This window comes from Dipodomys spectabilis, unplaced genomic scaffold (assembly GCF_019054845.1).
Source record: "Dipodomys spectabilis isolate Male_0828 unplaced genomic scaffold, ASM1905484v1 ptg000302l, whole genome shotgun sequence".
In the NCBI taxonomy this organism is placed as follows: Eukaryota; Metazoa; Chordata; class Mammalia; order Rodentia; family Heteromyidae; genus Dipodomys; species Dipodomys spectabilis.
The window spans coordinates 2,391,975-2,505,177 of NW_024870979.1; the positions used below are offsets into that span (position 1 = coordinate 2,391,975).

Genomic DNA, 113,203 nt, shown 5'->3' on the forward strand with positions numbered 1-113,203 from the left:
ATAAAAAGCATTTACTCAACATTGAGCCAGGGAACATAGGACCACCTGAAGAGGAACTAAGACAAACCAGGAAGAAAACAACCAGTTAACCTGGCATAAAAGCTCCAGGACACATGAGCTAGTTTTCCCTCCTGCCTCCCAGCCTGAGCAAGGCCTCTGAAAACCCTTGTAGAATGAATGAATCAGGAAATGAGTGAGTGAATGAGCAAATGAATAAATCTATGGAATTTTTATCAACATTCACTGGTCCATCTTGGGATTGTGAAGATATAGGACCATTCCCTGTACCCCAACACCTACACCAACCCCACTAGAAAGTCTTTCTTCTTCTCTTTCTGCAGAACTTTGGTCTACTAAACAAAGGATCCCAGTGCTGCCCCAGAATGAGGGGAAGAAGAAATGGGAAAAACTTTCAATTCCAAGTACTTACTTGAACATACCTTGTTTTGTCCCTGACATGCAATGTAATCTTCCTCCTCAGATAGTCACCCCTGGAAAGTCTAAAGGTAATTGTAATGATTCCAGAAAGGCAGGACAGAGGTCATGGCAGTAAACCCAGCATGTCTTAACACAAACATCTCCTGACACTTGAATAAGAGATTTGGGAGCCCCTCTCTACATGATTTCTACAATACAATAAAATACATTTTCTAAAGGGATTAGGACTATTATCTTTTTAAAAAAAGATATTTGGCAATCACTTAGCTTTCTTCACTGTTGATGTCTTTGAAGAGATGAAATGATGGCTGAACTTTAAAATTTGAAAACAAAAAAAGAGCCCTGAAGAGGAAAAGCAGGATGCTCTCTCTCTCTCTCTCTCTCTCTCTCTCTCCCTCTCTCCCTCACACACACACACACACACACACACACATACACACACACACACACACGCACACACACATGCACACGCACAACTGTACTACAACAGTCAACAATGAGAAATTTCAGCTACCTAAATTCCCTCAAGATAAACCCCAAGACTATCTACTTATTTTGATCATGTTTGTAATAAAATTGACTTTCTCACTACCAAAATCTAGCACTAAATTTCATGTGTCTTTCCTCTGCGAGGGATGCCTTTTAAGGTAAATCTTGTGGCAAATTTAACAGGATACTGGGCAATAATTCTAAAAGATTAAATGTACATCGATCTCAGCTTAAAAGAACACAACTACAAAAGGTTATTTCAGAATGCAGTTTGAATTATAGAAAGGGGTCCTCTAAAACCTGAGGAAATTTCCATCCACTTGCCAAGAACCAGAGATGCAAGACTAAGAAGTATGGCCAGGCTTCAGGAGAAGCAAATCAGAGCCAGACAGATACATTTTCATGTCAGCCCAGAGATTTTCAAGTTGCATATTAAGTGTGGCACATTTAAATAAATGCATTTAAAATCATGACACTGTAAGATGTGCTTCATTTTAAATTGTCAAGAAGCCCATTAGATAAATAACATAGTCTTATCCTTTTAAAAAATATATCTAACTGGAAAACATATTTGAAGTCAGATTTGGGAGACTTACTCTCCTTAATAGAGTTCTTGAAGGTTGTCGGAGATATTAATCAGGATTTTATTTAGAATTACTAGATTTTTGTCCATTTCTGCTTTCTTCAGATCTGAAATAATCCAGGCATTGAAAGAGCTAGTGAGATATTATTACAGCTTTTGCCTTTAAAAAGTCAAAATATTAATATCTGTTCTGGAGTGACTGCAGTTATTTGATTTCTTTAATATGATTCATTGTTTTCTGAGCTTGTGTTCCTAGAAATGGAAATTATTATTCTCTCCAACTGAGCAGAATTTTAACTCAGACTCAAACAAATCAGGATCGTAGAATCAGAAATTAAGATGATTTATCAAAGAGGAAGATAATAGAAATTTCTCAGGAGTAGAAGGAACCTTGGCAATCATCAGAGGCGCTTAATAAACACATGTCAATTTGAAAATCTTACCAATAATGAAAAAACTGAAAAACTTGAAAATTCATATCAGTTGTTTGTGAACACATCCTAATCACCATGTTCAGCAATTTCTGATTAAGTAGGAACAGTCTCATCTGCAATACAGGAAGAAGAGGAACCAAGCAATAATACAGACATGAGCCAGAATAAGGAATAAGTATTTGCTGTTAAGTTTGCAGCCTGAAGTCATGTTTAAAAGGTCATAGTCCCCTTAGGGTGGATGGAGCCTCTTGGCCTTAGTGAGCTACCAGAGAAAAGAATGAGAAAATGATCATGCAACGTGGTACTGCAAAGGGAATGCAGGTGACAAAGGACCTGAAATACCAAGTTAACACCTGCAAAATACACACAACGTTTCTGAAACCAAGAGAACCTTTCCTTACCAAACTTCTAAGACTTCCACCTTTGATGATACAGACAAAACATCTACCCCTGGGGAGTCAGAAGATCCTATCTCCAGACCCAATTCTCCCAGGAGATGGTAGTTATATTAGCTCACCGCTGGAGAGAGTGAAGGATGCCACAGAATCTTCTAATGGCTCTTTCTCCACTAAATTCTACACATTCATTTTACTCGTTATTCTATGAGGCTCCATGCTTCCTCTATCATTTTTTTAATTGAAACATAAATAAGTCAGAACATCTATCCATTTATCCATGCTAAAACTTGGGGCAGGCAAACTATCTTTGCATTGATTGTTTATATTTTTCATTTACCTTTGTTCCCCTAGGAAGCCATCCCTGATAGTTATTTGTGCCATGATTGGGACATGCCAACAAATGTGAAAATATGACTTGAAACTCAACTTTTCCAAACAAGGAACTGAAGATTGTGCCAGCCTTGAATCTACATAGACACCTGCTTATTTGCACAGCCCAGCTCACAGGAAGTGCTAATCAATCATTTTCCGTGTGTCAAATTATCCAACCAGAAAACCATTACTTATTTCACCAAAAATAAATAAATTTGTTTTTCATTGCTGCTAGATTAGTTACATCTCATCTCCCTGGTTCTCTCCCTCAATCAGCAAACAAAGTTTATACCAAAATATATGGATCAATGTCTCCATCTATTAACAACTTTAGTTTATTTTAAAATCCTCCCTTGAAAAAAAGATGGCTTCTTTTCCTGCTTATGTCAGGAAAAGAAAACAAATTGTTCTCTGTTTCCTACCTCTTCAGTTCTATTTGTTGAATGGTCTGCACTGTGCCAGCTGCTACAAAATTACTAAGCAAAAGGAGAAAAATATTGATTGAGTAATTCTTTAAAACGTATGTAAATTATAAGTCATGATGAATGATAGAAGAAAAGTAGAGAAAGATCGAACAGCAGGACCTGAGTTACGGGACTGGGATAGTGGTAGGTTGGCAAAGAAGCAACCAGCATTTAGCTGAGACGTGAGTAAACAGATATTAGTAGAAACTGGAAAGGAGGTATGGAGGGGAGGATCAGGAAGAGGAGAAATTTGCAGGCAAAGGAAAGAAGATATGCAAAGGGAAGAAGAGAGCCTGCTCATTGAAGAACTAAAAGAAGCCTTCAGAGAACCTCCCAAAAAGAGAGGAGGAGGTAGATGAGGAGACAAGTTTTAGAAGGGAAGTCAGGAGAGGGAGAAAGCGGGGCTGAGATCATGTGAGGATTGCAAGATACCAAGAGGAGTTTGATCAAGTGGAATTTATCCAATGACGTGAAGACTTGGGATGAGTTTCACATTTTAAGTGCTCATTTGGATACAGCGTAGGAGATGTATTCCAGCAGGAAGATGAGTCAGTCAACCAGAAATTGATTCTACTTGTGCCTACCTCTGAGAGCCAAAAAGTTCGAGAGTAGAGTAGAAATTCTCAAGGAATTTAGCCAGCAAAACCCAGTGAACCCAGGAACACATTAGTAAATCAGTCGTCAAAACAACTCGTGCAGAGTGTGTCTTAGAAAAAGTCTCTATGAAAACTGCAATTCTGGAAGGATAAAATTTCCATCCTATGTTAGTGTTCTGGAAAAAAAAGTATGTAACCCTTGATTTCAGGTTATAAATATCGTTAATTCGGCTGCTGCTTTTTCCTTATGAATATATGTGTAAGAGATTCTCCTGGTTACTAATTCAGGTACTTTATCTGTTGATATTCAAGGTAGGGGCTAAGCTATAGACCGCTACCCCTGTGATTCCAGTAATAATAGTGGATTTCACTCAAAGATGTTTCATAAACAATAGTTTGGAAAAGCTAAGGTTGCCTTACTGCTATTTTTAAAAGGCTTTTCCTATACTATCATCCATTGTGAATTTCTAAGAAAGAACTACTTGGCATTCTCCACCTCAAGCTCCTAAACCTCATGTCTGCTATGCCAGATTTCTAGAGTAGCAGGGCCATGCATATATATCTCACTTCTGCTGTGAGAACAAAGTTTTGCATACAACAGGTCTTTAAAATTTGCTAAATGAATGAAGTCATAGATGAAGAGTTGTAAACTCTAACACCAGTCTTCTCAGAGGTGTGGTAATGGGATGGATATTGTAACAAGGAACCTGATCAATAATCAGCTTTCAACAAACTTTCTAGAGCATATTTTAAGAGCATATTTTTTAAAAAAATCAGCTCCGCCTTTCTTGTGGTGGTGGTGGGGCTTGAACTCAGAGCCTAGGAACTATCCCTTAGTTTTTCCACTCAAGGCTAGCACTCTAACCGCTTGAGTCACACAGCTCCACTTGATTTGGGGGTGGTTAATTGGAGATAAGAATCTCATGGACTTTCCTGTCCAGCCTGACTTTGAACCTGTGTCCTCAGATTTCAACTTTGGAAGTAAACTAGGATTATAAGTGAGAGGCACTGTCCCCTAGGAGTAAACTCTATTTTTGAAAGAGGTATCGTCATAAATCTGCATTTCAAACTGAATGTTCACAATTATTTGTGTTTTTTTAAATGTGCGAGCCAATGATCTCTAAGCCAACCATGTTCAACTTCCAAGATATTCTAATACGTATTTTAATCCATCACATTAAGATAAAATTATATTAAATCGCCAAGGAAAGTTGCTTTCATGGAGAAACCAAGAATCCTCCTGTGAAATCCATAAAAGCCTTCCTCCCTTCTAAGGAGCCCACACTTTTAATTTCCCATTATGGAAATTTCCATCTCCATTTTTAAAACAACTTTTTGAGCAAAATTAACTCCTTCGTTACCTGGAGGCCTGAAAGAGAACCTGAAAGAGATCACTCACTAAGTAATATTGTCAAACTTGAAAGGAATCTCTGTTCCATTCATTTAAGTACATTCACTCCCTGGTTCGGGGAAGATCAAGACATTCAGGAATAAAGAGCAAGAGAAAGCAATCCCATTTGGGAAAGTGCATTCTTACACCTGAGGCAAACCCAGAGATGGAAGGGACCAGTCAGAGAGAGTATAATTACAGATGTGATTGCCTATCTGCTTTGCTAAAAAGAAGAAATGTCACTGCTCAAATGCAGTAAACCCTCAGTCATTTAGGATGGCACTCAACCTTAATTATTTTTCTCTTCTTGCTAAGAACATGTGTCCATTACAAAGCTAATAGGTACAGAAAAAAAAGTATTCTTAGTACATTTATTTTTTTTAACCAACCAAACACACACTCATCCACAGTATTGGGTCTTCCATGTTTTGTTTCTTATTTGTGCGATTACTAGCATGGATGCTCTATTGTTTATCCTTTTCCTAGAAATCTATTTGTGTGTATACACATACACTTTTTTTTTTTTTATCATTTTGAGGTCCAGAAAGAACAGAGAAGAAAAAAAATATTATGGTGGTAGCATGGTTCTATTCTGTAAAAATCAATTGTATTTTTTAATGAAGTGTTAACTTGGGAAAAAATGAGATTTTTTTACTGCTAATGGAACCGTGTTTATAATAACACCTCTCTAACCTGGAGATAACTTGTTTCATGACCTCAGCAGCCGAAAACATATCCAAGAAAATAGAATTGAACTAATCCATCTACGGGAGCCCAAACAGATAATAACAAAGATCCACTGGTGCTTCACCTCGTGTAGCCAGGGCAGGTTGTCTTTAAATCCTTTTAAAAGGCTTTCATAAACATAATCTCATTTGATCTCTCTAACAGCATTAGAAGAAAGAAAGGGTTGTCAATATTATCCCCATTTATTTTTCAGATGAGAGATGAAGTATTATCATGTAGTATTTCATCCCAATCAGGACAATACTCGGGCACAATTCATTATGCACAGACAACCAACATAAACCCCAGAGCTGATGATCCCCTTAGAAACCCCAGGGCTCCTTGGCACAGCCCGCAAGCCCCTTGGGCTGTCTCTCAGAGCTTGTTTGCTGCGGGTGCCAGCTGGTGCACCCTCACCGTGAGGCACCCCAGGCTACTTGTGGCAGACAGGGGATCAGAGCAAAGTCCACCTTGAAAGGCAGGCCTGACCCGGGCAGCCCAACACAGTTGAGTCAGCAGAGCAAATATTAGTATCACCAAAGAGAGAAAGGGAGAAGAGAGAGAGAGAGAAAGAGAGAGAGAGAAATTTGCCTCTCAATGGCTTTTTTTAAGCTGCTAAGACTATTTTTTTCTTTTTTTAATTTTATTTTATTGTAAAGATGCTGTACGGAGGGGTGACAGTTACATGAGTAAGACAAGGAGTCCATTTCTTGTCAAACATTGTCACCCCTTCCCTTCTTGTTCTTCCCCTATCCCATCCCTCCTCCATCGAAATAGAAACAGCAATAAGAGACCTCCCATCCAAGAAAAGCTCAGGACCAGATGGGTTCACAGCTGGCTTCTACAAGGCCTTCAAAGCAGAACTCACACCAATACTCCTCCAACTCTTCAATGAAATTGAAAATGAAAGTTCACTACCAAACTCTATGAAACTATCATAACCCTCATCCTAAACCCAGGCAGGGACTCATCAAAGAAAGAGAACTATAGACCCATTTCTTTGATGAGTATCAGTGCAAAACTTCTCAACAAAATTCTGGCCAATTGACTTCAACAAGTCATCAGAAAATAAAATCATACACCACGATCAAACAGGATTCCTTTCAGGGATGTAAAACTGGTTCAATATACGCAAATCAATTAATATAATTCATCACATCAACAAGAACAAGGATAAGAACCATGTGATTATCTCAATAGACATAGAAAAAGCATTTGAGAAGATCCAGCACCCTTTGATGATGAACGCTCTGGAGAAACTAGGAATCCAGGGAACATTCCTCAATATAATAAAGGCTGTGTAGGACAAACCCACAGCCAGCCTTATACTTAATGGTGAATAGCTAAAGTCATTTCCTCTAAACTCAGGAATGAGACAAGGATGTCCATTCTTTCCACTCCAATTTAGAACTAGAATGCCTAGCTAAAGCAATAAGACAAGATACAAACATAAAGGAGATCCAAACAGGGAAAGATGAAGTAAAAATCTCTCAATGGCTTCTAACTTCTCCTGCAGGAAATGAGGTCTGGGCTCTGGAATCTGTGCTTCACCCACCACTAGGTGTGGAAAGGCTGCCAGGTGGTACTGAGCTTCTCTTTGCCTCCTCAACTCATTCTAGTTTACCATCCTGAATTTCAACTTCGGGTCTTCACCTCTCTTTCCTAACTCTGCCCAAACCTGCTGTCCATCCACCTGGCTTCCTGTTGCCCATCTTTGTGGATATCATCCTATGCTTCAGATCGCCCTGACAGCATTTCTTGCTTAAATACCTTCCTCTCATATCTGCAATTTTCCTTTCCTTCTCTCTGGCTCCTTTTCCTTCTGCCTCATTTTAAATCACCTGGAAAAGTTCTATTTTTACCTTTTCTTTAAATATACTTACCCTTGAGCATTAACTGGGCCTTGTTTCTTACCTATGAATATCCTGGCAGAGAATTCTCACCTGCCTACCAGTTATTTGTGTTTTAGCAGTCAGCCTGGGGCTCCTTCCCCAGCTTGTTCCCATTAAGAGGACTAAAGCCAGGCTTGGGAACCAAACCTAATGTGTATTTTCCCCTGCAGCGAATGAAGCAGAGAACAATTTCACCTGATAACAGACACCGTACACCTCAGAACTGCAGCTCACTCCTGATGTAGAAGGAAGACTGAGTCAACTGAGAAAGTTCCGCTACCCCGTTGCGCCTCTCTCTTTAAGGTATTGAATCCACACTCACAATTCATGTTCAGTACCAATTAAAAAGAAAACAAGATGTGAATGGTCTGGGCTGGAGATGTGGCTTAGTGGTCCAGTGCTTGCCTGACATGCATGAAGCCCCGGGGTTCAATTCCTCAGTACCACATACACAGAAAAAGCTGGAAGTAGTGCTGTGGCTCAAGTGGTAGAGTGTTAGCCTTGAGCAAAAGAAGCTCAGGGACAGTGCCTAGGCCCTGAGTTCAAGACCCAGGACTGGCAAAAAAAAAAAATGTGAATGGTGGCACCATAATCCTAAAGCACCTCAATCATGGCTTCAGTATAATAACTTAAAAACTAGCACATATTAATCACATTGGACATGCCAGTCTTTGCAAATACTCAGTGAGTCAGAGAACTGCCTCTTGCAATCCTTCCCAGAGCCAGCACACACAGTGGTCTAGGTCGAACACGAAAGAGCAGCAGATGTTACTCCACTGTCACACCATGGCTTCCTTGTTTTGTTGGTTGTAGGGCTTAAACTCTAGGCCTGGGCGCTGTCCCTGAGCTCTTCAGCTCAAAGTGAGAGCTCTACCACTTGAGCCACAGCACCACTTCCAAAGGCTTCCTTTCTTCAGAAACTTCTCATATGTTGATTAGAATTTGTTAACTTCAAAGCTAAGTAAGCTAGCTGGGTGCTGGTGGCTCATGCCAGTCATCCTAGCTACTCAGGAAACTGAGACCTGAAGACTGTGATCCAAAGCCAGCTCAGGCAGAAAAGTACATGAGACTTTTACCTCTAGTTAATCCCAAAAGAGACAACAGTGGTGTATGGCTCAAGTGGCAGAGTGCCAACCTTGACTTAAAAAAAAAAAAAAAAAGCCAAGCGAACATGCAGGCAATAAAAGAAGGAGAAGGAGGAGGAAGAGGAGGAGGAGGATGTCAGATACTTATTTATTTGTTTTTTAGGACAATTATCTGACAGGTGGTCATAAATTTTCTTGGGGTAATAGGCTAATCTACTTCATATTCCAGTTGGCTTTACTAAAGAAGAATACGTTTATTAAGATTTGGATGATTTAATGTTTCAAAATGATCTGAACAAAAAATTGCCTTTTCTCACTGAGGAACTCAGTAGTGTCCAAAATTCCTTTCCTGATCACTCATTATTCCCGTGGGGAAATCTTTTCTGGACCCCAGTGACTTTCAGGGCCACATTTTAAACACTCGGGCACTTTCATGATAATCCCAACCACTAGGGTAATAGCTAATATTAATTTAACATGAAAAATACACAAAGCAAATATTAAATTGACATAAATTAGAGATTACTACCTAACGATGTGGTAATTATATTAGAGCATTTGTTTATTTGTTGCTATGGAAATTTTATAATTAACTGCTATTAAAATTTGGGGCTTGTTACATATCTATTATTTCTAAAGTTGATTTTCTAATTATTGTGATTAAAAATTCAAATTGTATGTTATATTATGTTTAATATTTTAATTTATATTATTTATACAGAATGATTTTATGTTGGCATAATTGTAATTAATGATAAATACAGAATATAATTGACTTCTCATTTTCTCTTTTTTTTTTTTTTTTTTTTTGGGTCGGGTTGTGGGGCCTGAACTCTGGGCCTGGGCGCTGTCCCTCAGCTCTTTAGCTCAAGGCTGGCACTCTACCACTTGAGCCATAGCTCCACTTCCGGCTTTTTTTGTGTGTGTGTGTGTGCATATGTGGTGCTGGGGAATCAAACCCAGGGCCTCAGGCTTGCAAGACAAGCGCTCTACCACTGAGCCACCTTCCCAGCCCCTCATTTTCTCTTTTACTTGAGGATAGAGGACCTTTATCTATTTCTCTGGGTCAATGCTAACCCTAAAATCTCCACCAACCCCGACATGGGGAAAATACCATTATCATCTTCCTTCTGCACATAACCAAAGGAATCACAGGTAGCCCTTCTCCAAAAGTTCCACCCTTCTGTTGATAAGACCACAAAAGTGAATTGGGTTTCTTTCACGGTGGTAATGGCGAAAGGCAATCATGAGCACAATCATGATTAGCAAGAAGGAAGCTCACCTCAGGGCTAGATTTCCAACATAGGTGCTGTGGTTTGAATATCCCTACCAACATTCAAGTTGAAGCCCCATCTCCATTGTGAGGTGTTTGGGGGTAGGTGCTCTGAGAAGTAGTTGTGCCACAAGCCTCCGTGGATGAATCTGCTCCTGATTGATGGTTCCTGGGTTCCCTGGCCCGCCTCACTCGGTCTCTTGTGTTCTCGTACATGCCAGTCTCATCATGTAACGCCCCCGGCTGCTCTGGGCTCAGCCCAGTCCCTACCAGCCAGAAAGCTGTCTGCAGAAGCAGCCCTCAACTCCCTGGACCCCAGAATGGTTATACCATGTTAGAGCAACCTACAGTGACAGATGTGTTTTTTAATGAAACATGTTTGGATGAGAAGCAGACCTGGACTCAAATTCCTCCTCCAGCACTTCCTTTAGACTCCCCCCTCTCCCCTGGAGTGTTCCCGTGTGTGACCTGAACACATTCCCTTCACCCACCCACACCAAGGAGAACTGAGCATTCCACTGTGCAATGCCTTCCCACAGGTGTGCGCTTGCCAGGCCTCCACCATCACCACCCAGCCGCACAGCCCTCCCAGACCAGAAGGAGGGGGGCATCCTCCTGCCCAGTATCTCTGGCCACACACGGGGGACTCTCGGATTGGTCCCCATGCATGCTGATCCGCTTCTCATTGGGCAAGGGCTTGCATTTACTGACTACCTTTCACCATCTGTGGCTTCTAGCAGGAAGTCTATCCTGCCCAGTCTGACCCCTCACTTCCAGTCCCTCCCAATCTGTTTTCCCAGATACTCCCAGCTGCCTGCTCCCCGAGGGCCTTCACAAATGTACTTTAAAACTGTGCCTCTAGACCATCAGAACCTCCAGAATGTCCTCCTTGACCATGGCCTTGTTCCGTGTCTGCCCCACGGGAGTGGCTAGGGTCTGATTACATCTCCATGCTAACTTCCCTTTCTTGCCCTTTTGTACTTGCCCTTTTTGTACTGGTCCATGGCTATATAATGTGCATGGCCGTGGACTGATGGCCGCCTGTCTTTCCAGTGTTCTGTAAAATGAGTACGAGAGTGTCCACAGTTCTTTTGCTGGCTGTTCACATCTAGCTCAGCACAAAGCACAGGTCACTAAACTCCTGTCCGTTAAATGGTGCTCCCAGGTAGCTTTGAGCAAATTACAGAAACTTTCTCAGCTTCTCTTGGCTCGACTATATAAAGGGATAATGATACCCGCCTCAAAGGGCTTTGTAGTCCCAGCTATTTAAAGCACTGAACAGAGCAGGCACTTAATATGTGGTACTTATCCATGCTGTTACTTTCCAAAACATGCGATGGGCTACGAACATGGGTCCCTACTTTCAAATTGTTCATAGTACTATGACAAAGGAAGATATCTACAAGAACAATTAAAACCCTGTGGAAAGAGAGCGCTTATCAGATTAGCAGACCTGGCCTAAGGGAGGGGAGGGGGGAGCAATAACTAACACTCAGGGCTGCTCCATCTTTTCTCTCCCAAACTCTACTACTTAAGTCACGAGCATGCGTTCTGGAGGGGTCTGGCCAAACATTACTTCCTGGATGGAATGCTTTAGACTCTATGGGAGAATTGACATCTTTCTCCTCTCATGTCCTCTAAGAGGGTGTGTGTATGTGTGTGTGTGTGTGTGTACACATGCACATATGTTATGTGTATGTGTGCCTGTTCTTATAAAGGCAAGAACCATCTAAAGAAGCTGCTGTTTCTATTTCTACATTCCTGCCTAAATGAACTAAAGTGCCCAATTATGTTACATGAGAGGAAGGAAGGAAAAAGGGAGGGAGGGAGGGAGGGACGGAGGAGGGAGGAAGGAAGGGAAGGAGTGAGGGAGGAGCAAATGAGGAAGGGAATACACGAATGAATGAATGGGTGGATGATGAATGAAGACTAAATGAATGAGTGAAGAATGAATGAGTGACTGAATAATGAGTATGTGGATAGATGGATAGATGGATGGATGAATGAAAAGGAAATGATATTGCAAAAGGAGAGATATGTGGGGGGAAAAACAGCTGAGCTGCAAGGCACGTTAGGAGTTAGAATATAGCTGGTGTTTAGAGAGTTTTCGAGACAGATCAAAGGAAGCAGAGCCTCCCTGGGCCGCAGCTCTAGTGCGTTTTCTCCTCACTCAGCTGGTACTTGGTCTGGCCCCACCCCTGGGTCTACTTTGACACAAGATCTTTACATGTTTGGGGGGAGCGGGGGACACCTCTTTCCTTCTGTCTGATTCTTCATCTGTGAAATAGAGCTAGGCATTGACCTTCCTCGTAGACCTATTGTGGGGGATAATGAATTAATAACTGCCGACTCCTTTGAGGGGATAAAGTGTGACCGAAATGCTAGCATTGCTTCCATCCAGTCCCTACTGGCTCTCCACAACATATTCTTTATGCTGTTGATCTGCTGCTATCACCTAAAATTGAGCAAACAACGCCGTGGTATCATTAAGCAAATGAAAAAGGAATGGGATTCACTGTTAAAGGTTATTTAGGAAGACAACTTTAAAGGAAAAAAACGGGGAAAGGATTGTGTCAACTCACACCTTCTGCATCAAAGGCAAAGGGGTGAAAGACAGCAGAACCTTGGCCACAAGAGCAATGAGGCCCAAGCCTCGGCCTTCAGAAGGCGCCTTGAGCACCCAGAATGAGCCTCAGAAGAGAAGCAGGCAGGAAACTGAGCGGAAGCCTCATGATAGGAAGTGGCAGGCGCTAGTCTATGTCTATTCCTGCCCTCAGTCAGATCTTGGCTTGAAAGAACTTGCCATATTTAGGAGTCTGAATATTCTGCTCCCTCCAGCCCCTGTTTTCCCTTCCAGCCACACGTTAGGGCTCACTGGTGCTTTGGTGGGCAGTGCTATAGTTATAACATTCACACACACACACACACACACACACACACACACACACACACACACACACACACACACACACCTTGGTCTGTTCACAGAAAAGCCCTCCTCTGGGTGTCAGGATTAACCCCAGGATCCCTAATTCTTACAGGTAAATCAGGAAGACCCCTCCTCCTGAAACCCCAAAATGCTCAGAACCTGTTCCTGACTTCATCTGATTTAATATGAAAAGATTAGAAAGTTTCCATTTCCTTAAGTATCCCCTTTTGATTTAGACAAAAGAAAATAACCTGTGTTCGGATTCTGTTTAGGTTTTCTCTAAGTGTAGGCCTTTATATTCTAAAACACAGTATTTGGTGATTCTGTACGTTAAAGCTTTAAATGTGAGAGTCAACTTTTAAATCTGGTTTTTCAAGAACAATATACATTTACAATGTGCTCCTCTCCCTATATTCCTTTAAATAATACTCAAAGCACAACTCTCCTATACCCCTCTGTGTTTTACTGCTTCAACCACAACAGGGATTTTATGTCTCTTATTTGGCACTGCTGCTTATTGTTCTTCCTCTGTAATTCCAGTTTTTGCTGACCTGCTTTTATTTCAGTATCCTTTTGAAAATCTTTCTTCACTGTGCTTAGTTAATGCAAACTTTGGAACCATCCGTAAACGCTGTCAAACTTTTCTTAACATGGAACATGATCGCCACCCAGTGGCAAGAATGGAATTCTCTCTTTCTCGGCATCCTTCCAGATTTTTCCCCTTCCATTTTCATTTCACTGCAACACAAAGCGTCCTTAAAAATGGTCTGGCTGAGCTCCTTCACTTATCAGACCAGCAAACCCAAAGTTAAGAGGTTAAGTATCTGGTGAGGCCCAAATTGCCATAGTAAGGTCAATACTTGCCCTTCATGTTTTCAATGACTGCACCTCAGAGCTGAAGGTGACCTTCAAGACCAATCTATCCAAGTCCCCTGCTGTACAGATGAGGAAACTGAGGCACAGAGAAGGAACATGGCTGGTTGGTGTTTGGGGACAACACCTGGTTTTATTGTTTAGTCTGGGATTCATTCACATTTTAGGAGTTTCCTTCCCCCCCCCCCCCAACTATCATCACCAACATCATCATAATAATAATTACTGGGGAGGTAGGAGGGGATGAGAGGGGGAGGGGGAGGAGAAGAGAAGGAGGGAGGGAGGGAGAGAGAGAAAGAAGAGGAGGAGGAGGAGGAGGAGGAAGAAGAGGAGGAGGAGGAGGAGGAAGAAGAGGAGGAGGAGAAGGAAAAGGAGGAGAAGGAGGAGGAGGAGGAGGAGGAAGAGGCAGAGGAGGCAGAGGAGGAGGAGGAGGGAGGAAGGAAAGAAAGAAAGAAAGGAAAGAAGGAAGGAAGGAAAAGAAGGAAAGAAAAGAAGGAAAGAAGAGAGGAGAGAGAACCAAACTGTATTGTAGAGTTGTAGAGAATCCTTTGTTTCTGTTTTGCCTTAGGGATGTATTAATAGGGGCCCTAGAGGTTGCCCAGCCTGACTCTTCCTCCTTTAAGCCAGAAGGTTGAACCTGATGCTTGAAAGGTGTTTTCTTTGGGCCAGCTTTGTTCAAGGCTGTGGGAGGAGGCCTAGAAACGTGTGTGGTTGTGGCTGGGTGTTTCTAAAATTTGCCATCAGCTAAGACCCCTGTTTCTTTGTAGGTTGTAGCTGGTGGTGGTGAGCACATTGGAAATGTGACTAAGAGGGACATTGTTTTATGAATATACATTTTCACCGAAATTTTGAGGTGTTGCAGAAAAACTCAGAGAGGTGTTGCATTTTAGAGAAACAAATGTAAAATGAAACATGTCTGGCTTCAGTAAATATATAGAGTATACTTTCTGTTATCTTTAAATGTTTTGGGGGTTTTTTGTTTTTTGGTTTTTGTTTGTTCTTTGCTGGTCCTAGGACTTGAACTCAGGGCTTGGGCTCTGTCCTTGAGCCTCTTAGTTCTCAAAGCTAGAACCCTACAACTTGAGCCACAGTGCCACTTCTGGCTTTTTCTGAGTAGTTTATTGGAGATAAGTGGCTCACAGACTTTCCTGCCCAGGCTGGATTCGAACCAGGATCCTCAGATTTCAGCCTCCTGTGTAGCTAGGATTATGGGTGTGAGCCACCAGTGCCCAGCTTCATAAAGTTTTGATGTATGAGTGGGTTGTGGGATAGAGGATTTCAATGTTAAAAGCTTTCTTAACCCTTAAATGTTTGGAAAACCTAATGCAAAATGCAAGAGTCTTCAGATTGAAGAACTGCAGATCTTTATTTATTTATTTTTTATTTTTTTTGGGGGGGGTCAAGTCGTGGGGCCTGAACTCTGGGCCTGGGCGCTGTCCCTCAGCTCTTCAGCTCAAGGCTAGCGCTCTACCACTTGAACCACAGCGCCACTTCCAGCTTTTTTCTTTTTTCTTATGTGGTACTGAGGAATTGAACCCAGGGCCTCATGCATGCAAGGCAAGTGCTCTACCACTGAGCCACCTTCCCAGCCCCCGGATTTTTTTTTTTTATAAAAATGGTAAGGATTGTTATCAGAGCTCAGTTGGGCAATTTGCAACAGGTCATTTGTAAATTTATCAAAAACCAGGAGGCATTTTTTTTCCTATAGAAATAGTAATTGAAGTCGGATTCGATTCCTGAGCAAAACCTCTAAGCCTATTTAACTTACAAACAGTATATAAATTATACTCTCGGAGGTTGAGAATTATATGATTAATATAGATATAATGCAATATAAATGAATGATTGTCGCGACGATAGCCCTAAGCCAGCCTCCCCTCCCCTTGCCCACACAGCCCCACCAATCCATTTGCTGCTGGAGCACACTTTTTAAAACACATCTAAAATAATAGGCCTTTAGTCATAATATAGTATATGCATTTCAAAACATAACTTGTCGTTTCACAATGATAACTTAAGATCTTGTATTTCATACTACCATTTGACTTAGTACATCATATTTGCTACCTAATCCTTTCTGCCAAGAACCACCTCTTCACTACCATCTCCCAAAAGAACAAGAAAGGTACTAAAGGAACTACATGAAATCAGCTATAAAAAATGGGTAATGCTAAGAGCAAAGGAAATATTTGTTTTAAGGTATAACATTTGTAATTCTATATTTAAGGTGACTCTCTGGTGTTAAAATTGTCAGTGTCTCTAAATAATGAAGCAAAAGAATAGTTATGTGTAACAGCCATGCTTAATAATAGAATCCAGAGGCGAGAAAGCCATCCTTCATGAGAGCCACAGAACAGTAAATGAACATGAAGTCCTCTGAGCTTACTTTGTCATATGTTACAACAACAAGGGAGCTACCTCCTGATGGTTATTTGATTTCAATACTATAAGAGTATTGATTTCAACACCATATGATTCAAGTTAGATATATATCTCCTAGACAAGAGGAAAATATTAACATTAATGACATATTTGCAATCCATGGGGACTATATTTGGTCCATTACAACATGACTTTGAAAGTATAACAAAACTGGATGCATATTTTTGTCATACGATAAAGCCATCTATTCCTATTCTCACATTGTATCTAAAGAAACTGTATTTGTTTTCTGTGATTCTTGTAACAAATTTTCACAAACTAAATGATTCAAAACAACACAGATTTATTGACTTATACTTCAATAGCTTAGAAGTCTGAAATAAGGCTCAATTGGCTAAAGAAGATGTGCGTAGGACCTTTCTGGGGGTCCAGGGGAGAATCTACCTCTTGGCACATTCCAGCTTTGAGAGGCTTGTCTCTCTCCACCTTGATCCTACTCTTCCAGCTTCCAAGTCAGCAACAGGAGGCAGTGTCCTTCCCACGGGACCATCTCTCCTGACTCTTTCCATTCCATCTTCCAGATACTCAGGGATGGTCTAATGGTTAGGATTCATTCAGTGCTCTATCAATCCCATATTCCACTTTGAAGGATTCTAATGAAGACTTTGATATTACCTGTATAATCCAGGGCAATCACTTGATCATATAATTAGACAATTGGCAACCTAACTGCCACCAACAACCTGTTACCCCTCTGCCATTCATCACCTAACATGGAACATGTCCCAGATGGCTGGGAAGGTGGCTCAGTGGTAGAGCGCTTGCCTTGCATGCTCGAGGCCCTGGGCTAGATTCCTCAGCACCACATAAGCAAAAAGAAAAAAGCCGGAAGTGGCGCTGTGGCTCAAGTGGTAGAGTGCTAGCCTTGAGCTGAAGAGCTGAGGGACAGCGCCCAGGCCCAGAATTCAGGCCCCACGACCGGACCCCCAAAAAAAAAAAAAGAAAGAAAAGAAAGAAAAAAAGTATTGCAGGGATGGTACACGATCTGTTGCTAACTTGGAACTTCAGGAGTTGATGATGGAGATGGATATAAGGGTTGAGATGACTCTGAGGATGCTAGAGTGAGTTACTCTGTGGGAAAGGAAATGTTTCATGGAGCCAAGTATTGTGGGGAGAATTAGATCTTAGATTGGCATGGTATATACATAATATTCTTGAGTTTGAGTAGAGAAAGAGAAGTTGGCACATGAAAAAACAAAGACACAGAGTCATTACAGAAATTGCTTCAGAGAGAATAAAAGTACATGAACACTGGCCAGAGTTGAAGTGTGCAAATGCTATAGTCTGATATCCAAGTTCAGCCTCCTTCTGTGTCCAAAAAAGGGTATGTGAACTTTGGACATTTAGCTTTTCTTTAGTTTCCTCATTAGTAAATGGGGGAAACTGTGGGAACTCTGGGGCCCTGTAGGAACTACAACTGAGTACATGGAGAATGGTTGATGACAATGGAAAACTGCAGGTTGTACAGTGTTTATCCTAAGTCTGAGTAAAAACACAGTAGTATAAGTGTCTGAAAGGGGACAGTCTGACCCTATAAAAGCAGTGGCTGGGGAAGACCTCTTGGGTTTCAACATGTCGTCAATTAAACTTATTCCTCACCCACTGGTTTTATTAAAAGATTATGAAATGACACTGTGTGGGAATCTTGCTGATCCAGCACCCAGGTATCTGGTGCATGGAACCAGCACAGGGACTGAGCAAGAATAGGAGACCTAGGACAGAGAAAGGAATCGCTGCGCACCATTTTGTAGCCCTCTGCTAGGGAAGGAAAGGGGCCTGCACCAAGATGCCCAGGGACACCCGCTTACTCTGTGAACCCAGGGGTCCTGTCTGTACATTACTTTTTTTGGGGGGGGGGGCTGATGCTGGGGTTTGAACTGAAGGCCTCACACTTGTTCAAGTCTTACCAGTTGAGCCATGTTACTTTAGTTATTTTTCAGAAAGGCTGGCCTCAGACTGCAATTCTCCTACTTCTACCTGCCATATAGCTAGGATTATAGATATATAACACCACGCCAGGCTTGCTTGTTGAGATAAGGTCTCGCTTTTTGCTCTGGCTAGCCTCAAACCACAACACTCATCATCTCTGCATCCTAAAAACTCTAGAAGCACAGGCACACCCAATTCCGCCACAGAACTTTTTACATGTATAGTGAAGATTCATTACAAGTGTATTAGTTCTCATAGTGTTATTCATGAATAAACAAATAATATAAAGAAAGGCTCATACTGTACAATGCCTTTAGGCCTAGCTGGTTTGTTCTTCGTTCACAAAAAAGAGTTGCTTCCTGAGCCCTTCCTGCATTCCCATGCTCCCTGGATGGTACGAGCTGCCTGTCCTGCCACCTCACTCAAATACTTCCTGCACAGATGGGCATTCAAATCCTGCCTGGAGTAGCAGTAAACACTCCTCAGGCAATGTGCATACTCTGCTGCCACAGAGCTGCCCACTTCCCTACCACACCCGAAGCAGTTCTTAGCTGCTGTGAATTCTCATGGTCTCTTCTTCCCTTAGGTATGTCACAGGATTCCTTTGTGACTAATGGGCATCCGACAGCCATTAGAAACAAACAAAGAAAAAAAAAATCAAAACGTGCAAAAAAAAATGTAGCTCTTTATGTTTCTCTAGAGCATCAAGTCACGTTCTACAGACTTATAAAATACTATCAGAAAAGGGCACTTTACATATCATAATCATCATTTTACAAAGTTCAAGTTGGCAATTCCAAGCCACACTTAATTTTCTCTGAAAATTCCCACACGGCAAGTAGAAATTGCTCTTGGTGGCTTTCAAGTCTCTTTCAAGGAACTGTAAAATGACAGTCTCTGGAATTTGCATTTTCCCCATAAATAGACCCTAAATTACTTCTATCAAATGAAGTCATATATGCATTTTCATTAAAATAAAAACTAAACTAATAAGTAATTTTCCTGTATAGCTATTCTGGGATTTATGCAAATTAAAATTCTGTATTATAGTTTGGTATGAATCATTTGTAGTTCTTCTCTATGCTGATAGGAGGGGCCAGCAACTTCTGTTTTAATTATAATATTTTACCTTATTAAAATCTAGATGAAGCAGATACTTCAAAGCTTCAAAACTGATGAAACTGCATACTTTTCTTTTGAGGAATAAAACTGTTTGCATTTAACATGTGAAATATACTACTAAAACACCCCTGCTGATTTCACAGGCTCTTACAAGGAATTCTGCATAATTTTCTGAAATTAAAAGACTCAGGATCAGATATTTATGATGATAAAAATTGGATCTCAGGAATTATTAAAATCTCAGAAAACCCTCCTCAGATGGAAATTTTTATTCATTCAAAAATTATTTAATACAAGGTTAATTTAACAATGCAGTTGAAGCAAAAGATCTGAATTATATACTCATCTCCACTATGTATTAGCATAATGACAGGGCTTTGTGAACCTAAAAAGATAGAATCTAAAAAAGAATTGCATGAAGTAACATGAAACATGGATTTCTAAATTAATAATACCATGGTTGAAACAGTTGTGAAGCATAGTACTTTTCTAAAAGCTTTATAAATTGTAGACTTTCTATTTTTGTATAAACTTGTCTAGTTTCTTAAGCTTTCCAGTTATTGCTCTGAGAGAAAGGACAGGATAGGCCACAATAGAAGTATCAAAGGACACTAAGAAGTTGGAATGGAGTGGGGCATTGGTGGCTCACACCTGTAATCCTAGCTACTCAGGAGTCTGGGATCTGGGGATCATGGTATGAAGCCAGGCTGGGCAAGAAAGTCCATGACTCTTACCTCTAAGTCATCACAGAAACGCCAGAAATAGTTCTGTGGCTCCAGTGGTAGAGTACTAGTCTTGAGCAAAAGGAGCTCAGAGACAATACCCAGACCCAGAGTTCAATCTCCAGGACCCACACAAAAAAAGTTAGAATAGCAGCCAATACCTGCTGTATAAGCATTGTAGTAGAAACATTAGCCACCAAACACCTCAGTGAACTTTGACTAGATTCCACAGTTTTCTAACTGAGTCTCATTGTTACATTACTAAATAAGTTAATTTTTGTTTACTCTGCCTTAACTGAGGCTAGTAATACTGATCTAGTTCATAAGACTGTTAAGATGTTTTTAAAAAAAAAATACTAGGAAGTGTTGCTGTGGTTCAAAGTGGTAGAGCACTAACCTTGAGCAAAAGAGCTCAGGGACAACGCCCAGGCCCTGAGTTCAAGCCCCACGACCAGAAAAATAAATAGTTGTAGTTATATAGAGAAACATTTTCCATGAGGGAGAATGATGGAAGGGACGACATTAATCAAGATGCACTGAACTCGTAACGTGATTTGTTGAACTAAAATTTCTTTGAACAACGGAAGATAATAATAAAAACAGAGATATGCACAAAAAAAACTTCCTAAAGTCTAAAGTACTCATGTCAAAAGCAAAATCACAACAAATAAAAAAGATCCAGGCAGACTTTTGTTATCCTCAAATCGGGCACTTGGGAACAGGTTGGAAGAACTCCATCCGCATGCATGACCAGGCAGTATTAGTGGAGACAGTATTAGTGAGTGCAGCTAGGTAGGAATGTTGCCTTATTCGGGTTGGTTGGCAGCCTACTATGGAAGAAAGCTCAGGGACTATCACTATCACAGGTGTTTATTACAGAAGTATACTAAATGGGGTTTAAAACCGGCCTGCGGTTCCCTGCCTCAGGATTCAATCTGGAGGCATCCCCGCACCAAATGCAACTTAATGTGATAGGTGAAATGAGCCAAGCTCAAGATGGCACCATAAAACCTATCCTGTATTTGTTTCTTTACTGTGTTAAAACCAACATAAACAAGGTGAGTTTTCTTCTCAACGGAATGGCCTCTGAACCTCGTGCATGGGCCAGGCCAGGCCGGGCCAGCGTAGTGACCTGGCCAGCCCGGCTGCACAAGTTAGAAGATGAAACACTGAGGCCTGGAGGAGCTGGATGCCCTAAAAACGCCCAGGCATGAGAAAAAATGGTCAGCACACACTAGCTGCTGCCATCAGCTGGCCGGACACACTAGCTGCTGCCATCAGCTGGCCGGACACCAGGCCCGCGCCGACGCTCGGCACCTCTAGGGCCTGCCGGGCTCCACGGGGGCGGGGCCACGCTCGCCGCCGCTTCCCCGAGGCCACGCCCCTGCTCCCAGAATCCACTGGGGCTCGCCAGCGGAAACCACCCCCACACGCCAGCCCACAGCGCAAGGGGCGGGGCGCCGTGCGTGCCCTCTCAATGTACCCGGATTTCCGGCCTGAGCCTTGGAAATACCGACCAATGAGGCTGGCCCGGAGGCGGGCTTTCCGTTCCCCAGGCACCGCCCTCGCGGGCAGCTCCCGGAAATCGCCGAGCTTCGGGCTTGGGCCGGTGATGGGCCCGCGCGGCCCTCCCTGGCGCCATGGCTGCGTCGGCGAGCTTCCGCCTTCCGCCGTTGCCCACCATTCGGGAGATCATTAAGTTGTTCAGACTGCAAGCAGCGAAGCAGCTATCCCAAAATTTCCTCTTGGACCTGAGGCTGACAGGTGGACGTGGCGCCCGCGGGCGGGCGCTGAGAGCCGGCCCCGGCCCGCACGTGCCGGGCGTTTCCCCCGCCGGGGCCGAGACCCGCCCGCGCGGACGAGCCTCGACGCGCGGCCCCGCGGGCGGGCGGGCGGGCGGGGTCACGTGGGCCCGCGCGGCCGCGGCCTGGCGGACTCGGGCCGGCTGCGCTGCCTCTGACCGGGGGAAGCTGGCAGGTCGTCTCAGAAATGGGTCGGCCCCGGCGGTGAACACGGGTACTTGTTGCGTGTTTAAGACGTACTCGGCCGGCGGCGGGCGGCCCACGCCTGTGAGCTCGCTACTCCGGAGGCCCAGGTCTGAGGATCGCGGGCAGAAAAGTCTGTGAGACCCTTTCTCTCATTGTGATAGAATGGCAGCTTTGAGCCAAGGGACAGCACCTGGACCCTGAGTTCAAGGCCCAGTACCGGCACCAAAAAATAAACCCTCCTCCACGGTGCAGGTACTCGGGGAACAGCCACTACACAAGCTACAGCCTGCTCATGCTGGGGATAGGCGATGAGAGTGGACAGGGTAGTCCCTAGAGTCTAGGTTTTATTGAGTGAAGGTCCCATTCCTTTGAAAAGTCAGTTCTTAGAAGGCACGGTGTGTCCACAGTGAAATTCACCTGATTTTTGACAATGTGTGCTGATTTAACTACCTCCCTCCCCCATCCAGTTCTTACCTAAAAAGGGAGATTGCAAGGATAAATTATACCACACTACAAAAAAGTACAATTCACTGCTGAATTCTGAAGTTTTGAGATCTTTTTTGATATTTCACTCCACTTGGTCCCTCTTCAGGAGTTGAAGATAGCAGTAAGTCACAGCCATTGATGCACAGTCCTCAAAACATAGATGAGCTTGAGGATGAACCTCTGTCCTGCCTGTAATAACTTCCCAATTGGAAAACTAAGGATATTAACTTTACTCCTTAACGAATCTTCTCTTTGAGAGGCATTTGGTAGTTGTTACATAGCAAGGATTTGGCTTTAGAATTTACACCTGAGTTGGGAATCCTTTCTTGGCCATTTGCTTTCTCCCTGAGCTTACACAAATAAGACAAGAGAACTATCAAGTTCAACAAAACTAAATTGGTGTAGTTGTTCTTAGTCAATAAACTTCAAAGATTAGTAGTTATTGAAAAATCTCAAGGAGAGAATGTAAGCACATCGCCTACAAAAGTGGGTACTGATTCCTTCCCTAGTTGGAGATATGTAAGGGTTTGGTTTTTAATCTTTAAGCTTAAGAAGTGGTTATCAGTAACAAACAAATGTGGGACTGTACAGTGTTTGTGAACACATGCCAAGAAATGCCAGAGTGTTTTGAATTACCGAATGTCTACTGCTGTCCAGAAGTCCTTGTTGCTTTGATTTGAATGTCTCACGGTCAGTCCAGTCTAGGTTTTTCTATAAGAAGAATTAGTAGCTTGGAAAACTTAAAATCTCCACTAGAACTAAATTGGACTTTTTCCTGGAAATGACTAAGGGTTCAAATTTCTGAAGGCTGTATGATCCTTCTAAAGATTTGCACATAGGTAAAAATGAAGACTATCTGCTCACTTTTGCTTCTGGAGGAAGATTCTCAATGTGGAAAAAGTATTGCTTATTCAAATATTTAATGTCCAACAGCTAAAGTTCTGCAGACCTATCTGGCCAAGTTTTAGTAACAGAAAATACGATATTTGCCACATTGAAGTAAAGGACATTTCACAGTAACTTTATTTTCATCAAGGAACTGGGACAATTAAACGTTGATATGATAGAATATTGAATGTCTACTATATGTTGGTTTTGGTTGAGAGTTAAATAATCGAGTAAGGTTCATAGGAATTTTTTGTGTATTATTTTCACCTTTAAATTCCATGCATTGATATTTACATGTCAGAGATAACTAAAACTTTCTTTCTTCTAGATAAAATTGTAAGGAAAGCTGGTGATCTGACAGGTGCTCATGTTTATGAAGTGGGTCCTGGACCAGGGGGAATCACAAGATCCATTCTCAATGCCAATATTGCTGAACTTCTGGTGGTGGAAAAGGACACCCGGTTCATTCCTGGATTACAGGTGCGATCCTTTTTAATTTTATTTGGAGACAGGGTCTCGCTATGTAGACAGGCAAGCCTCAAACTCAACAATCTCTCTACCTTCTTTTTTTTGCATGCTGGAATTGGAATTACAGGTGTGTGTCACAATGTCCAGCTCAGTGATATGTCTGTTTTTAGGAAACAGTAGCAAGTTCAGGGCTCCAGACATGGCAGAAGGGATAGGGCTCCTGCTTATCAAGCACAGTGACCTGAGTTCAAACCCTGGACTGTCAGAAAACAATTTTTTTATCTATTTTTTTAACTGTTTTTATTGTAAAGATACTGTACAGGAGTTACAGTTACATGAGTAAGGTAATGAGTACACTTCCTATCGAGCATTGTTACCCCCTCCTTTGTTTTTCCCCTACTATCCCTTCCCTCACCTTCCCCAACTTCTCCCTCTCCCCCTTCCCAAGTTATAAAGTTCGTTTTCAGCATAGTGTCTTGTACATCTCATTGTTACAATGGGTCAGCCTGTATCCTTATTTCAGCATTTTGTTATTTCCCTTTCCCTTCCCAAATTAGAAAAATGTATATACAAGATACAGGGCACTGGAATCAAATACAGTGACAACAGGGGTTATACTATGGGGGAAGAATATGCAAAAGTAACAAAAAAAATCACATAGTACATTAAAAACAACAGCAACAAAGAAAAAAACCTGTGTGTCCCTATCTTGGGGCTCATTTTGCTTAGCATAATCTTATATGGTCATATGTACATAGCTTTTGACCTTTTCTGTTGTCTGGTAAGATTATCCTAGACATATACTAGTTATTGCAGATAAGGGAAACTGTGGGACCTGTGTTTCTTTGGGCCTGGCTTAATATAATTTTTTCCAAGTCTTTCCATTTCCTAACAAATGGGGCAGTATCATTCTTTCTGATGGAGGCATAGAATTCCATTGTGTATGTATACACACACACACACACACACACACACACACACACCATACCATATAGAAAACAATTTTTAAAAGCGTATCTTGAACCATGATTCTTAAACCTGATGCTAAACTGCTTTGTGTGGTTCTTTGCTTTTTATCTTTTTGTCCATTAATATTGCTTACCATAGCCCATTCCTTCAAAATAAACTATGCCCCATAATAACTCACTGACATCACTTTTGATAACCGTCAATTAGGTTCAGAACAACATTTCCACAAGCAAAAGATTAAAAACCAAAAAAAAAAAAAAAATGCTAGATCTTTATCAAAAGAAACTAATTGTTAAGTTTAAGTATTTTTGCAGGAGAATTTTCAAGTGAAGAAAAGAAATTATACTTAGAATGAGGTTTACATGCATCTTTTAAAACACAGGACAATATTTGAAGGAACTGAATTTGTTTCAGTTGAAGGAAGACAAGCTTTGAATGAGGATATTTATGAATGTATTTCTTTATGGTAGTGCTGGGATTTGAACTCAGCCTAGCACTTGCTAGACAGGGGCTCTGCAACTTGAGCCATACCTCTAGCCCTTGTTTATATTGGTTATTTTCAAGATAGCATCTCTTCATGTTGTTGGAATGGTAGGCCTGCACATCAGGTCCAGCTCTTTGAAGCTTAAAATGGCAGATGTGTAGCTACATGCCACTGGTCAAGACATAATCTTGAGAACTTTTTTTTTTGAGACCAGGACTGGTCTCAAACCAGGATCCCCACCTCCCCAGTAGTTGAGACTACAGACCAGAGCCAGGGTGTCCAGCCAACGGGAGGTCTTCATAGCTGCATCTTAAAGGTTGCCAGTGGAAAGTTTAAGCTTGATTTGATCTTTTCTAGGCAAGATTTACAACAAATAGGTGAGAGTTCAGGCAAAAGCCAGGGTTGAGGAGGGAGTTAAATTCTTAAAACATTGGCAACCAGTGGAACCAATTTTATCAGAGAACTTGTAAAGGGAATTCCTCATAGGGAGCATTTAATGACTTCAGGGCCGTTGTTTGATTCCTATGTAATTCTAAAACTTTAATAGAGCCCTGAGCATTTGGCTCAGATGACTAGCAATTTATTATATGATTATAAAGGAACAATAAAATAATCCACATTCTTATTTCTGTACAAGAGAGCAAATTGGTTTAAAATTAGGACATTCAAATACTTATTTATGTATGTGTTAATGGAAAAATGTCTAATTTCTGTCAGAACAGTTTGAGAAAATTTGTTTTAAAACCTAGGACTTAGCGCATGCATCTGAATTTATAAGAAACCCAGCAATGTTTCTTATTATCCAGTGTTTATGCAAGAATTATATAATGGTCAATTTTATCTAATTTTGTCAATCAGAACTCATTTCAGATTTCTGCCTTTATTTTGGGATTGTGGCATGGCGCCTAGTCCTTGGTGAAATGTGAAATTTAATAGCAATTTGGATCGTTGCTTTGAACCATGTTCTCCAATTGGGACTGTATCCCAGTTTGAGGTAGAAGTGAGAATATTGTTATTTTTGTTGGGATTTGCCACATGATAAAAGGAAGCTGAATAACACTTCATAATTCCTTCTGGCTTATTCTTGGTGCTTTCTCTATGTAGAGAGCTTCACATCTCACCATCTGTTACATGTGTTCTTCCTCACTAGGCACAAGGGAGAATCAAATATCTGTTGATTCTGGTTTTATTTTATGTGGTCCCCAGACCAATTCTTTTTTGGTAGTATGAGGGTTTGCATTAAGGATCTCAAGCTTGCTTACTCAGCTGGTATCCACTTGAGTCATGCCTCTAACTCTGCTTTGTGTTGGTTAGTTTGGAAGTAGACTCCGGGAGACTTTTCTGCTTGGGCCGGCTAAGAATTCAAATTCTTCAGATCTCAACTTCTTGAATAACTAGGATTATAGATATGAGCAACTCATACCTGACTGAAGACATTTTAAAAGAGCAAATAGCTAAGTATGGTGGGGTACATCTTATTCTAGCTACTTACAAGGCAAGGTCAGATTTTCCAGGCCAGCCCAGGCAAAAAAATTAATGTGATTCCCATTTCAACAAACAAGCTGGACATGATGGTGAACCTCTGATCCCAACTTTTAGGAAGGCATAGGTAGGAGAATCACACAGTCCAAGGCTGGTCCCAGGTAAAAAAAGTGTGAGATAGTAGCCAAAAGTTAGAAAAAGGAAAAGGCACTGGAGGTGTGGCTCAGGTAGTCCAGTGCCTGTCATGTAATCAAGACCCTAAGTTCAGAGTCAGTACTAGAAAAGATAAAAGAGCAGCTGCCCTCCTTCTCTACCACCCTTGTTTTACAGGCCCATGCTCCCTGCTCTGTACCTTGTATCTCATTAGGTCTGTCATCATCGGACATGCTGAGTATATTTCTTCTCATTTGTTTATTGTCAGAGTGGTGACTCTGGAAGGTGAGTGTCTTGAGGGTAGTTTTGAGCCTTGTTTTGTTGCCTGCTCTATCTCCAGGACATGTGACAGTACCTTCCTTAAAGCACAAGCTCAGTAATGTCTCACATGGAAAATAAGAGATTCACTGTCACTACCTTCATGTATCATGTTAACTGTTAAATGTGTCATTCAGTAGTAAAAAGTAAACATGTAGCAAGAACTATTTAAAGGTTTCTGTTCTTTCTAAAAGCAAAAGTAATTTTCAAGGTAAACTACAGGAAATGTATATTTGACTTCTCATCAATTTCAGAAGAAGCAGAATTAATTCTTAGTGCCTTCTACATAGGAACAAGACTTGCTTAAAAGAAATGTTGGGTACTAACACGTAAGCTTCTTTTTCTTCTAAAGAATGTTTCAGTATGTAAAACTACTTTCTATTAGAGGTCCTAAATTAATCATAAGACTGAGTAAAGGCAGAAGGAAAGTGATCTATTTTAAGGATTCCATTCCAGTGATTTCTAAGCTAATAGAATTACTTTTTAAAGAAAGTGTAATAATTTATGAAATGTCTTGTAGATGAAAGTACGTCATTTGTAGCTTAATTCAGTTCTTACAGCATAATCATGAGGCAGCCAGGGAAGGAACACCTGGCGGTAACATGTAGGTTTCTCTCAGTGTGTTGTGAAGATAAGAAAGCATGGCTGATCAGTGAAATCACTGAAGAACAACTTCATAGTAGAGTGTGGCTTTCAGTGTCTAGTTACCTGGACTGACTCAGCTTCTGCTGTTAGTTTGTAACCTTCAGCAGTAACTTCTATCCTTGTGACTACATTTTACTCAGGGTAAAGTGATTGCCTGCCACTTAGGAAATACTCTGCAATCCCTGTTGTAAACAGTCTCATTGTTGTACCCACGTCTTGAGCATCTGTGGCTTTATGAGGAGACAAGTTCTGTAGAACAAGGCATAGGAGGAGGAGGTAAGATTGTCCCATACAAACATGGCAGATACCCAGTAAGATGAAAACATTGTAACCTTCCTTTGCATTGCTTGATTAGTACTTTTTGATTGTTTATTTTCGTTTTTTTTTTTTTGTAACTGAGCAGATTCTCTCTGCCTTGCAGGGAACACAGTGATGAGTGCATCCTTGGCTTGTCTCTGATCTTAGGGCAGATACCTTTGGTTTATACTATGAGTTTGATGAGATGATTTTTTTAATCATCTTAAGGGAGATTTTTTTTAAATCCTGAGAGAAGTCTCTGCAATACCTAGTTTACAAAGAAGATTTTGGGTTTTAGATAATGAGTGAATGTTGAATTTTCAAAATAAAGAAAGAAAAGAGTGTTTCTAAGTTTACTAAAATGATAGTTTTTGCTTTATTCTTTTTTAGTGAATTATATTGACTTGGGGGAGGGAGCAGGGTTGGTAGACCAACCGTCTAACATAGTCTGTCTTCTTGATGTTAACCATTCATATGGGTCTTTTTTATTTCCTAACTGGTCTGGCTACAGAGTAAACTTTATTGGTATTTTTCCACGAGGCAACTTTGAATTTTTTTTATTCCTTTTTCTGTGTCTTATTTTTAATTTTGTTGATTTCTGCTCTGTAATATGTCCTCCTATGGCTTACTTTAGGTTCGATTACTTCTTTCTACAGCTTTTTTTTTTTTTTTTTTTTTTTTTGGGGGGGGGGTCCGGTCGTGGGGCCTGAACTCTGGGCCTGGGCGCTGTCCCTCAGCTCTTCAGCTCAAGGCTAGCACTCTACCACTTGAGCCACAGCACCACTTCCGGCTTTTTTCTTTTTGCTTATGTGGTGCTGAGGAATCGAACCCAGGGCCTCGAGCATGCAAAGCAAGCGCTCTACCACTGAGCCACCTTCCCAGCCCCTTTCTACAGCTTTTTAAAGGTATAAGGTGAGATCACAGACTTGGGCCCTTCTTGTTTTCTTACAGGCCTTTAGTGCCATACATTTCCTGCTAAGTACTACTATAGACCTCTGGAATTCATTAGCTCAGACCTCTTGCTTCACCATCTCCACTGTTAACTCTGATTCTCTTGCTTCTCTCTTATGAGGAGCTTTGTGATTGCATTGGACCCATGGAGACAATCCAAGATAATCTCCTCAATCTAAAAGATTTCACTCACACCTGCCAGATCGTTTCTCCCATGTACTATCACAGATTTCAGTGACTAGAACAATCTTTGGGAGGCCATTATTCAGCATACTACAAAATTTCTTGTGTTAGTTTGATGGTCAGCTGAAGATTTATAGTATGCATTTTTCATGGAGACAGTTTTCCCCCTCCCATGTATAACATGCACATCTTGTCCTATGTCCATCTAGTAGAGTCTGTGGGTAATGAATACTGATGCTTTTGTATGAATTGAAACAAAAGCTTTTATTTTTTCACTGGTTTTTAAAAATATGTCAATAAGGTTTTCTTACAGAATCCTGAAGATGCTGCTCTCTTGTCTTCTCAGTTGCATTGTTTTCAACAAGAAGTCTGCTGTCATCCTTATCTTTGTTCCTCTGACTGCTTTTAAGGTTTCCTCTTTTCCATTGGTTTTGAGCATTTTTATCATGATGTGCTTTTGTGTACTTTCTTTAAGCTATGGTACATTGGTCCTCTTAGATCTGCAGGCTGGTGTCTAATAATACGAAAATTCTTATTTCATGTATTTCATCTCTTATTAGTGTAAAGGAGGAGAATATTTCTAGTTCCTAATGTATTGTGTTAGCCAAAGATTCTTCTTAACCAATGTTATGGGCTTGCTTCATGAAATTCTACAGAGAAAGTAAGTTCATCGACTAGTATTAGTATTGCCTCTGTTTTATAAAATACAGGGAGATCTATTGTTTCATGAACATAGTGCTTCTTACTGTTTTTATGGCCTCAGCTTGCTGTTAGAACTTTTTAGCTTTAGCTTTCCCTTGTTGAAAGTTCATGTGTGTTATCTTTGATGTATAATACAGAACAGATAGAAATGGATGTGAAGATACTATAATACTTCCAGGAGCCAGTAAATGATTGCTATTATACTTAGTCTCCTTCCTAAATAAGCAGACATGTAAAGTAATTTAGATATTCCAGCAGGAAGAGCTATTTTTAATTAGAAATAGTGAAATTTTGAAATTCATATATCACTAGTATATATTTTAAAAGGAAGGGGTTTTTCCTTCTTTGTCTTGTGATAACAGATGCTTACTATACACATGAAAGCTATTTAATAGAACTGTAGTTAGTCATAAATCAATGGGAAAACTCCACAATTAAGCAAAAGGTGTCTTTTAGCTGAAGCAATTTCTAAGTCCACTGTGAATTGAAAAGACAGAGATCACTGCTAGGAGCAGACCTAGCATTGAAGCAGATTTTCCAGCTACCGCAACAAGAAGAAGCAGTTACTAATGGTGAGACAAATAAAAAGCCAGGAAATGAATGGTCAGGGATGAACACATGTCCATAACCATTGAGATCCTCCCATTGAGGCCCTCATCCAGGTACCAGTGACCAAGGTCATCGAGAAAAGGGGTAGGGTAAATGAGTTTCTACTATACATGTTCTAGTCCTATAGGTAAATTATCCAGGTACCAGTGACATGTGCTTATAAACCTGGTTATTCAGGAGGCTGAGATCTGAGGATCACAGTTCATAGCCGGCCTGGACAGGAAATATCCAATAAACTACTCAGGAAAAGCCAGAAGTGGTGCTTTGGCTCAAGTGGTAAAACACTAGCATTGAGCACAAAGAGGCTCAGGGATAGCACCTAGGCCCTGAGTTCAAGCCTCAGGACCAGCAAAAAAAGCAAGCAAATTAACTGAAGTCATGGTCATCTTCTCTTGAAGAGATCTATTTTAACATTATGTCTTTGGAATAGCAGCATCTGTCTTCCTTCTGCATTCTACATAAGAACAAATTTTTCATCTATCACGTTTCATATCATGGATTCTTTCCATATTGTTGCCTGCCCCTCTGCAAGTTATTTACTTCAGTGGTGTTTGGGCCCTTCTCTAAGGTAAAGCAGAAGAAGATAATTAATGCTTAGCTGATTGTGAAGCCTTGGCTGGCTGCCGTCACACTCTCACTGTGAGAAGGTGGCATAAAATATACAGAATGGCCCTTTGATATAGGTCTTTGTTCTCAAGGAAAGTAGTTCCAAAGAATTACATGAATTCTTTTCTCATCAAATTAAATAAAAAAGCTGCCCAGGTGGACGGCAGTTACATACCCCCTGCTGAAAAGCTTTCAGTATGACTTCACTTGTTAGTGGATTTTTTTTTTAAATAGCTATAGAAAAAAATCTTCTGTATTTGTTTCTCTTGTTTGTGATTCTTATTAAAGACACGTCCATTACATTGTTTCTTCGTATATCTTTCAAAACTGTATGCCAGAAAACCACTTTCTGTCTTGGAGACTTTTAATTAATTCTGATAGAGAGTAAGAATTTTGTATTTCGGGCTGGGAAGGTGGCTCAGTGGTAGAGCGCTTGCCTTGCAATGCATGAGGTCCTGGGTTCGATTCCCCAGCACCACATAAGCAAAAAGAAAAAATCCGGAAGTGGCACTGTGGCTCAAGTGGTAGAGCGCTAGCCTTGAGCTGAAGAGCTGAGGGACAGCACCCAGGCCCAGAGTTCAGGCCCCACAACCAGACCCCAAAAAAAAAAAATTAAAAAAAAAAAAAGAATTTTGTATTTCGTGGTGCAAATTGTGGGAGTTAAAACTTCTAACAATGACTAGGGGTCATGTGTTATGGAGATGCTGCTCTTTTTCATGATTTTGTTTTCTTTTCCTTCTTTAGTTAATGAGTATATTTAATGTAAGCTGTGTTACATCTGATTTTGGAAAAGCATAGGATTGAAAGCTAAAATTAAAATGATATAGTTTGTGAGAATACAGATATTCATTTGCATGCATCCGTGGTCATCTGTCCTGTACACCTCCGTGGTTGTGCTTAAAGAACTGTGGTGTTCCTTGTACACAACTCACCATATCCCCAAGTAGCATAATCAGAATGAGAACATTTTCTCCTATTGTAGCTATCATTACTGGGCATTATTTAGGTATTAGAAAAGCTATTGTTGCCAGTGGCTCTCACTTGTAATCGTAGCTACTCAAGAGGCTGAGATCTTAGGATCAGGGTTTGAAGCCAGCTCAGGCAGGAAAGTTGGTGAGACTCTTATCTCTAATTAACTACCAAAAAAAGCTGGAAGTGGAGCTGTGGCTCAAGTGGTAGAGTGCTAGCCTTAAACAAAAGAAGCTCAGGGACAGTGCCTAGGCCCTAAGTTCAATCCCTAGGATCAGCACGCACACACACATACACACACACAGAGCTATTGTCAGAGCTATACAATGCCTAGGCCCTAAGTTCAATCCCTAGGATCAGCGCGCACACACACACACACACACACACACACACACACACACACACACACAGCTATTGTCAGAGCTATTGTCTGGTCAGACACTTGTAATCCTCACACCTCACACCTGTAATCCTAGCCTCTCAGGAAGCTGAGAGCTAGATGACTGAAGTTCAGAGACAGACAGAAAAGTTCCCTAGACTCCCATTACCAAAATAACCAACACAAAGCAGGGCTGGATGTTTGGCTCAAGTGGTAGAGTGCCTAGTCAAGCAAGCTTGAGGCCCTGAGTTCAAACCCCAGAACTGCGGGACAGAAAAGAAAAAAAGCTGTTGTCTAATCGTAATAACAATTCAGTCAACATCCACTTTTTCTCCATAACTCCTTCAAGGCCCTCTGGGAGCCAGTGGATGCTAGTTCCCATGCACTCTGCTTGGGGAGGCATGTGGGAAGCGGAGGCTACAGAGCAGTCCTGGACGTGGTGGAACTCCCACAGGGTGGATTTGGCTTGTCTTTAACTGAGACTTGAACCTGAGTAGGAATGCAAAAGATAACAGAAGAGAAATGCTCCTTTCAATATGGGAAAAGCTGGTGGCTCACACCAGTAATGCTAGCTACTCAGGAGGCTGAGATCTGAGGATCATGGTTCAAAGTTAGCCCCGGCAAGAAAGTTGGTGAGACTCTTATCTCCAAATTTAACCACCAGAAAGCCAGAAGTGGCACTGTGGCTCAAGTGGTAGCGTGTTCGCCTTGAACTGAAGAGCCTCAGGGACAGCACCTAGGCCCAGAGTTCAAGCCCCACAACCAAAAAAAAACAAAAAACAAAAAACTTGGGAAAGGATGATAGATTTGTATTTATATCAGATTTGGAGTATGCAGTTGTATTCAAGTGTGAGAAATATTAACATTTCAAGTGTGGTTATCAGAGCATATAAATTAATACCAAGGAGTTAAATTTACATTGTTTTTAGTCCTAATTACATAATTATTTTCTATATTGACATCATGTAACATAAGCTTTTAGTTCTGCATTTTTATTTTCAATAGGCTAATTTATTTGTTTTAATTACGTGAAGCATAATTACAGGAAAAACTTCAGCCTTCTCTATTCTTGGTAAATGCTATCATTAAATTCTCAATGTTTATACAATAAGTGCATGTCCCATAGGGAGGTAACTCTTTTAACTTTTCAACATACTGAAATTACTGTTTTCTAAGATTTATTGCCTGGAACCCATCAGGTTAATTTTTAACAAATAATGGTGATTTTAAATAATCATTAAATATGTTAGTATCAGAGGTGTTATTGTTAAATGATCATGGCAAACTGTATCTGTGGCCTAAATGTCTTGATAAGGCTAGGATCCTTTTTGTATATTTAGGCTGTAAAGACTAAGTAGAATTAAGCTTACTTTTTTCTTTTTTTTTTTTGGTCCAGTCGTGGGGCCTGAACTCTGGGCCTGGGTGCTGTTCCTCAGCTCTTCAGCTCAAGGCTAGCGCTCTACCACTTGAGCCACAGTGCCACTTGTGGCTTTTTTTCTTTTTGCTTATGTGGTGCTGAGGAATCGAACCCAGGGCCTCATGCATTGCAAGGCAAGCGCTCTACCACTGAGCCACCTTCCTAGCCCAAGCTTACATTTTTATATGGCTTATGCCTAATTCTCAGTATCTCATTGTACTCTCTTTAGTCATTTTAAGATATGAGTTGAGCCGGGCGCCGGTGCCTCACGCCTGTAATCCTAGCTACTCAGGAAGCTGAGATCTGAGGATCGAGGTTCACAGCCAGCCCGGGCAGGAAAGTTCGTGAGACTCTTACCTCCAATAAACCGCTAGAAACCGGAATGGTGTGCTGTGGCTCAAGCGGTAGAGCACTTGCTTTGAGCTGAAGAGCTTAGGGACAGCACCCAAGCCCAGAGTTCAAGCCCCACGACCAAAAAAAAAAAAATGAGTTGATTTTATGCTGAGTTCTGTGCAGAAATAGAACATATTCTGATGGTTAAAGCTATACTGACATATTATTTGTGGAATTATAAGCTATTGCACAGTTACCTGTTATTACCCACAATCCTGTGTGTAGTAAACACAGCCTACATCGCGCACTGTCAGTTTATCAGTGATCGCTTCTCATCTTTCCCATTTCTACTGATTTAATATGTTCTATTTCTCTCTGAAGTGTGGGAGCTTACCTTATTCTCCTTTTTGTAAACTAGATGCTTTGTGATGCAGCACCTGGGAAGCTCAGGATTGTGCATGGAGATGTGTTGACATTTAAGATAGAAAAGGCTTTTCCAGAAAATGTAAAAAGACTCTGGGAGGATGGTAAGTTCGCTGAGTTATTTAGTTTGGGGTTTTTTTTTTGTCATTATTTATCCACCTCTTTTGTGATTGTTTATTTATTTTTAATTTTTTTTTGTCGGTCGTGGGGCTTGAACTCTGGGCCTGGGCGCTGTACCCGAGCTCTAACAGCTCAAGGCAATTGCTCTACCACTTGAGCTATAGCGCCACTTCATTATTTATTCCTTTGTCAAATATTTATTGTATTAGATGTACATTGTAAATTTGTTTTTATATCAAAATATCTGAAAAGACATAATTTGTGTAATATTTATCCAATTTGCCTTCTTCCTTCTAAAATGTAAAATGTAGGATTTTTTGTTTGGTTTTGTTTTGGGTTTTTTTTGTGATAGGGCTTGAATTCAGGGCCTGAGTGCTATCTTTTAGCTTTCACTCAAAGCTAGATAGGATTACAGACTGAGAGCCTATAATCAGTGCCCAGACTGTAATTGCTTTTTAATTCTAATTGCTTTGACTCACATCTTCATGTTTATTTTTCTGTGCAAATAAACTTGTCATTTTTTTTTTTTTTTTTTTGGTGCTAGTAAAGATGTGCTAAGTGTGATGGGCTTACCCTCAGTGACCCACCAAGGTTATATGCTTTCAGGGACAAGTGTTACCTGCTCTGTGCCAGCCTGCAGAACACGCTTCCCTGTTTCTTGTTTATCAGAAACTCTGAGAACAAATGAAAGAAAGACAGGGACACATCTGAATCTAGATACTGTGTTCCTATGTCTGACCACTCTAGGTCCAGGTGACCAGTGGCCTTCCTCTAGTCTCCCTGCTAATGTGCCCTCCCAGCGCATAGCCCATGGCCTCTGCCGCACCTCAGCTATGCTAGGACTGCACCGACCTTCCTGTTTCAAACCTTATCTGACTACATTTCTGCGTTCATTTAGCTATTCTCCACCTTCTGTCTTCTCTGAGCCTAGTACCTTCTGTGTTTACTTTGGCATTTGTGAACTTGCTGTAACTATTCTTTGCCATTGGTTATTTTTGTCATCCATTTTACGGTGCTTTTTCTGTCAGTTTTTCTTTCCGGACATCCCATGCTTCAGAATGTCTAGGTTGTTCCACCCCTGTGATTTCGTTTTTCACCTAAATATTGAGGGCATTCACATCCTGCATCTAGCCTGTGTCCCTTTCATGGATATCTGATACTCCAGCAGCCCCAGAGGCATTTTACCTCCTCATGTTCAAAGAAAACTATCTTTCTCTCAAATAAACTCTCTTTCATAGATTTCCTAAACCAGAAATCTGAGGACTTTCACTGACTGACTAAATACTAATTAGATAGAACTTTTCCTTAGTGCTATACAACTGGTTATAAATATATATATATATATATATATATATATATATATATATATATAATAATTCTTTAGAATGCTTTTAAAGAATTAATGGACTAAAAAGTACTCAGCTATATCTTTTTGTATATTTTTGTTTGATGCTATTAATTAATTGTTTTTTTCCTCTTAATTAAAATAATGTTTCTCATATATTGATGAAGTTATCTGAGGTTTTATTTCTTCCTCTTCTGCCAAACAGATCCTCCAAAGGTACATATTATTGGAAATTTGCCTTTTAGTGTTTCAACCCCACTAATTATCAAGTGGCTTGAAAATATTGCCCTTAAAAATGGGCCTTTTGCTTATGGCAGAAGTCAGATGACTTTGACTTTCCAAAAGGAAGTTGCTGAGGTAAGTTTGAACTGTTTTTGGACATTTTATCACATGATCAAATTCCAAAACAACACTGCAATTTTATGTCTGTCTGAATGTGCTATGTTAATTTTACACAGGGGGGAAAAAACAAAATCTGAAATCTTAGGCAAAAGGTAGGCATACAATGAGGACACTGATGTAACTGCTGGAAACTTGTAGAGAGAAAAAGAACCAATGTATCAGCCAAAAAACCAGTGTGGAAAATGAGGGCCATTACCTTAGGCAAGACCAGAGAGGAAAGCTGTGCAATATTAGCCACAGATGTGTGCATAAACACTGGCCTGCGATGCCTTAGAACCGATTCTTTGCACTCAGTAGGATGAGAGTCAAACCGTGTGATAATTACTTGGGGGCAGTATATGGACTTTAACCCTTCACACATGTGCACGTGCACATACACACACACACACATCTGCACATGTGTGCACACAACTCACCAATTTCTGCTGCCCCTTCCCATGGTAGTGTTCCAAGTTCATCTCTCTAGGAAGGAAATCTCCAAGGTAGACAAGAGCAGCTTTTGAGCTGCAGAGGTCCAGAAGGGGCTGTACACACTCATTGTTCAGCCTTACTCTGACGACAGCTCCTGACTAGTCCTGACCTCCAAGGCAATGAGAACTGGGAATTTTGAATTCATTGTTCTCTGCGAACTGGGTCCCATAGATTTATATCCATATAAGTCATACGGTGTAGGTTTGGCCCCACATTGAGCTGTATAGGGATGTATTCACACAGTATTCATTCTTCTTACCTTGAACATCTTGTGTAGTATTTGCTTTCGTGGTTGCTCCTGAGATTTGTAATTTACATAGCTATGTATATTATGTACTGCTTGTCATAATTTGTCCAGGCTCCTGTTTGGGGACTTGGAATTAGTTTCAGTGTTTTGTTATTACAAGCAAAATTGTCATGAACATTCTTATATTTATGTCACCTGGGCCATGAGAATGAGATTTGTCTAGGAATGAGCCCAGAAGTGGCATTGCAAATCTTCACTCTTGCTGCGTAATGGTCTCTAAAGTCATTATGCCTATTTTCATTCCCACTAGCTGTGTATACGTGTGTGTATGTGTTCGTGTGTTCATTTTGTTCCATATTCTTGGTAGGACTTGCCAGACATACCCTTTTTTTTTTGTTAATCTGGGAGTAGTGGCATGTCATGATATTTTACTTCATCTTTCTGCTCTTTAATGAATTTTACGTGTTTACTAGCCTTCAAGTCACTTGATGTTTTGCATATGAACTGCTTGCTTTTGTTCATCTTCTCATGCGTGGCTGTCCTTGTTCCACTGATTTGGTAGTCCGTACATGTTCTCTGTTCCAGTCCTTTATTACTTATATGTGCTGACATTTCCTCGTCTGCTCTGTTGCATGTTGTCATTGTTGAAAATCAGGAGTGGTACTTTTTGTGTCTTGAGATCATGAAGATACCTTTCTGTTGCATTCTAAAAGCTTTATGTTTAATATTTCACATTTCTACCCATAGTCCACTTGGGGTTGATTTATGTGTTTGAAATAAGGAACCAGTTTACTATTTTTGACACATGGGTCCCAATAAGCCCATTTAGTCCTATTTATTATCACCAGTGGCCTCTAACAATACTTCTCTGCAAAAGTCATATAAGGTTTGCTCTAATTAGAGACACCAAGGAGAAAATGATGTGAAATCCAGGAAGCAGAATTCCCAGTATGGACCAGAGAGAAGGAACTCCTCAGAAAAAACATTCAGATCAGAGCCAATTAAGAACGCAGAACATGATCATATAGATCATATTTACATGTATTGAAAAATAGTTACACAAGTTGGGGATTGAATTACTGATCAGTACAAAACTAAATGTAGAAGGGAATGAAACAAAAGGTGCTGGGTTTTTTTTCCAAAAAGTTTTGTATAGCTAATGTCATTATCGTAAGTGAATTTACCTCGATATGTAGTGGACTTCGCGTCTTTTCTTGAGGATCACACCTGCAAGAATACATAAGTGATGAAAAAGAATGATGAGAAAGGCTTGCCCACCAAGTGTTAGGCTGTATGTGAAGCTTGCCATACATCAGAAGGTCCAGAGTCAGACAGCCTGGTTATGATAATGCTCAGATCAAATACTGTGAACCTGTGACTATTCCATTAACGTCTTCTAAAAGCTCATGTAGTAATTATAGGCAGGCTGAACTTGACATAAGTCATAGGCTTGTTGAAGTCATGGTGTTCAGGTTTTCCATGTTGTTGGGCCTGTGGATTTTTGTTTTGTTTTGTTTTGTTTTTGTTGGTTTTGGGGCTTGAACTCTGGGCCTGGGCACTGTCCCCTTCAGCTCAAGCCGAGTGCTCCACCATGTAAGCCACAGCCCCACTTCTGGCTTTTTCTGCTTATGTGGTGCTGAGGAATTGAACCCAGGGCTTCGTGCATGTGAGGCAACTACCCTACTACTGAACCACCTTCCCAGCCCCAGGCCTGTGGTTTTTTCCTAACAGGGTCTAACATCAACCTCTTTGTCTTCTGTCATTTCCACAAGGCCAGGGCTGTTTATAAGCACCTCCCCAGCAGGAAAGGAGGCACCTCTACACTCATTATATAATTAATTGCAAAAGATGTGTACCTTCTCAACTGTAAGCCTAACTTTTCTACTTAAACTTATTTTAGATGAATAGGAGAAAAAAGTTAACATTGTCCTTGTGAATTCTTTGACCCCTTGTTTTTATCAAACTCAATCAGAATGCTTTTAAAAGCTCAGGGGTTAGACAGGTTTCCTTTTACTGAACATTTTTAACTGCCTTATTTCTTGGCCTTTGTTGTTAAAATCATCTATCCTAATGGATTTTGAGATTCATAGCTTCACCTATAATATCTATTTTAGAAATCGCAGTGCATAATAGTGGTTGGCAGACCATTTAACTCTTTAAGCTAGCTTTTAATGAAGTCTTTCATAGAGCTTTTTTGTCTGTGACTTGAATTTGAATAAGTTGGGGACAGTTACATGTGCTGCTTGATTCCAGATTAAAGCCCTTGGCTCACATGTCTTCATTTCCACAATCTAGGCACAGAAATGGCTGTAGACTGGGGCATCACCCCTGACTATTGGATACTTTGCTTTCTAGATGAAATATGCTGGAGTGTATTTTTACATCAATTAGAATATTTTCTTGCCTTTTAGGCTTCCTTTTTTTAGAGAGATTTTAAATTCTTAAATTCATCATTTGAAGCACATCTTTCAAATGTAAAGTAAAACATTAACTAGGTCTTAAAAAGAAGGGAATCCAGGATGAAATAATCATTTCAAAACTGTAGGCAATTCTTAGATTCATTTTATTAGTTTTGTCATTTTGTCTGTGCTACATTTGGTTTTAAAGATCTGTTTTGAGTTGCGCCAGTTGGATGTTACACATTTACAGTGCATTTGGAATTTTTTACATTAATCTCAGTAAGAAAATTAAACTGATTTTTTTTTCTTCCTGAAGAAGTATTTCTTACATTTGGCATCCCAATAATTTTAGCTGACCTGTTTAAAATAAAAAGAGGGCACTGGGTTGTGGTAAAACAAGGCCTGGCTCTCTTTTGGGACTTTCTCTCCCAGAACCAATTTTGTAATCTTAAGACAAAGTTCTAACAAGCCAAATAATGTGGTTTTCCCACCAAAAGCAGGTTAGAAGCAACAAAGAGCCTAGCTGAAATGTTCCTCACGTGTTAGTGAAACAGGAAGCTTCACTGAACCCAGCTCAGCCAACAGCACCCAGCGCCCAAAGTACTTCTGACGGTTTAGTGCAGTTCTAGCTACTTTGAGTGACCAGGATGTTCCAGTCTTCCCTGGGTTTTATAACATTGACCCTGAGTACTCACAAGAGGTTTGGATTATCCTAAGAACACAGAACAGGCCGACCCTTCTGCTTACCACTCAGCTCCAATATACTGCTGTATTTTCACCTCTTTAAAGAAATAAAACATTGTAAATGTGTTTGGATCCCTCTTTTATTCTCTTTTTTCCCCTGCTCTGGATGAGCCTCATTACCCTTAGCACATTTTCTCCTTGTTACTGTAGGTGTCTGTATGCACAAAGAACAACAGGAGAGTCTTAAGGTTTGTAGATAAATATCATTAGATCAATACTGATTTTCTACCACTTTCATTTTTCCTCTAGTTTGAAAATTATCCTATGACAATAACCTCTTCTATTCATTATAATTATTTTGTGATCTCTTGGCAAAATTACCATAATTTACTCCCTGTTGTTGAACTAGGTGTTTTTTTTTCATAATGTACATCATGTTACATTGACCATTCTTACACATGTCTCTTTGTGTAAGTGTATAAACTATCCTAAGACACATTCCCAAAGGTAGACCTAAAAGGTCATGTGGATTTACACAAGGTCAGTAAGCTGTTGTGCATACTGCCCAGTTATGTGTATTTATACCAATTTTCACTCTCACTGGCCTGAGAGCTTGGTATTTATCTCACAGAAATGACTCTACATCTCATTTTGGTTTTAATTTGCATACCCGTACTTTGTTACTTGGTTGAACATATTATGGTGATGATTTATTTGGGCTACTCTTTATGCTTCCCTCAGCATCCTGTCTGTCTATGGCTTATCCTATTAATGACTAGTACGTAGTATGAATGCTAATCCTTTGGTTCTTCAGAGGCCTTCTCTCAGGCTGTTATTTAGCTTTACAATGTTTGCATTGTACATATATTCTTAATTTTAATAGTAAAATGTATTAGTCTTTTGTGGCTTCTGCTTTTGTATCCATAACACATGGGGGTCGGAGATAATATACTTAGGAAAATCTTAAGGTTTTGCTTCTCACTTAACCATTGATTCACTTAGTATTTTCATTTATGGTACAAGGTTGGGGCCAGATGGAATGGTCCATCCTTTTCCATTAGCAATTGATGTAGTACATGTTATGGGTCAGATGTCCATATCTGCTTGAGTCTTTGGCAAAGCTCTGTTCCATTGGTCTGTTTGTGCCTCTAGTACTACGGCCTTACCTTTGATGTTTAGAGTGGTGAGTGCTCTCATTTGTTGCTATTCTTCAGGAGTTCTTGGCATTTAATTTTATGTAGGTTTTATATATAAAAATAAATGTCAGATGTCAGTTACAGGTGTGTATGTGTGTGTATTTTTTTCTTTAAAATCTCGGGTTTTTAATAAAATTGCATCGGAATTATGAATTTGCATATATCTAATATTTTTGAAATAAAATATTCAGTTGCTTGAAAGAATAATTTCTTACACTTTTGGTTTGGTTTTTGTTTTTATTTTGCAAATTTATCAATCAAGAGTGACTTAATTCATCAAGAACTCTTTTTTTTTTTTTTTTTTTTTTAGTACCAGTCTGGAGCTTGAACTCAGGGCCTGAGCACTGTCCCTGCTCTCCTCTTATTCAAGCTAGCACCCTACCACTTGAGCCACAGCTTTTCTTCCAGCTTTGTTTTGGTGATTTTAGTGGAGATAGTCTCACAAAGCCAGGTGCTGGTGCCTCACACCTCTAATTATAGCCTGTCAGGAGTCTGAGAACTGAGTGTTGTGGTTAAAGCCAGCCTGGGCAGGAAAGTTCTTGAGACTCTTGTGTCTAATTAACTACCAGAAAACCAGCTTAAAGTAGTACAGCACTAGCCTTGAGTTAAAAAAAAAACAGCTCAGGAACAGCGCCCAGACACAGTGTTTAAGCCCCAAGACCAACCAAAAAAAGAGTTTCACTGACGATTCCTCTGGGAGCTGGCTTCAAACCACGATCCTCAGATCTCAGCCTGTTGAGTAGCCAGCATTACAGACAAGCCACCGATGCCCACCTTCGTCAAGGATTCTTTAATATGCAGTTTATTACATTTAAATAAAAGAAAGCATTAAATTTTTATTCATATATTGAAGTAGTTTAGAAAATTAAGTATTTAAGCATCTTTAGTTTTTCAATATGCTCATGAATTTCATCATCAAATACTTATTGATTAGTTGTTTTGGGCAAGACCTTTTAGAATGAAATGGTGGTTTCAAAATCCCCAATAGCTGCTTTTAAGAAAGTTTTCTTAATGACTTTTTAATGTATTGTTCATGATAATAATTGACAATTAATTAAAAGGTGTTCCTTGGTTGATAATGTTGGAGGGAAATATTCCCCAGGCTGGCTATGTGTCATTCCTCAGCCTGTATTCTTACAATTTGCCATAAATAATCTAGAATCAATAATAATGGGACGCTGGCTCCATCCTGTCTGGTCTAATTGGATTAATTACTTACTGAAATATAATTTTGTCCTTCTGTAGAGACTCGTAGCCACTACAGGAAGCAAACAGCGCAGTCGCCTTTCCATTATGGCCCAGTACCTCTGCACCGTCAAGCACCTCTTTACCATTCCAGGGCAGGCCTTTGTCCCCAAACCAGAGGTAAGCCTCTGCTTTTTTTGTTTATTTGTTTGTCTGGAGACTTGAACTCAGGGCCTGGAGGCTCTCTCCCTGAGCCTCTTTGTGCCCAAGGCTAGCATATTATCACTTGAGCTATAGTGCCACTTCTGGTTTTTGAGTGGTCAATTGGAGATAAAGAGTCTCATGAGGACTTTTCTGCCCAGGCTGGCTTTGAACCGCAATCCTCAGATCTCAGACTTCTGAGTGGCTAAGATTACAGGTGTGAGCCACTGGCACCTGACACTTCTGCTGGTTTCTAAGCAGGTATATTTTTATGTCATAAATAGTAGAAAGTTACAACTGTGTTGTAGTATTTGTTCCCAAGGATGCATCATAGGAAATAATCTCTAGGATCTAATATTTATTTACATGCAAATCGTATCATAACTTTTTTAAAACATATCTTGACTCCCCCACGGTATAACCCCTGTTTTCACTGTATTTGATGTTGGTATAATTTTGGGAGGGGAAGGCAAAAAACAAATTATTTAAATAGGGATACAGGTGGACCCATTGCAAGATGCTATGTCGAAAAACGAACTTTACAACTTGGGGGGCGGGGAGGGGTGGAGTGTAGTTGTGGAGATAGGTGGGCAGGGATGGCAGGGGCAAAACAAAGGAGGAGGCAACAGTGCTTGATAAGAAATGTACTCATTACCTTGCCCATGTAATTGTAACTCCTCTGTACAGTATGTTCACAATAAAAAACTTATTTAAAAAAAAAACCTATCCTGAAGAAGAACCCAAAATTGCAGTACAAATTGGTATTCTCAAATTGTTCTTCTTGACTAAATTCAGGGTTTTTGTGGTATTAGTCAGCTTCATTATCATGATCCCCTACTACTCTTAAAAGTCTCCCAGTATGGAAGATAAGTTATATGGCTCTGTGGTCATTGAGATAAGAAATCAAAATCAATCAGTGGCTTCTGATACTTAGAAATAATGCTATATCAGGCATTGTTTGCTGACATGAAGGTTTTTCATATTTTGGGGCTATTAAACTAGGTTTTTGCTCCTATGTGCTGGTTTCACGAGTAAGTTTTAACTATAGAAACTAAGTTTCTGTGCCAAATTTTTTTGAAGCTGGTGCCTTTTAGTGTAGACCATTACTTGAGACGTTATTGCAGAAGCTGAGCTAGGAGAACTCATCCATTTCCTCACTGAATTGAGCACCTGCTTCTAAAAAAGCGCCAGGCTTGGGGACGCAGCAATACAGAGGGGACAACAGGATGTGCACCCAGTCATGAACCAAGCCTGCCCTAGGCATTCACAACATGATGAGGAACAAAGATACAGCAGATAGATGTGCACCCCGTCATGAACCAAGCCTGCCCTAGCCATTCACAACATGATGAGGAACAAAGATACAGCATATAGATGTAGAATGAGAACTCTGACCTATAATAGAAGCCGATTTATGTATGTTGGAACACATTTCAGACAACTGCAAGTTCTTGCCACCATTGTAATGCTTCTGCCATTTTTGTCCCCCTCATTTGGGAATTCAATCCCTCCTCCCCCTATATAATGGATTTCATTGTCAGTTGCATGCTGAATCAGCCTTTAAAGGTTGCTGTCTGTACCCACTGCCTAGTATCCATCATCTCAGTCACCCTCACGCGTGCTCTGTGCCTGGGACCATCGTTATCTCACATTTTCACGTGAGCAAACCGAGTTGCTCTTTGAGTCAGTACACTCAGTGGCCTTGAGGTCTTTGACCCAGGCAGTTCAGCTCTGAAGCCTGCGCCCTTCATGCGGAATCACTTCCTTACTTCCTCGTGGGCTGTCTTGGGCAAGTTAGATGACTCACTGGACCTTGCTTGCCTTCAGTTCCTGTACTCTACTTAGAATTGTGCTCACCTGGTAGCGTCCTTAGGAAGTTTTAAGCTAGCCACTGTATGAAAAAGGTTTAGAGCTGGACTACCACTTGGCAGCCTCTGAGGGTTCACAGGGAAGAATGATCTGTTGTCTTCCAGTCTGCGTGGAGATGTCACCATGTGACCCCAAGACTTGTGAAATGGAGCGTTTTCTGCGAGCAGAGCTAGCGTGTCCTTGGAGAGTCCGGATTGCATTCTCTGAGGGGACTCATGTAGGCCACAGTGGATGGGGAGGAGAATGGCTGAGCAGAGGATTGTGGGTTAGGAGGCCCGCGGCAGAGGATGCGCCACACAGGGAGAGCTGTGATGTCGCCATTCCTTACCACTGTATCCACTCCGTCTGTGGAGGCTCTACCTTTATTTTGTGTGAAGTGGCTGCCTCTTGAGAGTTTGTATCATGCCTGAGTCTAGTTAGGAAGAAAACATTCCTAAGGTAAATAAAAGTTATTTATCAAAGTGGACTTTTAGTATAGGACATGTGGTAGTGTCTACAACACTGGCACACTCAGCTAAGGGAGAGAACCATGCGGGTTCAAAGCAGTCCTGTGAAATTAATTTTCAAGTAAGTACTCTTTTCTAATGTGGCATTTTGCCTTATTTAGAAAATACTATTTTGACCATTTAAAAGGAATAGCCATTGTAAATAATCACTTAAATTTTTGATGAAATGGTTCCCTTCTTAGTTCTCATGAAATAATTTCTTTTCATTTTTGCTCTCTTGTTAATAGCCATGATAGTAAAGCAAATAAGCCTATAAAATATTTTAGTCTCTATGTCTTATGCACACACATAAAATATCCTTCCCAGACAGGTGTCAGTGGCTTACATGAGTAATCCTAGCTACTTAGGAGGCTGAGGTCCGAGTGTTGCAGTTCAGAGCCAGCCCAGGCAGGAAAGTCTGTGAGATGCATATCTCCTATTAACTATCAGAAAACCAGAAGTGGAGCTATGGCTCAAGGGGTAGAGCACTAGCCTTGAAAAAAGCTCAGGGACAGCCCACAGGCCCTGAGTTCAAGCTCCATGACTGACCAAAACAAAAATATCCTTCACTCTTCCTGTTATTAAAGAACAAAACCAAAAAAGGCTTTTGGCTTTAGGCATTGAATTACGAACAATTACTAAATATATGTTAACAAATAAGTGATAGAAAACAACACTGCAGTATTACCTGTACACCTATACACAGTCCAGTTATTTTTTTTTACTATAACCTATATTTACAAAGCATTCCTTATACTTTAAAAATTATTTCATGGCGGGGGAAGGGGGAAGCAATGGGTGGGGGGAGCGGGATATGGGAAGGGATAGGAAGGGGAAACAAAGGAGGAAGCAACAATCCTTGATAAGAATGTACTCATTATCTTGCCCATGTAATTGTAATCCCTCTGTATGATATTTTCATAATAAAAAATTTAAAAAATCATTTCACATCTATTAACTAATCAGAATTGCTCATCTATTCAAGAACAATGTTTTGGTAGCATGACCAAATTTAAGAATAAAAACACAGCTTAGAAGTAACTTACTCTCTAGGCTTACTGGTGCGCACCTGTAATTCCAGCACTTGGGAGGCCAGGGTGAGAGGATTGCAAGGTTGAGTTCAGCCTGGAATATATAGTAAGATCCTACATATATAGTAAGGTCCAAAAAAAGAGTTATGTACTCAGTAATGTGTCAAATAAATTGAAATGGGGTAAAATTGTTGTTAGAAAGCTGAACTTAACCTGGAGTATCCTTTTGCAGAGAGAGTCTTTGGGCATTTTAAAATAAACATGGATTCTCACTTTGTGCTTAATGCTTTGAAAGTCCTCGAGATTGTCGTAGGTGTTTGGGTTAGTTTTTCTCTGCTGTAGCAGCACTTAGCAATTTGTGTTTTCTGCCTAATCTCAGTTTTCATGACTATGCATGTAGACAGACTTTTCAACTGAGAACAGAGGTTGGGCTCGGGCTGTGGGCTCGGGCAGCACCTGCATGAGTGGACGGCCTGCCATTCCCGGGCCCTTGCGCCTTATGCGTTTAAAGCAAAAGCAGGTTCCTTGGGCACTGCCCTCCAGAGGGCAAAGGCAGATGGTGTTCTTTATTAACACCAAGGCAAGAAGCTTTCATACTTAGCAGTTAAGTTCTAGTATTAAATCCAGTTTAGAAGTGGTAGCAGATTTTATAAAGCAAGAAGATGATGTCAGTGTATTGCCTATTAATGTTGTTGGAACCTCTTTTAATGATAAACCTTTAGATAAAAAATGAAATCATAGTGGAAATCTGAAGATATTGAAGACATGTAATGATAGGTGGTCTTTTTAGCATTTGAAACTACCTTAGAGGTTTTTTTTTTTATTTTGCTGTCTTTGTAGAAGAATAGAAGCATAAGTCTGATTTTGTAATCTAATATAAAACCCTGGCGGCACACAGAAGGTTTGTTGCATACTCATTATATAGCTGTTTACACATAATCCTTCAGGTTGTACACAGAATTCTCTAGCTGTGTGGCAAAGATACGTTCCTGCTTGAGGTGGTGGAGCCAAGGTTCTGGATTTTTCTTTGCATAGGAAGTACAGAAGATGATACCCGAGATAAACAGTAGCATTGCTGAGACGAATCCAACATAGACAGCTCCTCCAGGTTCATGTTTATTGTTTTCAGGAACTGTCAGGTCCAGAAATGTGGCTATGATCTCCTTCATGTACCACACTGTCGGTATTAAACCCAAGACCCCTGCAGCCACAAAGCAGACCCCTCCGGCAAAGGAAGCATGCCTCTTGGTTTCCCTTTCCCCCCCTAGGTGAGTGCATTTCATCCCTACGACAGAAGTGCAGATGCCCAAGGCGGAGAGAACGCATGCCAGGACCATGGTGGCCCGGGCTGCCTGCACGTGGCTGGGGAGAGACAGGATGGAGTATTTCAGGGTGCAGCTGAACATCCCGGTGCTGTACCACGTGCAGTCCATCCACAGCCCTTGCAGATGTAGGATTGCGGTGACGATGCTGGAGCCCATGTCCACTTTGACCTTCCAGCTGGGCAGCAGCGTGGCCGTGAGCACACCAGAGACCCCAGATAAGGCCAGGATGAAAGCCAGGAGCTGGACCCCCGCCGAGGTCATGGTGTCAGCCTTACCTCCGTCCCCACAGAGATCCTGAGGCTGAACTAGGCGGGGTATGGTCAGGATCGCCGCTAAACCAAATAAAACTAAGGAAAGAAGACCAAGTCACAACTGGGGAATGAGAAAACTAAAGGTTTGCCTTTAGGGTAAAACCCAAACCTGTCCCACCCCTGGCTCAGATGAAGTGTTCAAGCTGCTGCACACAACTCAGAAACTGACAGCGAATCTCAAAAGCCCATTCCAGACATAACCAAAAATAAATGGACCAAAAATAACCCATCCCACCACACAAGTAGCAGCTCTGTGGCTGGCTGCCACACACAGACTTCCTGTTCCATCGTCCCGTCCCGTCCACTCGGGCTGGTGCGCTTGCTGCCTTTCGTATAGGATGGTCTGGTTTCTCACAAACCAGCACTGGCTTTTTTGTTAATCTTTTGAAATTAATTTTGAATGACATGCTAGGGTGACTCTAATCATGAGATGCAGAAAAAGATGGTTCATGCAAGGGCAGCGTGGATGGGTTTTTGGCTTTACCTGACCCTTCTAGGCTTTAGTATTCTGTTGTAGAAAATAGGATCATAGTACTTGCACCCTAGGGTTAAATAAATACATTTTAAGGTCTTATGATACTTGCTCAACCACAGAAAGTGTTCAGTGGTATACAGTTGACATTTGTGTAACTTGTGACCATTGATGTTTAAAGACTTTTGGATCTCTTTCTTTAGGCCTAAGGACTTCATTGTGATTTTTCTGTAATCTCAGAACTGACAGGAATTTAGGCTGTAGTCTAGAGCATCATTATGTTCTCAGAGCAGTGCTTTCAGATAGGAAGCTGCCCAGCGTCTCCAGCCTTCAGCAGGGGTTTGCTAGTTCCTCCGCTACCTCCCTCATCCAGCATCCTTTCCCATTAGAGCAGCATAGCCTGCTGCAGTTTTCCCCTAGTGTACCTCCTAAGGGAAGAGGAGGTGCTGCTCCAAAAAGCATATTCATTGTAGTTCACCTACCCACTTTCCCACCTGGTTAAAGAAAAGGACTCCATAGGCTCCTGATTGAGAAAATGGCTCTGTTTTGAATAACTCACCAAGAAGGTTCACGTCTGGCTTTTGTTATATACTTTGTTAATTTCACGCCCATATGAAAAGTACAAACTTTGCTTAACAAGCTTTGATTCTGTGAGGTGTTAGTCCTAGACTGTCTAGATTGAATTGCTCTACTTTTGTTCTTAAGGTTGAAGTGTAAACCCTACAGTTTTCCAAGAAGATTGCCCTGGGATTTTAAGTTTTTAGCTTCAGATTAGTCCGTCATCATCAGTGTGCTTAGGATTTGCTTGCTGTCTCAGTTCTTTGCTTTTTCTTTCCCAAACTCTTTTCTTATCTGAGACCAAAATAGAACAGAAGCTAATGATTCTAGTGGGGGAGAAAAAGGCAAGCACATTTTTAGGTTCATGGTAGCTGTTTTCAGTTTGGGGTTTTAGCATGTCACATTCTAGCCAGCTTGCTCAAAATGCTTGCACAAACCACCTCCATCTTAGGGGATTTCCACCGAGAGATTGGCAGTTGGCTTTCCGTCAGATCGACGTGTCCATAAGTTCATGTATCTATGATCAGCTTACCAATGGCAGTATCTTCTTCCCACTAAACAAAACATTTTATACATTTCCGTGTCATTTAGACTGGCAAATAACTCGTACATCATAATGAACAAGTCCTGGCAATGATAGATTACAGACAGGCAAAGTGGGAGTAAATAGTATGACATTATATCTGGTTAGTGCAGCATTTGCTTACTGTGCAATAAGGACTTCAAACGCTTTCTTTTCCACAGAGAACTTACGTAGAAAGAGTTTGTTTCTCTTAAGTGAAGGTCACTATTTCGTTCCTTTTCGTCAGACATCCTGGCATTTTACCTCCATTACAATGAGACTTTTTTCCTTCTCTAGCCACAGGCATAGTAGAATTTGTGGCTTTTTCTCTAGATTTCTCTTGGAAAGAATAAATGCATACTCTGTTTCGATGGTTGTAGTAATAGCAGCTATGGTAGAGAAATACTGGCCCCAGAGAAAAGGTGTCGCACACTACCTCAGGTCTATAAGACAGAGCACTCACACTTCATACACAGGCTCAGGTTTATAGACAGAGCATTCACACTTCACACACAGGCTCAGGTTTATAGACAGAGCATTCACACTTCTGATCACTACACACAGAACCATCTAAGGATGTCCTATAAACTACTGCAGAACAAAGCCTGCAGTAGAGTTCTTTAACATGTGAAGCTAGTCCAAACGGAGTTTATTCATATCAGAAATAATATTTCAAAATAGATATATGACTCGTAATTTAAACTTTCTGCAATACCCACAGCTTTGTACTTAGGTATCTGAGCATTTCAGACGCCTCTTGTTTTCCATACCTTTTGCCGGTGGTCTTCACTGTCTGAACTTCCTTCTGTAAATTATGTCTGGTGAAGAGAAACCACATCCACGAGGCTTGATCCTGAGAGTGAGCATTTTTTGTAAGTTCCAGCAAGTTAACTTGAAAATAGCAAATAAAGAGCCAGATGGAAATCAGAGAGGAGAAAAGTGCTGACGGTACTAGAAGATAAATACCAGGTTCTCCATAGCATCTCTCGAGCTGTGGGGGAATCAAGACAGGAGGGGCGGGGAAGGGAGGGAGTTGTTGCCACAACAGGCTTTGTCAAAACCTGAAAGGCAAAAATGCTTTTGTGTTGCTGCATGTGGGAGGACTTATTTGGGTGTTCACAAAAAAAGCTTTCTTTTTTAATATTATGGTTTAACCACATAGTTATAATTTACTTTTGAATTTTTTTGTCTGTTGGGAGATAAAGTTTGTTATTTTATGTATTCAGCTAAAGAATACAGTCTGAAGTATTTTTAACTGGAGTGTGTTTGCAAATCATAATTGAGACCATTACTTTCATTTTCCTCCGGTTGGTTGTGTGGCCTGGAACCAGGATTCACTGTTGTGTTTTTGCCTGGATGATCTAGGCAAAAAAAAAAAAAAAAAAAAAATCTGGTGAGAGTTGGTGTTTGAAGTTTCTATCTATCATTGTATTGAGGAATGTGTGTGTGTGTGTGTGTGTGTGTGTGTGTGTTTTATTTCATTGTAAGGGCGATGTACAGAAGGGTTACAGTTACATCATATGTGTGTTTTTAAGTTCAGTCATTTTTATTTTTAAAAAATTAGGTGCTCCAGTATATGGTGCATAGATGTTAAGAATTGTTGTGTCTTCTTGGTGGAGAGTTCGCTTTACTACTATGAAATGACCTCCTTTCTGTCTTCTGCCTAATTTCTGGTGAAATCTACTTTGTTCAATATAAGACTCGCCACTGCTGCCTGCTTATAGAATCCATTCTCTTGGAAGATTTTTTTCTGAACTTTTCACCATAAGGCAGTGTTTGTTTTTATGAGGTAGATATATTTCTTTTTTTGGTGGGGGGGGGGGGGTCCAGTCGTGGGGCCTGAACTCTGGACCTAGGCGCTGTCCCTCAGCTCTTCAGCTCAAGGCTAGTGCTCTACCACTTGAGCCACAGCGCCACTTCCAGCTTTTTTCTTTTTGCTTATGTGGTGCTGAGGAATCGAACCCAGGGCCTCAGGCATGCAAGGTAAGTGCTCTACCACTGAGCCACCTTTCCAGCCTAGATATATTTCTTGTAGACCACAAAAGGTTGCATCTTTCCCTTTGCTCCAACTTTCCATTCTGTCTTTTGATTGGATGTTGAATGTTAAAAAAAAGTATACAGTAACTGTCATTTCCCTCCCAGATTTTAGTTTTGTATCTCTTCCTCCTATATTTATCTACTCATCTGGCAGACTATGTTTCCTTCATATTTATGTCTTCTAAGTGTGGGATGTCTTTCCATATCATCTGTACTGCTGGTTTAGTGGTGATAAATTGTTTCAGTTTTTGTTTATCAGGGACTGTTTTTATTTTCCCTTCATTTATGAATAAAAGCTTTACTGGGGAGAGTATTCTGGGCTGGCATAGTTTACTTTCAGTGCCTGAAGTACAGCGTACAAGCTTCTTTGCGTCTGTGGTTTCTGTTGAGAAGCCTGCTGTTACTCTGATAGGTCCCCTTTGTATGTGCTCTTCTCTCTCACAGCCTTTACTAGTTTTTCTTTTCTGTGCTTGATGTTTTAACTATAATATGTTGTGAAGAAGTTCTTATCTGATCTGTGGGCATTTCAAAAACTCCTTGTACTGTGATGGGGTTACCCTGTTCAATATATTTTCTCTGCCTCTAGCTATCTTCTCTCTTCCTCAGTCCTGAAGTTCCTACAGACTCCTTTTTTTCTTGATCACATTGTGTGTTTTCTTCTTCCCTTCTATTTCTACTCTATCTTCCTGCCCAGAAATTCTGTATTCCATGTCATCTGTTTTGCTGAAGGGACTTTCTATTCTATATTTCTTCTCTCAACCTTGAATCTGATTATTTTGAGGCTGAGGAAGGGAAATAGGATGTGTCTGAACAAAGTTGCTTACTAGAAATCTCCCATCTTCCCCCTTATTTTGCTGTAATGTCTCATTTTTCAGACCATTTGGCCATTCTTAGCTACACAAGGGTCCGGGGCACTTGTGTTCCCTTTGGAGTATAACAGGGCTTGTCAGCCCGCTTGGAGGTTGAGTTTGAATTTGAATCATGAAAAATTGTATTAACCATGTGATACTTTTCCAAGTAGCAGTGCTGATTGGATAAGTGGAGCAACAGAAGTGGTGCTCCAGACCTGAAGGGCTAGCTAGCCTTCGTCCACACATACATCATCTCGCTAGCCAGGGGAAGCAGCCATTGTATTTTTCTCAAATGTGCCCCCATTTAATTCTAATCCTTAAATTAAAAAATACAGCCTTTTTTCTTGCTTTCTCTTTGATCTTGAAAATAATGATAATATGTAGTAATGCTCAGTACTTACTGATTCTAGTTACAAAAATTTTAAATGGTTTTAGTGTTAATGGTTTTCTTCTGGACAAATCTTGGGAAATTAACAGTATCTAATTACTATAGTCCATTATTTTCCTGCATCTTTATGGTCATTTTAATTTTAAAATTGTTGTTGGCTGCCCTGAAGACTTTCTTAATTATTAAAATAGGTAGTTTGTAGTTTAATAGTTAATAGTGAGGACTCTATTACAATTGAAAAGGAATATTATTTGGTCTTTTTGTGTCCTTGAAAGTCTCAAGAAGCCATCTCAGTTTTGCCGACTTTCACAGAAAGCAGATGTGTTTCTGCCTATCTGTCAAATTTCCACTTACTCTTGTTACTTTATTTTTTATGTTCTATGTTTTATTTTCTCATAACATTATTTTAAAATATTAGTATTCTTTGGGGTCTTACGGTGACAGTTGTATGAAAGTATAGTTGCTTTAGGCTCATAGGCAGCATGAATATGCATTCATTGTGGTCTGGCCATCCTGTAGTCTGAGCGTTATGTTGGAGAGCCGGCATATCCTAACCTGGTTTGATTTGTTAATACGTTTGCAGTTGTGGTCAGTGGGTCTTGTCGGTGCCCTGCTGCCTGAGGTTTCCTCATTCCTACTCTTCTTCCTGACCTGCCCGTCCTGTAACCCCCAACCCAGCTGGCCTCACATCGCAGCTCCAGGACCTACTACAGGGTCTTCCTGAGTAGGTTCATATGGACTTGGTGATTTTGCCAAGTTACAGAACTTAATGATGATTTCGTTTTTATTTAATTCTGGTGATACTAAGGACAGTGAGAACAATGAGTCTCCCCCAGGCCTCTATAAGTTACTCGAGTGAAAGATAGAATCCAGTTCGCCCATAAAAAAGATGGTGTCTTAAAACAAAACAAAACAAAAAACAGGAAGAACAGGACATGTGGGGAAAAGGGAAATCTGAGCAGCAGAAGAGCTGGTCAGACACTGATAGATAGCACAGCCCTAAGAAACGACAGACAGGGCCAGACCCACAGCAAGGGAGGTGTGACTGTCAGCCTGCCCCATGGCGCTGCTGATCCCGGGGCTCGCAGTGCTGTTCCCTCACCAGCCCTTGTCCTCCTGCTCATGGCAGTGCCCCAGCCGATGGACAACTTCCTGGTTCTTCACCCTCCCTCCAGCCTGGTCCATTAATAGTCTGGAACCCCATGGGCGGGTTCAGTGGAGACCCTTTCTTAAGACCACAGTCTGCTTTGTTACTGTGTGTTTCCATGTGGTGGTGGTGGCTGATTCTCAGCATGGTATGCCCGTCAGGATCTGGGCCGTGTTACATTTCATTGCCTCCAGATATCATTCACTAGGGATTTGGGTTGTACTATTTTACGATTTGGGATTTAAAAGCTTATTACTCCAGTTTCGGGTCTGCATCAACTTGGTGCTGATACTATTGACGTTATAATGAGTTAGAAGGAAACATTTTAATTCATCATAAATATTTTAATTCAAAGTATTAGTAGGTCATAATAATAATGTCTGTGAAACATAAAAATAAAGTATTAGCTAGAGCATCTAGTTGCTCCAGCTGATTTCTTTTTTATAACTTAAACCTCTAATAGACTAGAAACTCAAGAAAGAATCATGGTTGTCATATTAAATAAGTACTCAATTATAAGTAAAAAGCATTTTGTATTTGTTACCATAGCTACACACAGCCTTCCTGTGGTTCTACAGATAGTGTCTCCATGATTCGGAGTAATACTAAGCATTGTTGTTGTGGGAAAGCAGAGGAAGGGATGGAGAGAAGAGCCCTCCCTCCCCCCTCCCCCACAAGGAGGAGACAGCTGGCTGGGTTTTGCATCTGAGCTTTAGAGTCCTCCACTGTATTCCCTGTGTTTGCGAGTGGGAATTTTCTTTCAGCTGAGAATTTTTTTAGCTGGATGTCAGCTTGTATACAATTTCTGGAAGTCTAATTTACATGATCTGCTGTTATATTTCTGTAGTATTTTTTTAAGTGTAAGCAAACATGGGATATTTTCTGTATTTATTAGCCCCAGTTCTATCTCAAAGAAATGAAATCAAGCAAATAAGGATGAGGCCAACTTTTAAGATCCAGAGAAGCCGGAAGTGGCAGTTTCTGTTCAGGAAGGACAAAACGTGTCTACTTCTGGACACTGGTCTCATCCGAATTTGCACATTATGCAGTATGCAGTCAAGTGGGGCCGCATTAGATCCCAGGCTGAGTTTTGCTGCGTGGTTTTCCCTGGAGACCAGCAGGGTGTTGGGTCACTCTGAGTGACTGCACAGCGGTTAGAAGCAACTGCGTGATTTGCGAGAATTGGATGGCATGGTTGGAGGGGATGAGTCGCAGGGTAGCAGGGTGAGAAATATAGACAGAAAAGCTAGAGAGCACTGATTATTGGCCATAGAAGGCTAGAGAAGTCTCTAGAACCTTCCCAGACATCTCAAGTCAAGATGAAAGGTAAAGGCGGTGTGTCAGTTTGTGGGAAGTCAAATGCTTTTTTGACCATTGTGGTCTATCTTGGCTGCTGCGCCCCCTGACCCCACGCATGGGTCATCTCCTTCCTTCCTCAGAAGTGCTCAGCCCAGAGCCAGGGGCCGGGAGAGAAGAAGGAAGCCCCTGATTCACCTCCACAGTCCTTAGCTTCTCTTTCCTGTGACTGTACACCTCCAGACCTTTGGACACAATTGAGAGTCTTGTAAAGTCCTACAGGGTGTTCCTGCCACTAAAGTAAGAAAATGGTTATAAGAGCACAATTGAAAAAAATTATTCAATTTGAAAATAACACTGCTCTTAATGGCTGTCACGCCTGCTGGTCCACCGTCACTGAAACGGTCTGCAGGCCGATGACAGTTAGAGGCTGAGAGAGACCTCGCCATGGCAGTTCAGCTCCTGCCAGCCCACACCACCCCTGCTGCCAAAGAGCTGCCCTTGCCCCCGGTTGGAGTAGCTGTGGAGAAGGAGAAACGTTTGAGGATGAGATGAGTGGATTCACAGAGAAGGCCAGCGGGCAGCAGACCCACGTGCAAACGCGGCCTGCCAACGTGGCTGCAGCTGACACATCTGCACTTCACATCTAGAATCCCTCCACTCTTAACACAAAGAGTTCTCCCATCACCGTCTGGCACACCCCATTTTTAAGGAGTTACGTAGCTTCAAGGATTTTGAAAAGGAGCAGTCCAGCTAGCAGTGTGATCACTGTGTGTCCGTCAGCCTTTGGGGAGTCTGTACGGTGTGATCACTGTCTCCGTCAGCCTTTGGGGAGTCTGTACAGTGGGATCACTGTGTCCGTCAGCCTTTGGGGAGTCTGTACGGTGTGATCACTGTGTCCGTCAGCCTTTGGGGAGTCTGTACGGTGTGATCACTGTGTCCGTCAGCCTTTGGGGAGTCTGTACGGTGTGATCACTGTCTCCGTCAGCCTTTGGGGAGTCTGTACGGTGTGATCACTGTCTCCGTCAGCCTTTGGGGAGTCTGTACAGTGTGATCACTGTGTCTCCGTCAGCCTTTGGGGAGTCTGTACAGTGGGATCACTGTGTCTCCGTCAGCCTTTGGGGAGTCTGTACAGTGTGATCACTGTCTCTGTCAGCCTTTGGGGAGTCTGTACAGTGTGATCACTGTGTCTCCGTCAGCCTTTGGGGAGTCTGTACAGTGTGATCACTGTCTCCGTCAGCCTTTGGGGAGTCTGTACAGTGTGATCACTGTCTCCGTCAGCCTTTGGGGAGTCTGTACAGTGTGATCACTGTGTCTCCGTCAGCCTTTGGGGAGTCTGTACAGTGTGATCACTGTGTCTCGGTCAGCCTTTGGGGAGTCTGTACGGTGTGATCACTGTGTCTCCGTCAGCCTTTGGGGAGTCTGTACAGTGGGATCACTGTGTCTCTGTCAGCCTTGAGGGAGCATGCGTGAGTCCAGGAATCCCTGCAGACATCGGCTTTGGCCAAGGTCTCTGTCAGCCTGTGTGCATGCACCTTGTAACTGTTCTGACTCAGTTTCTCTCATCTTTCAGTATTTTCTCTTGTGCTTCTCAAGAATATATTCATTATAAACACATTCATAATGCATACATTCTAAGAATGTACTTGTGGAATAAGGAAGAATGTAAATCTCTAACTAGATAGATATGCCTGAACAGTTTTTTCTTGTATTAAAGACTCTCAACAGCTAGGAACAGCTTAAAATCTGTCAAACATGAACATTTTTGGTAGCTTCCCTTTTGTTTTGATCCTGCCTGGGCCTCCTGGGGATGCCATGGGAAAGTCTTGGTGCTTTGTGAACTGTGCACATGACCAGCCCTGCTGCATATCAGTGTCTGTACCCCAAATCGTCAGTATCCTAATGATTCCCTTCCTGGGGAGTTCAGCACCAGGGGTTTCTGGGCACCGTCTGCCTCCACTGAAGCCCCACCTTACAGCAGACCTGCCACCACCGCTTACTTTTCACTAATAGAACTGTCCTGATATTGTCTATTATTTACCTGTTAGCTTTAATGCTTTGGATGGAATTTTTTTGTTGTTGTCAGTCGTGGGGCCTGAACTCTGGGCCTGGGCGCTGTCCCTCAGCTCTTCAGCTCAAGGCTAGCGCTCTACCACTTGAGCCACAGCGCCACTAACGGCTTTTTTTACTTCTGTGGTACTGAGGAATTGAACCCCAGGGCCTCGTGCATGCAAGGCAAGCACTCTACCAATGAGCCACCTTCCGAGCCCTTGGATGGAATTTTAAAAAGCCATTGTAAGACTGTATGTTAAAATTAAGTGATCGCACATGCGTACACTTAGTTTTTAATGTTTAAAACTCTGGATCATAAAGTAACACATGAGCATAGTCTCAATGCTTACAAAATACAAACATTGCAACTTTTAATGCAATAATAAAAAGTTGAAATCTTATGGTACCCTCAGCCATCTCAACTCTATTCCAAAAGGAAGTGTTTGTAAATTTATTCTTTAATCTTCCTGTCTTAAAATCATTTCAATATATATTATACCATTGCAAAAAAAAATTAAGTGATCGTTAGGTCTGGTGGGTGTCAGTATAGAAGCAATGGAGTTGGCAGGCATTTCTGAGTCATTCAATCCAAAGGTAGTGTCTTGCGTAGCCAAAGAGGAAGTAGACGGGGAAAGATTTGCGTACGACACTGCTCTGGGAACCTTGCGCCCCTGCAGTTGTCAGAGGAATTCTCAGAGGTGAATTGCTTCGTCAGGGTCTTGGGCCACCCAGTGACTCATGTTTGCTTGCCATCAAGGTAGACGTGGGAGTGGTGCACTTCACACCCTTGATCCAGCCCAAGATTCAGCAGCCTTTCAAGATGGTGGAAAAGGTTGTTAAGAATGTGTTTCAGTTCCGAAGGAAATACTGTTATCGAGGACTCGGGTAAGAATCTCTCTGCTCTTTCTTGCTTTTTGACTCTCTTAAAGGCACATGTGATTGGTGCTTAGTTTGATCCACTGATAAGCAAAATTCGGTCACCACAAAGGGCTGTTTGATCCCAGGTACAACCTGAAACTGACAGTTGCACAGGATGACCTGCACTTTGTTTCTTTCTTCATTTACAGTTTTTGAGCCCTGTCTGTACTGAAGGTGGTTACTGAAATGAATGGAGCCCATTACTCACCTGGGCCCTTACTCTAGACATGCTCCAGCAAGCTCCAGCCCAGACCATTGCTCTAGACACATTCCAGCAAGCTCCAGGCCCAGACCATTGCTCTAAACACGCTCCAGCAAGCTCTAGGCCCAGACCACTGCTCTAGACACATTCCAGCAAGCTCTAGGCCCAGACCATTGCTCTAAACACGCTCCAGCAAGCTCCAGGCCCAGACCATTGCTCTAAATACGCTCCAGCAAGCTCCAGGCCCAGACCATTGGTCTAGACACATTCTAGCAAGCTCTAGGCCCATACCACTGCTCTAGACATGCTCCAGCAAGCTCTAGGCCCAGACCACTGCTCTAGATACATTCCAGCAAGCTCCCGGCCCAGACCACTGCTCTAGACACATTCCAGCAAGCTCTAGGCCCAGACCACTGCTCTAGACACATTCCAGCAAGCTCTAGGCCCAGACCATTGCTCTAAACATGCTCCAGTAAGCTCTAGGCCCAGACCATTGCTCTAAACACATTCCAGCAAGCTCAGGCCCAGACCATTGCTCTAGACATGCTCCAGCAAGCTCTAGGCCCAGACCACTGCTCTAGACATATTCCAGCAAACTCTAGGCCCAGACCACTGCTCTAGACACGTTCCAACAAGCTCTAGGCCCAGACCATTGCTCTAAACATGCTCCAGTAAGCTCTAGGCCCAGACCATTGCTCTAGACACATTCCAGCAAGCTCAGGCCCAGACCATTGCTCTAGACATGCTCCAGCAAGCTCCAGGCCCAGACCATTGCTGTAGACATGCTCCAGCAAGCCCTAGTCCCAGACCACTGCTCTAGACACATTCCAGCAAGCTCCAGGCCCAGACCTTTGCTCTAGACACGCTCCAGCAAGCTCTAGGCCCAGACCAGTTTATTCCAGGATTTCTAAAAGTAGGACGCACTTTCTATGATTTCCCCCATGGATCAGGGCTATTACAGTTACATGAGTTATGCTTTCACATGAAAGTCAACCCGTGGTGTATGAGAGTTGCCATCCTGCAGCTGAAATCATCAGGAAGAATCTGGCCTATGGACCATCATGGTCTCACGACAGCCAGCGTCTGTCCATATGCCAGCGGTTTCAGGTGCTGAGCAGGGCTGCAGTGTTGTTGGCGGTCCAGGCTGTCTGCCTGTATTAATAACTCTGTATGTCTGGAGAATTTTGTTTATAAATATCCAAATGGCTCTTGGTAGAAAAAAAGGTCTCTGCCCTTGTGCTAAAGGGCACAGATATCATAAAGACTTAGAACTGAAAGAAAAGTAACTGTGTCCAGAAGCCTTAGAAATGACAAATCTGTGTCTACCAAGCTGAGTCCTCGGTGTGGCTCAGTGCCCACTGCAGCAGGTGGGGATCTCCGTGTGCACACCTGGAAGTGGGGCCTCACTGGAGGTTCTCCAAGCTTACCGGTGGTAACCGCCGTATGGCGACCACAGGGCCGGTCGGTTCTCCGGGGCGCTGAGGTCCCCGCGTGCAGCAGCAGGCAGGCACAGAGGCACGCCACCAAGCGCACGTGTGCTTGCAGGGTTCCTCTGTCGCAGAGTTTGGTTGCCCAAAAGTTGGATTTGCTTCCTGGTTCTCAAGCATGTCCTTAGACAGAGGGCAACTTGATACAAACACCACGAAACCCACTCATACCTGCGCAAGCGCTGATGGCGAGCTCACAGCCTCTCCAGTCCAGGTCAGCGCTGGCAGTGTAGATGTCCATTTTAGATTGTACCTGTGACCAAACAAAACCAAAACGTAGGCCGAGTCCAAGGTGAAATGGATCCCAGGTAATAACCATCACCAGATCCTCTTTGCCACAGAAGTGGACCGTGTACTCTGAAAGTAGGGGGGCATGGGAGCACCACCACCCGGGAAGAAAACCCCAGAGCTGCCATGCCTGCCATGCTGCCTTTCAGCTAGCCCTGCAGAGGCTGAGGGGAGAGAGCACAAAGTCCAGGTGGACGTTACAGTGGTTCTGGCAGTCCAGTGTTTGAAAATAGTTCCGGTAGGTGCAATGTAAAGGGCATACTTCAAACCACTTTTATAGATGTTTCAAAACTATCTTCAAGCCGGGTGCCAGTGGCTTACCCCTGTAATCCTTGCTACTCAGGAGGCTGAGATCTAAGGATCATAGTTTTGAGCCAGTCTGGGCAGACAAATCTGAGAGACTCATCTCCAGTTAACCAACAAAAGGCCAGAAGTGGAGATGCAGAGGCAGAGTGCCGGCCTTGAGTGGAAAATGCAGAGGAACAGCACTCAGACCCTGAGGTCAAGCCCAGTACCGGCACCAAAAGAAAAACAAAATTTCAGCAATTGTGTAACTTTGGAAAACAGGTCACCCTAAAAGAGTGAATATTGTATCTAAAGATGGACACATTGAAATTACAGAGCAGACAGAGAAATTTCTGTCCCTTGAGAAGTAACGTAGGGGCTGGGAAGGTGGCTCAGTGGTAGAGTGCTTGCCTCACATGCATGAGGCCCTGGGTTCAATTCCCCAGCACCACATAAGCATAAAAAGCTGGAAGTGGCGCTGTGGCACTAGTGGTAGAGCGCTCACCTTGAGCTGAAGAGCTGAGGGACAGCGCCCAGGCCCAGAGTTTAGGCCCCATGACTGACAAAAAAAAAAAAAAGTAATATAGACAACTTCTATCAGCATACAAGCAAATGAACACCATGCAGCTGAGCAGACATCACCCCTTAAAGGTGTCTTGATTTAGCCTTGGAAAAATTCTTCCTTGTGTGGATCCTTACAGGGCACGTGAGATCTGCCTGCTGTAGGTCGTTCGGGTGCCCGGGGCCCCCGGGAGGCTTCAGTGGGCCTCGGCCACGCCCTCGGGGTATCAGTTACCTGGAACCCTGTCACTGGAACCCTGTCATTTTCAAGGAAGTGACAGGGCATTGTGGTTGTCCTGATTTTTTTTTTTTTTCAATTCCTCAGAATGTTATTCCCTGAAGCTCAGCGCCTGGAAAGCACTGGAAGGCTGCTACAGCAGGCGGACATAGACCCGACTCTCCGGCCCACCCAGCTCTCAGTCTTGCACTTTAAGAGCCTCTGTGACATATACAGAAGGATGTGCGATGAAGACCCTCAGCTCTTTGCTTACAATTTCAGAGAAGAACTTAGGCAAAAGAAACGAAAAATTGTGGAGAAAGAGGAGGAGGAGGAGAGTTACAGATGCTAGCTGCTCCCTGACACACTGATTCCTAGTATGGAGCATTGTACAGGGGGGTTTTCTGTCTACAGAATGATAATAAATACCAGTGACCAGATGACTTACGTTCCTTTTACTATACAGCTTGGTAGAGAAAATAAGTATCAAGTAAGGTACGGTACAAGCTTTCTTTTAATATATACTGCATAGGTATGACACGTTTAGTATAAACAGCATCTGTTACAACTTCCAATGAGATATCTGCACATTGTGCCCCTAAACCACATTAAAATAACTTAAATATGCTTTAAATAAAGCAAAATCTGAACAGCTCCATGAAAATGCCCAGAGGATTGGAAAAAGTGACCCTTGAAAAGCAGTTCATCACAACTTTCCCAACTTTACCTTTGCCACATAACTTATAATAATTATAACGCAAATTTTAAGGATTCTAAATCATTTTGATACCTGCTCAAAAGGGATATAAGCTAAGTAATTTACAGAATCTGACCAGTTTAATCTAGTTTTCTGATCCACAATAAATTAAAATAACTTAAATCTTTACAGTGATTTTGTGGGGAAAGGTGTACTGCACAAAATCCAATAATGTCATTTTTCTGCAATTTCCACTTTGCCACCAGTTTGGACGTCAGTGAGCCGCGCGGCCGCCTCAGGTGCTGGACTATGAGGAGCCCTGGCTCTGTGCTTCATAAAAACACTCCTCGTTCACAACCGAAGTTAAACTCTGGACACTGAATTCTCTCTCTAAAACCAGATTTAGATCCATGTTGGCGCTTTCAGGTTGACTGTCAAGAGACTGGTGGCGCGTCTGTGCCTTCAGCAGCGGCCCTCTGTCCCTCCTGGTGCTGTTTGCCTTCCGTTTAATGGGGCAGAAGTGGGCCCGGACCAGCTTGGGCTGCTCCCCTCCCTGCTGGCCCGCGCCCGCGCCGGTGACGGGCTGCGGCCCTGCCGGCTGTGTGTCGTCCTCCTCAGAGATCCTCAGTCTCTGGAACTGGATCTCGATGTCCTTGGTGGGGCTGCCTTCTCTCAGAGAGTGGTGGGAGTCCTCGTCCTCGTCGCTCAGAATGTCACTCTCCTTGATGAGCCCATCGGGGAGCTCGGCCAGGCTGTGGGGCTCCCTCTCGGGCGCCGGGCTCTTGCAGTCTTGCCTGCTGTCGGCCACCGGGCAGCCGCTGCTCTGGGTGCCGCTGCTCAGGCTGCCCTCGTCGGAGTCCAGCGAGTGGCCCTTGCTGGGCTCACTGGGCCACTCACTGCCGGAGGACGTCCTGAGGCCTTTCAAAGACCTGGACGAGGCTGCAGAGACAGAAGCAGTGCACAGGTAGAGACGGCTTAATTACCACTGAGGTTCTCTTATTATCTGACCTCCGTTACCTTTAGCCTGCAGTTAGACAAAAAACAGAGATCCCGCAAGCATGGAAGTTTTACTTGTGTTTATTTGAAATTGTAAGTTGAGGGCTTGGAGTGATGGCTCAGGTGGCAGAGCACAAGCCAGTGAGCAAAAGTATCAGACACTGAGTTCAAGTCCCAGACTTGGACAAAAAAGTAAGAAAGAAAAAAGAAATTGTAAGTTGGAGGACTTCAGCAGTTTTAGGTGACCAGAGCTTCATTATTTAAGTAGAACAATAAGCTGTCAATTACACTAAGGGCTAGAATTCTTATTTTTGCCAATGACTGCCTTGAAAATCTAATCACTAATGAAACCTAGGTTTTGCACTTGTACTGAAGTACTTTGTGATCTCATAATCAAGATGATACTACATCTCTGAGTGTATTTTTTCCTTTACTTCCTTTGCAGCTCAACTAAAAGTTCCCTATCTCATTAGAGTTGTCTCTGCTGACATTTCTAGCCATTTGTACTTTGAGTATTATGTGTACTTAATCATTTGTGGGTTTAATTTTGTTCTCTTGGGGAAAGGGGGCTTAGTTTGAATGTTTCCATAGGCAGGCAACAGAGCATTTAGGTTTTGGTGGCCATAGCATATTCTGACATTGGAGAAAAATAGGAAGTTTACAGTAAGTCCACATCAGACTGATGAGGAACAAAAAGTGAAGTTATGCATTTTGTAAAACAGCTAAGTCAGAAGGTTCTAGAAACACTTTCAATTTTTAGAAACACTCATTGTTTAAGAACAGTGTTATCTGGAATGGATTACCTGCCCACTTATTGAGTGGTAAGAATGAAATACTAATTTCTTGACCTCAACTCATTAAGAATTCACTGTGTAGATGCCTAGTTCTAGGAAGTGTAGGAGCTACAGTGAGCCGAACAGAGCCCCTGGCTCACACTTATCTCAGCGGAGGAAAGACAGGCTAGTGAGACTGGACCTGGCCGGCTGGCATCAGACAAGGGAGGTGGACGTGTTCTTCTCAAAGGATATCTGTGAGCAAGGGGCATTGCTTAGGTCTCTAGAAGGAGGTCTGACAAAGTAACTTACAGCTGTATTCCAAGAACACCTATCTTCTGAGGGAATCTTTTCTTGAGCTCCGAGCTAGCAGAATTCTCACCTAGTTTGGCTGAAACGGGAACTCTGTTCTTCAGAGGTACCAGGCGATCCTTACATGTCTTCTCCAGCGGTAACTCACACTTGATGTGACGCCTGAAATTCTCCCTCAGAATCGACCGAATCACCTTCACGATGCTGGTTTTGCTCTCACTGTCACTGGGGGTAGAGAATAAGCAGTGAAGTGTGCAGAGGGTCTGGCTGGCTTCATTCTTGGCCCTGGGATTGTTCCTGAGGCCCAGTCCTGACCAGCACTTCCCTGCACCCTCAGGCTAGATCCACAGCAAGCCACGCACCTGGACTGGCTTGCCTGGCTGACAAAAGGTGGTGAGAGCTGATCGTTCTAAGATTGAAATATAAACAGCTGACCACTGTCGTCTTCTACTAGACTCACAGTTGCCTTTTGTAAAGGCATTGGTTTTATTTTTTGGAAGTCAGGATACCTGCAACACAGTTGAAAGATTGTTTCTGGCCGGCCTTCTCTTTCTGACTTTGTATGGATCAGCTCCCATATGGAGTTATTTTCTGTTCCTGCATCAAAGGAAATGGAAACAAGAAAAAATTATAATTGTACTAAAATACTCTGGTTAAGACCACTTGAAAGGACTGCTTTGCAACTGTGAGCCAGTCTTTCTTCCTTCAATGGTGGTCACCTAGATGCTTTGTAAGAGAGATGAGCGCTGACTAACACGCCAACCCCTTCCAACCTCTTCACGCCCCAATCAGGTCTCCTAAGACACTTACTCTGGCATGCACGCACTACCAAAACAACAAAGCTGTTACCTGCTGTGTTCCCCAGTCTGACTTGAAGAGCAGATATAGGGATCAGCCAGCGGAATTTAAACGGGTCCAAGTCAGCAGAGCTATGCGCAGGTCGGGAATTTGAGGGCTGCAAAGACAAAGTCCAGCAGGAAAAGGGTTAAGGAAGCTGTCAGCCAGGGCTGAAGGTGAGCATAGGGAACAGAAGCCTCAAGCTCTCCCAGGGCAGCTCCTGAACAGAGGTGGGCATCACAGGAGTCTGGGGGTCTAAGCAAGAATGACACAAAGCCATCCATGGCTTCCCTCTCCTTTTATGAGGCGACTTGAAATACGTGACTCATTGGCTCCCTCCGAAGAAGCACCACAGTCAGGCCATGGCGCCGAGCGCACTTTTGAGTTACGGTACAGGGAGACAGGGCGTGAAAAGGTAGCTTTAATTAAATGTAATTTGTGTCTTACCAATTTCTTTTTCAGTTTGCAGTTTTCTTTATAGACCAGTATGACAGCTCTCTTAAAAACTAAAGAAAAGAGAAAAGCCTTTTATTATTTCATACAAACTCTTTTCCAAGGCTAAAAGTAAAGCTGAATGTTTTACTTGAACAAAGCTCTTCAAGTTTATGACCCTGGAAAGGTCCCACTTTGCCAACACTGCGTGAGTAGCAGCTCCACCTTCTGCTTGTTTAAAAGCCATTATCTGAAGTGGGACCCAGCATTCCTCCATTCTTCACTTGCGGAAGCTGAGGACGCAAGTTCACCTCAGAGACAATACGTAGCTATTTGCACTTGCTCTCCCAGCTCCCAGTGACAGTTCAGAGATGTTGAAATACAGCGGAGTCTTAAGATAGCAGGTTTTGAAATTGCCTGTGGAGATCTGTGCCCGTAACTCTTGGCCTCAGCAGCAGAAGAGAGCAGATGATGAGTTTAACTAGCTGGAGGCTGGCTGTGTGGAGCCACCACAGTGAATGTTCTAACTCCTGAAAATTGGGGCACGGCTGCAGCGGGGGAGTTCTTCTACCATGGCTCATCAATTTTTAAGTTTATGGAATGGAATGGAACGGAACAGAATGGAATACTAACCAAATACTGTGAGTTCAAGGTCCTTTCTGGCTTTTCCTAGAGACAGAAATGGATTCAACCACGAAACTGTAGAGTGCATCAGAAGTTCCCCCATGGAAAGTTCTGTTACCTAGATTGTAAAGACAGGACGCAAACAAGATGTAGAAACCCCAGAGGTGGAGTTTCATGATAGAAACAAATTCTATCTATCCATCTGTCTGTGGACGGATCCATCCATGAATCCATGTGTGTGTACACGTATGTATGTATAGATAAGTTGTATATGTGCGTGTGTATACATACACACACAGTCTTTGATAAAATGCAAGTACATTCTCTTTGGTTTTTACCACTCTTGTCAACGTGAGACATTAAATATGGAGGCTTCCTACATCTAAGCCAAGCATCCAAGTGTTGGAGAAGTAATAGGGAGCTGAGGGCCTTGCCCCTGTACACACTTGCCCAGGTGAGGCGTGCTCTTGAGCGACTTCCATTTCCATGACATTAATCCTAGCACTGTATCCAGGCTTGCTGCAAGCCTTCAGGCTTGCCACCTCTAGCCCCAAACCACATGAAGCCTCCTAAGAACAAAGCACTAACTGCAGATGGTCATTATGAAAAATTAAACTCTGCTTCTTCCTGTTCTTGCCACATTTCTATTTAAACTGTATTGTTTCTGGTGGATTTAAAAGCAGAAAATTCCAAATTTAGCCTGGTGCCGTAGTTCATATCTGTAATCTTAACTACTCAGGAAGTTCAGATCTGAAGATTCAAGTTCAAAGCCAGCCTGGACAGGAAAGCCCGTGAGATTCTTTACCTCCAAAAAGCTGAAAGTGGAGTTGTGGCTCAAGTGGAAGAAAGCCAGCCTTGAGCGAAAACGGGCTAGTGCCCAGGCCCTGAATTCAAACCAGTACTGGCACAGAAAAAAAAAAAAGGGCGGGGGGGGGGGGGTTACTGAACAAAATAGAAAATATCCAAATTCCACTTGGACTGGTTTAAGTAAGCAGGCGGGCACTAATATTTGATGTTAAAAATGAAAAAAGGAGAAGCCCTTGGCCCTCCGTGCAAGTCCGCTCCCCTCCCGCCCTGGCCAGCCCCGCCTTCCCTGAGTCCCAGCCTCTGGACTGTCGGGCCTCTGCCTCTGCCATGGGATCCAAGTGACCCTCGCACTATCTGCCCAGGCCCCGGGCCTCCCTCCTTCCCTCCCGGGCCTCCCTCCTTCCCTCCCGGGCTCAGCCCCACACAACACCTCCTTCTCTGTGCCGCTCTGCTCCGCGACCAGCTGGTCAAACACAGTCCCATAATCCTCGTAGATCTTCTGCATCTCATTGATGTGGCTGGCTACTTTCTCCATTGCCTTGAGTGCTTCTGTAAAACAGGAGAGCACATTTGTTCTACTTCTCCAACAGCAGGAACAAGAGCACTCGGGACGCAAGCCAGGTGAACACCAGTTCTCACCAGCAGCAGCCAATCCAGTCATTACCATGAATAACAGTTAAACATCTTCTACCTTAAAGCCTCTCTGTCGCTGACATTAGCATAAGCTAACATGGACAGCAGCGGTGGTTTGTGGCACCGTCTCATCCTTGCCATAACTCAGTCACTGCCACCAAAGCCATTTCACAGCGGAGAAAAGCAGAATCCAACCCAAGATGAGCTGGACACTGCCCCCCACCCACACACACACCTTGTTTTCCACCCCTCTCAGGACCCCGCACTAGAACCAGAATTACAGATGCCTTTGATGTGCTAAGAGCCAGCGCGCCTGTTTCCATCCTTGTGCTCTAACTGTGGACAAGGGCACGTGACAGACAAAAGCCGCCAGCCAGCCAAAAGCCAGCATCGCAGGCCGTCTCCTAATTTAGTATATTCCCTGCTTTGACATTTTAGTTCATTCTGGGGAGGATTTGGAGGAAAAGTTCTTAATGCAAAATGAGCTCTTTATAGCATCTCAGTACTAATCACAATGCCTATCATTTTCTTACAGAATTCAACTACCTTCACTGTTTATGATACCAATGCATGTTTATCATGGAAAAAAAATAGCAAGCTTAATTTACATGCTTCTTGGTGCTTATTACTCAGTGCTACTGAGCGTCGTTAATCAATCTGTTTATCTCCCCAGGAGTTTCGTGGCAGGTGGCTTAACTGGGCTTGCTCGTTTTGGTGTGGCGTATAGAATCCTTTCTCTCTGGTCAGGGATGCATCTCCAAGGGATGCTCTGCTCTCAAGTGGCAGGCTGCAGGCTTTTGGCAACGAAACTCAGGGAGGGAGTCATTTCCAAGGTTACAAATGAAGCACCTCTGCCTGCACTGCCACGCTGGTGTCAACGTTGTGCGCTTTCAGAGATCTCCACAAGAGGGCGCCTCACCGGTCTTGGCCGGGAGCCATAAACCAGTGAACCTCCCCGGAGGTGGAGAGGCCTGATTTTCAGCTACAAGCCAAGCGGCCTGCGCACAGATGGCCTCTTCCTGAAAGTTCAGGCGGGAACACTTGTGCAGAGGAGTTTAGTAAGATCTCACTGGGGAAACACAGAAGCCTCTGTGCGCTCCGAAGGCACGGCCGCACCAAGCGGTCACGGAGATGAGAATCACAGTGTGACTGACAGGACACTGGCTGGTCCTGGCGGCGCTGAGCAGCGGTCAGGGCAGAGCAGAGCCGCCCGCCCGCCTCACCTGTCAGGTGGTAGTGCTCCTCGCTCTCGTGGTCGGTCAGGGACACGAGCTCCTTGAGCAGCAGCGGGTACTTGAGCACCCGCTGCACCGGCTTGATGAGGTAGGACTCCAGCGTGGAGGAGTGCTGCTTGGTGGGGTTCCGGGCATCCAGAAAAGCCTTGAAGGCCTTGTCGGTTTTAGCTGCAAGCAATGGAAAAAAGATCCTTACAAGAACCGAACTACAGTGCTTCGTTCATTTTTTAATACAGATTGGGGCTTTTATTGTTTTGTTGTGGGGTTTTTTTGCCAGGCCTGGGCCTTCAACTCTGGGCCTAGGCACTGTCTCTTAAGTTCCTTTTTGCTCAAGGGTAGCACTCTACCATTTGAGCCACAGCGCCACTTCAGGCTCTTTCTGTGATTAATTAGATAGAAGAGTCTTCCCTGCCTGGTCTGGCTTTGAACCACGATCCTCAGATCTCAGCCTCCTGAGTAGCTAGGATTACAGGCGTGAGCCACTAGTGCCCAGGTTACTGGAGTTTTATGTCATCATGTTTATGGACCTCCTAATGCTGTCCTATAATAAAATTCCCAGCACAACAGTGGGTACCTGGTTATTAATGGGGGACACAGTGTCACGGCTCGGAATCCTGTGAGGGAGGGATGCGGAGAGCGCAGCGCCGACCCCAGGAGACCCAAGTCCCAGGGCAGCGCCTCCCGCCACACACGCGGCCACAGAGCGCTTCACACAAATGGTAAAGCTGGCAATCAGTGCGATCCACGCGCTGTGCCATGCCCTACAGAGACCCCTCTAGGAAAATGGCGTTGCTCCACTGGCCTAGCACTGCTGGCTGCTTAGTCCATCTCTGCAGGGGCCTCCTTTGAGGACGCTGTAAGGTGTCACCTTTGCCTCCACAGCCTGCCCAGACTGAACCTTCCGTCAGAGGGGTTACGACCCTGGCAGTGCCAAGGGCCCGCAGGCATTCAGGTGCATGTTGGATGTCCCATACCACGCGGGGACTCGGCAGCTGCCACTTTGAACCCCACAGCGCCACTGCTTGGCCAGAGGTGTGGATGAACAGGACGTGAAGGTGGGACCCCCTTGTGGGGCTCTGTTCCAAGAACAAAGTGCACAGTGTGCAGCGAGGCAGCCCTGCCCTGCCCTGCCCTGCCCTGCCCTGCCCTGCCCGCGGCCGGACGCAGGAGGGGGGCAGCTGGGGCACTGTTCCTCTCCACTGTAGGCCACCCGTGAGAAGGTGTGTGTGGGAGGCGAGCACAGTGGGCTGAGACCTCCGTTTAGAATGGATGGGGGGGAGAAGCCCTGGAGCCCCATGTTTTGAACCAGGGACTCCTGGGATGGCAAGGCAAAGCTGCGTGGATGGGGACAGCGAGACACAGAGGTGGGAGGACCTCGCCATGCCTCCTTGAGGGACCAGAGCGGGGCCGGGGGAGGGGAGAGCATGGGCAGAGACGCTCACCGGGTCCACCGGCTCTCATCCGGCACCACAGTGCTGTTTGCAGATGGCTCAGAAGAGGGTTCACAAAACAGCACTATGTGCGTCCCCGCGCCCAGGAAGGAGTGAGGTGACGAGAATCGGGTCACCAAAACGACACCTGCCCCGCCCTGCTAAATCCACTTATCCTTTACTCTTTTTTTTTTTGTTTGTTTTTTGTGCGGTTTTTTTGGTCGTGGGGCCTGAACTCTGGGCCGGGACACTGTCCCTCAGCTCTTCAGCTCAAGCCAGTGCTCTACCACTTGAGCCACAGCGCCACTTCCAGCTTTTTCTGCTTATGTGGGGCTGAGGGATGGAACCCAGGGCCTCATGCATGCGAGGCAAGCGCTCTACCACTGAGCCACCTTCCCAGACCCAGTTATCCTTTATGAATGGTTCAAACTTCAACAGCCATAAAAAGGTATGAACTCACCTCGCTCTAGAACCTTCTGAACTTTAATATGGTTAGCACAGAAGCCACTGTACAGTTTAAAGTGGTCAGCATAATAGAGGAAAGAGCCTCCCAGGGAAAACAGCAACTTCTAGAAGGAGAGGAGAGAGAGAGAGAGAGACATTGGACACGTCCCTCGGGATGCACTGGCTTCCGTGGTGTGACAGCCATGAAACAGCCCTGACATCAGCAGTGCGGCACCCGGACCCAAGCCGTGCACGCAGACGATGGCCCGCAGCCCCCGCTGCCCCCTCAGCGGCCACGCCTTCAGACGCGGCGTGCCATCGGAGCAGAAGACACTGCAGTAAGATCTCAGGTAACAGCCAGCTCCATCGATCAGGGCGAAGGCTGTGGACCACACATCCACCCTTGTCTCTGGAGCGCTTCCGGTCCACCCTGGTGTCTAGCTGCCACCCACACAAGGAGACAGTCCACCCGCCTCCCAGGTACAGGGCCAGCGCCCACGCTGCAGAAGCAGCTGTCAGACTCGCTTCTGCAAGGGTGCACGAAAGGCACTGCGTGCTCCACAGCCAAGTGGCCGCAGAGGGGGCTGCCAGCTGCTGGCCCCAGGGATGCAGCCCCCCCCCCCATGCCGGGAGAAATGTGCCTTGACAGGACAGCACTGTCGCGGGGAGGGGGGGGAGGGGGGACCGTGTGGCTGCATCCACCTCTTTGCTCTCATCAGAACCACTTACTCTAAACTGAGAGGGTGTTTCCAGAACATTGAAGTCTGAGGAGGCTGAGATGCCGTCCTCCAGAGTCTCCAGAAAGACCTTCTGAAACTCCAGCATCTCAGGCAGGCTTCCGAAGAGTGACTCCATCTGAGAGAAGGGCAGGAGCGAAGCATGTCACTGGGGAGCCAGGACCCGGGCCCGCTCCCTGCGGGCCAGCACAATTAGCATCACTTCCCAAAGCGCAGCAAAGCAGAAGCGCGTGCTGGGAGGGGGGGAGGGGGTTTGGTGTCTCACACAGCCCTTGCGAAGCTCCAGCCTATGTTTCCGTATTTCAACAGAAAACACTGATGTAATATTAAAAACGCATGTGCTGAAAGGAACTCCAAGCCATACTCCCTTCTAAAAAGCCTGCGCAGGCTCTGCCCTGCGCTTTGTATGGCAGAGGCCACGTGGCGCCTGGGACTTTCTAGGCCGGCGCTCTGCCTGCTGCTGTGGCCCCTGGCCCGGACTTTGAGTGTCCAGCATGGCACAGGCCGTGGAGGGCCGGAGGCACCGCTCCAGGCAGCCACAGCAGACACGGTTGTGTACCTCGTCCTGGGTAAGGAAAGTCTCATTCTGAAGCGGCTCCAAGTATAACTCGAAGAGGCAGCTCAAATCCTGCAAGACAAAGGAGTGTCGTTAACACTCAGCTCCCCGAAATACCCGCCTGTCATTCCAGAGCCCTGGCAGCGGCTCCCAGAATGCCCGCCAGGAGCCGTGATGTGTCTGGTTGGCATGCTTGCCCCTCACGGTGGATACTCTTGCTTCCTACAGCCAAGTTCACCCAGTTCACAGATGAACGAGGTTCACCTGCCGCAGCCTGCGCCTTTCTCTGCATCCGTCCGCCGCTGGCTCGACTGATCGTTGCCGACACAGCGGGTCCTCCAGCCCGCTGCCCCTCAGCCCTCTGCCTGCAGGGGAGGGGTCCGCTCGGGGGTTACCACGGCCACCCACCCGTGTCCCGGCCTCCTCTGTAGCACTGGACACTGATGGCTCTGGTGTGGAGTAAGGGGGGGCACCCCTGGGACGCTTCCACTCCAGGCTGACACACCACAGAAGGGGAAGGAAATGCAAGGCCAACTCCTCGTATTGGCTATTGACGCTCTACAGCTCCACCATTTCAGAGCCTAGAAAAGAGGCTGCGGCAGCCTGGAATGCTGGGAGCTGGCAGTGCTGGGAAAACACCAGTGAAGATGTTTAGTGAGAGAAAAGAATTCCCTCCCACGTGTCACACGTTCTGAAGAAATGCGAGACACACTCGACCACCAGCTCCGCCCGCTGCCCCCAGGAAAAGAGGGAGAAACGTAGGATCTGCATAGCCCAGGGAAGCCCAGCGCCCTCAGAACCCTCCTTCGTGATCTGAGAACAAGCCCTGGCCTGTGTCGGGGTCTCCCCCCAACACCCCCCTCTTGCCTCCCCAAGTCCCTGCTGAGCTGGGGGCGGGGCTCAGAGATGTCAACCAGCTCTCAGGAGCAAGCGCGATCAGGTTATTGTGCAGCAGGAGCACAAGGACAATTCTGTCTGTGGGTGGGTGGGGCGGGGTGGGCGCCGCGCGCAGGGGTGCTGGGGTGCTGGGTCCTCGTCACTCCTGCCCAGCCCCTCAGAGACGGATTGCACAGCAAGAGTGCGTGGCGCCGGGCCGGGGCTGCGCGCAGCCCAAACCCAAACGGAGGCGGAGGCCAGTGGCGTGTCTACCTGGACACACGACTAGCTGGTCCTGGCCGAGTTCACTGACATGGCTGCAGCCGGAGGGCAGCCACGAGCCCAGCGGCCCCTCGCCTCGCCAGGCCGGCGCAGGACGGGGCGCAAGGCCTGTCTTTAGCTTTCTCTTCCCCCTGCAGACTAAAAGGAGGGGCAGGCGAGCAAGACCGCTGGTAGCGCCCAGGACGCACATGATAGACGCCACTCCGGGGCCGGGGCCGGGGCCGGGGCCGGGGGAGAAGGTGACGGCTCGTGCGTGGGGACCGCCGGCCTGAGCCGGGCGCTGGGGGACGTGCAGGGCCAGGCTCAGGGCACCGGGCCAGGGCCGTCCCCGCCGCCAGATGCCACGTCCTGTGTCCCTAACGCGCTTCCCGGCCCGCTGGCTGGCGGCCGGGGAGCGGCTGGGGCCTGGGGGACGCGGCCATCGGGTGCGCCCATGGCGGCCTGCGCCTGCCCCGCGGCAGGCGGCCCAGCCTGCGCTCACGCTGCTCCAGGATCCTCACGTCACGCGGCCTCTCCCCACCTACCCACGCCACGCGGGCCTCCCCGGACGGGAGCACACGTCCGTCCACGGCAGGCCCTGCCTTGAGACAAAATGAGCCCGAGCGGAACCGGATCCTCCCGCCCTCCTCCCCTCCCGGCGGCCTCCCCTCCCCGCGGCCTCCCCTCCCCACCCCACAGCCTCCCCTCCCCGCGGCCTCCCCTCCCACCGGCCTCCCTCCCCGTGGCCTCCCTCCCCGCGGCCTCCCTCCCCGCGGCCTCCCGCCCAGGCCCGCGCAGCCTACCTTCACGTAGGACTTCTCGGTGTCCACCAGCTCCTGGATCACCTTGCGCAGGCGGTCGGCGTCCGACAGGTGTCGCGCCAGGGCCCGGGGCGCGGGGTCGGCGCGCTCCCCGGGCGCCTCCATGGCTGCGCTCCGGGCGGGGCCGTCGCGGGGTCCCCCGCACGGCGCGGCGAGCTGCTCGGCGCTCTGCGAGAGGGGAAGCGGGAAAGCGGCGCTCAGCACCGGGCGCGGCGTCGCCCGCCCCGGCCCGGCGGCATCCACGGCCGCGGGGCGCGGCCGGGGCGGCCCTCGACTCTGACCGTGCCGCGTGCCCGCTCGTGTCACCTGGGGCCGCGTCGGAGCAGGCGCGGAGCGGGCGCAAGGGCCGGGCCGGGCCGGGGCGCGCGGGCCCAGGACGGGGACAGACGGGGAGGAGCAGGCGCCCCGGCGGACACGGGAGCCCTGGACACGCGCCCCTCTCCATCCGGGCACCTGGACACGCGCCCCTCTCCATCCGGGCACCTGGACACGCGCCCCCTCTCCATCCGGGCACGCGAGACCCAGTCGCCCGAGAGCCCTGGGAATCCTCCTGCTGTGACTCCAAGTCTCCCACTGCGTCTGCGCCTCCTTCCATCCACCCAGGCCTCCTTCCATCCACCCAGGCCTCCTTCCATCCACCCAGGCCTCCTTCCATCCACCCAGGCCTCCTTCCATCCACCCAGGCCTCCTTCCATCCACCCAGGCCTCCTCATCTCCTTCCATCCACCCAGCCCTCCTTCCATCCACCCCAGGTCTCCTCCCTCCTTCCATCCACCCCAGGTCTCCTCCCTCCTTCCATCCACCCAGGCCTCCTCCCTCCTTCCATCCACCCCAGGCCGGGCCCATCACCTATGGGGCAGGCTCGTGTCCCTCTGACGGCAGCCCCACGGGCCCAGCTCCGTGTTCATTTGGCACCTCTTGTACTGGAATCCCAATTAATACTCGCTGATATGTTTTCTAATCTCAAAGTATCCTTCAGCAGTTTAAATGCTCAAGCCTGACCTCTGTCCATCTCTACCAGGGGTAAAACACTAAACCTGTCAAGAGACTCAACTGCTACCGTAATTCTTTTCAATTGCTTGAATATTTCAGAATATAAACAGCTGACCACACTGGTCAACAATCTTGGCCTGACATGCTTTTCTATGCAGACTGTCACTTGACAAGATAAAGATGTCAGAAAAGACACATGGGCCACTCTAGCCGGCTGTCCCTCTCTATTCTGATCCCCAACACAGATCTCCACATGATGGAAGAACACAATCAAGAAGAAAATGTGAAGGCTATAAGAAATGTCCTCATTACCTTGCTCATGAAATTGTAATTCCTCTGTACAGTATTTTCACAATAAAAAAAATCATAAAAAAAAAAGAAAGAAAACGTGAAGGCTGAGATCTGAGGATCACAGTGCAAAGCCAGCCCGGGGAAAAGTCTGTGAGATTCTTCACCAGAAAACCAGAAGTGGCGCTGTGGCTCAAGTGGTAGAGCGCTAGCCTTGAGCTGAAGAGCTGAGGGACAGCGCCCAGGCCCAGAGTTCAGGCCCCACGACCAAAAAAGAAAAAAAAAAAGATTAAAACTTGAGCTGGGTGGGAGTGGCTCACCCCTGTAATCCTGGCCACTCAGAAGGCTGAGATCAGAGGACAGGTTTGAAGCCACCCCAATCATAAACTCCATGAGACTCATATCTAATTAACAAGAAAGAAAGAAAGGAAGGAAGAAAGAAAGAGAGAAAGAGGGAGGGAGGGAGGAGGGACAAAGGGGAGAGAAAGGAAGGAAAGAAAGGAAAGAAGGAAGGAAGAAAGGAAGGAAAAAAGGAAGGGAAGGAAGGGAAGGAAAGGAAGGAAGGAAGGGAAGGAGGGAAGGGAGGGAGGGTAGAGCATTATCTTTGAGCTAAGGCACAGTACCCAGACCTGAGTTCAAATCTCAACATTCACAGATTAAAACTCAGCACTGACCCTGTGCTTGCAATGCAGTAGACCCCCACTGTCAACTGCTGTGTCTCCAAAGAAGGAGAGGGCAGATCCTGCCCAACGGGAGAAGACGAGGTTAGAAACACAGAGTACAGCCGAAGGCAGCCTCACGACAGTGCTCAGGTGAGTGCAAAGGACCAGGTGACACAGTCTCACAGACAGAAGCTGGCCTTGGAACCAGCTGCCTGTGAAGGCCTCAGCAATGGACGGTAATAAGGTTCTAGAAGAAGTGCAGCCCAAGGGAAAACCACACAAGGAAGCCGAGGTGCAGGGGATCGCAGGGCCCATCGAGACAGCGCCTGACTCGAAGGGTCCTGGCAGTGGGGGCAGCAGAACTCCAGCTCCTCAAGTCCAGCCGCTCTGATTTTGACACGAGTGTCCATGTACAGTTAGTGCTACAAGTGCCAGGTAGTGAGCTGCACTAGATACCTTGCACACGTGCTGTAACGCAGGTTACTCCTAGCTCAGAGTGCTGGTAAGTGCTGTTGACCCTCCCTGGACATGAAAATTTTGTTTTTACTTTTTAAATGCAATCATGCACATATTTCCGGTAGTGCCTGCCAGAAGACCTACATTTCTGGATAAATCTTAAAGAATAAAAAAGTTGTCGTTCTTAAGACACTCATCGAGGTACGAATTGATTTTTCAAACTGTATGCCAGGTTCAGATGTAGACCAAGCCAGTAGTCTTTGAAGAGCCTCTGTCAGGCCGACTCATCCTGAAAGACGAGGGTGCATGGAACAGAGTGGCCAACAAGTGGCGCTCTTTCCCTTCTGGGACAAGAACAGAGCGAGGACATGTGGGGTATAAGCAGTATCCTCTCACCTCCCTCTCGTTATACATGGTTCTGGGCCCTCACCTCACTTTGGCTTTTCCCGAGAGCTTTTTCTTGGAAATATGTCTAAACTAGAGAAACCAGAGTCCCTGGGGCCTTGCCACGCATGCTTCTTAGGAGCTTTCCCTGAGATACCAATGTGTGAGAACTTGAGCCGCGTCTGCATCTCGCAGGAGTGATGTTGACTGCAGCTGTCCCCAGGGTCTGCACAGAGGGATGGCTGAGCTCAGGGGGAAGTGGGTGGAACCACACTCTGACCCTGGCGCCCTAGATCCAGCTCCCTACCTAACTGCTAAAATGCCCATGATACTAAAATGCACATTGCAAATGTCCTGGGATTTGCGCAAGGTCAAGTGATGCAGTTTTGCAATCCTGCAAACTAATAGGCTGTGGGATCTATACTGGGCCTATGCACACCGCATAAAATAAGATCTGACAAAATGCACCATATGTTAAACTGCATCTGGTGAGATTACAGCTTCGCCTTGCTGCGACGTCAGAAATCACACCTAACCATGCAGTGTTAAAATACCGAGACTGCAAAAATAACGTATCTTGCCATTTTAGAAAAACAGAATTCAGTTTAAACACTCGTGGTAGGATTAACTTCCAAAAAGCGAATGTTAGCAGAGATTGTTCAGTAGCAAATCCTTCCAAGGTGCAGAGTGACTCAAATCTTCTTTCCAAGGTGCAGAGTGACGCGCTACGGGCTTCCGTACGTTCTGCAGCTGAGCAGTAGTCCAGCTGGGCGCGGGGGGGAGGGGGAGGAATGGGAGCATGGGAGCAGAGCAGGCAGGGCTCCCCCAAAGAGAAGGGCCACTCCCAGGGTGCTTTGAGAGTTTTACCTGAAACATCACTCGGGCCGTGTTTCAATCCCTCCATGCTTTGTAGTGGCTACAATCACTGAACAATTTATCAGTGGCATTCTGTATGGATCTGATGGGCCTTTACTAAGAATAGTGACTGTTCCTGGATCCTCATGGAAAACTTGATGCCTAACGCATCTAGTAGCCTCTCTGCATCTAGGAGAGCCGGGAGCCCCCACCCCACCCCACACTCAAGGCCTCCTACCTGCTAAGCAGGTGCTCTACCACTTGACAAGATCATTCCAGCCCTTTATGCGCTGGTTATTTTTGAGATGGGCTCGCTTTCCAGCCAGGCTAGCCCGGACCGTGAACCTCTTGTTGATCCTTCCTGCCGTAGCTGGGGTGACAGGCATCACCACCACCCAGATGCTGAGCTGGGGTTCCACTAACTTTTTCCCGGGCTGGCCTCCCATCTTGAGCTTGCCCATCTTTAACTCTTGAATACAGGCATCAGCCACTGCACCGGTGTGAGAACAGGGAACTTGGCATTTGCTGAGCACTTACTCCATGCCAATACCCTTGTTCTGTGACAACACACCCACATTTCATCTTCACCACAACCCACTGAGGCTTTCCAGATGGACAGCAAGGAGACGCTGGCACGAGAGCCGTGTCCTCCAGCACAGCCCTGCAGCTGTGCTGTTCTGCTTTTGCCCCCCATGTGGTCACCAAGTCACAATACGGGTACAGCCACCGCTGCCTACAGAGGCCAATGCAGCTACCTCATAGCAGACAACCGGGAAGGGGGTTGGGCTGACCCACCCCCACCCTGAGGAAAGCAAAGGGTGAAACACAAATTGGATCTAGATATGTTTGTGGGGATTTGTTAGCCCAAGAGCTCGGCCTGTACAGAAACCAAGACAGGAGCGTTCTCAAGAATGGACCTCTGGCTCGTGGTTTCCAGTTTGCAATGCTCATATGTTTGATTCTTTATGAGTTCATTTTAAAAGGTTCTTTGGAAACTTTGCCCCTGTAAAAGACATCTGGAAGAAAAGACACAGAACACTGTTCCCCCAGGTTGAACCCTAGCTGAAAATGACCCTGCTCTGTTGGCGGACTAGGAGCAGCTCAGCAGGACCTGGAGTCCACACAGACGCTGCGCGGCTACTTCTGTTTCTGTGTCAATGTGGGGAGAAGAGCCGAGCCCCAGCCACTCCCCCTTGTAAGGCCCAGCTACTCAAGAGACTGAGATCTGAGGATCCTGGTTGGAAGCCAGCCCAGAGAGACAAATCCAAGTTAACCAGCAAAAAGCTGCGGGGGGGGGGGGGGGGGGGGGGGAGCGCAAGAGGTAGAGCACCAGACTAATCCAGGGCATAAGGCCCTAAATTCCAGCACTGGTACTGAGCCCCAGTACAGGCGTGTGTGTGCACGCACACACACGTACACGCACGTGCGCGCACACACACACACACAGTGTGGCCCCTTCTGCCTCCCTACAGAGAGACAGCACTCCCTACAGAGAGACAGCAGTGGGTCTGTTCTCTAAGAGCCCAGGAAGCCGCCGCTGGGCGGCGCTATCATTGCCTAGCATGACCAAGCACCACACCCCAGATTTTCTCTAAGGAAATCAGGGAAAGGCCCTTCAGCCCAGTTCTACACTGGTGACCCCACTACCCTGGACTCCGCATGACACTTCTCATCAGAGAAATACCATGACAACCTCCTCGTGGCCGTGTGGAAAGCCTGCCCTCTGGTCACACACCAGCCATGATGCTTACTTTGCTTTGATCCAGAGGCAGTGCTGCCTGAGGCGTTTCAGATACCTATGGGTATGGGAACCTTTCAAAAGAATTACTAGGGGAGGTCAAGGGCTGGTGACTCACACCTCTACTCCTAGCTCTTCAGGAAGCTATGACCTAGAGGATTGCAGTTTGAGGCCAGACCAGACAGAAAAATCCAAGAGATTGCATTTCCAGCAAAAAAGCTAGGCTGGAGGTGTGCATCCGTCATAGGGCAGCAAGCACAGACAAGTAAGCTGAGCAGGAGCAAGGCCCAAGTTCAAGCCAGCAAAGAAAAATAGATCAACTATGAGGAGATACGTGCAGCCTATTACGCAGAAGGATGTCAAGCGTATGGCTTGACAGCTGCTGCGGGATGCACTGGTGCTGGTCAGAAGACTGCAGCCCATCAAAGCTGACCTACAGAGCCAGGCGTGGAATGCACACCTGCAATCCCAGTGCTCAGGAGGCTAACGCAGGGGAAATGTGAGCTCAGGGCCAGCCTGGCTACACCAGGAGACCCTGTCTCAAAGGAAAAAAAGAAAGCAGAGCTACAAGCGATCTCAGCGCCTGAGCCTGCAATGGGGCCTTGCTCAGGCGCCTTATCCATTGGTATTGCTGGGGCTCGAAACATTGCCAGCGGAAGAAAAAGAGGCTAAGCGTGCTGCATAATTGGGAGGTTGCACTTCATCTGAAAAAGCAGGGGTAAATGGCTATGACTGCCATGTTTTTAGTTCCTCAAAGAGAAAGGAAGTTCACAGGGAGTTCACTAGGAGTCATCAGGCTCCCGGGCCCCTGTCCACCACGCTGCCCGCCTCTGCGCTGAGCCGCGGGTCTACACCAAACCCAAGTGTGGATAAGGCCCACAAAGGTTCACCCACCAGCCTGAGGCAGAACTGGGTTGTTCCTAAGAGATAGAGGAAACCCTGAAAAGCCATTGTAGGCCCGGGGTAAATGCACTGCCTGCAGGCCAGGCTAGCCCGGCTGGCGTGGCTCACAAGCCGCGCGCTCTGCGTGGACAGTTCAGAGTTCGCTGTGTGGAGAGAAGAAGGCGGCTGCATCGCCAGCCACCGCAGTGCAGCCTCCGTGTCAGCTGTCACGAGCAAGTTAGTTCCGTCAGAAAAGCTCCCCTCAGGGGGAGGAAAATTTTATTAAAGACTACAAAGTACAAAGAGCTTTTTCTCAACTCACTCTGCACTCCATCGCCAACTTTTAGAAAGATCTAATATTATCACAAAATGTCACCGGCAGACAGACTCTAGAAGAACGACAGAGGTCACATGACTTCCCAAGAAAGGCAGATGGGCATGTGAGACGTGGCTTTCCCTGCAGGAACTGTGTGCCTCATGGCAGCTACCCCGGCCACCCCAACACCGCCAGGCAAAGTGTGGCGTGCCTGGAGGGGCAGGGACAGTGGGAGGGACCACCTGGACTCGTGAACAGGGTCTTCACGAGGAAGAAAGCAGGCCTAAAACCAGACTCGGGATGACTACATTGGAGACAAACCATTTGTCTTACGTTCAATGTTAGTGTAAGTTCTAGAACACTGGCAGGAGGTTCTTATCGTGATCAAAACGCACAGAAGGGCCGGCGCTGGTGGCTCACACCTGTAATACTACTCAGGAGTAGTATCTGAGGATAGTGGTGCAGAGCCAGTCCAGGCAGGCAATTATGGGAGACTCTTTTCTCTAAATAATCACAAAAAAAAAAAAAAAAGCTGGAAGTAGAGCTGTGGCTCCAGTGGTACAGTGCAGCCCTGAGCCAAAAAAAAAAAAAAATTCAGGGACAGCACCTAAGTCCTAAATTCAAGTCCCAGGACCAGAATTTTTTTTTGAAAAAGGATAAAAGGATGAGAAAAGTTGCATCAAAAGTCTTACTTTCTTTGTTCTCTAGAGCAGTCACACTAACAAGTAAACTGTGATTCAAAAATGCAACAAAGCCAGGCGCCAGTGGCTCACGCCTAATAATCTAAGTACTCAGAAGGCTGAGATCTGGAGGAACACAGTTCTAAGCCAGTGCAGGCAGAAAAGTCTGAGAATCCATCTCCAAAATAACCAGCAAAAAAGCCAGGCTGGAAACATGGGTCAAGTTGTAAAGCACTGGCTCAGCCAGGGAGCCAAGCAAGCATGAGGCCTTGAGTACAAATACCAGTACCAAGCATGGACACACATGGATGGACACACACGTACACACACACACACACACACACACAGCAGTGAAAGACAATGTAAAAGATTGATACTGATTAACCAAACAAGAGACCTGATGTATTGATTAGGGAAGAAACCAGGTCTGCAATTTTCCAAGTAAGTTTTTATGTAGATTTCCCAGACATAAATAGCATGGGTACATTGCTATAAAATGGAGATATATATGTAATAATAAGCATAGTGGTTAACATTGCATTACAAGTTATTTTAATTTCTTGGCTCATCTGAATTTTCCTATTTTATATAAGCAGTTGAATTTTTAATTTTTTTTCATAAATAGAAATCCTGTCCTATCTCTTCACCAAGGGGGGAAAAAACACAAAACCTGGAGGCAAAAAGTCTGGACATTTGATTTCCCTAAGGACTCTTGACAAGGCAGAATGACACATCCCCGTGCCCAACAGATGGCCAGAAAGACAAGCTTTGAGCAAGGCCCCCTGTGTGACCCCTGCCCGAAGAATTGTAGGGTCCCCTGGAAACAGCTGAGCTGGCCAGAGCAAGACAGAGGTGTTCCCCCTAATGCTGTGACCCCACTGGACTCAGTTCCCTCCACTGAGGTGCTGGAGGAGCATGGCATGTTTAGTTGCTGAGGGCCCGCTGTGACCTTTACCTTGAGGTGCAGAGCGCAGGAGTGGGCCCGGAGCCCCCCGGGGAGGGAAGCCTGGTGGCCCCTCCTGGCCCTACAAGATGAAGGGTCCTGCGGCTTCCTGCCTCCGCCCCGCTTCCCAGCCCTGTCATCACACAGCATCCACCTGTCCACAGGCACACGTTTCCACGGCAGATCCTACACGCAGGCTGTAGAGTTGGAACCCTCGCCACAGGACCGTGACCGGGCCTGTGCGCTTTGAAGAAGGTCTCGTTTCACAGGTCACTGAGAAGACTCAAGGAGACAGTGGTACAAGGAACCAACAACACCTGGGGTTGAGCGGGTGCCTGTGGCTCACGCCTATACCCCAGCTACTCAGGAAGCTAAGATCTGAGGATCAAGGTTCAAGGCCAATCCAGGACAGTGGAGCTGTGGCTCAAGTGGTAGAGCACCAACCTTGAGCAAAAAAGCTCAGGGACAGTGTCTAGGCCATGAGTACATGCCCCAGCACCAGAAATGAAGAAAGAAAGAAAGAAAAGAAAGAAAGAAAGGAAGAAAGGAAGGAAGGAGGAGAGAGGGGGAGAGGGAGGGAAGGAGGAAGGAAGGAAAGAAGGGAGAGAGGAAGGAAGGAACGAACGAACGAACGAACGGAGGGGAGGGAAGGAAGGGAGGTAAAGGGAGGTTTAAAAGCTCAAATTCTGCTGTTTTCAGAAGTAGGGAAGAATAAATTATCTCTGGATGCGGGGGGGGGGGGGGGTGGGCTGGAACAGGCAGCCTGCATTTCTGCAGTAACCGTTCATGCCCCCCCCCCATGTGTGGTGCTGGAGGCACGGTGCAGCAACATGGATGATGACAGGAAGTGGCCTGTCATGAGCATGAGCAGAGAGGCACAGGAGGGCGGGCAAGGGTGCTGCTGTTTCCATGGTGTCAGAGCAGGTACAGGGGCCTGGCCGGGGTGGGGGTGAGGGGCAAGAGCAGCCATGGGAAGAGAAGGGGAGGCCAGGAGCTGGGACATGCCTCTGAGAAGGCGAAGGACACTTCTGTGTCACTTGCCTGGGGGGAGGGGGCACGTCCAAGGAAGGGGTGCAGGACCTCTGGGACCACAGTGTGGGCGGGCACTGGGGGGAGGGGAGCAGCAGGGCGCGGCGCAATGGGACGCCTCCCCCCTGCCTGCCTCCCCCCTGCCTGCCTCCCCCCTGCCTGCCTCCCCCCTGCCTGCCTCCCCCCTGCCTGCCTCCCCCCTGCCTGCCTCCCCCCTGCCTGCCTTCGGCTCTGTCCGAATTCAGGAATGCACACGATGCAGGAATGCACTCGGGGGTCTGGACGCCCTGCCAAGGCGGAGCTGAGCAGGGCGCACTCCTGTGCACACGCACCCATCCATCTTACAGAACGCACACACAACGGCCAGCCTTCTCTGCCCTGGTTTTTACCAGGAAAGAAAACATGGTGTATAACTCCTGTCAGCCAGAGAGAGATGCCCCAGCCAGAACTTTCCTTGATTTCTGGACGAAAGAAAGAAAGAAAGAAAGAAAGGAAGGAAGGAAGGAAGGAAGGAAGGAAGGAAGGAAGGAAGGAAGGAAGGAAGGAAGGAAGGAAGGAAGGAAGGAAAGGAAGGAAGGAAGGAAGAAGGAAGGAAGGAAAGAAAGAAAGAAAGAAAGAAAGAAAGAAAGAAAGAAAGAAAGAAAGAAAGAAAGAAAGAAAGAAAGAAAGAAAGAAAGAAAGAAAGAAATGGTGCCCTAGCCAAGAGTCTGTGGTCCACGCCTGTAATCCTAGCCACTCAGGAGACTGAGATCTAAGGATCAGGGCTCAAAGCCAGCTTTAGCAGGAAAGTTCTTGAGACTCTGATCTCCAATGAACCAGCAAAAATCCTGAAGTGGAGGTGCAGCTCAAGTAGTAGAGTGTGAGCTTTGAGGAGAAAAGCTAAGGGATAGCACCCAGACCTGGAGTCCACACCCGGGTATTGGTACAAGAAAGAAGCAAACGCTGGCCACAGCGTTAAAGAGACGCTCATGGCCCTGCTCTGAAGTGAGGCAGGGGAGCTCCAGCGGCTCCAGCGGGTCAGCTACCTACGACCTGCCAGCTGCTGCATTAAAAATAAAGCTTTATTAGAGCTTAGCCATCTCTCCACTCCCTTGTTGCCTAAGATTATTTTCACAGTATGACACGAAGCTGAACAGTTGGAATGACTCAAAATATTAACTGACCTTTCAGGAGAAGCTGAAGAGAGTTGAAAGAGATGAACCCCATTAAAAAGGTTTTTTGTTTGACTTAAAACTCATAATAATCGACAGAACTTTATTCTGAAATTTTGCAGCGATTTTTTTCAAGGCAGAGTCTTGGTCTATATATCTTGGCTGACCTCAAACCCATGAGCCTCCCGCCTTGGCCCTCCAGGTGCTGAGATTACAGGTGTATGCCACCTCGCCTGGCCGATGAAACATGTAAATTTTAAACATAATGTGATCGGTCTAGAAACTACAAATGCCAGCGAATTCACACCAAATATAAACACTTCAGTGGACTTTCAGCTGTGTCATAAACAAAACAGTACTCACGTGGCTCAGCAAAACAGTCCTTGATTTCTCTTGAGAGGTTTTAGTTTGTGTCCTCCTGCTTTTTGATAATGGGATGGCTCTACCTCCTGTTCCTGTGACTGGGAGCTTGTAAATTCTTTATGCGGCCATTTAGCATTATATATGTATGTTTAAACACCTTTTACCTTTTGCCATTCATCACTCACTTTGTGTGCACGTGCACGCTACTCGAGAGAAGTCTCTGAAGCAGTACCTTTCCACCTGGGGAGAATATTTGAAGACGACTTCCCTCTCCCTTCTACCTGTCACCCACTATTAAAGGCCTTGGTCTCAGGCTGCAGCTTCCTTATTCTCTCCGATTTTCTCTCAGCCTACTTTTGTTCCGATAATCATCTGCATTGGATTAAACTTTTGTGTCGACAACAATTCTAGTTAGTGGCTAAGGCCTTCACTTAGCACTCTCCTCCTGGTCGGTTTCCATGGGAACTACCCGTTTCCTGAACCAGACTTGCTATTCTGGAGCTGAGACTCTGACTTAATTCTTGGCAACTGACAGCACACTATGAGAAGTCTTTGCAGGACAAGTCTTTAGATATTATATTTTCTGAGAATTTACTGAGATTTTTTTTTCCCTTTTGCATATTAATGATGGAACACTAAAGCACTAAAAGGATTGTCTCTATCTTACTGAAAGAGAAAATGTCACTCAAACCACCTGTAAATAAATTATTTTTGCACTAGGGTTTGAACTCAGAGCCCCACATGCTCACTCAACTTGCTTGCTTGGCTGGCACTCTACCACTTGACCCATGCCTCCAGCCCGGCTTTTTGCTGGCAATTTGGGAAATGGGGCTTCTTAGACTTTTCTGCCAGGACTGGCTTTGAACATGATCCTCCTGTCCAGCCTCCTGAATAGCTAGGGTAATAAGTGTGAGCCACTGGTGCCCAGCAGAAATGATCTTTAAAAACATCTCTCTAGATCGGTGGTTGGATAATCACTTTCTATCTTCATAAATCACCTACAAAGCTTCATGTCCAACTTCTCAATATTCAAATAAAAGGAGAGCCAGAGACGGCCAGCTCTTCATACTCTGGAATCACAGAGCCGAGGTGGCCATGGCTACGCTAGACAGTCACCTGTATGCCTGCCCTTGACCTGCGTCTGAGTCGGGACTGTAAACATCCCTTTGCTGGAAGCAGCGGGACACGAAGGGCTCTCCCATCATGCACAGCTGTGGTTTGCCGCAGCCAGCCACAAACCCCCCAGCCTGGGCGACCACTGGGCCAGAACTTTCCAGGCAACTGCACCTCTCACAACTTCCTCATCTGGCAACACCAGAGAAGCTGGGAGGCAGAGAAGAACCAGAAGATGCAGAGGGCAGAGGAGGAAGGATTCATTGAGAGCTGGACAGACCGCAGACTGGGGAACAAGCTGGTGGCAGCCCAAATGACAGAAGGAGCCCCTAAATCGTCTCTGGCCTTCTCTTTTCCCCACACCAGCCACAGAGGAGATGTTGTTATTGTCCTTGTTGCCCTGTCTTCGGCTCTTCTAAGAACAGCAGGGGACTGATCACCAACGCTAATGACCCAGGGTTCACCCTCAGCAGCGGGCAGCTGGCAGCCCCTGTGCGCCTCCCCCCGCCCCATCTCCCGTGAATCCACTCGCAGAAAGATTCTGGAGGAAACTGCAAAATGACTCAAAATAATTGCTCAGACCTTCTCCTTTTTTAATGTAAGCAGCTCCGTTGTGGGACTGGGACAGGATGAAAAGGTAATGAAAAGTATAAAAGCAGCATTAAGAATAAATGCCTCCTCACTATCTGCCCAGTGGAAGCTTTTATTTAACTACAGTCTCTTAAGTATCAAACGGACTGCTGCAGGCATTCTGACAGTGGTTGATACATGGCAGGCCTAACTGGAGAAGACTTTAATAGTCTGGTTCAACCCTGCCATTCTTGGTCAAGATGAACCATTAGGCCACACACAAGCCATCCAAACAGTTGAAAGTCCAAATGAGATTGTTGTAATTTACAACAATTTACAACAAGTAACAGGTGGTTCTCACACATTTTGGGTAAAAACTACAGGAGATACCCCAGCCTAAGCACCCCTAAGCTGAGTGCAAACCCTCTTCCAACTACCAAAAAAAGGTCTACATATGGAAGGAGCGCTGTGGCTGAAGTGCTAGCGTGCTCACCGAGCTGAAGAGCTCAGGAACAACACTCGGGCCCAGAGTTCAAACCCACAACCAAACAAAACAAGAAAGAAAAAAGTCTACATACAAAGATCAGCCTTGGCCTGCATAGCAAGATCCTGTCTCAAAACAAAAGCAGCAACTAAAACAAAAATGAAAATCTTGCTCCAAAAAATATAATTACTTTTCTCTCCACTAATTTTAGAAAACAAAACTTTGCAAACACCATGATATAATGTTGCTATTGACATTCAGCAAGATGGAGATGCTAACCAGTGCCACCAATATAATCCATTCTGGTCTCAACCCAAAAATGTACTGTTGTGCTGGAATTGATAGTCCACACTCACTGTCTCTTAAAACTTTTTAAAGCTGGGCATCGGTGGCTTACGCCTATAGTCCTAGCTACTCAGGAGGCTGAGATCTGAGGATCACGGTTCAAAGCCAGCCCGGGCAAGAAAGTCTGTGTGACTCTTATCTCCAATTAACCACCAGAAAACTGGAAGTGGCGCTGTGGCTCAAGTGGTAGAGCGCACGCCTTGAGCTGAAGAGCTGAGGGGCAGCACCCAGGCCCAGAGTTCAAGCCCCATGACCAACCAAAAAAGAAAAAAAAAACTTAAAAAAATGAATAAAAAACATCGATATCTAATCCCACTCAACCAATTAAAAGTGGAAGATGAAAAACAAAGCTCAAAATGCCACCTGACTAAACAAACACAGAGCTTTTCATATTGCAGGTACTTGATAATTGATTCCGAAATGTCAATAATATTAGGTAGAGACGGAGGCTGGAGATGACTCAGATGTTTGTTCAAAGTCAGAACAGTGAACCCCGTGGATTGCATGGGTAAGGAGAGTTCCGTAGGCAACTTTTTAAGCATTCGTGTATGAGCTTTTCTCTGGAGCTTCCAAGCTTCTATCAGCTTCTCAAATGTTCAAAATGATTTCCTGAACTAGGTAACACAGGAAAAAGCAGGGAGGACATGAAAGAATCTAAACAACATGACCTTGACTGAACTTTACCTTAAACAACTTCCGCCAACCTATTTCACTTCAGCCAATTATGTGAATAACCACAGATGGCAAGTGCTGACTGTCTTGGGATTCGAGAGAAAGAGAGAGAGAGAGAGAGTGTGTGTGTGTGTGTGTGTGTGTGTGTGTGTGTGTGTGTACTGGCACCATGGCTTCAACTCAGGGTTGGGGCACTGTCCCTAAACTCTCATGCCCAAGGCTAGAGCTCTTCCACTTAAGCCACAGCTCCACTCTGGCTTTATGCTTGTTAATGGGAGAAAAGAGTCTCCTAGACTTTCCTGCCTGGGCTGGCTTCAAACTGCAATCCTTTGATCTCAGTCTCCTGACTAGCTAGGAGCTCAGATTTATTTTTCCTTAAGCAGCTTTCTTTATTCGTGAACACATAAAGTGACATCAAGCAAAGGACTGCCTTTGCTGAGAAGGACAGGCAGGAAGAGGCTGCAGACAAGGCAGACAAGGTGGGTGAATGCACCTTGACCCAGGTCTAAAGAAAGAGGTCTTCAGTGCAGGACACAGGGCCAAAGCCCATATGCCCAGGTCTCTTAGGAATGTGCGAGAGTCCTAGCAGGGAGTTTACAAAAGGGGAGGGTTTGGCCTAACAAATTCAACCCCCCTACTTTCTTCCATCACTAACACAACACTGTTCAGAGGCCTCCCTAACTATCTACTCTCCAACCTAAGCAGGCTAGACAGGAAATAAACATGCAGAACTAAGAGCTGAGAGTGAAGACTGACTTTTCACCCCACCCTGGCTGTGGCACAGGTGACCGGCAGGGCGCGGGAGGGGCACAGAATGCAGAGGCTGTCCCACCGCCCAGGCTGCCACTCCCTGGAAAGGATAAATGCACCCCTCACTGCAGATAAGATGGGGGCACAGCCCTGGTCCCTGTTATTTCGGAGGAGAAAGAAGAAAAAGGTGCATGCCAGTCACCGTGTCCACAAAGCATCACTGCCTAGTCAGGGTGGAATCCCGGCAGTCACTTCCCCGTTAGTCATGGTGCCTGCAGTGCCGGGAGGGGGAGGATAATTACCCGTTCCGCTCCGCGCGGGGCGCTTGGCAGCGGGTTAACTCAGAGCCGGGACATCTGACAAGCCTGATCCCCAGCCCACCCCGCGCGTGATTCACCAGCTCCGCGGCTCCTCTCTGTGCCTTCCTCAGTTTCCTTTTTTACTTTGCCACTCGGAAGACAGCTCCTAGTAGCAACTTATTCTTTTTCCAGAAAAACAGGGGAAGTGAGGAAGAATTAGGGAACAGGTGGAGAAAAACAGGAAGGGGGGACACTGGGGACAAGGCGCAATGGAGGACGAGCCCAGCTTTGTCCGCAGCCATCGGAGGTGGAAAGAGAAAGAAAGCTGTGAGCGGAGGACCTCCTGGAGTCCTTCCAACCTTTCTGCCAGGAAGGATATGGGGGTACCAGGGGCAGCCCAGAGTCGGTGCTCTGAGCTTTCTGTTCTTGCAAGCCTCAAGTCTCTCCTTGCCAGGCTTGAGTGCTCTGCTCCTAAACTCCATCTATTCCATGCGAAAAACACTCACCTTCAGCTACATTTGCATGTAAAGTCGGCTTCAGGCTCACCCAGCTCAGGTATCAATCAACAAGCGACACCCATGTCTGAGGTTTGACAGTAGATGGCGGTCAGGAACCATCCTGATGGCGGCCATCTCCATGCCTCTAGGCCCAGGCTGGCCCTTGGCACCAGCTCCTGCCCACATTTCAGTTTGCTCAGCCCTGGTGACTGGGCTGGGCTGCCAGGGGTCAGGAGGAAGGTCACCCCACTTCCTTACCAGCAGACCCCCTCCTCTTCCTCCTTGCACAGGACAAGCCCTGAGTGTGCTCTTCTGGACTCAGGGTCACTATGCAGTGTGAGCACACTACTGACTGTCTCCCCCTCCTCCCTCACCGCCCAGCACCTTGCATTGGGGGGAGAGGATCCCCTCTCTCATGCACGTTAATACATGAGTGATTTCTAACCCCGCTGAGCAGGAGTGTAAAGTGCTCCCTGGCCACAAGCAGGACAGAATTCCCATCACAATGTGCCAAGGGCCAGCACCCGCCTGACACATCAACCCCAACGATCAAGGACAGACCTAGAAGAGCAGAGCACCAATCGCCTGGAGCCAGGAAAATGGGAAGTTTATAAAAAGAAAGCCAACTAACTACAAAGAGATCAAGATGCTCTTTAGAGCCCAGTAAAAAAAAGAAACATGGCAAAGACACTTGAAATAAGGTCACCAGCTTGCCACCAAGCCTCTTTCCAAGGAAGGATAGCATCCAAACAGCAGAGCAGTGCATCTGAGAGCGGGGAGCAAACCTCAACCCAACACTGGCCCTCCTCAAGTCTGTGTCTCGCTGTCTCTCTTCCTGAGAGACAGAGTGCCACAACTTCCTCACTAGTTAACGCCTCTTGGGCCTGGCCAAACGTCTTGCCCTCAGAGCCCACAGCTCTGGATGAAGGCAGACATGCACGCACGGGCTTTTCAGTCCTTTCAGTGATGCTTTGGGAAAGCTCATCAGTTCACGACACTGTACTGTATCTGAGAAAAATCCACGGAATGGTGGCAAGGTCTTATCTTCTAGGAAGTTAACAGGGAGCCCACAGGACCCCAATCTCGAGGCCACTGACTTGCAGGGTTTGGACCTCACCTCTAACACTAAGACTGGATGAACAAAGATGCTTGGCTCCCTGAACACAAACCAACTTCAGTAACATTTTCTTAGAAGGCTAATACACTTACATATGATTTCTTTTGTCATCAAGTCCCCCCGCCCCATGAGCAGACCATTAAGGGAGTTGACTAGACAGCACTCATAAACACAGATATGAAGAGAAATCTACCAGGGAAGGGGATTTAGAGCTTTAAAGTTATCTAAAAGTTCCACAACTTGCCCCAGTTCACACTTGTGGACCATCACACAAGTTCAAGTTTCCAACCAACAGATCAAGATTTCTTTCCAATATATAGCAGCCTGCAAGAAAAAAAAGCTCGTGGGATGAAATCTTCAGGAGAGATTGTCTTCACTACAGGAAAATGTCACACACAAATAATTTGCTTCAAAGAGGTTCTCTAGTTGAAATTCATCCAGGCAACTTACATTTAGAAACAGGGATGTGTAGTTTTAAGAAAAGGATAGTGATTAGATCTTTGCGTTAGAAACATCTTACAATCCAGAAGACCTGGAAATAATGCAGGAAATGCACAAAAACATGTACGCCCGAAGAAGCCTCTAGAACTAAGCGTGTAGCCCCCAAACCTTCTGCTTTAGACTCTTAGATATGCAGACTCTTAAAAACAATTCCTGTGGAAAAACCTCAAAAGGTGGAGCCAAGTGGGCAGCAGGAGTCAAATATTAAATACAAGTTACGCTCACGCTGGGTACTGAAAGCCTTGTCATTAGTGTGCATTCTTTTCTACTTTGCAAAAACAAACAGGACAAAATATATCTTAAACAAGACTGGATCACCAACAGCACCACACACACTTGTCATGCTGTATGTCTCCAGATCCCAAAGCTCGCTGTTCATCAACACAACGCCTACCAACTGCAAAAATAATCACTGCCACCGCCACACTAGGTGATTATATAAAATTCTTGCAAAAAGCTGTAAAATTATTTAACCAGGGAGAACTAAATAAAAAAAAAAACCATTCTGCTTACCTGGATGAAAGAGGGGTTCATTCATTTCTGTAGATTTGCTTTTACAATGTAAGCCCAAGTAAGTGCTCTGCTCCAAAGAAATTTAGCAAGCATAAAATTATTTGCTATGTTCAAATTCCCCCTTTCTCTCCTTCCAAACATAATTATACGGAGTAGATGTTTCCACAGGCCTTTCTGATGGCTTTTTTATTTCAAACCAACAAAATTAATGCAAAGATCATTTTGAAGACCTCAGGCTGAGAGAAAAGTTTAACCATGACACACAACTACTACACAAAAAGGGTTCTCTCGGGCTTCAAGGGTACTGTCAAGAGTCCCTTCTGGAAAGACAAGCAGAGCTCCTCATCTGCATAACAGCCTTTCGACATTGCTGGAGTAAAGGCAACTTCTGATCAAGAAGGAAAACCCTGCCAGCCTGCCTGCATTGGGATCAGGAGCTACACCTGGGAATTCCAAGCCCACCTCCACTTACCTACTGCCTGTGGAAAGGACACGTTCTGAGGAACTTGCTCTCTGTCCCAGAAGCGTTTCATCTACCGTAGGTTTCTCCAGCAGGGTGGAAGGCAGAGCCCTCTCGCTCTCATTCCCAGCAAATGAAATGAAAACACTCCCTAGTGTTCTTCTCAGCCACACCCACCCCACAAGGACGTCCTAGCGCCACCCAGCCATCCTCCAAGCAGCTCGGTGACTGAGGAAGGCTCACCTACCTCCTCCTGTAGCCCACCCCTGCTGCAAGCCTGCCTGCTCTGGAGAGGCACCAAGCTTCGCAGACGTGGCAATGACAAAGTCACCAAGTGCCACATGTCCACAGCCAGCTCCGCACGCAGAACAGGAAAGGTGAACAGCATTTTGGCGGGGGACAGCTGTTAACACGGCTCAAGTCCCCAAAACAAACCAAAGGCTCTTTCAACCCCCTTACCCCAAGAGAAAGTGTTTATTCCTTTCCAACTCCCAATGATGACAATAGTGCAGGCTAATTGCTAACAACACCAGGGGAAAGAATTCTCCACGCAGGAGGGGCTGACAGGGTCACACAAAGAGCTCTGACAGTAATGGGCACCCTTGGAGAGAGAGAAGGCAATCAATTATGAGCCATTTGCAGAAATTGTGGGGCTGTCAAAAGCCTGGGTACAGCTGTGCTTGATCAAGTCAGCTTTGGATGGTTTTCAATAGAAATTATTCCTTATTCTCAAGTCTAGATACTTGTTAGTGAAATACCCCCAATAGTCCAGGCTCAACCTGAGCCGAATGAAAAGAACTGGTGACCCTGGGAAGACCTGGGAGGCAGAGGCAGGTCTGGCTGAGGAGCCATCACCTCCTGAGACCTCAGTCAGATAGCAAGTCTGGCCACTCCCAGCACATACTGGGAACATGCAAGATAGCACCCCAGATCGCGGTTTCAAAAACAGAAGAGGAGTTGAGAGCTGGTGGCTCATGCCTGTAATCATCCTAGCTACTCAGGAGGCTGAGATGTACAGATCACAGTTCAAAGCCAGCCTGGGCAAGAAAGTCCATGAGATGCTTATCTCCAATTAACCAGCAAAAGCCAGAACCAGAGATGTGGTTCATGTAGTGGAGTACCAGCCTTGTGGTTCACGTAGTAGAGTACCCAGGTCCCAGTGCTCAAGCACGTGCAAGCGCGCGCGCGCGCGCACACACACACACACACACACACACACACACACACACACACACGATGGCTGCTTTCAGAGATAACCTGCTATTTCCACGAGGTCAAACTATCATACAGAACTTTTTAGAACCCTTTGATACGCCGGGCGCTGGTGGCTCACGCCTGTAATCCTAGCTACTCAGGAGGCTGAGATCTGAGGATCATGGTTCAAAGCCAGCCCGGGCAGGAAAGACTGTGAGACTCCTATCTCCAATAAACCACCAGAAAACCAGAAGTGGCGCTGTAGCTCAAGTGGTAGAGTGCTTGCCTTGAGCTGAAGAGCTGAAGGACAGCGCCCAGGCCCAGAGTTCAAGCCCCACGACCGACAAAAAAATAAATAAATAAATAAAAAATAAAACCCTTTGATACTATCTTTTCCATCACAGTGACTTCTGCTGGTGACCACAGATTCATTTGTCCCAAGAGACAAAGAACACAAAGCTATGGGAATCTCTTCACTCTGTTTTTAGTGCACAGAAATCCACTGTTATATGCAGGTAAGAGATGAATACCAGGTAAGAGATGGCCTCAGACTTGGGACCTGGACAGCACACATTTAACTTGCTCACACTCTAAAGAAACCCAACATCCAAAGAGCCACAAAACCTGAGACACCAACACGATGCCACGAAGCAGATGCCACACCTGACTGCCTGTTGGGCTCGGTCGAAGTGTAAGGGCACCAGCAACACTGTGCACTTGTCCTCAATGTGTGTGGGTAAGGTGTGCATGGAGCACAAATGGATTCTGTGTAGAGACCAGAGGACCATCTTGGAGGTATCTCACTATGTGACGTCAACATTACTAAATGGGGCTGGCGGGGGGGAGGGGGGGGAAGGACACACAGACGACTCACACTCTGAAACACTTCCAGTCTTATTCAAGTTATTTGAATGAGGGATACTCAACTTGTATTCTTTTTTTTTTTTGGTTGGTTGTGAGGCTTGAACTCTGGGCCTGGACACTGTCCCTCAGCTCTTCAGCTCAAGACTAGCGCTCTACCATTTGAGCCACAGCACCACTTTTGGTTTTCTGAGTGGGTTACAGGAGATAAGAATCTCATGGACTTTCCTGACCGGGCTGGCTTTGAACCGCAATCCTCAGATCTCAGCCTCCTGAGTAGCTAGGATTACAGGTGTGAGCCACCAGTGCCCAGCTCAACCTGTATTCTCTTACACAGGACTTCAATTCCATGTTCCTGGGTGTGTATGCAGACACACACATATACATTTGCTTTCTCCCTTTACCACTTTTCACAGCAGAAACTGAGATTACTCCAGATACAACCTGAAATGCATTTTCTCCTTTTTCTAAATTCCTAACAGTCCTGCTTCATGTGCTTGTGACAAGACTGTCGTAGAATAGGACTGGACACAGCCTCAGTAGGCTAACTTTTCATGTATCTATTTGACCAAATCTTAAAATACAACATGGGGAAAATTCATTTCCTTCTTTAGAACTTGAATGTATACGTCAAACAGAGCATCATGGAGAGAAAAATCCTTATCCAGCTGACATTACGTCACTGGCATTAAGTCATTTCCCTTAAGCACCAGCCATGCCAGTGCATCACAGCCCTCACCTTAAATACAGAGCTCTACTCCACAAGCCTTTGCTTTTTTTTTTTTTTTAAGAAAAAGGTTATAACAAACCAATCAATACGGATTGATTTGGTTAGGTGCTAATGGCAATAATCCTGCTACTCAGGAGGCTGGGATCCAAGGATTAAGGTTCAGAGTCAGTCCTGACTCTGTGAGAGCCTGTGAGAGTCTTATCTCCAATTAACTACCAAAAAGCCAGAAATGGAGCTATGACATAGGAGACATGTTAAGGACAGATACTACACAATTCCATTCATAGATGAGGAATCTAGAATTGGCAAAGAAGAAGAGAGAATGGTTGATGTGTCCAGGGGGTTGAAAGAGACGAGCACTTCTGTCTGGAACAGTAAGGAAGCTCTGGCCACAGACATGATGATAGTTACAAAGCATCGCGTGTGTGCCTCAGGGCCAGTGGTGTGCATAACTGAAAATAGTAGACAGTAGCAAATTTTGTGCCACACACACTGCAGCATAACAAAATGAAAACATTCAAAAAATAACTGATCTCTGGCCAAAAGAATTATGGAGAACAAAAAGGGAATAATAATTTAATAACAATAATACCAGGACTGGGGACTGGTGACTCACGCCTATAATCCTAGCTACTCAGGAGGCTGAGATCTGAGGATCGCAGTTCAAAGCCAGCCCAGGCAGGAAAGTCTGGAGACTCTTATCTCCAATTAACCACTAGAAAAACAGAAGTGGCGTTGTGGCTCAAGTAGAAGAGTGCTAGCCTTGAGCTGAAGAGCTCAGGGACATTGCATAGGTCCAGAGTTCAAGCCTCAGGACTAATAATAATAATAATAATATCATAACAATAATTTCAGAACACCCTGAGCACAAGAGTAACTTGTCAAGGTCACTCAGCAAACCCTACCCAGTGTGAGAACATCATGGCACATCTGCCTTGTTCTTTGACGTCTGCTGAAGATCATGGGGGAGTTCTGACTACTGCATATGGTTTTTGAAAAATAAACAATGGGTAACTGTAACCCCTCTCTATATCGCCTTTATAATAACAATAAAAAATTAAAATAAAATAAACAATGGAAAAGGAAACTACAAATACATTTTGTTTGGTTTAGGTTTTCTCAGACAGGGTCTCAATAGTTAGGCCACATTGGCCTTGAACATACAATGTACCTTCTTAAGTGCTGGGATTACAGGTATATTTCATTATACCAGCTTGGTATTGTGTATGTGTGTGTGTACTGGTACTGGGGCTTGAACTCGGGACCTTGTGCTCTTCCTTGGATTTTTCCTTCAAGGCTGGCACTCTACCATTTGAGCCATACCTCTACTTACAGGTTTTTGCTGGTCATTAAAGACAAGTGTCATGGGCTTTTATACCTGAGTTGGCTAGGATTACAGGTGTGAGCCACCAGTACCCAGTGGAAAGTATTATCTTTAAAAACAAAACAAAAACAAATATCTGTATCCAATGCTAGAGGTAGGGACTGTAAAACTCCATTTTTTAATCCCCACCTCAGGAAATGACAAGAATTAACTTTTGCCTCCCTGGTTCTCAGTTTGCAAACTGGACCAGCCTCTTACCCGGAAGGTCTGCTCCATCTTCTCCCTGTGGGACACCTGATCCAGAGTGCCATCCGTCTGACTCCTTTTCAAACCAGTTGTGATGTCAGGGACATTGCTGAAATCTGCAGGAGACGTGATAGAGACATAAAACAGATTAGGTCACCTGCAGGAAATGTTTATGACTGGTTTAGTGGCTCACAGGAGGGAAAGAAGAAAATGGCCAACAGTTAGTGGGCAATACACCATAGACCCTTGATGCCATCAAAAGGACAACGCGCACATGGCCAGTCCCCTACTGAAACCGACAGGAGCTCCCACTAACCAAGGACACAACACCATTTTGTAGTTCTGGGCAAAGGAACCCAATCGGCACCATGCTTTCAATGCCCTGTCGATTTTTCCCATTTTTAGGCAAACTACACCTTAACAAGCCCTGATCTGAAATAATTCATCGAGACCAAGAATCAAGGACTTTTGTTGGTATTTTCTTGTTTTTGGCTAAGTAAGAACAAAACTACAAGGATAGCTTGGGGCTTAGGGGGCAAAAAAAACCAATGATCTAGTGTCATGGATACTTCCTGTAATCCACTGCACAGGTAACACGGGCAAGTGTTAACTCTGACTCTTGCATCACCTCAACTCCATCATCCCAATGAAAAGTCCTACTCTGAGCAGCCCCTGTTGATTTACAGAGTAAAGGGGAAGAAATGGTGGTAGTGGTTCCCGCTCTAACAGTTCTTTCTAGGGCTCTCAGATCAAGTCAAAGAGCTAGAAAGAGTGTGAGATGCATATGGTACTTCCAGTGGGATGTTCAGGCTCAGTAAGGTCCTCACGGATGAAAAAGGCCTCTGAGGGGGCCCTCCTGATAGGGAGGGCCAGGGCAAGGATGGCACCCACAGAGAGGACATGCTCAGTGCCAGGAGAGAGCCCTGGAAGCAGGCCTGAAAAGGTATGCAGGAGAGGAGGTGCAGAAACCAGCAGGAGTAATGTCATAGGAGCCGCTCCGTGTGAGAGCACATTGCCTAGGTAACGGGACCACATTTGCATGATTCCTGCCTTTACCTTGTAAACAAAGAGCTTTGGTATTTCCAGAGTGACATGAAGCACAGGAAGTAGGACCCGCTGTCCACACAAACATTCATTCATGACAGGGATTTCCAGCACCCGCTACACTGCCGGCAGGGGCTAGGTCCTGGTAATACAGATATGGCCAAGACCGGAGACTCAGATCAGTGCAGCTAGAGAGGAGCATGAGGAGCCCTGGAGGCTGAAGGTGGGAAAGGAGAAGGATGACAGGGAAGACACTAAAGGTGTCACACGATGGCAGAGACTGCCAGAGGTGTCACACGGTGCCATGAGAATTCATAGCCATTCAGTTAATGTACTCATAAAACCTTGTAACTCACTAAGCAGAAACCTTCTCCAACTACTGCTTGACTCTGAAAGAAGATTCTCCCACACTATGTTGATTCAGGCAAGTGAGAGGAAAGGTATGGCATGCACCCACAGACAGAACACTGGATACCCCCTTTCCTGTAGGAACCCTGCCTGTCCAAGGATAGCTGCTAAGCCCCCTCCACCACTTTAGGGCCCCTTAACTTCAGGGAGGCCTCTAGATGCTGTGGGGATTCTCCCTGAGATGGGAGCCATCATAAGCCAGTTCCCATTGGGTGTGGGATATGGCCCCAGAGAAGACAAGTGACTCTGGACAGATCCCAAGATCCCTTAGACAGGGGCTCTCAAAAGCTCTTGAGTACCAGCTGTCACACAGCAGAACGCACCTGTGCATACAGTGTCCCCTTGAGGGCCTGCAGGGGCCAGCGCTGCCCTGGTCCTTGGCTAGCCACAGGGAAAGCCAAGCTGGACAGAACCCATGGCTGCCAATACAACTCCAAGAGTCAAAAAAACTTCACCAGGACCTATGTCCCTGAGGAAAAAAAAAAAGAAACCTAGGCCTGACACACAAAAATACATTCTAAGCTGGCTCACTCCTGTGATCCTCGTCACTCAGAAGAGTGAGAGCTGCGATCACAGTGCGAAGCTGGTCTGGGCAGGAAAACCCGTGAGATTTTTTTTTTTTGGTCGGTCATGGGACTTGAACTCTGGGCCTGGGCGCTGTCCCTCAGCTCTTCAGCTCAAGATGAGCACTCTACCGCTTGAGCCACTGCACCACTTCTGGTTTTCTGGTGGTTTATTGGAGATAAAAGTCTCATGGACTTTCGTGCCCGGACTGGCTTTGAACCATGATCCTCAGATCTCAGCCTCCTGAGTAGCTAGGATTACAGGCGTGAGCTACCCGTGCCTGCATCCATGAGATTCTTATCTCCTATCAACTGGGAAAAAGCCAGACATGGAACTGTAGCTCAAGTGGGAGAGCACCAGCCTAGAGCAAAATGCTAAAGGACAATACCCAGGCCCTGAATTCAAGCCCAAGCACTGGTGCGCACACACACACACACACACACACACACACTACATTCTAGAAGAATAGAAGACTAGCTATAAAAGTGTGTAGGCTGGTGAAAACCAAATGCTTATTTACAAAGCTGCTTTGAGTAGGCATTCTGGGCTGGGGGTGGGGGTGGGGGTGAAAGCATGCACACAGCCCCACTTACATTCTGCCCACATCCTGAGCATGGCTGTGAAGTGGGAAGAGTTCCTCCCTTCTCTCCACACCACCAGCTTCCACCCGCAGAGACTAGGCATCAAGATGCAGGTGCTGTGACATGCATGGCTCAGATGTCTTCACCCTTACAGGGTGACATAGCACCTTGGGGTGACACAGCCTTTGGATGACATTCAGAGCCTTGGGGTGACACTCAGCGCCTTGGGTGTCAGAGTCTTGAGGTGTCACCTGATGCCTTGGGTAACAGTGCCTTACAACACTGAGGTCTAGACATGTCCTAAAGAGTAGCCAATACAACTGTAAATGACAAGCAACCAGACTGCGTCAGGTTAGGCGAGTTCCTGGTGCTGTTAAATGCACTATTTTGTCTTTCACATGGTATTCCTTGAGGGAAGCGGGCATGGGGAGGTGTCGTGATTTGTTCTTGGTAACTGACAGAGCATACTGCAGGCCCCCAGTTGGACCTTGTTCTACGTATCGTCTCTGAGCGTTCTCCAGGCCCCAGCCATCAGATAGATCATGAAACCAGGCAGGCTCATGCTTCTCATCTTAGACGTGGACAACAGACTGAAGGCTGGCCCACTCCACTGTGTGTCCCCTGATCCCTGAAAATGTGAGGCCTTAGGTAAGAGATGCCTAGTAATTCAGTCTCTTCCTGAACTCTGTGTGGGCACATATCCCATTGATGCTGCTGTCAGCCAAAGAGCTGGCAACCCCAAATCCTTTAATTGTGTTCAAGTTGCATCCTGGGTACCAACTTAAAAATAGACACATCAGGAGATGCTAAAGCTAAGGTCGCCACGCCTACACGGCTCTCAGTCTGATTAAAGTTCACAGTCACTTCCAAGTCTGATCTAGCAGTTCAGAGGCAAGAGTAGGTTTTACCTGTTGCCCCAAAGAAGCACTTTTCCATCCAGATACTAGCTAACTCTGACAGGCACAGGGGCAAGCTGGGAGAGGGAACCCTTGGGAAAGTTCGCCTGCAGCTGCATCCTAAGGATCTGTGTGTTTGGTTCATCTAGCTTGTGCCATCCCATAATCCTAGGCTGGCTGACTATCTTCTTACTCAAATAATTAAGCAAATAATAGACACAAAGTTCTTCCTAGATCCTGGACACCAACCACGTGCTGCCTGGAGACCCCAGAGACCCCAGGCAGTGTGTGGCCATGAGGAGGACTGGGTAGGTGTCTCTGCCCTTGAAGCAGCCAGGGTGGCACCTCCCAAGGACACACCGTCTAAGCCATCTGAGAACTACTCTGCTCAAAAGTTTGAGGATGCCTCCAGCGCCCTCAGCAACAGCAATTATAAAAGGAACAATGAAAAAAATACCTCAAGATGGTATTCATCACTGTGCTTGAAAAGAAGAAATGCAAAATGACAGAACATTTGTTTTCTTGGGTACAATACTTTTTTTTTTTTGAGAAATTCACTGTGATTCGAATGTGTCTCCAGGTTCACGGGCCAGTAAGTCGATGCCCCAGTTGGACGGCGCTGGGAGGAGGTTCTGATGGCGCCTAGGCTATCTGGTGGGTGGCCCTAGGGCTCTGAGAGGTGGGTCTGCTCTCGCCTCCTCTCCTGCCCCTTCGCCTTCTGCCCTGCCAAGGTCCCATCTTGGAATCAGTATCATCAAACTGGACAGGCTAGCATACTTCTGTTCAGAATTCCCCAGCCAGAGCACTCTGCTCCAGAAGTACAAAAGGATGTCAAAGAAAGGAAAGACAGGAAAGGGTGATCACTTGGAAGCAACTCTGCATCCATTTGGGGCTAAGAATCTGCCAGGAGTGGATGAGAAGGATGGCCCCAGTTCATAGCAACAAGGCCTGACGCCCTCACGTAGGTGCCATCCCAGACCTCTGCCCCGTCCCTGGAAGCTCCTTGCGTTCTTAATATCGCTAATCCAAAGCCCCCACTTTGCTTTTCACTTTTGTTTTCTGGTTCAAACTTGGACATTTTCTGGTTGAAACTCAAGGTCTTGATCTTGCTTGACAGGTGCTCTACCACTTGAGCCATACCTCCAAGCCCTCATACCTCCTTTTGGATAGCATATACTTCTAATATCCCGAAATAAAAATCATACTCAATATAATCTACCTCCACACATAGTTCGGTAAAAAGCAATTCGTGTTCCTAACACTAACATATGGGAGAAAAGCAAGTGGAAACTAGCTTGCATTCTTCAAAAAATGTGTTTCAGCTAAGGGCTGCTGGCTTACACCTAGCTACTCAGGAGGCTTAGACCTGAGGATCCAGGTTCAAAGCCAGCCTGGGTAGGAAAGCCTGAGGCTCTTATCTCCACTTAATCAGCAAAATGATGGAAATGGAGGCATACCTAAAGTGGTACAGCACCAGCCTGAAGCCAAAGAGCTAAGGGAGAGCTTGAGGCTGAGTTCAAGTCCCAGTAACAGGGAAAAAAAAAAAAGGAGATGAAAAAATCTTTTTAAAATGTGTCTCATACTTTCACAGCTTGTGGCAGACACACTCTCTCAGTAAGCCATAGGAGACCACCTATCTGGAACAACAGAGACAGGGTAGGGGGTGCTGCCAGGGTGTCCTGGGGGATGCCAAGATACAAAACTCCTGGCAAAGTTCAGCACACCACACACACACACACTCAGAGACCAGACATGCCTCCCTTTTATGTATTGGGTTGTGGCACTCACAGGGAATAAGAAGCACCATCTAACTTTGAGAAAGAAAATGATTTGGACTGGGTTGTAAAATTGAGCTAGTTCCTGGACCTGAACACTCTATCTCTGCAAAGTTAATCAACTCAGCTATAGGGCTGTAAGTATGGCTCAAGTGGTAGGGTACCTGCTTAGCAACCTCAAAGTCCTGAGTTCAAACCTCATCAAACCCAAAAATATGTGTGCATATACACTTGCACACACAAATGAGTAGAGCCCTGCAGAATGTCTAGAAACCATGTCCCTAAAAATCAGTAAGTACACTGTAGCTGAATAACCATGGTAACCAGAAACAACCACAAGTGTCCAACCTGTCACCCAGTGGACAGTGCTACCTCCTCTAGGTCGTGCTCTGACCTTCCCTGGGACCAGGATCTTACATTTTCCTCTGAGGCCAGTGCCAAGTACAGGAGATATGCCCAGTGCAGAGCAGCAGCGGGACAGATGGAGCAACTTAGAAGATGAATCAGAGAAACGATGTGGAATATTTAATTGGGACTCTCATAGCAGCCTCAAGAATACTGAAGCTGATTATATCATCTATCCTCAGAAATCTCTTCTGTTGCAAAATGAATGGTCTTTTATTTTTAAAAAAAGGGAAAAAATTCTAAACAAAACTCTCAAAGAAGTTACAAGTGGATGCTAACTAGTTCTAATTAAGTTTTCAACTACATACTGCATTCTGGTAGTGGAGTTATACATCTCCAACACTTAATATTCACATGCGACTTTCTATCTACTCATATTCAGATAATTATGATCTTAGTCTGTCCGATTTTCCAGTGCTCTCAGAATTTCCACTGCGCCATTCCATAAAAAGAACAGCTCATAAAAGATCAAAGGAGTTTAGATCAGAAAAGGCACTGGGAGCTCATCCCATCCAATTCTTTCCCCTTATGTATCATTGGGAGTGAGGGGTTCTTAAATCCAAATTCAATTTCAAGTAAAGATAGGCATTTTGGTAAGTCACAGCTGCCTGTTTAGGAGTAAGAGTACATAATACATAATACATAAACACTATTATAAAACTCTTTGCTAGTGGCCATAAGATACAAGGCCCAAGGAACAGAATGAACACTGGGACCATCTGCAAAGGCATAGGACCTCTCAACTTTCAAATCCTAACATGCAAACTTTGTATAGCAGTGCTTTTTAAATAAAATTAATCCAGGTTTTCCTAAACTTTATTCATGTTTTTACATCCGAATGTAGTGATTTTGGCCTGGGGGAGTGGCTTAGGTGGTAGATGTCCTACCTAGCCAGGGCAAGGCCTTGAGTTCAAACCCCAGTACTGCAAGAAGAGTAAAAAGGAAGGAGAGAGAGAGAAAAGGAAAGAAAGAAAAGAAGAAAGGAAGGAGAAAAGAAAAGAGAGAGGGAGGAAGGGAGGGAGGAAGGGAAGAAGGGAATGAGGGAAAGGTAAGGAAGGAAACAGAATGCAGTGGTTAGTGAACCTTTCATTAATGACATTTGCTAAGCTCTTCCATCCAGACAAATCTCACCATCAGTCAGGGAGGAAGAACAAAATATATTATTGAAGGGAAACAACAGGAACCATTCTGTGAGAGAGAAGGTTAACTATGCTGTACTATTAATCAAACGATCACCATTTAATATTTTATTACATAAAAATCCGCCTACTTGTCTGTTACCCAGGACTCTCCATTATTTTGTTGTTATTCCATTTGTGCTCAGGAAGTCCAAAGCAATGGTGTGAATGCCCCCATGAAGCCTGCAGAAAGGTGCAGGGTAATGACACAAACACCATGCCAGAAAGGTGCAAATGCCACTCATCTCCCAGGTCCACCCAACCTGAGCTCCTCATCAGTGATGATCTCAGCAAGGCAATCTACCACATGATAAACAGAGACACCACTGTGGGCTGCAAACATCCCTTTAGAACAGGCGGCCCTGGCTTGATTCAGCTGTCCTGTGGCAGATACCATAGGAGACTGGAGAATGCTCAGGGGATCAGGAGTGTGACCACTGACTTCAGGGCAGCATTGCGCTGGTGGCCTCCACGCTGACCACAGCATACAGGCCTCTTAGAACTGGGGCACACGAGAGAACTCAGGAGGAAGAGACCCACACATCCAGCTTCTCCAGGCAGGCTATAGCCATAGGCCAGGCTGTGTCCGTGGCCCAGGAGAAGAGCATAGAGGACTGCCCTGCACCTTCACAGGAACCCTGACAAAATGCAACCATGGTGAAAGATCCACAGCCAAGACTTCGGTCCTTCCAGGCATTGAAGCTTAAGAGGACCAACCAAAAACCACGCAATGTGCTGAACACTGAGGTTTTTAATGACGTGGAATTTACATCAAAAAGTCTTACAAACTTTCTCCTTCAAGTTCTACTTTAAAAACTTAAGGGGTAGGGACTAGAAAACACACACACACAACACACACACACACACACACACACACACACACACACACACACACACGAGTCTATTTGGAAATGTTGGGTATGGAAGGGAGGATAGCTATAGCTATACTTGGTATTGTTCTTCTGCATTAAAGACCAGAAATGTAGAATATTATTCTGCCCTGAAAAGGAAGATTGACTTCATGCCAAAACACAGGTGAACCTAGAAAACATTTCAGTAAGTGGAAGATGCCAGACAAGATAGGCTACCTATTGTACAATCCTTTTAATAGAAAATATCCAGAATAGACCAATCCATAGAAACAGAAATTAGAGTGGAGGTTGCCAGGAACTGGGGGAGGGAGATGAGGAGGTAGCTTTTGCACTCAGGACCTCTTGCTTGCTAAGCAGGCATTCTACCACTAAGCCTATGATTTTAGGCTGGTTATCTTTGGGATGGGTCTCAATTCCTGCCCAGGATGGGTGCCTGGGTCACAGTCTATCTATTTATGTTTCCATTATTGCTGGAATGACAGGCACACACCACTCCACCCAACTGTAAGTTGAGAAGGGGTCTTGTAAACGTTTCTATCTGGCTGGCCTCAGACCATGGTTCTCCTATTCTTAGCCTCCCAAGTAGCTAAAAATGAAAGGCATGAGCCACCAGCAATTGAGTGATGGGTATGGGGTTTCTTTTATAGGTGACAAAAGTGTTATGGCCTTAGTGGTTACAGCTACAAATTTCATGAATATGCCAAAACCACTGAATTGTATAATTTAAAAAGGCAAACTTAGGATATGTAAATTGCAGAGACACAGAGAGAGAGAGAGAGAGAGAGAGAGAGAGAGAGAGAGAGAGAGAGAGAGAATGTGTGTGTGTGTGTGTGTGTGTGTGTGTGTTTTAAGAAAGTATCCATGTCACTGCAAATTGTACAGGAGAAAAAAGAACCAAATCATACTAAATACACAATCACATTATTACACAGATCACGATCAAGAGCACAAGCTATACAAAAAAGTCACAGGACAGACATTCCCAGTGGACAGTGACCTTTCCCTGAGCTAAGAAAGCCCCAGGCCAGCATCCCATTGCCACCCTCTGCCCCCAGATAAAAATCAAGATGGGGGCTGGGAAGGTGGCTCAGTGGTAAGAGCGCTTACCTTGCATGCCTGAGGCCCTGGGTTCAATTCCCAGCACCACATAAGCAAAAAAGAAAAAAGCCGGAAGTGGCGCTGTGGCTCAAGTGGTAGAGCGCTAGCCTTGAGCTGAAGAGCTGAGGGACAGTGCCCAGGCCCAGAGTTCAGGCCCCACGACCAGACCCCAAAAAAAAAAAAAAAAAATCAAGATGGGAGATCAAGGACCATCATCAATCCAACAACATCAAGTTGAACTTTACTGAGAAACCTTTCAAAGGGAAAACTAAGTGGTTAAAATCAAGACATTCAGCTGTGTGCCAGTGGCCCACGCCTGTAATCCTAGCTACTCAGAAAGCTAAGATCTAAGAATCGCAGTTCAAAGTCAGGCCAGGCAGGAAAGTCTATGAGACTCTTATCTCCAAAAAACCAGAAGTGGTGCTGTGACTCAAAGTGGTAGAGTGCTAACCTTAAGCAAAAAAGCTCAGGAACAGTGCCCAGGCCCTGGGTTCAAGCCTTATGACTGAGGATGACAATAACAACAACAAAGTCAACATTTCCCTCATGTGAATAAAAAAAGATGGCACAGTTCCATCTTTATCGGACACAATGACCTTGCCCGAGTTCCTCGTGATTCCATGTGCCTCTGTGCCTTGATTTCCCCAGCTGTGAGAAAACAATGATAATAGCACAGCTCTGAGACGCAGGGTGATGCGGGGCATAATAAGCACTCCTCAGGCCTTTGTGATCTTTACATGGAGACAGCCTGCTATTATGACGAAGCCTTAACCAACACCTTCTCCGAGCCAGGCAGGACTGGACTATTTCAGGAGCTGAAATTTGTGCAAAAACAAAAATGGGATGCTTGATTCACTGCTTTGCTTCAGAAACTTTTACAGAAAAATATACATTTTGATAGGATGCAACTTGTTGCTTTAATCATATTAACTTTTCGAGAAAGAAAGGGAAAAGCTTAAACTGCTTCATCTGGTGTTTCTGTTATAGTTTAGGAAGCAAGATCCACCGAAGATCATAGAGACCAGAGCTAGACACCAGGACCAAGGAATCTGAGTTTACATACTTCATTCAAGAACTCTAGGCCTCTAGGCCTGATGAGACTTTCCTAAAAGCTGCTGGAATTGTTAAGAAACAAAACAAAACAGAAAAAAAAAGGATGGTCATATATAAATCACAAAAGCAGCACTGTACACAGCTCTAGTTCACCCAGGGCCTCAATGGTGGCCTTGTTTGCTTTAAAATAACATCAACCCATTGGGGAGATGCCAGGGGTAAAATTAACTCTCTATAAAAAGAGTCTATGCTGATATTTCCGCTCAAGTCCAATGTTGCCTATGGACATTTCCTCCCTGCTCTATGGATAACTAGAACAGAAATTCAAACCCTTTAAGGCAAGAACCAGTCATTTACATCCGAGCAGGAGAAAGTCCTCAGTACTGAGCAACTCTCGGTGCTGCTCTGACTCCAAGCCTGCAGTGCTCCAGGCATTGGGGTGTATCACCAGTGACCCTGGCCTTTCTTTGTTACGCGTGTCCTCCTGTGCTGCATGGAATGGTGTCCTGGGCTGGGACTGAGGAACAAGTGAGGTGAGCTGACCAGTCAACCTGTTGCTTTAGGAGCACTTTGAAGGCCAGCTGTGATGGTTGGGGCACAGGATCCCTAACAGAGAGGAAGAAACACCACTGTCCAAGCACAACAGCTGCATTTGCTGGAAATTTACACATACTCACATTCAGAAAAGGCGTCTAAAACCAGCAGTGATCCTGCAGCTCAGGTCAAGCCCATCTCCTGTAGACCATTGCCCAAGGGACCAAGTTTGTGAACCCACCCTACCACCACCCCACAGCGGCTCAAGACCAGCCACCTGGGCTGGTGCAAACTGAGCGTGCACTTCCCTGTACCATCTGAAGGTGGCGCAGTCAGAACAGGACTCTAGTTTGCACTTTCAAAAGCTCACTAGGTGAGCCTTGAGTAGTACCAACAGGGAGAGCCATTTCACTCAATGCTATATATATGGATCCAAGAATCTCAACTACCAATGGGATGCTTCTTTTCCAGAAAAGCACAGAGCCTGAATAACAGCCCACAACCTTCCCCAGCCCGTTGGGATCCACCGCTGTGATCAAGTCTTGCTTCAGTCACAGATAGAGACAGGATTTCTTTTTCCATGCAGAACAAATCAAGAAACAAACGCTAATCAACACAGATTTATTTCTAGGTACCTGACCAAAACCAAGAGTAAAGCCAACACTGAGCTCCATGTAGCTGCTTTTCAGGGACTTCTCAGGGCGCATTTTCAGCACTCTGCAGAGAGAGGCTCAGTATACATCCCGCTGGGATGGGCTATGCCAGAACAGTACTTCCTGTCCCTCACCTTCAGAGATGTCCAAGGTTCCTATTGTAAAAGCAGGTCTGCTATTGCAGGGAGCCAGGTCTTGGCAGAGGCCCAACTTCACTGAGAAGGGAAGCAGAACCTTACTTGTATTCAAGTAAGGTGGGGAAATGCTCAGTGCACTCCCCAGTTGTGTCAGAAACTGTCTTTCAAAATCAATTAAACTTCTTTGCCGAGGTAAATATTTCCGTAAGAAAACAGGATTGCTGCTTTCTACCTCATAGCAAATAGGAATCAAAGCAATGATTAAATATGAAGCTGCAAAGGAAAGGGGAATCAGGGTTCAGAATTCTAGCAGAGAGTAGACATGTCACACTTGAGTCTCACTCACTTCACTGTGGCCCCCTGGGAAGGGGAGAAGCCTCCTTGTCTGGGTGAGGAAGTTGAGCCTGAGGTCTTCTTGCAGGCTCCCGCAAGGGTGGGTCTAAGCTAAGGACTAGGTACAGAAGTCTACTTAAAGGGTAGCCCAGAGTACAGAAGAGTCAGGAAGGGCAGAGGGACTCTGAGAGATTTGGAAAAGATTACTGTGGGCAGCCACAACTTGATTCCAGGGGCCTCCGTGAACAGTGAGACCTGCACCTTGCAACTGTGTCCACAGGGTAAGGAAGAGGGTAGCATCCTCCAGACTCCAACCTCACTGGTGTGGGCTGTCCTAAAGGGACACAAGCCAGCACCTGCAGGCTGGCCCGCACGCCACCTCTCATCGCTCCCATAAATGCAAGCTTCGCTTGGAATCAAGATGTTATAGACTTTTTTTTTCCATGTCTTTATCTACCTACCCCAAATTTTACCACTGCCTAAAATGAGAAAGACTTTCTTCTGAGACACTCACTGAATCTCCTTCGCCAGCAAGGCAACTACCTCCAAAAGAAAAACAGATCCATGTCTGCTTTGCTTCAAGAGAAGTATTGATTGTGGAAGAGGCATCTGGCGCTCAGGCAAGGGGATGAAGAGTCAAACCTGGGGCTGAAGATGTGTAAGGTCCTACGCTTCCTTCCTGTGAGAATGTAAACTCCAGGGAACACAGTGTTGCTGGGAGGCCAGGAAGGGCAGGCAGCTCGCACCCGGCTCCTTGTCCAGGAGAGGCATGGGCAGACATCTGTGCTGCTTCTCTGTGGCTCCCACCACCTGGCTCCCTCAGCGTGGTGAACACAAGATGGCAGGAGGCCTTGGGCAGTGCCAAGGTTCAGACCCTCCCAGCCAATGCCGCTGAGGAGTGTAGAGCCATGATCTAACAGATGCAGGACCACCCGCCTCTTGAGTCCGCTCCCTTTCAAAAAGAGTGAACATAGTTACCTCACCCGCACGATCCTTGTTATCTTTTTTAAAAAAGGGAATTCTGTCAGGTGCCAGTGGCTCACACCTGGAATCCTGGCTACTTACGAGACTGAGATCTGAGGATCGCAGTTCAAAGCCAGACTGGGCAGAAAAGTCCACGAGACATTTATCTCCAATTAACCAGCAAAAAGCTAGAAGTGGAACTGTGACTCAAGTGGTAGAGTGCTAGTCTTGAGTAAAAAAGCTGAAGGACAGTGGCCCTGAGTTCAAGCCCCAGTACTAGTACAAAAAAGGGGGGGGGGCGGGTCGCCTCTTTTGCTGCTTTCTATGGAAATTCATTCCTGAAAGAATCCAAAGTATTAGAGACAGTAATTTCTTATTATAATAAATGCATAGAGGTACAACACATGTGGTACATGTGGCCTCAAGAAACATTCAGGCTCAGGGGCTGGGAAGGTGGCTCAGTGGTAGAGCGCTTGCCTTGCATGCCTGAGGTCCTGGGTTTGATTCCTCAGCACCACATAAGCAAAAAGAAAAAAAAAGCCAGAAGTGGCGCTGTGGCTCAAGTGGTAGAGCACTAGCCTTGAGCTGAAGAGCTGAGGAACAGCGCCTAGGCCCAGAGTTCAGGCGCCACGACCGGACCCAAAAAAAAAAAAAAGAAAGAAAGAAACATTCATGCTCATACAAGTAGCCCACAGTGGCTAAATGATGGCTTCATATAACCACATTGTCTGAGAATGATATGACCATTGTCTGAGGATGTTTGCTTTTACCTGCCTAGTCTGTTTGATGGTATTTGAAATTGAAGCAGCTACTCCGGGAGAGGAGAAGAAAGTGTTAGATATCTTACTGAATCACTACACCTAACAATCAGGTTTTGTCATTTCAAAGTAATGACCTAACCAACTTGCCATATAATTAAATGCATCCTAACAGCTTCTCTTGTTTTTTTTCATTCATCTCCTGGTGATCACGTGGAGACTTCAATGGGAAATCTATGAACAATTTACTAAATATAAAATGACTGCACATGCCCACAAAGACCCTGTGCTGGGCTCTATGGAGCTTAACCAGTAGCTTCTGGAATACACAGGAAAGCACAGATGCTGGGTGTCAGCATAAAATGCTAATTTACTAGACGGCAAGGTACAAACCTAGGCAAGGATGGAAAACTCAGAAATTCAAAGCTCTGGATGATTTCTGCATATGAGAATCTGAGAAAAACACAGTGGCATGCAAATTTTCCATTCCAACCCTTCACCAAGGTTGACATTCATGGCTTGCGTTCCAGCAATCACAGGGAAGCAGGTCTGCCTTAGAGCTAACAGAGTAAGAAAAGATCTTCCAATTCTGGCATTCAGGTTTTCACCTGCTCTCTGTCATAATAACCACAGTACTGAATACCACACGGGTAAGGGGAGCACATTCAGAGAGTCTTCCATATTAAAGACTTTTGTGCAGAAAGATAATTCTTTTCAATGTTCATAAAAGAATAATAATGACTATGACTTGATACAACCTTTCTGAGCTGGCATGCACATTCTCTGACAAACGAGGATCTTTGAACAACTCCCATGATCAAGTTTTGCAAGCAAACTTGCAGCCTAAGAACACTGGCCACGGGTACTGGCGCTGAAGGAAACAGACAGAATATCACCTCACCATTGGCTGGGTTCTTTTTGAAGTTGTCCAGGAATTCCTCCAGCAGCTGGGACTGGTGGGAAGAGGGCAGCAGGGCCTTCTGGTCCCTGGAGCACAGGTCACCATCCGACCAGGAAGTGCACAGGGTTGCTTTTGTGTCCAGAGGTCGGGCGATCAGGGTAAGCCCGACGCTCTTCTCAGAAAACAGGGCCTCCATCTGCTTCAAGTCAAGTTCAGACACGGATTCTCCATTTAAGGTCATGATTTCATTGCCCTTTCTCAGCCCTGAGAACAAAGAAGGGGAAACAGGAAGAGAAAAGGGAGAGAGATTACTGAGGGGAAATATTTTAAGATGAAGCAAGGCTTCAAACCCAAACTCATACCCCCTCAGGTCTGTATAGTATTTCCATGCCTCTCATAGCAACACAAATGTTAGTTCTTCCTGAGCTAGAATTAGAGAGACTAGCTTTAACAGGCAACCATTTGGGGAGCTACTTGTTAAATTGTTCTTCCAGGGTTCTGATGTTAAACACCCCAGGGAAAAACATTTGTCTTATCTGTGTCTGTCTGTCAATCTCTCACACTCTCTTCCTTCCTCAATGTGATATACGTTTGTGTGTGTGCATGTGTCTGAGTATCTCTTTCTTTTTAAACACATACACCATACAAATGGTGTCTTGCTATATATACACACACAAATATGCATTTTCAAGTAAACATTCTACTTTCTTTAACATTCCAGAAGCCACTTCTTGACAACACTGTAAGAAGAAAATTTCATGCTGGGTACTGATGGCTCATGCTCATAATCCTAGCTACTCAAGAGGCTGAGATCTGAGAATTGTGGTTCCAAAGAAGGGGAGACAGGGGAGGGGTGAAGAGGGAAAGAAGTGAGGAGGGGAGGAGAGAAAATGAAAAGGGAGGAGAAGAGAAGGGAGAAAATAAGGAGGGAAGGGAGGGGAGGGGAAGGAAGCCACTAGGCAGACCACATGGCAGCATTTGAGATAAAGAGAGAACAGAGACTCAGCATTACACGGACCTCCCCCGTAGGCCAAGCCATCAGGGAGAACATCACTTATAAATATCCGACTGAGGTGCTGGTGTTCATCCACCTGTGCCGTGACCGCAAACCCTACAAATGAAAAGAGAGAGCAGGTCTGAATTCACCTTCACTCATTTCTCCAACCCAGTGACCAGCATTTCCTTCAATATGTATTCTCATAAATGTAGAATATCAAGAAGGGCTATATGATACTGATTGTGAAAGCACATGTACCTAGCAGAGGCTGAAAAAGAACAGATCAGGGCTGGGAAGGTGGCTCAGTGGTAGAGTGTCTGCCTCACATGCATGAGGCCCTGGGTTCGATTCCTCAGCACCACACAAGCAGAAAAAAGCTGGAAGTGGTGCTGTGGCTCAAGTGGTAGGGCGCTCGCCTTGAGCTGAAGAGCTGAGGGACAGCATAGTTCAGGGACAGAGTTCAGGCCCCATGACCAACAAAAATAAATAAACAAAATAAAAAGAACAGGTCAGACTGGGAGGTTGGAAGAAATAATGAGCACACAACTTTATTCAAAAGCTGCACTCACACGCTCATTCCTGCAGCAGCAGTATTCACTCCAACCAACAGGTGGGAACAACCAGGTGTCAATCAAGGAAAAGATAAGCAAAACATGGTATGCATACACAATGGAACAGTACAGATGATCCTTGAGGAGGTCATGAATGCTAATGAAGTTGATCACAAAAAGACAAAACAGAATGATTCCACTCCTATGAGACAGCCAGGGGGAGGGGGGCCGGAGGAGGGGAAAAGAGGAGAGTTAATGCACAAGGAGTTCAGAGCTTCCATTCTGCAAGGGGAGGGGAGTTGAGGGGATGGCTGTGCCTGGATATGAATGCAGAACAGTACACTTAAAAGTGGCTAAGATGACCAACTTTATGACATGTATATATGTATATATAAGTATGTATACACATATATACGTATATATGATATCACATATATCATACATTTATGATAAATACATATACATTTTTAAACTTTTTAAAGAAAGTCTGAGATAAACTAAATTCAGTTCAATACAGTAAATGCTTGTTGAGACACAATGGTTGGGGGGGGGAAGGGATTTAGGTACCTTCAGAAGGTGAAAATTCGCTGCGTGGAGACAGCACTTGCCCTGAAATGGCAACACATCGGTGCCCATCCCTCTCTGATGGCATCTCCCTGACCTGAGGACCCTGTGTCCCCAGTCTCCCCTAACACCAGGAGTTCTATGAGGAGTACAAGTCTTGTTTCCCAATATCTCTAAGGATCCAGAACTCGGCAGACTGGGGTCATCAAGACTCTTAGCAAGTCTCTTCATTCCAATACACAGAAGGTACACAGCACAATCAGGCGAATCCAACCAATGGATCCAAACCAATGAATGGCTAAACGTGGTGAATATGACTATAATCTCACACTTGAGAAGCAGAGGCAGAAGGATCAGTGAGTTCAAAGCCAGGGTGGGAGATACTATCTTTAAAAACACAAGCAAGAAACATAGCCACACATGGGCGGCTCATGCCTGTAAGTCCAACTACTCAAAAGACTGAGATCTGAGGATCATAGTTCAAAAACAGCCCAGGCAGGAAAGTCCATGAAACTCTTATCTCCAATTAACTACCAAAATCCCAGAAGTAGA

The 113,203-nt window shown here is 45.2% G+C and overlaps 3 protein-coding genes across 7 annotated transcripts; 1 reads left to right on the forward strand and 2 right to left on the reverse strand.

Moving 5' to 3' along the window:
• The first annotated feature begins 21,742 nt into the window (after nucleotides 1–21,742).
• Tfb1m (transcription factor B1, mitochondrial) lies at nucleotides 21,743–61,939 on the forward strand. 5 transcript variants are annotated; one of them, XM_042702078.1, is made up of 7 exons: nucleotides 21,743–21,921; nucleotides 23,848–23,999; nucleotides 34,903–35,011; nucleotides 36,578–36,729; nucleotides 43,017–43,136; nucleotides 58,299–58,426; nucleotides 61,608–61,939. In XM_042702078.1, the coding sequence occupies exons 1-7, from the start codon at nucleotides 21,798–21,800 to the stop codon at nucleotides 61,849–61,851; spliced, it is 1,029 nt and encodes a 342-aa protein (XP_042558012.1). In that variant the 5' UTR covers nucleotides 21,743–21,797; the 3' UTR covers nucleotides 61,852–61,939. The 5 variants fall into 5 exon arrangements, with proteins under 5 accessions (XP_042558012.1, XP_042558016.1, XP_042558017.1 ...); XM_042702082.1 differs by lacking the exon at nucleotides 21,743–21,921 and adding an exon at nucleotides 22,100–22,173; XM_042702083.1 differs by lacking the exon at nucleotides 21,743–21,921 and adding an exon at nucleotides 22,256–22,275.
• On the reverse strand, nucleotides 47,472–48,204 carry Cldn20 (claudin 20). The gene has a single exon (XM_042702084.1). It carries the CDS (start codon nucleotides 48,126–48,128, stop codon nucleotides 47,472–47,474), a length of 657 nt encoding a protein of 218 aa, XP_042558018.1. The 5' UTR covers nucleotides 48,129–48,204.
• On the reverse strand, nucleotides 61,935–111,650 carry LOC122127559 (rho guanine nucleotide exchange factor TIAM2-like; the record flags this gene model as incomplete). The annotated part of the gene is made up of 15 exons (XM_042702092.1): nucleotides 61,935–63,135; nucleotides 64,348–64,502; nucleotides 64,787–64,874; nucleotides 65,127–65,232; nucleotides 65,562–65,620; nucleotides 66,180–66,288; nucleotides 67,408–67,526; nucleotides 68,834–69,013; nucleotides 70,736–70,844; nucleotides 71,449–71,574; nucleotides 72,016–72,084; nucleotides 73,953–74,138; nucleotides 96,399–96,502; nucleotides 110,540–110,803; nucleotides 111,558–111,650. Coding segments are annotated over 15 exons (2,399 nt in total), but the record flags the coding sequence as incomplete, so codon positions are not given.
• Between the last annotated feature and the right edge of the window lie 1,553 nt (nucleotides 111,651–113,203).

Excerpts from the sequence above, each read along its gene's own strand:
- Tfb1m (XM_042702078.1), top strand. The coding sequence starts at position 21,798 with ATGGCTGCGTCGGCGAGCTTCCGCCTTCCGCCGTTGCCCACCATTCGG. Across the intron at positions 24,000-34,902 it reads GGTTCATTCCTGGATTACAG|ATGCTTTGTGATGCAGCACC; the intron begins GTGCGATCCTTT and ends TTTGTAAACTAG. Across the intron at positions 58,427-61,607 it reads TACTGTTATCGAGGACTCGG|AATGTTATTCCCTGAAGCTC; the intron begins GTAAGAATCTCT and ends TCAATTCCTCAG.
- Cldn20 (XM_042702084.1), bottom strand. The coding sequence starts at position 48,128 with ATGACCTCGGCGGGGGTCCAGCTCCTGGCTTTCATCCTGGCCTTATCT.